This window comes from Ailuropoda melanoleuca, chromosome 9, assembly GCF_002007445.2.
Source record: "Ailuropoda melanoleuca isolate Jingjing chromosome 9, ASM200744v2, whole genome shotgun sequence".
In the NCBI taxonomy this organism is placed as follows: Eukaryota; Metazoa; Chordata; class Mammalia; order Carnivora; family Ursidae; genus Ailuropoda; species Ailuropoda melanoleuca.
Window position 1 is genome coordinate 87399070 of NC_048226.1, and position 144179 is coordinate 87543248.

A 144179-nucleotide genomic window follows, 5' to 3' on the forward strand; every position below is an offset into this window, starting at 1 on the left:
TAAGCACAGAATTGCTATTTGATTCAGCAATTCCACGCCTGGATATATCTCTGAAAGAACTGAAAACAGAGACTCAAACAGATATTTGTATGCCCATGTTTACTGCAGCATTTTTCTAGCCAAAAGGTAGAAACAACCCAAGTGTCTATCACAGAAGAATAAACAGAAGAATAGATAACAGAAGAATCAATGGAAGAATAGATAAACAAAATGTACACATGGGGTTGTTGAATCACTATGTTGTATACCTGAAACTAATGTAACACTGTTTGGCAACTATACTCAAAACAAAAAACAAAACAAAACATTCTGGAATAATTTTCAGCTATAAAAAGGGACAGGGGCACCTGGGTGGCTCAATCAGTTAAGCGTCCAACTCTTGATCTTGGTTCAGGTCTTGATCTCAGGGTTGTGAGTTCAAGCCCCACATTGGGCTCCACACTGGGCATGGAGCCTAGTTAAAAAAAAAAAAAGGAACAAAGTTCTGATACATACTACAACATGAATGCACCCTGAAAACATGATAAATAAGTAAGATACAAAAGGAAAAGTATTGTAGGATTCCACTTACTTGAAATATCAAGAATAGGCAACTTCATAGAAACAGAAAGTAGATTAGAGGTTACCAGGGGCAGGGGGGAAGGGGAAATGCAAAGTTATTGCTTAATGGTTATAGAGTTTCTGTTTGGGATGATGAAAAAGTTTTGGAAATAGTGGTGATAATTGCTTAACATTGTGAACATAATTAATGCCATTGAATCATACACCTAAAAACAGAGTAACAAATTTTGTTATGTGTATTTTACCACCGTTTTTTAAAAACTCAGTTAATAAAAGAAAAAAAATCACTGAAAACTACTAGTCGCTGCTAACTTTTATTCTGTATTCAAGGAGATAGTATCAACCGGGAGAAGAGGGGTTTTGCTCTGTCAAATAAATATATTTAAAAGTTAGCAAACATCAGAGCCAAATGAAGTGCCAAGTTTATGAAAGAGACAGGGGGGAAAATTACTACTAGTTATTTACGGCTATACAAAGTTGACATATTGCAAGGGAAACATAATATAAGTGTATTATTCAAAGGTTTCATTTCCAATACTTGACATTTCAAATTTGAAAATATGAAAATTGTCAAATAAAACTCAGACCACATTAGCAATGGTTTAAAAAAGGGAGCGATTTAATCATTATAATACAGAGTGCTTTAAGAAGTTTTTAAATGTGTAAAAGAAAGAACAGTTTAGTGCATTAAATTGTTACAGTCTTTACATTGCTTCTTCTTAAAAAAGTTAACAGTAGTATGAAAAAGCCACCCACAAAGCCAGCTGTCTGAGTGAAGAAATCAGCTAAATTGCAGCATTTTGGAATTACTAATAAAGCTATAGTTAAAAAATAAAAAGTTTATAAAAATGAAAGCAGCATGCATATTCAAGGCTTTTTCATAACGTTTCATTAGCTGACAAACATTTAGGTAAAAACAAGAGCTTAATATTATTCATTAAATTAGACAAGAGAAACTGGCCAAGCCCACTACATCCGGTCATTCAGAAAAACATTTTAAAATCCAGAGCTAATTAAACTGAACATTTTTTCTATGAAGAAAGCACATTTTGAAAAACGATCCTATAGTCACAAAAAGAGGGTCCTTCTCAACGTGAATGAACAGCACCGGTCTTTTACAAAGTTTATAAGTTAGTATGAACTTTCAGTCTCCTGATATGGCAAGAGTTAACAGTTAACACTCCCATGATTCTTAAGTGAAAAGCTAACCTTTAACTCATTATGATCAGTTCAGAATTTTTTCTCTCTTCACTGAAATTGCTACATAAAGTAGAATTTCCGTGAAAGATAACTCTTGAAAATTCTGATCTGATACCTGTACAAACATTTCTGATTTCTATATGATTGTAAGAAAACACTAAGTATATATTTACTATATGGTTCTTCTTCACATTTTTGGTAAAATATTTATTTCAGAGTTTCACCCTATTCAAATTCTCATGCCATTTTCTTTTCCTTCTTCAGTATTGATTATCTTTAGTTTAATACAAAGCAAATTCAGCTTCTAATGAAAAAAATGAACAGAGTATTACAGAGTAATAGTGGTTTCCATGAATGTGTTCAATTAAAGATCCAATCATTAAGGGCCAATGATATCACAAAATCTTACAGTTTCAACATGTGTCAATAGGCTGTTTTTTTTCACTTACATTGAAATTGTCCAAGCCCATACAAAAATTTTAATCTTAGTGCAGGGCCTGATAAATAAGACATAGAAATAAATCCGGTTTTTCTTTCTCCTGTTTCTAACAATTTTTACTCTGTAAAATGTTTGGTCACTCAAAGCTATGAGCTTAATCACATATCAAAGAATACAGGCAATAAGGCCCATCTCACTAGACATACAGTATATTAAGCTGGACAAAATATGAGGACAAGCTCTAGTGGTCATTAAACCCCCTCAGAAAGTCTAAGAATCAGAACATCTCCATCATATCAGAATAAAAATGTACTATATTAAAATTCTAATTTTTACAAGTTGTTTAATTAGTGTTCTATTTACATTGCAGAACTTCCGCCAAATGCAGTAGTTTAACTTTGGCACAACATTAAGTTCCATTTCTTTTGGGTATTGGATCCTATTTTTTGAGAATGTGTATGCCCCAAAACGTTTTCAGTGTCATCAAAGATTGGGCCCATTCACAGTAAATCAGACATCTTGCGTTGAAGAATTGATTCTCCTCCAACATTTTAGGCAGCTATAAAAGAAAAACATAATAAAAAACTAAAATTTTAAAGAAAACCATATTTTAATGTTCACCACTTTCGAAACAAAAATTATACAAATTAGCCATGAAAATACATCCTCTGTATTTGCTTATTAACACTGAGCTCACTTGCTATATACATCTTATATAAAGCACTGCAGTTTGTGTGCAACTCCTATGTATACGTTCTGCATATAGACATTTTCACCTATATGTAATAATTTATAAAAACAATTACTGGTAGGAAGTACATATTTCACTGTCAGTTTTTGTAACAAACAGACTGAAATTTAAAGGCTCTTGTATTTTTTTCTATTTATATATACAAGTCTGGCTTGTGCAAAAGATATATATGTATTTCACTTTTTGCAATAACTATTTTGGAAAAGTTTTGGTTACTTATTTTTGGTAAACTGAACCATATTTAAGTGAAGAAATAACTATTAAGAGGAAACTTATGGTGAATCCTTTGTAAAATGAAACATTTTGTTAAGCCAATAGTAACTTGATAATTAATGTGTTTTATAATTTTAGACTTTTGAATATTTTAAAAGGCATGCCTGAATATGTACCATGAAAGTGCATGTCTAACAGATATGATATAATTTTTTGAAAACTGTAGATTTGTATGATTTTTTTGACCATAGTATCCATCAGCGTATCAATATAGAACATGAGAATTATCCACACAAACTTAAAGTCAAAAAATGTGCAAAAAAGTTCCCGTTACTTTTAGAAGATTGCAGCTCCCTCCAGAATCACTGCTGAGGTTACTACAACCACAGGGACAATTCACTGCAGCAACACATTTGTTGATTTAATCTTGGCCGAGTGAGAATTCTTGCGTTTAGCAATAAAAAAAATGCCTGTTAAAAATATTTTATGGATCTGGGTCAGAAGAAAGACTGTCCTGAAAATTTCTAATATTAGGAAATAGAGGGTGGTACTTTAGGATAAAGTTGCGCAAAACCGTCTAACTTCCTGTGACTTACATTATGCTCTATGAACTGCAGTGAGATTTACTCTAAAATAGGTACATTTTTAGTTTCATCTGTTTTTCTGCTTGAAAAAATATGTTAATGAAAAGAAAGCCTGGAAAAGGACTGCTAAGCAATAAGAAAAGCGCCTGGTACGTATTAAGCTCTCTATAAATAATTGTTTAGCAAAATAAATAAAGCCAGCGAGGAAGACATGGGGGAGTTAAGGAAATACTGTGCAGAATAACAGAGCATAAAAGTAGAGGATGGGTAGGGATGCAAACTGCTAAGGAAGTAAGTAAATATGCTCATACGATAATGAGGATCTATGTCTTGGTTCCTTTTTTACTGCTAGAGAACACCACAGTAATTTCTGATAATAAAATGCTTTGGACTACTGATAGACATATACAAACATTTCGTGACAAGTGTGTTATTCTCAATAGACTATAGTTTTATCCTAGAATACTCTAAAACAGAGAGTAGGAAAGAATAGAACTATGTTATTAAATTCCAGAAGTATTAAGAATTGAAGTCCTAACTCCAAATCAGGTATACAGTGAAATTTTAATTGATTCAATCTACAAAAGAATTAAAATTTAAGGAACATGCCAAACCTTTCAGATTTAAAGCATGTTTACTTGCGCTTTTATAGCAAGAGACGTATTTTTTAACAAATGCAGCGTTTCTGCTGATAGCAGGTTTGTTTTCTAACAAAGAATGAGAAGACACTTTAGGCAACGAGTTAATTTAATATCAAATCTGTTATTTACCTTTTGATCTCTAAGACAGAAATAATTTATATCACAGTTTTCAAAAACAGATGCCATTTAAGCAAATACGAATTTACACAGAGCCTAAAACAGACCTTTGGCTTTCAACAAAAAAATTACTGAATATTTTTAACACATACAGCATTTTAAACTCTAGTTAAAAACCTAATAGTTTTGGGGCAATACAATGAATGAAAAAAGATACCCATTTTTCACCTAGTTTCCTAAAACTGAGCAATCCTCGCCCTTGTGGTAAGTCTGTCCTTCAGTACACTTTTCCCCTTCTTTTTAGTTTTCATTTTTGAATTCTTTCCTTAAATATGCAAAAAATGAAGCTTTAGTGAAGGAGGGTTGCAAGCAATACATTTTAGTTATCTTTAGTATTTATGAATCCCCCCCACCACCAGTCTCCCTTCTCCGAGAATGGGTAACTTTCCCTTAAAACAAAGTGAAAAAACATTTTGTATAAAAAAAGTAAATAATTAAAGCAGCATTAAATTCTACATAATAAATGTAACAATCATAATAATCAGACCACACATAATAATCACGTATCTCTTGGCCACAGTCACGGTCCCTAGTCCTCTTATTAGCTAAAAGGAAAACCATTTTAGAAAAAAACTGTCAAAAGTGAAGGTGTCAGATACAAGGTGACTATTCTAACTGTATGTGGTTGATGAACATACACTCAGATTAAAAACTTACATTTCAGTCATCTGATTTAGAAAGCTTCCGCTTCACATGTCGTGGGGGTTCCCAAGTGTCACTATCATCTGTTTCTTCTTCATCCTCTTCCTGATCATCAATAACTTCATCTTCTTCCTCATTTTCCTCAAATAATTCTATTCCTAACTCTGATCTTCTCTGTCTTTCTGCAAACCACTCTCTGACCTGCTCATAGCCCATATGTGATTTGTTCACGAGTTCATCAAGGTCTTGCTCATTAAGAAATTTGTGCTTCAGGTAATAATCCTTAAGTATTGCAGTTCCAGTTTTAAATTTTATGAGTGATGGCCCCCTTTCCCAGTTGTTCATTCTCTTGCTTCCTCTTGGCCGTCCACGTGGTCTTCCTCTCCCCCTTCCTTTGGGTCTCCCTCTCCCCCTTTTCCGAAGGGAGGACAGACCATTCATACTACTTGAATTGGCGCTTTGATAGTAGTAGTACCATTTTAGGTTTCCATTTTTCCAAGCATAACGGGTATCCCCAAACCAACTGACGATGTCTGTTCTAGCAAGCCCACTTTCTTCGGCCAACTTGTCATACTCTTCTGGTGACGGCCACTGCGTTCGGACAAAAGCACTCTTAAGCATGTGCAACTGCTCGGGTGTTTTTTTACAGATCTTGCCTGTACTCCCTGGCTTCGGTGCACCAGATTCATCTCTGGGAGAAGTTTCTCCAGCTTCTTCTTTGGAACTACCTGCATTATTTTCATCTATTTCCATTTTCTCTTCCTTTAAAGCTTTTGATTTCTTCTTCTCTGTAAACCAAGCATCAATTTCCCTTCTGGTAAGTTTGGTTTGCGCTCTTAACCTATTTAATTCTTCATCTGTGAGTACGGAGCTGTTCAGAAAACTCGCCTGAAGGGCACGGAGCTGCTCTGTGGTCTTCTCTTTAAACTTCTGGGGAGTGAAGTCAGGAAAAGGATTCCAGGATTGTTTAGGCTGTGAAGTAACAACAGTGGGGGATTCCGTGGTTTCATCACTGGAGTCTATAATAATAGTGGTGGAGGAATCATTGTTGAGATGTAAGCACTGATTACTCTTTGAATTTCTCTGGTTGTACCTCGTGTCACTAAACCATTTTTTAATCTCTCCTTTAGTCAGGCCTGTGATTTTCATGAGTCTGATAATTTCTGAATCGTGGGGAAACTGATTCTTAAGGTAGCTGACTTTTAATTCGGCCAGTTGCTCTTTAGTCTTTTTTGCCCGAATGCCAAATGAATCAGGGTTTGCCGCTGCGGTTTCGTGTTTGACGAGCTGAGAAGGTGGGATTGCTGCTGTTGCTGGCTTTGTCTCTGCAACAGGCTGAGCAGCAGGTGCCTGACTTTTTTGTACATTTGTTTGATTTGGAACCCCAGCCACGGTCAAGGCTATAGGGGCTGTTACCGGCAAGGTGTTCGCTCCAGCTACTTGCGTAAGGACCAGACCAGGCTGACCAACTATTTGGCATGTCTGTAAAATGGATGGTAAACCGTTACTCCCTGCGGAAATGTGTGTAGGAATAACAGTTATGGTCTGAGGTACAGTGTGTACTGTTCCGTTGAACTGTTTTCTTCTGGCCTCCTCTACTTCCTCAGGAGTCCAGCTAACACCATGTTTTAGGCGTTGGGCTGAAAACCATATCTTGATCTGTTCCTCTGTGTATTTTGCTTGAGCAGAAAGAACAGTAATTTCTGACATTGTTGGATAAGGGAATTTGTTGTAGGTGTTAAGCAAAAGGGGGTTGTTATCCAATGCAGCATTGTAGGTAGGAATGCTATTAACAGGGATTAAGACTTTGGGAATCAAATTGGAATTCTGCTGAGCTGATACAGCGGTTATCACCTGTGCTAACCCAGGAAGAACAGCTGCTGGGGTCACGACTGTGCTGGCAGTATTTGAATGTATTCTGTTTACAATGGAAGTACTTGTATTAGATTCAGAAGCTGAAGAACTTGGATTTTCCACAGTTTCTTCACGGTCTGGTTTGATTTCATTCTCTTTGTCTTCAGGAACATCCTCAACTGAGTTGTGATGAACCGTAATCCGTTTGTTCTCCACTTTATTTTTCATCATTTTCATGATCGGAGTTTTACTGATAGATATTCCTGAAGAAGAAACTTCCGTAGGTTCAGCTTGCTCTGAATTCTCCTCTTTAACAAAACTACCATCAAAAGTCAGATCATTTATTGTCTGTTCAAAGATTGTCTGGTTATTTCGTTTCACCATAGTCAACTTAAAATTCTCTTCTCCTGGGTGATATTTCATATTATGCTCAGAAAGTGCATCATACCTTTTGGTAAGAAAATTGCATTCGACACAAACATAGGATGAATTTAGCACTACGTTGGGATGTTCTGAATCCACATGAAAAGTAAACATATTTAGATCTGGGGTTTGAAAAGTACAATATTTACATTCATAGCCACCTTCAACTTTTTTATTTTGCTGATTGTCAGAATCCACAGATTCATGAACTTCTTCATCACTTGAGATACTCTCTGCTCTGGTGTTTTCTATGGGTGTAAGTACAGGAGGACCTTCATCCAAATCTGATATCAACTCGAGGTCTGGATCCTGTTCACTGGCAAGGACCATGCAGGGTGTTGTGGATTTTCGCCTGCTTGCCATTCTGATGTTATGAGGAAAATCTCAGTGGTGGTTAAAAAGCATTGAGGCTTAGAACTGTTCAGTATTCTTCATTTGAAAACAATGGCTTTTGGTTCTTCAAGTCCATTTTTATGTTCAACAAGTTTCATTAGCAGCTTTTTCATGGTGCAATCAAGTAAAGAGCTTATTGTTGGCAGATAAAATACTGTTGAACTGCTGAAATTTTTGAAGCACAGCTCCAATTACCTACATTAAAATAAATTTAAAAGTATTTTTAAATGCATGATTATGATCTTTTAAACAAACTGCAGTTATATTTCACTTACATGAAGTTGTTGGATAGCTCAGTTATAAAGATCTAGAATAAGACCAGAATCAGGAAAAAAAATCCTCTAAGGATCAAAATGCATGTCTCCAAGCCAAATCACTGAAGGTCACATACTGTACTCATGGTCAGCTCCCAGGCCTGTTACTTCGATTTTTCAGCCAGCTCTATATTGACAGGGAAGTATGAGAAGGGTCTGCTTTGGCAAGCACACTATTATCAATGTGAAATGATAATCTGTTAACAAGGGAGGAAATTTAAAACTATAAAAAAGCAGTCACAGGTACTCAGAGACTATGGCCATTAAATGTATAAGAAATTCAATTCATCAGTTATGCCCTCTTCCACCTACTGGTCCGTTTTATCATTCTAGTAACATAGCCAAGTACAACAGAAGCAGCAAAGATAGATATGAATGATCAAAGTTTCAGAAACATTATTCTTAATCATTCTCCACAATGCTACCAGGATTTATAAAACATATCTAATCATATCAGGCTCCTGACTTAAAGTTTCCCCAGTGCTGGAAGAATGAAGCCCAAACTCCTTAAGCCACATGTAGTTCTCTTCACACCTGCCCTCAACCTCAACTTCCTGACATCTCTCTCCTGACTCTTATTTCTTCTGCTTTGGGCACAGTAGACACAATTGCTGTTCCAGGGGCACACGATGGAGGCTGTTCCCTATGCCAGGAGCCTTGTTTGTACACATGCTGTGATGATCTTTGTATGCCCTATAGATCACCTTCTCCCTTTAACTTGGATCTGACCTCCTCCTCCTCGGTTCATCTTCTAGTCAAGTACTTATTGGATTGTGGCAGAGGAGTGTTACATTTCTGTCCCACAACCTATCCATATTCCTGGCCTCCTTACTATAGGTGAGTCTCATTCTTCCAAGGACCTTTGTATCTCCAGTCTAATGCTCTTACAGCTGAACTATCTTGGTTGACTTCTTATTCATTTCTGTATCCCCTCTGCATACAAAAAGCCTAGAACAAGGGACTCACTAAATTTTTATTAACTTGAACTAGAATGAATAGGAAAACATCCTATGAAACTCAACATGCCCTGCCAAATTACAGAAAGAGCCCAAATGTCCATCGACTGATGAATGGATAAAAAAGATGTGGTGTAAACATACAATGGAATATTACTCAGCCATCAAAGAGAATGAAATCTAGCCATTTGCAGCAACATGGATGGAGCTAGAGTATATTATGCTAAGCGAAATAAGTCAGTCAGAGTAAGACAAATACCATATGATTTCACTCATATGTGGAATTTAAGAAACAAAACAGATGAACATAGGGGAAGGGGAAAAAAAAGAGGGAAGCAAACAATAAGAGACTCTTAACAATAGAGAACAAACTGAGGGTTGTTGGAGGGAGGTGTGCGGGGGAGGGGCTGAATGGGTGCTGGGGATTAAGGAGGGCACTTGTGATGAGCACTGGGTGTTGTATTTAAGTGATGAATCACTAAATTCTACACCTGAAACTAATACCGTATATGTTAATAGAAAATTCAATAAAGAGGGTTAGTTTCAGTTCTACCTTTCAATGGAGTACAGGCCTCTTCACTGAACTATTATAGGAGGTTAAGATGGCGGAGGAGTAGGGGACACCTTTTTCAGCCGGTCCCCTGAGTTGAGCTGGATAGGNAAAACTCAACAAGCCCTGGGAGCAACACCACAGAGAAGAGTAGCTGAAATTCACAAGAATGACCATGATTTATCAAGAAAAAGTTAATTATGCTCATACACATACATTTTAATAATTTTGTACCCAAATATTTAAAATAAAATTTTAATGCTACATCAATGAAAGGTAGTGTGCTTCTGAAGTCTAAACCAAAGGAAAATGAATAAAATGAGTTAAGTGGGCTCATTTATTCTCTACCACAAATTAGAACTATTTTCACTTATTAGTATAATTCTGTCCTAGCTGAACTGAGGAGAAAAGTTTACTTCAAAGATTATAAAGCAAAACCCGGTCTGTATGAGGAGATATACTGACTCAGGAAAAGGAGAAACATTTTTAGGAAAAAGAACTGTCCAAAGAAAGAATGCCCTGACTTTGAAAGAGGCAAGATCCTCCTCACTGGGATTATTCAAATATATACTACATGTCCATTTGATGGATCCAAGCAACAGATGGAAAGTTGGCCTAAATATCCCTCATTCCCCAATTTCCCATATTATTAAATAAAACGCATCAGCTTAGTAATAATACTATCCTATTTTCAAAGAATCCCTATTCTCAAAGGTGTCATTCAACACCCCCCTCCCCGAAACAGCCTTTGAATATGAAGAAATCACTGATATTTAAAAGTATTTCTTAACTGAATATTATACACTAAGCTAATGCCATCTCTCCTATTCAATTCAGTAGGCTTTTAACTATTTTGTTCAAGTGCTCGTATAGCTGTTTGATCATTTTTTTTTGTCATTAGAAACAGGGAATTCCTCAAATAGCCTGAAGTAAGGAAGAGTAACAAATGAGCAGCACCCACATTTTTGGCAGTGAAGGGGAACTGTTGAAAGGCAGGGACTAAGCTATTTTGTAACTGTTATTCTCCAAGAATCTCATATTATATTTAGTTGGGAGTAGACTAATGGTTAAAAATCAAAGATAGGTTTTTTTGTTTTTTTGTGTGTTTTTTTTGTTTTCTGAAACTACCTTTCTTTAGTGATGGTTTTGAAACTTTTTGTTGTAAGCAGCAGAGCCCCTTCTTCAAACAAAATTCTATGAGAAGCCTTGGGGCAAAACAGATTAAAGAACAGCTGTCTAATTGGAGAAGTAGAGAGACTAAACTACTTCCTGACCCTATCCCATGGATCCTACAAACCCTACTTCTACCTCTGAAGGGTTCTGAGATGTGTTTGAAAGCCTGCGCCTTAAAAACTTAACTACTTTTAAGACAATGTATCAGTGTCACCAAAAATCCTTCTCAGCTTACCACTGCTGAGCCATGAAATTTGAAAACTAATCTAAAGTGAATTTAACGTGTCCTTCAGGTTGTTTCACTGTGGAAGGCAGGGCTGGGGCACCCAGGGATAGAACAGAGAAGCCAGTACTAATAAGAGACACAGAAGAGCAACTTGAGGAGCTAAGACCCCTTTATTCTTTTGGCTATCTAGGTCTTACGTTAAACTGCCTACTTTTCATTTTATCTCACTTAAAAATAGGAATTTGCTAAATTATTATTTTTATTTCTCTTCCTTATAAGCTCATTAGCTCAGAATGGTCAGTTCATAAGAATTTACGCAGATATAAAAAAATTTTAAAAGCCTTAATATTTTTTGCTAAATTCATAAAAAATTACAAAATATTCATGGTTATTTTACAATCTAATGATGCATACGCACCATTGTGTGTTTTTCTTTGAAAGCACTGGTTTTGGCAATATAAACTTAAACAAGCTACTTAAAAGAGAAACTTTAAAAAAAAAAGTCTTCAGTAATGCAAAAGACTCAAATCTGATTATCTTGGGTATTAAAGATGGCTTCAAGCTCAGGTTACTTCTATACCCAAATACACAGACCTGAGAAACACTCTTCCCACTTTACTCCTGAAACTGTTTACATTTACCTAACAAAACCAGAGTCACTATATTGTTTAACATATTTTTAAAGGGAGACTGAGAATTCCCAAAAGAACCTCAAGATTTGGTCCAATTGCTCAATTCTACTGTAATGTATAATATAGCTCAAAAATAGACCAAAGCGCAAACAAAGGCATCCTCAGGGTCCTGATTATATAAGGTCATGATTTTGGAGGAAGCAGGGCACTCTGTACAAACACCCCATTTTTACGACAGAAGAAACCCAGGCCCACAGGAATACATTCACAAAGGCGCTATGATATAGGATCAAACCACTGGTTCTGCAGTCTCCTCTGTCACTCAGTGGTTCAGTGACTGTAAAAGTTAGTATCAACCTCAGTTTTCTCACCTATAAAATCAAGATTCTTCAATTCAACAAATTCACACAGCTATCTGTTGAACGTCAACCATGAGCCAGGCACTGTGTTAGGCACTACCATAAGGTAAGGTGATGACCGTGACAGATTGCCTCGGGTCTGTCGGGTACTAGTTGAGCAAGAAAAACAGGCAGTAAATAATCACTTAAAATAACTGTGACCAATATCAGGAGCTCTATGAGCCCACTGCAGGAGGCTTCTAGAAAGGAAGCAGAAAAGGCTGCCCTGGAGAAAATAAGAAGGGTGTAATCCACCTCAGAGGCTGATCAAATAAAAATGCTTCACACACTGATACACAGTAGATACCTAATTAATGTTATTTTCTAGTCTCTGAAAAACTCTTTTGGGAGATGAAGAAATACCACTTATTTAGTATTATCCTCTTGCTCTCTCTCTCAAGCAACTTAATCAGCTGACAAGGCACACAAATTGAATGAAAAAGCAGAAAGAGTAAAAAAGAATAAGAATTTCTTTGGTGTAGTTCCAATTTATTTCCTTTTACCATTAAAGTGCAATGGGGCTGAGACAGGAAAATTGCCATACAGAAATCACTATTAGCTGACAGGCATCTCATCCTCTACTTGAAGGTCAACTAAAAACAGAGCTCAAAGTCAATTTGGGGAACCTTGCACTATTTACCTGTAAAGAGGGGGTAGAGTTCAGTTGCACAATTGAGTAGCTAGCTAGGTGGCTTTGCAATTAAAACACAAAGTGAAGACTGCCAATAAGATAAAAAATTATGCTCTAAATGCATTCAGCACTGTAAATATAATTATATTTGAAAGCTATTTTCAGTTAACTTTTCAGTAGAAAAATGATTAAAAACAAAATAAAACAAAATGAAAAAACCCAACCTGATCAACAACTGTTATATGATCATTAAAAAATGGTCATCAAGAGTAATTAAGGAATATGAAAAAAATCACTTCTCAGCCTTTTGGCTAAGATCAAGTGTAGGAATATGAAAAAATATTTATCCATTTACTGTTAAATTTTTTAAAAAATCACAACAAAATCTGCAAATTAGTTATAAAATAACTGGGAAAATATGGAGGCATATGGAAAAAAACTAGATGAGAATATAAAGAAATAAAATTTTCACGTGAGATTATGAGTGAAATTTTTGTGTGTGCTATATACAAATTTTAATATTATTATAACATTACTTTATTATAAAATACAACAAACAAATTATTTCAAGGCCTTAAAATTGCAAATAGACTAGAATATTCTGATGGTCATTTATCTGGAGCTGGAAACAAAGTTTACTTTCTATTTTTAAGGCAAAAACATGTGCTACATAAAGGGTTTTTTTCAGGGGAAGCAGAAATCCCTGAGTATGTATACATTCAAGTGTATTCCACACGTTTTTGGGAGCTGTTCCATGGTCTGAGAAGTCAAACTAGTTCTATGAACCCTCAAGAGCACTCAGAATCGGCCCCATATGGATCTAGGTCAAGCCAATTCCATGTTTCTATCTGAATCCTGGCTCTTCTCCAGAGGGTAGGATACTCCTTAAACAATTCATGATTCTTAATTCATCAAAATAATTACAACAAAGTTTCTCTACTGAAAAGCATTTAATGAAAGCAAAATTCATTTTATCACCAGTATAAAAATTGGGGACAATTCTAACAGCAGTTCTTACATGGTCAGAAAGAATGTCTACTTAGCTCTCTACTATATATCCCCAGGCCCAACACATTGCCTATCAAGGCCTCATTAATATTTGCTGGGGGAAAAAAAAAACCTTTAAAATTGTGTATTATAACATTTTACCTCATTAAACACTCATTTATAGAGGAGTTATAAAGAACAACTGCATTTACTTTCTAGTAGATTACTCCTAATGGTAAAATCCTTACTAATAAAACTACCTTAGTCATTAGAATATTAAAACATCCTCATATATAGAACATTCTATTTATTAAAATATAGCAATGAATATTCATCAAATATTAACCAACATCTGTAATTCTGTTGTAACAAATCAGTTTTATGTATGAGTAGTATATGTCTAAATTAGTGGACTGTTTAAGAACGAAACAAGGAAGATAAATTCATTCACAGAATTAGTCTTGCAGTGAAATTCAGGAGAAAATCATTCTTGTAAAAAACAGCAAATGCAAATCTGAACATAGAATCATTATTTTTCTGTCCGGGAGAAAACTATATTCTAACGGTGTTCTACATTTTTAAAGAGATTAAAAAATAAGTTCTCAATGTAATACACTATAAATAGTAGATTGTTTCAAATTCTATGTTTAGTGCTACAAAAAGTCTAAAATTTTTTACAGTTAAGCAGAGCCACAACTATACTGAATTTCCATGCCTCTATTTTTCTGGCAGTCTTATCCTTCAAATTAAATAATTAACAGACAATAATTTACTTGCTTCGTAAGCCACAAAATCATATTATAATGGTAAGATTTTATGTGAATAAAAACAACTTTCATACCAGTTCTTAGTCAAATATGAACACATAAAATAACTATAATTTTTAAGGATTATGTTAGTTTTGAGCTGGTACTAGCTAAAAACTGTTCTCAGGTTAGCTAAAATATAAACTGAGAATCCTTTAGGATATGTATTCATACCTATACTGAGAATTCTTAGAACTGTGTATTCTATTTAGTTTCACTTCTTATTCTGAGTCAGAGTTCTGTTTAGCCAACTGAAAATACTTATTTTTATATGTTTGTATTCAAACTAAAAGTTACAAACCCACCAAAATCACAGAATGCATGAAATAATAATTTTAATAAAGAATAATGGGGTCAAATTAAAACAAAGAATATCCACCATGTTAAAGAAAAGTGTCTAAGAAGATGTTTTCTTTAATTAAGAAAAGCAAAACCATTTTGGCCTTTATACACTTGAGGCATTTTTTCAAAGCCAAAATGTAAAAATACTTAGAAACAATGGTCAAGTTCCTAAAAAAGTTAAATGAGAAATTTGACAACCCAAATTTGTATCCACAGCAAATGTTTTTAAGAATTATGGTAACCTAGGGGCGCCTGGGTGGCACAGCGGTTAAGCGTCTGCCTTCGGCTCAGGGCGTGATCCCGGCGTTATGGGATCGAGCCCCACATCAGGCTCCTCTGCTATGAGCCTGCTTCTTCCTCTCCCACTCCCCCTGCTTGTGTTCCCTCTCTCGCTGGCTGTCTCTATCTCTGTCGAATAAATAAATAAANGAAATTCTATCCTCTCTACCTGTTTTTTTTTCCACCTGAGAAAGCCAACCTTAATAAGATTAAAAGAAGAATCCAAGCCGGACAGAATTCTCCTGGCAAGAGCTGACCCCAGATTTGAGGAGTGAAATGTCTTTTGAAAGGTCTCTGTAACTCTAATATCCTGGTTTTCTACCTTCTGCTGGCATGTAGGTTGGTATGTAACATATTGAGAGTGATACATAAATAAGTACTGTAATGAAATCTCCTATCTTTGTTATTAAGGTTTGTAGTATTACCCCAAAGTAATTTTTTGCTGGAAATAGTTTTCCCCTACTTTTCTCAAGGAGGTATGTTAAATCTTTCACAGACAGTCTAACACAAGAATGCTATTCTTGATTACAAGTGAGATTATCATTGAGAGGCTGAAAAACCATTCATCTGTCTGTTACCTTCCCTATTTATAAAATAACTGTTACATGTTTCACTCAAGATATAATCATTCAATTATTAAAAATACTTTTTTTTTTAAAGATTTTTTTATTTATTTATTCGACAGAGATAGATACAGCCAGTGGAGAGAGGGAACACAAGCAGGGGGAGTGGGAGAGGAAGAAGCAGGCTCATAGCAGAGGAGCCTGATGTGGGGCTCGATCCCATAACGCCGGGATCACGCCCTGAGCCGAAGGCAGACGCTTAACCGCTGTGCCACCCAGGCGCCCCCAATTATTAAAAATACTTTGAAAGATAATAGTAATAAGTATTAGTAACGTCAGCTTGTAAGGACTTCAACAATTTTTTAAAAATGAAAGTTGAACCATCACATTAATAGCTATGGAATCTGGGGTGCCTAGGTAGCTTAGTCAGTTAAGCGTCCAACTCTTGGCTTCAGCTCAGGTCATGATCTCATAGTGGTGGGATCAAGCCCCGGTTTGGGCTCCACACTCAGCTGGGAGTCTGCCTGAAGATTCTTTCTCTCTGTACCAACCCCCCCAACTTGCATGTGCACATGCGTACACACACTCTCTCTCTAAAATACATAAATAAATCTTTTAAAAAAATCTTTCCTAGTACTTTCTGGAATTATCTAAAATAACAGTTGGACTAGAGGCACCTGGGTGGCTCAATTGGTTAAGTGTCTGCCTTCAGCTCAGGTCATGATCCTAGGGTCTTGGGATCGTGTTTCGCGTTGGGCTCCTTGCTCAGCGGAGAGCCTGCTTCTCCCTCTGCCTGTTCTGCCTGCCTTGCCTGCTGTTCCCCCTGTTTGTGCTCTGTCTCTCAGACAAATAAATAAATAAAAATAAAATAAAATAAAATAACAATTGCATGGAAGTGTAAATATTTCAACACTATGGTATGTGATCTAATGCTTCTTATAAAAGCCAATTTATGTCAGTTAAATAAAATACAAAAGTAATTATGTACAAATATATTCAAATATTTAAATACTGGCATGCTTAACCTAAAACAAAGTACTTAATCATCAATACCCTAATTTTTAGAATTATAATTAACTATTATTAATAGACTATATATTGGAAATATATTTTCAGGAATTGTTCTTTTAAGTCTTGAAGCGTTTTTCTGGATACAGGTAAAAAAAAAACAGTAAAATTTCTAGATCAACTTCCCCACACTAAAGTTCTCTGCCCTCATGACCTTCGTTTGTCTTGTTTACCACTGTTACCACAGCACCAATGCAGTGCCTGACACACGGTGTATTTCAGCAAATATTAATGGAAAAATCAATTATTAATATGCCACATAGATTTATCATGAAGTGTGATGCAATTTCCTTTGAAATTAAAGCAGCCAATACTCCTGTATTTTTCAAGTTTGAAAGTACATTTCTTAACAAAGTGTCAAGACTAAGGGCTGCTTTTTAAAGAAAAGCTTTTAAGACATTAGCCAAATATAGTATCATAGGCTCTAAAGCGAGCATAATCAGAATCTTACTTTTACTATACCCAAACAATGAAACACATACTTGCCATAGCTTCTTCAGCATTCTGTTCTTTGACACGGAGGGTGTCCCTTCAAATTAGGTGTTTAGCTCAGGCCATCACTACCAACAGGTCTGAAGTACCTATCTGCCATTTCCTGCAAAAAAAGAGTAATATCACTTTATTATCCTAGATATAATTCAGTCTTAGGACTTTAAAGTTTATGCCTTGGCTTTTTAAAAATAAATGCAATTTTGAAAAAAAAATTAATTTCCTCATAGAAATTGTAAAAGAATCACTTAAATGCCAAACCCAATATTAGTAAGAAACACAAAATTTAAAATATTCTCAAAAATTCTATTTATAGGGGTGCCTGGGTGGCTTAGTCATTAAGCGTCTGCCTTCAGCTCAGGTCATGATCCGGGGTCCTGGGATCAAGCCCCGTATTGGGCTCCCTGCTCAGTTGGAAGCCTGCTTCTCCCTCTCCCACTCCTCCTGCTTGTGTTCCCTCTCTCTCTGCCTCTCTCTGTCAAATAAATAAATAAAATCTTTAAAAACAAATTCTGTTTATATTATATAAAACAACCAAGTACTATTTTCACTATCATATTATTTTCAATAAAAATTTTCAAAATGTGAATATATGCAGGCTGTAGTAAAAAAGCTGAGATGAAGAAATTGGAAATTGCAAAATATTAGTACACAAAAGTTATGAAACACAGTTTAGTTAAACTAAAACTATGCATTAGATCACATACTATGGGAGGAGGTGTATGTTTATATGCTTAACACATAAACCCACTGATATCTATATCCTAATTTATAATGTGTTAATTGGAATGGAGTGGATTATTAATGCTGGCAACAAGCCAATAATTAGTGGTACTCTGCCCCAAAGCATGTGATATGTAATAGAATGACCTGTGTTTATTTCATTTTTGCAAGAAATCTACTACCAAATGGCTTTTCAATCAGTGTATTGTGAAGCATCAGACTGTACAATGAAATAAACTGAGAATCATTCTCCAAAAATTGAGATATGTGTCCAAAAATGTTGTGGCATACTATTCAGAGTACTTAAACCAATCAGGGAAATTTAATAAAAACTATAATTGCTTCTCTTAATAAATAACAGTAAATAGTGCTTTTGAAGGATTGAAGAATTTTAGCTGTTGTTTTTTAAGCATGGAAACTCTGTAAACCAAGCAAATAAATATCAAGGAAGATGATTTCTTCCAAATACCTTATCCTCTGATTCTGTCTGTCTTTACATACACGTTCATGAAGAGGCTCTTAAGAAATAATGTAAATACACCAACCCTTCAGTAAAATACTCCTAGGTTAAGTTAAAGCTTAGGCTGAATAGCTATACTATTTTCACGAAAAGGAAAAGGGCATTTTCCTGGTAGGCCCAGTGGAGCATCCTACTATCTGCAGCCTGGGATTCTACAGTTTCATTTCCTGGTATCTCCTTGTTTGGAAACTCCTTAGCTATCCATCTACAGGATGTGGACTAGAAGAGAAGATAGGAAACAGCTGCCAAAGAGGGGAAGTTATTTTCCAAAATGAATTATTAATATTATAGGAAATTGGTAACCTATTTGAATCCATTCTTGAATCACACAGTAATTGCAAGATGTTTTACGGAACGAAGAGTCTCTTGAGAAGAGCTGCTGAGACATGTAAGGGCACAAGGCAACTAGAGAAGCAACAAATGAGCTTCTTGATACTTCTGGATGAAAAGAATACTTGCCCGATGGTATTCCAGCTCCTGAAACTGGCATTATTTTAAAATACTTCTCTCTAACTCAAAGTATCTTTTAAAATTTTAAGATTAGAATGAACTTCATAAATTAGTCATTTCAGCCATAGATATTATATAATAAAACAGATGAGTTGTTTTGGCAGAAGATTGACTGCAAATAAAGATGAAAAGCTTGAGCTTTGGAACCAGACTGCATGGGTTCAAATCTCAGCTCTGTCACTTACTATCTATGTGGTCTTAGACAAATGACTTAGCCTGTCTATGCCGTCACCCCCTCATCTAAAATGGGGCTCTAGAAACATGTGTTTAAAATAACATGTTTGGAACATTTTCTGGCACATAGTAAGTCCACAGTAAGATTTTTCTGACTTCTATTTAAGATATTAACTTTAAGTTATACAACAAAGGAAGTCTTCACATAAACTTTGCTAGATGTTAAGACATTATAAAATATTTTAAAAATCTGGGCAACAATCAATCAAGTTTATTTTCCATTTCATACCTTTGAGCATATTAAGCAATGCTAGAACAAGTTGGCTTTAACAGGTAGACATTAATCAATCATAATTTATACCTCCCACCCCAACATACACATATTTCCTCTGACCTTAGCTTCAAGGAGAATCATTAATGTATAACACATTTTAAAAGGTGTTTCATAGAACTAACAAAGCTCTCATATGAATCATCTTATTGTAGTTATGAAGAGAAATTGTCCCCCCCACCATGCCCTCACTTTCAAATACAGTCCACGCCCAGCAAAGTTTTAAACAAATCTCTTTTTGACAATATTAGAAGGTAAAAAGGAATGGACTTAGTATAGAAGAAAAACATAATTATAAGTGAAGTGCTTAGAAATATCAAATTTTTGACAATATTAGAAGGTAAAAAGGAATGGACTTAGTATAGAAGAAAAACATAATTATAAGTGAAGTGCTTAGAAATATCAAAATCTTTCTATCTCCTTTCACTCCTCACAATAACCAAAAAAAAAAAAAAAAAGAGAGAGAGAGAAAGAAAGACCTTCAAGAAAGGCGAAAAGAGAGTCAGAAATCCTATGGGAAATCTAAAATCACTAAAATTTAATGACAAAGTTCTTTTATTTAAAATAATATGTATATGGCTACTACTTTAATGTTTTGATTTTTTACATAGGCTTTGAGACTACTAGCTTTTAAAAATCTAAATCTATAAACTGAAAACAGAAATCTTGCATAAAAGTTTTGACTGCTTTGGATGCCTGGGTGGCTCAGTTGGTTGAGCAAGACAGACTCTTGGTCTCAGCTCAGGTCTTGAGCTTGGGGTTATGACGTTAAGCTCTGTGTTGGGCTCCACACTGGGTGTGGAGCCTACTTTAAAAAAAAAAAAAAGGTAAAAAATGTTGACTGCCTTGAATGAATGTCATTCTTAACCTGCTCATAAAAACTTCTTTTCCAAAGTATATCATCATATTTTTGTTTAGATGAAACATATACAAGACCTTCTTACTACCTCTTGAATACATCATAGAATATTGATTACATAAACTGCAAAGATTAAGTGTCCTTTAAGGTCAAAACCTGGCAACTACATAAACATTTATATAAAATTTACTTTAAAAATTAACTGTATGAAATACAAGTCTCCAAAATGTAAACTCAAATGTATATCCTGATTAGTAATATAAATCAGCAGCTTCAGCCATTCAAATTTGGTTACTCACAACCACAAATATATCAGAGCAACAAGGATACAATAAAATAGATCAGTAATATTATGGAAACATTGGCTATTATTCAAAGGCTAACGTCACAGTTTTTTCCCCCTTCAATTAAATGTAACTTAAATTACTTTTGAGATTACATAGGATGGTTTAGAAGGATTTTAAGTTAAAAGAAATTTAACTTAAAGTTAAACACCTCCCTAAATTAATGAATATGATATTAGATTAAAACCTAGCTTAGGCACTGAAGCTTTAACACCGCTAATATTCAAATATGTAGAGTCTCTTGAGCCCAAATGCACAATGATGCAATGTACATAAAAAGGTTATTTCCTCAGCTACCTTTGTAATCATTTTAGTAATTTTAAGAGTATTTCCATTTAAATATAAAGACATGATTTACAGCAAATTAAGTCCCAAGTAACCCATTTTTGTGCCCGATTAACATTATTAGAAAGAAAATATAAATACATTATAACATCACCTTTCAGTTTCAATGTAAAATATAATACAAAAGAGAAAATCTCCAACATGAACCACTTCACCTATGCCATTAAGTTCACTAATAAAATAATTGTAAAACTTTATTCACATTTATTGGAAAAAAAAACCTTACAAGTATCACCAAAGATGAAATAATTGCTACATCATTCACAAACTGTTCTCCAAATCCAGTGAAATAATAAGCTCGGTATAAGGGAAAGACATCTACTATTAATGAGTACAAGCACAGCACAAGCACATTTATGTTTTCAGCCTTAGCATATTTTCAAACCATCTGGCATCAGTGCCACTCTGGTTCATCCAGCCTAAACTGTTCAGAATTGAATACAAAACCAGAGCTACATGCACTTTGGGGAAACCAAAGAATAGCTCACATGTATAATAATACTCCAAATGTGCAGCTCTCAACTAGTTTATACTTGAAATGTGTTTGAGAAGACATTTCCATGAAAGACATTAAAGCTCTTTTAAAAATACTAGAATGGTTCAAGAAATCTGTATGAATCATAGCTGTCATCAGGTACCCAAGTCTTATTTTCTTTTTTTCTCACTTTAATCCTGATCATTAAATAAAGCATTTGGAGAGGTACTTCTACAAAAAGATTCACTGATAAGTGAAATGCTATCATTTCTATATTGAAAGAACCCAACACTTTACATTTTATTTTGCATAAGATTAGTCAGTTTTGTCCTAAAATGCTTAGAGTAAGGAGAGAGAGATTAAGAGGAAAAAATATTCATGAGAGCCCTTTTACATCCTGTTATGCATTGTCTCTGGCAGCACCCATATTTCTTTTGCTTGAAATCAAGAGTCAGAATTGCCACTTAAGAAATTTTTAAAAACCTATGGATATACTAAGGCCAATAACCCCATTAAAATCAACTCCCATTCATCCTCACTGATGGCATAACAACAAACGACTTTTTTTTTTTGGATAATTTTTCAGACACAAAGATAATTCATGTAACACCATATAACACAAGTTAAAGCTTTCAGACAAAGACCGAGATACGATGACCAATACCGACGAAACTAAAGGTTCACTTACGTAGGTAGGTACTCAGATACACTCCAAACTCACAAACAGGCACTCTTCCTGGAGGGAAAGCTGCTTCTTCCTCCCTGTGAACCCTGTATCTCCCAATCCTTGATTTCCCCCTTTTCTGTTATCCTCTTAACCTCCAAGAGAATTGCTTTTTCAAGTTACATGAATTCCAACCTAGTCACATTAAAAACTATCAGCCTTTTTTTTTTTTTTTACATTTCCCCCCCACAAAGATTAGCTCCTCATGTTTTTCTTCAGCTCTGGGGTGTGATGACAGAAAAGCCTTGTGGAATTCCCACTCTGCCCCACTTCTACCCTGTAGTCCTCCTCTATCCACCCCTTTCCCCGCTTGCTACTTCCCCTACCCTGAGTCTCTCTCACTGAAGCCTGGCCGGAGCTTGCTGCTTCGCTAACCTAAACCAAGGATATCACACGGAACCTTCTCTTTCTCTGGGGTTTTGCTTTCCTCACTGTTACCTATAGAGAGGAGACGTGGAGGGAGCTGCACGAAACAAAGAATTTCAAGTCCCTTTACCTAGAACTTTGGTGTAAATTCACAGGGAAAGGGCATCCGCCAGGGCTCTTCTTCCCTATCATTAGACCCCGCTCCCTGTGCCCTCACACCTCCTTCCCAGCCCTTCATTCCCCGCCGAGATTAGGAGATTGTTCCCGTTAGGCCCCAAGGCTCGGAGGAGTCCCTGGTCGGCCTCCCTTGTCTCCCTTCTGAAAGGGACGGATAACGTTCCCATTCTCTTTAATTAACTTCTAAGTCCCAATCTTCCTCAAAACGGAATACAGTTCTTAAGGACTCAATTCTGAGTCTTGCCCCAAAGTGGGGGAACCGCCTGGCCCCGAAATGGGTGCCTAGCCTTCTCTGAAGTGGGGTACAGCCTCCCCCGAAAGGTTTCCCGGGTTTCCAACCCCAGTGCCAAGGCGTTCAGCCCAGCCAGAGGATCTCTCCTTACTCTCCGAGAGGCAGTCCCCACGAGGCCACGCGCCCCCTCAGGGCAGGCCTTCCGACCTCCTCTAGGACCCTCCACATCGCTGGGCTCGGCCGTCCCTGCCTCGCCCCCCCCACCCCACAACCTCCCGGAGGCACCGTCTTCACTCCCCTCAACAGTCCCAAGTTCCTTAGTGCTCTCGTAAGGACTGGGGCTGAGATTTTCCCTCACGGAGTCCACCCCCAGCTCCTTCGACGGCCGCAGACACCCCGAAAGCGCGAAGGAGCCTCAGAGACAGTCCCTCGGAGGCGATTCCCCGGTGCAGGAAGGCCGGGTCCCTCCCCCTCGGACGCCCCGCGCCGCGTCCGCCTCTCCACCCGCCGCCGCCAGCGAGTTGAGCCCCAGGGGTCCCTGCCCTGGGGCCGCCCTCCTCCGGCCGGCCCGCGCGCCGCTCGCGGGCTCTGCGCTGCCGGTTCCCCCCCGCAGTCCCCCGGCGTCCCGGCCCACTCGTCCGGGAGCCGGCTCGNTTGGGGTTCGACCCGGGCCTCTACCCTCTGGATTGGCGCACACCGGGAGGTAGGGGCCGCCCCGCCCCTCTGTCAACAGAAGCCCCGCCCCGGCCCGTGGTAGCCCCGCCCTCTGTCAGCAGAAGCCCCGCCTTCTTCAGGTCTAGAAGCGGCCCCGCCCCTTGCCGGCGGTAGGTCCACCCACTATCAACAGAAGCCTCGTCTTTATTCAGCTCAATCCCCGCCTTCTGTCACTTGTGGTCCTGCCCTCTGGGCGCTCCGCCTTGCTAATGTCACCATCGGATCGCAAGAAACGCCCCTTGTCATCTTAAGCCCCATCTCTTGGGGGCAGTCCATCCAAGCCACGCCCTTTCGTCGGAATCCCCGCCCACTGTCAAAAGAAGCCCCGCCTCTCCGAGACCGGTCTGGATTCCAGACCGAAGCCCCACCTTCTGTCAACCGCCGCCCCGCCTCTTCTCGCCTCCGGGTCTCCGCTCCACCACAAACCGCAGCTCCACCCGCCGACACCGAAAGTTCAGTTCAGCCTCGCTTCGAGCTGCCGTTGAAGACCGAGCCACCCTTTGCTACCCGAAAGCCCTCCTTTCTCCCCTCGCGAACCACTCTACTGAAGGGCTTTCTTTTCAAGCCGTGGTCTTCAAATTCGGACAGCTTCCATGTGAACTAGTCCCGCAGAGGGGGCCAACCAAGGACGCAGACTTTGGAGAAAACCGAACGGCGTCACCGCCCCTCCTCATCCTCCCATCACTTTCAAAATTATGAAACGTGCAAACCAAAGCGAAGAGAAACGTCTCACCCTTCAAGCTACTGTGCACAGATTCATGGGCCTGGACGCTGGACCCTCCGTGCTTTGACAGCAATGCTCCCCTGAGCCCCATTAATCCTAAAATGTGCAGTTGCTTAAAGTGGAAGCCTGATTGTTGAAATCAATGTTCATCAGCTTCTTTATGTTTCATCTTAGAATCCTAGAGCTTTGGGAAGGAGAAGCAAGCAAAGCTTAATGGTCTTATAGACAGAGGTACTCAACCCTACCATACTCGGCATCCTGTATTTACAACAAAAATGTAACACCACTTTACTCTCCTGGAATTAAATTCACAGATAATGTAAACTACACAAATAAGTTCAATAAACCAGTGTAATGTTATAAAGGTGGAAGAAGAGAAAGTCGTTTATTCTAAAATACTATAATAACATCAATAAAAATAAGATATGTTTTTTACTATGTCAATACTCTGGCCCCAATAAGAAAACTACGAAACAAAAACTGCCCCTACAAAATTTCAGGACGCCCCCTAGGGGGCAGTACTGTGCCCACTGAGAAACTGCTTGGGACTTCTTTCGGGGAAAGGAAATACTTAAGACGCACAAATTCATTCTTTTGTTCATACATTCAACAGCTAGGTTTTTGAGCACCAGCGTTCGTCAGGCACTGTAGGAGATGCAAAGCTGAGTCGGGCAATATTTCTGTCTTCAAGGAGGCTGCAGTCGAGTAACCAAGTGAAACAGAGCATAAAAACATCAATCAAACTGAGAGGTGAGAAGAGATCAAGATGGAATACAAAAAGAGATCCCTTGAAGGGTATGGACTGATGAATACAAATCTCACCCTCTCTCTCTGCCTTTCTCCCTCTCCCTTCTTCTCTCCCTCCTTCCTTTTCCCCTTCTTTTTCTCCTCCTCTTCATCTTCTTAGCACCAGTTTATAGAGTCACCTCCTTCTCTCTATAAGCTGTTTGCCTGGTTCACTGCCCAATGCCAGCAGCCCAGAGTCCTCCGAATTTAGGGCCATGACCACAGGGCAATTCTGTCCAGGAAAACAATTTCAATAGCACAGTGCTTAGAACAGTGTCCTTGGCTGAATTGCTGCCAATTATTTGGTATCCTTGTACAAAGCAAGACTGTTATCACCCTCAAAAAAAAAAAACAAAAACCTGCTTGCAGACCCAAGCAATATGAATATATGTTTAGCATAGCAGATTGTGCCAGCCCACATAAATCTGTTTAGAGATCATGCTCACAGAGTAACTTGTTTTTATTAAAATAAACTCATTTGTAAAAATTGTAAATATGACTGATTTCAACAGCTGTGTGGCTCCAGAAGTAAGTTTTGAGCCATGGATTGGCACAATTAGAAGAGTCTAGATTTTTTTATGCATATGTTTTGCAGTTTGTCATACACAGTCTGGTATGGCAAAACTTCAGTACTGCTAGAGATGAAAAGTTGTCCAGCGGGTTTTTAAAAAGCACAGCGCTTTTGCTATTCAGAGCCTCTTCCATATTTGGAACGGTGAAAAAAAAATATTTGTAGGAAATGAAGAGCTTTGAATCAAAAGTTCTAAGTTCTGGTGTCATCTAAAGAGGAATAGGCTTCCAAAGGCACTTTTTTTGTAGTAGTTCCTTCTGCTATTATTTTTCCTTTTTATACTTTTGGTGACAAAGTCTAAAAACATGATACTGTGAAAACAGATCAGCCGAGAAGATGTCAAAAGAAGACACTTAAAACTTTTAATTACAAGTAGGTGAGCTCAAGAATTTTGCCTGAGTGAAATACTCCCACAGTGCTCTCCAAATGGCTAGTTCCGAAGGTAAACAAAAACATTCTGGCTAAAGCTGGTTCAGACTGAACAAACTTTCAAAGTCAGTTTAGGGTCAAGTCATTTCCTATTCCTCTGAATGCTTGCTCTGTGAAAATAGGAATGTTGTTGATAATAACAACAGTAAAAACAAGGTAATACTCTTAGTAATGTTCTCCCCATTCCACTCCTCCCATTTCTGCATCTAGTATAAGACTACACATATAGGACTATGGGACTACAGATGCAAAACAGGAAAAACAGGAAAAACTGATTTCCCAGTATTTATTCAAGGAGTAACATGTTGATACATTTTTTTTAAATCATAGCGTCATCTGGGTTGGTTCAATCATTGCTATGTATTCTATTTTCACGACAAAGTTAGTGGCTATGTCAACACTATCTCTGAAAAAAAAATGGTGCTGCTCCTTGAAGAGTCTAATTCAGTAGGTCTGATATAAGGCCATGAACCTGCCAGGCAGCTGGTGACGCTCAGGTCAGTGACGAGTAGGCTTCACTTTGGAAACAGGGATCTAGAAAAATGCTTATAATTGAGGAAAAAGTTATTGCATTCTTGTAAAACTAAGGGTTACAAGCCATCGAAGGTCATTAACTCTAAGAAGAGATAGCCATTCCTAAACCTGTCGGTTGGTTGGACATCAACCCTGAAAGGGAAATGCTGCTTCAGTCTTCAAGAACTTTTGGAACCATTGCAGACATCTGTCTTCCAGGAAAACTCACGAGGCACACTAAACCCTGGGCATTTTAGATATACTATCTCATCTTACCTTCCTGGTGTCTCTGCAAAGTAGCTGGTATTGCTTGAAGTTAACATAATGAGGACGCCAAGGTTTGGAGACGTTAAGCTGCCAGTCAGTTGCCCAGTTACCTACAAGGTAAGGGGTTTGGAACCCACCTTGACCAATCCTAAAATCTAATGAAGATGCTACAGGCACTCCTTCTTAGAAGTGGGGAAGGTATTGCATTAGTCAGGCTACAGTGTGCACAGGATTTGAGAGCATTCCCTGCTGTTGAAGTCAGACAGTCTTCTGTTCAAATCAGCATCAGCAACTGTTGCTTCATCACAAACCCACAAAAACCTAGTGGCTTGAAAGCCCAAGCAGTTATTTAGCTCCTACGTCTGTAGGTCAGCTGGGTGGCTCTGCTGATCTGGGCCAGGTTTGGTTGACCTTGGCTGGACTCACTCACACATTGTGGTCCGCAGGTGGGTCTTCCGGAGGCTGCCTGGTCCAGGATAGATCCGTTCGTGTAGCTGGCAGTTGGCTTACGGTCAGTGGGATCATCTGGGTGCTGGCTTATTGAGGATGGTCTTGGTCATACCTGCAGTGGGTGGGTGGCTTTTGATCATAGGGGTGACTGGGCCACGTGGGTCTCATCTTCCAGTAGTAAATAGCCTGGACTCCTTCACCTGCACAGAGTTCTAAGACACCGAGAAGCAGTGTTTAAGACCTCGTATGGTTAGCCTCGGAAAGGACACATTGTCATTCCTGTCACATTCTATGAGTCAAAGCAAGTCACAGGGCTCGCCCAGATGCCACCTCTTGAGGGGAGCAACTGCCAAGTCACACTGCAAAGGAGGAGGGAGGGTAAACAATTGTGGCCCTTTTTTGTCATTGATTTTCCACAATAACTCTATGACTCAAAGCAGGTTTCTTAACTTCTATTTCTACTCATCTTCCAAATGAAGGTAATATTACAATTGTGCTCTATCTCAAAGGGTGGATAGTTCATGCCAGGGACCGGGTTTACCTTAATTTTTCAGAAAATGTTGGCCATGATAATGCTGACGCTGCCCTCTAGGGTCTTCCTAGCCTGGAAGTTTTATGAATCTGCGTCCAGAGAGAGAAAGTAGGCGGATTTTTTTGGTGACCTCTTAGGGCAGGGCTTTGGCCCTGATTTTCTCTGTTGATTTAATGCTATTCCACTTAGCACTCTTCTGGTTGTGGTACAGAAACCCATTCAAGCTAGCTCAATCAAAGAAGCCAAAGCTACTGTTTGCTTCTGCATGTTCACGCCATCCTCTCCTCCCTGGACTCTCCTTTCATGACTCCTCTAGAACTTGCCCCAGCCAAGTGGCCTTAGCCCTGGAGTCCAATATGACTGTTCAGCTTTGTGCATTAGAGCTAAATGGCCTGGTTCTCAGTGTCCCAATTTCAAAATCTGGAGAGAGAATCTGCTTGGTCCAGTACATCTCCTCTGAAAGGGTCAGTTTAGTCTAATCTGCTAAGGCAGGAGGGGTGGGCAGTCTTGGGGGGGAAGGAGCAGCTCTATGTGGGCAACCGAGGCTGTGAGCAAGAGAAGTTCCTTCAGGAGATGGCTGTGAGCCAGCAGACGCAATGATTCACATTTCCTGGACACAGGCAGCCTTCTCTAATATCTTAAATTACCTTCCCGTCAAACAGTCGAAGTACACAGCTTCAAGGACTTTATAAAAACCCATCTCCCTTCTGAACACCTCTTAATAAAGTGGAGATAGGTGGCTGTTCCCTCATGCACTCACTGAACCTACCACACGCTTTCGCTGTAAGCAGAACGTACTGGTTTGCTAGGGCTGCCGTCACAGAGTACGGCAGACCGCAAAGTACACTGCTGTGGCTTACATAACAGAGATGTATGTTTCTCACAGTCGCAGAGGCTACAAATCCAGAGGTCAAGGCAGAATTAGTTCTTCCTGAGGGTTGTAAGAGATCTGTTCCAGGCTTCTCTCTTTGACTTGTGGATGGCTTTCTTCTCCCAGGCTCTTCACATCATCTTCCCTCTGGACATGTGTGTTCAAATTCCTCTCTTATAAGGACACCAATCATATAGGACAAGGGTCCGCCCTAATGCCCTCATTTTCCCTAACTCCCTCTGCAAAGACCCTATCTCCAAATACAGTCACATTCTGACTAGGTTAGAACTTCCAACACCTGAGTTCTGAGGGAGACACAGTAATCCAGCCCATAATAGTGTGAAAACCATCATTTCTATAAACAATGGAAATGGTGTCTAAGCTTGTTCTTTCCATTGCAACATCACTGGGCTTATCTACAGTTCTGCTTATTGGAATGCCCTTCAGTCCCTGAGAGCATCCAGTAACTACCTATTGACTTTTTTCGTCTGTCAGTTATAAATAAGCGTTCTTTAAAACCCCAACTCTGTGAAAAAGTGGTCATACTGTGTACTTTTTGAAGGTGCTTTTGAAAAAATTCTGTGTTATCAAATAGCATTTTGTTTATACATTGCCCAAGAAAATGGTTCTCAACCCTGGTGAGACAACAGAATCACCTTGTGCTTTTAAAAAACAGCCCCCCCTCCTTACCAGTCTTACCTCTAAAGATTCTGATTATTTGGTTTAGGTTGGGATAGAGGCACTGATTTTTTTTTTTTAAAGTTTCCCAAATGATTCTAAAGAAAAGTGAGTGTTGAGAACCACTGGCTTCAGATAAAACATAGGGGAGGCAAACAACTTTTATAAAGCACCTCAACCTGCCAGTCCCTGAGCTCAGTGCTTTGCTATGTAATTTAATTTTCAAAACAATCCTATGAATATCAGTATTACGTCCTCCATTTTTCTAGACAAGAAAACCGAGGCTCATGACGATTGCCTCACTCAAGTCCTACAAGCTGGAGAGGCAGAGGTTTGTTCAGGTTGAAATACCGGGTAGGAGGAGCCTGGATAGAGCTGGAGGTTGGTCAGGCCTCTTTCACTGCAGAGACCATCAGCACAGAAAAACACAATTTTGGGCCACTTAAAAAAAAAAAAAGATCTGGGAGTGTCTGGGTGGACTTCAGCTCAAGTCATGATCTCAGGGTCCTGGGATCAAACCCCACGTCGGGCTCCCTGCTCAGTGGGGAGTCTGCTTCTCCCTCTCCCTCTGCCTCTCCCCGTTTGTGTGCTCTCTCTCTCTCAAATAAATAAAAATCTTAAAATAAAATAAAAAAACAGATCCACCTTACTTTCACACTGATTCTACTAACATAAGACCCAACAACCATCAAGGGAATATATTCTATTTGTCAGAACAGATGAGGCTATGCTGCTGTAACAAAGCCACATAAATCTCAGTTTGATATATCATGATTTACTTCTCATTCATCAAGTTTTCTTACAGCTCTCAGTGACTCTCTGGGTCAACTCTTACCAAATGGTTACTCGGGGTTCCAGGCTATACCTTTTGGAATACATGTCTTCTAGGTTGCTCAGGCAGCGGGGGGAAAGAGATTTCTACCAGCTATCTAATGTTTTGGTTTACAAGTGACACATGGCACTTCTGCTTAGAGCTCTTTGATCAAACCTAATCACAGGAAATGTGGGGGAGCACGAGGACATTTTGGTGAGCAGCAAATGTCTCTGCCACGTTACCTTAACAGAAGGCATCTTTATTGGAGAACATGTTCACGAAGATTGCAACCCGTGTTTGACTACACAGACCCTCCGTTTCCACTGCACAGTGAAGCCTACAGTCTATTCTGTAAAGGCAAACCTAAATTCTTTTTTTTTAATGATTTTTTTTATTATATTATGTTGGTCACCATACAGTACATCCCCGGATTCTGATGCAAAGTTCGATGCTTCATTAGTTGTGCATAGCACCCAGTGCACCATGCAATACGTGCCCTCCTTACTACCCATCACCAGTCTATCCCATTCCCCCACCCCCCTCCCCTCTGAAGTCTTCAGTTTGTTTCTCATAGTCCATAGTCTCTCATGCTTCATTCCCCCTTCTGATTACCCCCCCTTTCTTTATCCCTTTCTTCCCCTACCGATCATCCAGGCAAACCTAAATTCTTAACTGAGGTACGAGGGTGTGTTAACATGTAATTTTGCCATATTATACATTTCTTAGGGGGCAGGGGTCATATCTCATTTTTCTCTCTCCTAATGCATTGTACACAGTAGGTCCTCAATAGTACGTATGTACTCATATACATAAATTCAGCAAATATTAATTGGACAAGACAGACAGCCTTCACAAATACAATTAAAATACCCTAATAATAACATATTGGTTTTGTGTCTTGTCATTTGTAATGTACTTTTTTTTAAAAAAAGATTTTATTTATTTATTTTGACAGAGACAGCCAGCGAGAGAGGGAACACAAGCAGGGGGAGTGGGAGAGGAAGAAGCAGGCTCCTATTGGAGAAGCCTGATGTGGGGCTCGATCCCAGTACACCGGGATCACGCCCCGAGCCAAAGGCAGACGCCTAACGACTGCGCCACCCAGGCGCCCCTGTAATGTACTTTATACCATTATCTCATTTTAATTATGAATGCCATAAATTAAAAATATAGCCAATTAGCTTTGGCTTCTCATTAATTTCTCAGCTGTTTTGTAGGTAAGATATTTTATTATCTACCACCTTACACATTTCTTTCCCCCCTGTTTCATACCTGGATGAGAGGTATGTCGTTTATAGCTGGCAAGGTGATACAATGCTATGCTTACGTTATGCATGTATCCAGAGGTTACACACCTCTTTTCTGATCATGCAGAGATATGCAGACTCTTACAACAACTTTTTTGAGATATGTTTGCTCAAAGACAGTTGAGGGACAATATAAAAATAAAAGAAATACATAAATTTTCAGTTTAGATACACAAGGATATTTTTTTCTGATTTTTGCCTTCCTTTAGATACTTCACATTTCATAATTAAGAATTATAGCTTAAAAGCAACTTTAAAATTTTTATAATGTGTTTTTATTACCAAAGGAATATAATCACTTTGGGGAAACTTAAAAAAAATCAAAAACAAAAACAGAGGTAAGAACCCATCTACAGGTCTCCCTAACCACTATTAGCATTTTGGTATATTTCCAGATTAGCTCTTTTTAGGTGAAAGAAAATATATTATCTTTGTTTTTTTTTTCTCCTGCAAGTTTATTTCATGTAAGAATATTAGAAAAGTGTCATTTTTGAATAGACATTTTCATTTAGCTAGTATTTTAGGGATTATTATTTCATGCAACAGCTGTCGGGTGAAGGTTCGGAAGAAACCAGGGAATTCATTTGAGTGATGATGGTAAATTACATTTTCTCCCTAGTGGGGGGGGGAGACTTAGGAAAAATTTGAGGAAGAAACAGAAAAGAGACATATGCTGTGGTCCTAAATATAAAACATGTAAACTGAATGAAAAAAATAATTACCGAACATAAGATTGGGGTAACTTATTTTTCTCTCTAATTAAAGCAAAAGCTTGTGTCTTTTTTTAAGACCCTGATTTTCCTAAATATTCACCACAGTAAATAGCTATAATTAAGATTCATCACACGTAATCAGTTTCCAAATTATTTCATGAATACATTATGTACTGCGACAGGCCCCTCCTTTTCTCCCCCAAGTCCATCTTTAAGCAAGTTGAAGTTTCACAATGGCCCTTTAAACCAGTATTTGCAGCTCACAACGTGTGCGTGTCCAGGGTGCCCACGTTTGGCACTCTTTTTGATCCAGTAAATGTTTTAGTCCCATATATTTTGGATGTTTAAATCACTTTGATTTGGCATGTGGTCTGAAGGTAGTGGTATTCCAAGAGCCCTCTCACTGCATGTTAAGTGTTGTTCTCTGACTCTCAGCCAGAGCTCGGATGTTGGCAGGGTTGATTGCTCAAATGTAGTGATTTCATTTCCAACCTTTGCATACTAAAATTACATAGCCCAAACATGAAGCTTCCAGATTTTTCCTCTTGAAAACAGAATAAAGACATAATTTAACATTGCTAGAAAATAATAAAGACAATCTTTGAAATGGGAATGCATTTGAAAATTGTAAAGCTGTCACAATACTGAGGAAATTAATGCTGGTTTGTGAGGTTCAATAACAGCTGAGAAACAAAAAAATGTATAGTTGTTTAGGGAATTTCATATTTTTCTACTTTTACTTTGTAAAGGGAGTGTCGTAGATTCGGTTCTCCCTAAGACAGACCCTGAATAAAGGACGTAAGAGCAAGTGGTTATTTGGGACATGATGCCAAGAACAGGCGGGGGAGAGAGGCGAGACAGGGAAGGAAGCTACTAGTATAGAGTGCAGTTTCAAGATGTAGGGCCCAACCCCAGTGGAGACTAGAGACAAAGTGAGAACATACCTCAGGGGCAAGGGAGCTGGGGTGTCATTATTCATCAACGTCATTGGCAGCTATGCCCAGGGATGCTGTACTTTCTGTCACTTGCAGCCTGCACCCAGCATGGCCCATGAAGACACCTTCAGGTGGGGTCACAGGTGCTGGCAGGAGGTTGCCAATGGCACATACCAGAATGTGGAGTGCCGAGACCGCAAGAGTAGGGCACCAGTGTTTTGTTAGGGGCCGTGGTTAAGAACATAGGTTTCAATCACACCCACCTGGTAGAGTCCTGCTTTTGCCACTTACGTGTGAAATTGAGTAAATCACCTCATCTATCCATTTAATTTGTAAAGTGAAAATAATATAGATTTTTATCTCTTAGGGTCATTGTAAGGATTAAACCAGATTATACTACATACAAGGTGAGAGTTCGCCATATGTGTCAAAGGACAGACTCAAATGCAGGTTAGAAATTATGTCAGTAAATTGTGACTTTGTTAACCTTTATGACAGACAACTCTTGGGGTGGCTTCTGGTTTTGCCGTTCCTTGTAATGGTGATTTTCTTTAACAATGTCTGAATTATGTGACCCTGGCCTCTGGCCATAGCTAGGGGGAACATCAAGACCAATCCAATTCTTTGATTGGGGGAGGAGGGATTTGAAATCTGAAATGGAATTGGGGTGCCTGGGTGGCTCAGTCAGTTGAGCATCAGACTGATTTTGGCTCAGGTCATGATCTCAGGGTCTTGGATTGAGCCCCCTGTGGGGCTTTACACGCAGCAGGGAGTCTGCTTGTCCCTCTCCCCCTGCTCATGTTCTCTTTCCAAAAAATAGGTAAATCTTTAAAAAAATAAATAAAATGGAATCAATGAGCATGAGTGTCTTTGTTGTGTTACATTAATAGCAACTATTTAAAAAACTCCTGCAGGAGCTTAGAGCAGCGCTGGTTCTCTCCACTGACTTTTGGTTGTTCTGACCATCCATGAGGTAACTTATATCCTTTCAAAAATAGGGTTTGGTTTTTTTTTTAAGATTTTATTTATTTATTTGACAGAGAGAGACAGCCAGCGAGAGAGGGAACACAAACAGGGGGAGTGGGAGAGGAAGAAGCAGGCTCTTAGCGGAGGAGCCTGATGTGGGGCTTGATCCCAGAACGCCAGGATCACGCCCTGAGCCGAAGGCAGAGGCTTAATGACTGAGCCACCCAGGCGCCCCCCAAAATAGGCTTTTTTGCTAAAGTTAGCCAGAGAGAATTTCTGTTGCTTGCAACCAAAAGAATCTCAACCAGTAAAATCCATCTGTTAAGTCAACACTTTAACTGATGACTGCTCTCATCAATATTTATATATAAACATAATTTAAAAATACATATGAAACAATTTAATTACATATAAATTATATATATTTTTATTTTATGCATAAACATAACTTTTATTAAATACGTAAATATTATTTTATATATGTAAATATTCCAGAGCTAGTGAAAAACAAAAATGAAAATCCCCACAATCTTCCAGTCTTTCCACAGTCATTGTACTGATGACCTGTATGTATCATCAGTTGCAAAGCTAAGATATAGTTGTTAGATGGGTTTCAATTTCATGAGAATGCCCAATATGTGGACAATTAACCGTTAGTAAACTGAAATGAAAATCTGTTCTTTTTTTTAAAGATTTATTTATTCATTTGAGAGAGAGAGAGAATGTGTGCCAGTGACCGGGGAGGTGGGGCAGAGGGAGAATGAGAGAGAATCCTCAAGCAGACTCCCCACCCAGCACAGAGCCCAACACAGGCTTAATCCCATGACCCTGAGATCATGACCTGAGCCAAAACCAAGAGTCGGGTTGCTCAACCAACTGAGCCACCCAGGCGCCCTGAAAATCTGTTCTTTTACAGCCCTGGAGCTGTATAAATCTAACAGAAGCGGCTTCTAAAAATATAATCAAGATGACTTTGTATCTTTTTAAAAATTAGATGCTGTTGGCTAGATCCTACTTTTTCTGAGGTGTGGGCTTCCCTTCATTATAACCCCCATGGGCCTCCATTTTTTGTCAACTTTTTATCTTCCTATTCTGCACCTTATCTTCTGATTTCCTTATCCATTATCCAGTCATTCGGTCAACTGATATTTAGTGTCAACTATGGACATTATGTAAGTGCCAGATCTATAATCATAAAACAAAACAAAAAAGTTCCTGACTTAAGCCTATCATCTCATGGTAAGACAAATGTTAAGTAAGCACTATGAAATACATAGTTACAGATTATGAAAAATGTGATGTACAAATACTGGGGATCAAATGGAAGATTAAAATAGGAAATCTCATTTAGATTGCAGGGGCATGAGGAAAACTTCTCTAAGATGATGACTTTTATGCTGAGAAATGGAGGATAGGAATAGGAATAAACATGCATTGGTGGAGGGAAGGGCATTCTAGACAAAGGCAACACCATGTGAGAAAGCCCAGAGGTAGGAAAAAATAACTGAAACAAAGCTAAGAGTGGCTGGAGTGTTGTAGGCCAAAGGAGTGGGGATATAAAGGTGAGAGGTAGGCAGGAGCCATAAGGATCTACAATGGGAAGCACTAGTAAGAGCAAATGATATCACAGATCTAAGATCCTTAAAAGAATATTTTGACTACTGAATGGAGAGTGGCTGGTAGGGGCAAGAGGAGAAGCAAGGCCAATCAGGAATCTCTTGCAGTAGTATAAGCATGTGATTATGATGAGTTGAGAGAGCCAGTGGAAGAAACAGAGAGAACTAAGAGGTATTTGGGAGGCAGACTGGGAGCTGAAGAAGAAGGAAGCTTCAGGTTTCTGGCTTCAGCATTTGGATGGGTGGTAGTGGCATTTTATTGATAAGAGGAACTCTGAAGGAGCAGTAGGTTTCAGGGGAAGATCAAGATATGTTGTTAGTCTGTAGTTCAGGAAAGTGATTATAGACTGGAGATATAAGCTTGGGAGTTGCTGAAATACAGGTAGTATTTAAAGCCTTGAAAGCAGGGAACACCACCTAGGGAAAGAGTGTAGAGCGAGAAGAGCTCAGGACCAGGCTCTGGAGAACAATATGAAAGTTAAGGATAGAGAAAGGCCATCAAAAAGGCAAAAGGCAAAATTAATAAAAAAGCAGGCCTGGAATCTGGAGGGAAAACCATATGCGTGTAGTGTTACAGCAGGCACACACACACAAAAAACCTCAAAAAAAACCCCTGTTTCAAGAAAGATGTGCTCTATGGTATGGAATGGTGCTGAGGTAGGTTATGAAGATGACAAAGAAGTCCATATTTGATTCAGTGAAATGACAATCATTGGTCCCCTCATTAAGAGTAGTTAAGTATTTTTGCCACCTGCTATGCCCTATTCTAACTGTGCCCTAACCCCTGACAAAAAAACAAAAGCAAAAAATACTTTTTGCTTTGAAACTTACAGCACTCTTCCAAGGCAAGAAATTCCCCCTGTAAAATGGATTCAGAACCTCTCTTATTTCCTTCTCCACCTTACTCTCATATGACAACCTCATTTTTTTTTGAAAGATTTTATTTATTTGACAGAGAGAGAGACAGCCAGCAAGAGAGGGAACACAAGCAGGAGGAGTGGGAGAGGAAGAAGCAGGCTTCCAGTGGAGAAGGGAGCGTAATGCAGGGCTCGATCCCAGAACCCAGAACACTGGGATCACGCCCTGAGCTGAAGAATGACACTTAATGACTGAGCCACCCAGGTGCCCCTACAACCTCATTTCTTGAGGAAAGCTCATCTCAAGGAGAGGTTCTTCTCAACATCTTTACTTATAGACAATTATATCACCCCTCCAATTCTGAAAGCCAGAAATCCAAAATCAGTATCACCAGGCCAAAATCAAAGTGTTGGTAAGTCTGGATTCCTCTGAAGGAACTAGTGGAGAATCCGTTCCTTGCTTCTTCCAGCTCCTGGTGGTGGGGTGCCAGCGTTTCCTTGGCTTGTGGCCGCATGACACCAATCTTTGACTAGATGGTCACATTGCCTTCTAAGATCTTCTAAAATCTCCCTGTTCTCCCTTCCATAAAGATACATGATTGCATTTAGGGCTCAACACAAATGATCCAGGACAATCTCCACATCTCAAGATCCTTAATTACATCTAATGACCCTCTCCTTTTTTGTTTCAGAGAAGGAAACATTCACAGATTCCAGGGATTAGGATGAAGATTATCTTTTGGGTGGTTACTTTTCACAAAAGTTATGTGACAAGCGTGGACTATAAAGGCCGTACTCCTTTCTGCCTCCTGGCATCCCTATATTACCTGAAAATCAAGATATTTCCAACTGTATTCAACACATCCCTGAAATCGACAACTCTTCTTTATTATTGTCAATAGCCTTAAAAATCCTCTGGGAGCTCATCTTTACAATTATGGAATTATCTTTAATGTGTGCTATATTACCAAATAAGGTCTGATTAAGCCTTCTTTTGCAAAAATGTCTCTGAGGGCTTCTTTTAGACTCTGTTGCCTCTAGCCTGTCACTTTTCTAGACCATCCAAGAAAATCTTTCAAGTTCATTTGATCTTGCCACCTGTGTACTCAAGGACTCGGCGGCTCTATTTTTTTTTAGCTTTTACTTCCTAAGAACAGCAAGTCCTGAATAGGACCTTTCAAGACCCTAAGCATCGAAAATATTAATGTCCCAGATTCTTTATGGATTCTTTATGGATCCTATTTGTTGGCTAAAAATTGCATTCCAGGGGCGCCTGGGTGGCGCAGTCGTTAAGCGTCTGCCTTCGGCTCAGGGCGTGATCCCAGCGTTCTGGGATCGAGCCCCACATCAGGATCCTCTGCTAGGAGCCTGCTTCTTCCTCTCCCACTCCCCGCTTGTGTTCCCTCTCTCGCTAGCTATCTCTCTCTGTCAAATAAATAAATAAAATCTTTTTAAAAAAATTGCATTCCATTATCAATAATAGAAATCCACCTAACAGCAGTTTAAATAAGTTTCTCTTTCAATTAAGAAGTCCAGATGTTGTTAAGCACTCGAATAGCAATCCCCTGAAGTTATGATGAGCAAGGTTTTTTCTTCTTATACTTTTACGAAGCAGGGCATGGGACAGCTTCAGGAGTTCCAGCCATTTTTTATATGTATATATACTAGGCAGCAGGTAAAAGGAAGCACAGAAAGACAAAGTGTTCTCACCCCTTTCCTTCCCAGCAGGTTTCCTAGAAATTGTGCACACTTCCCTTTGTATCTCCAGTGGTCACATAGCCACATTTTGCTGCAACGGAAGAAAACATAATTTTCCAGCAGGATAGTTTGCTCAGGGTATTGTTATAAGGAATGAGAGAATGGATATTAGAAGGCAAACTGGCTATCTTTTCCTCTATGTCCTAATATAGAGTGAGTTTTTATCCCCACAATATCCCTCAGCAAGGAGTAGTTACTCAAATCCTAACAAAGTCCCTTACATTATGGGGCAATCTCTCAATTGCAAAAAAGTACTGTATATGTGTGGGTAAGAGGTTAGTGGGGAGAAGACAAGTAAATCTGAAATCCCCTCAATTAATCCCACAGTGCATACCTATCAGGATTCCTGATAAAATCAGATTTAAAAAATGGCAGAAGGGGGAGAAGAGCTTCCCCATGCTTATGAATAGGTTGTATATAGTGACCTTCCAGAGTACAGTAACGAAAGGGAAGAAAAAGCGATTTTACAGTGGAGAAACCCAAGAAACACTATTTCTGCCAGGTGATCAAGGGCAATCAACAGCCATAAAATCATATTAATAGCATGTAACCTGATATAATCACTTTATATCTGTGATCTTCCTCCCCCAAATCCATAATCCCAGTCCAATCGTGAGAAAAACTGACTAATTCCAACAGAGGGATATCTTCCAAATATCTCAAAATTGTTAAGTCATCAAAAACATTCCTATTACTGAATTATCTTTTGGTTGTTGAGCTTTAATAGTCCTTTGAGATGATAGTATTTATAGAAGAGGGTTTTTCATTTTGTTGAAGTCTTATGTATCTAATTTTCCTTTTGTTGCTAGCGGTTTTTGCCACATTTACTAAATCATTGCCAAATTCAAGGTCAGAAAGATTTGTCCCTGGGGTGCCTGGGTGTCTCAGTCGTTAAGCGTCTGCCTTCCGCTCAGGGTGTGATCCCAGGGTCTGCTGGGAGCCTGCTTTTTCCTCTCTTACTCCCCCTGCTTGTGTTCCATCTCTCGCTGGCTATCTCTCTCTCTGTCAAATAAATAAAATCTTAAAAAAAAAAAAAGATTTGTCCTTATTTTCTAAGAATTTTATAGTTTTAGCTCTTAAATTTAGGTCTTTGATCCATTTGTGTTAATTTTTGTATATGGTGTGAGGCAGAGGTCCAACCTTAAACAATCTTGAAAAAGAAGAGAAAGTTGGAAGACTCATACTTCCCAATTCTAAAAGTCACACAAAATTATATCAATAAAACAGTGTGGTATTGGCATAGAGGATGGATATAAGATCAATAGACTAAACGGTCCAGAAATAAATCCATTAATCTATGGTCAATTGATTTTTAAAAATATGTCCAAGACCATTCAATGGGAAAAGAATAGTCTCTTCAACAAATGGTGTGCTCGGAAAGCTGGATATCCACATGTGAAAGAATGAAGTTGGACCTCTGCCTCACACCATATACAAAATCTTTCTGACCTTGAATTTGGCAATGATTCCTTAAGGGTCCCCTGCAACTGATTATGAATTTAGGACTGACTTTCCCATTTCTGCAAAAAAAGCCATTGGGATTTTGATAGGTATTACACTGAATCTGAATATTGCCATTGTGACAACATTAAGTCGTCTAATACATAAATACAGCACGTCTTTTCATTTATTTGGGTCTTAATAATTTCTTTCAGCAACATTTTATACTATCAGTATATAAGCCTTGTACTTCCTTGGTTAAATTTACTCTAAGATGTTTTAATTATCTTAAACGCTATTGTAAATGGAATCGCTCTCTTAAATTTCTTTTTGGATTGTTCAAGTCAATACAATTGACTTTTATGCTGATCTTATATCCTACCACTTTGTTGAATTTATTAGTTCTAATAGATATTTTGTGAATTCTTTAGGATTTTGTACATAGAAAATCATGCCATTGGTGAATAGCTTTATCATCCTTTCCAATTTGGATGCCTTTTAATTTTTTTTCTTGCCTTACTTACTATGGAACGATTGCACTTCTAAGAAAAAAATGATAAACATTCTAGGCTTGCAATTTCAGCATGATTTACATAGGAAAGGTATACATATTACTTCCCATGTCTGTAGACAGTACATGATGAAAAGGACGGGAAGCACACTCATCTTAGTAGCTAATGAACATATACCGTATCAACATTCCAGTGTCAACAGCATTTTAAACTATGCACAGTAATAAAACAGATTTTGTACTTGTTTTGCACTGGATTATCTTTAGGATATTTTAAAATAATGAAGAAATAAATAGAAACAAGTTTGAGAAGCAATTTTCACCTTTAAAATTTATTACAGAAGCTATATATACAAAATGAAATCCTAGTTACTAAAGATGTATCTGGAGTTACAATAAGCTTCAATAAAAATGAGTATGTGTGTATACATAAGTGGAGAAATACACACCACTTTAAATTTTTTCAGTGACTGGCATTGCTTTATGCATTATATAAGAGGATATCTATTAATTAAGATATCTAAATTACTGGGTTTTTTATAAGCCTTAAAAACAATATCCAGATAAATCAACAACAAAAGGCAACTCAACTCTGAAACTGTTTTAGTATCTAGAATCTCTCATATGAGATCATTATCTCCTATTCCCCCTGAAGGAAGTTTTCCAACTATTTTACAAACTAATATTAGAATGTCTCTGTAAAATAACAAAACAAGAGAATATGCATGGCAGTGAATGATTTTATTGCTTTAAGAAAGAAATGTATTTTTGGTATCATTAACACAAAATTTATAATATTTATATTTATATAATTGTATATAAAAGCTATCTATAGAATATAACCTAAACACAAATTTAGAAAGATATAGTTTTCAAATATAAAACCTTTGTGCTATTAAAAAGATATTTAACAAAGTAGTTATTAATACATTTGCTGTATGTATAATCATAACAATAAACAAAAAATATTTAAAATCTTTATTAACCCAAATTAGAATTATAAAAATGTTTATCTAAATTTTGACATTCAAGTACAAAAGTTGTTCAGGGGCCTTCCTACAAATGACTTGAACGCTGGGTTTTAAGTAAATGGGGAGAAAAAGCTAAAGGCAAATGGGAGACGGGCATTGAAAAAAAGAACAAAAGGATGGCAAAGACACAAAGACACGATGCTTAAGTAAGTTTCTAGTCTGATACAAGAAAATATTTTTAGGAAGGAAAAACCTTAAAAGTGCTTAAAACAAAAAAAATGTCAATATCACTAATTACTCTTAAGTGCCATAAAACCTTAGTTATCCAAATAACTTTTATTAAGAGTTGGCCATACTTCAACTACCGATACACTACAGAATTACTATTACTACAGTGCCTTGTACAATCAAACTTCCAATATTTATCAGTTATCTCTGTAACTTATCTTACACATGTACATAAATACCAGGAAAGCTTAAATATTTTTATTTACTATTTTAATCTTTTCCTTAAAGACGCAGGATTTTATCTTGCATCAGTTATACGGACATGACAAAGGTGAATTAAATAGCAACAGAATACAAAGAATATTCGATACCATGACATCATGATCTGGAACAACTGAAGTTTTGTACTTCTTGCTCCATTTTCTAGATAAAGGGTAAAAAGGAAAAACAGTAACTTTCAGTATGAAAAAAGTTAAAGAAACATTACTCTATCGCTATTTTTTTACATCAACAACGTCAAGAATATTAACTCATGCATCTATCTGAGAGTGAAAACAGGAATTTAGTTCAGTATTTATGATTATCACATAAACTGATATCACCAATGGGATTTCATTTAAATCCCTTTGAAGTAAGTCTGAGATGCATTCATCTTAAGTTCAAATATAATCAAGGCACTAGTGTATTTCTAGATACTAATATTTTGTGTTTTATAGGTACTAATATTACACACCTATCATACTATGTAGGGACCACAGTATACTTAGTAGGTATACTAATTATTATGTATATTATATACTAGTAGGTATATTAGTAGGTACCTACTAATAGATACATTGTACTATAGATACATAGTAAATAGATATATTATAGATATATTGTACTATATTGCTATAGGTATATTATACTATATTATCATCTAATATCTATTTTTAAAAATTAGTACTAATGCCCACTATAAAGATTAAGTAGACACACAGGTCTATCTTAAATCCATCTTGAAAAAGAGCTACATATCTTCATTAATACACACACAAAATAGAGATTTTTCACATCTACTGATTATGGTTCCAATGCTTATTGAAGAAACACAAACTAGTGAAGTGCTAGATTTCAAAAAGTACAGAACTTAGTAGTATCTAGAAATAATCCATAGTCCATATATTAAAAATGGTCTTTAAAGATTCTTATAATCTTTCAATTTCTTATATAGATTAGTTTACCTGAATAAGTGTTGTTTTGTCATAGTCCATGCGATGCTGATAAATACACTGGCTGATTACTGCATATAAATTTTCCAACTGAAAAATATTGTATTCTTGACTTTTTTTAACAACAGTCTTCAAAAGATTCTAAGAGAAAACATGAATGTTTACATATGTGAGACAATTCCATGAGACAAGATATTTTAATTTTGAAGATTTGGGGAATTTTTAGCATATAAACCAGAGAGAGGGCAGACCAATTATTTGATGAGACATGGTGACCTCTGAAAGTGGCTCTGATACTTAGCAGTAGCTAACTTAACCATCGTTCTATGATCCTGGTCTCTGCCCTGGTAACTCCCAACCTAAAAACTATGGCTGAGGAGCCGGCCAATTTCAGTTTTAGCCATAAATCTCTATAGACAAATTAAAATATAATCTCAAACTAGATTAATAAGAAAAAAAGCAACATCTTTGCAGGGCATTTTATGGCAATGCAAGTACATTATAGTGTGAAACAAAAGAGATGGTACGTAAATGATGAACCACAACTCACTACTTCAGTTCTTTTTTTTTAAGATTTATCTATTTTAGAGAAAGAGAGAGCGACAGAGAGAGAAGAAGTAAGTGAGGGGCACAAGGGGATGGTGAGTCTTAAGCAGATTCCCCACTGAGCGAGGAGCCCAATGTGGGGCTTGATGTGGAGCTTGATCTCACGACCCTGAGATCATGTCCTGAGCCGAAACTGAGAGTGGGACACTTAACGGACTGTGCCACCCAGGCGTCCCTGTACTTTTTCTTATAAAAAGGGTTTTCCATCTGCTCAGTGTTTAATGGCTGAAATTGATTTGCTAGATTTCTGAGATTCTTTAAGTCTGGCCATACAACGATATGCCATTATCCCTCAGTTATCCCTCAGTTATGGCTGAGTGAAAACCAACTAAAATGGTCACTGGTGATGGTCAAAAAACAATGTATATGGGCACCTGGGTGGCTCAGTTGGTTGAGCACCTGACTCCTGGTTTCGGCTCAGGTCAGGATCTCATGGATTGTGAGATTGAGCCCCATGACGGGGAGTCTGCTAGAGATCCTCTCCCTCTCCCTACCCCCATGCTTACCCTCTGTCTCTAAATAAATAAACAAATCTTAAAAAAACAAAACAAAAACAACGTATTGGATCAATAATGCAGACAAATGTGTTAAAAACCAGAAAATCAACACAGTATCCATCTCCAAACATTGCTTTTATGAAAGTTATTCTATACCAAGTTCATCCTTTTATAAAAGATCATTATTTATTGCATGTCAAATTGACACAATGTATTGGTGGGTTCTGTTACTAATCTGCACAACAAAAGCATTATGATTTCAATTTACATACTTTCAATCGTTCATGGTCCACAACAAGCGAGGGTGTAGGCTGGGAAAGAATTGCCAAAGCCTTTTCAACACTGATGAGCTGCTGTTGCTGCACCTGGGAACGTCTAGCTCGAGTCATTCGCAGAACACACATTTCTAGAATGAAAAGTTAAATAACTATTATATGGTTCATAGACATTATGTTTAAAACAAACATTAGGCAGATTAAATAGCAGGACATATTTACTAAAACACAAACACCAACTCTGGTTTACTGGCTCTAAGATTAAGGTGCTGCCACTACCCTCAAAAAAAAAAAAAGAGAGAGAGAGAGAGAAGTACTTCTCAAATGGAGTTATTCCAAAAGATCCTCAGCAGGACCCTTTGCACAAGATCATTTTAGCAGGAGTCCTAGATGTAAAAGCTGGAAGGGATCTCAGTAATCTACGTGTTGCAAACTACCACCCATAGGCCCAATCTGCCCTACTGGTATAGCCTTACCAGAACACAACCATGCACATTTTACATATGTATGTCAATACGGCTTTTCTAACAGGGTTGAGTAGTTGGGACAGAGATTGTACCTCTAAATATTTACTGTCTGTCCCTTTACAGAAAAAGTTTGCCTGTCTGTGATCTAGAATAATCTATGCACTGATAGATAAGAAAAATGAGGCCAAGAGAGGTGAAAGGACTTTTCTAAGGTCAATGTACCTAATTGTTGTAAGAGCCAGAACAAGAACCCAAATCTGCTGATATTTAAACAAGTACCTGTCCCCCCATTAGTGTCCTTTAAAAAAAGAGAATGATAAAAGAAAAATAAAACAATTCTGAACCCAAACAAAACATATTACATTATATAGCCAGAGGATTAACATTTAAAATATCCACATTAAAAAGGTTATATCCTAGTCTATTCTGCTATGATTACTCAAACACATTAGAACTCATTTCAAGGAAGTCCTTGAAAAAGATTTGCCTACAGCCTATAAGCCACTGAAATAAAACCAGACTCAACAACGTCAATACTTGTTTTTGATAGATTTTTAACTGTTACCCCTCTTTTTGCTTTATAAGACTAAATGTTTGACTTTTCCAAAACCCAAACAAATCTACTAAAGATCCAAGAAGATCCAGATAGAAGCCAATTCTAAATGAAAAACTTTGGTGGAAGGATCATTAGAATAAATATAAATAATCTTGGACTTTAACCTGTAATAGAATAGAGCAATGATGGGGGTGAGTAACATTTGTTCTATATCAGTCAGCCAGAATTACAGAAAACTGCTGATTTTGCTTAAAAAGAAGAGGGCATCCTGCCAGTTTTCGAAAACTGTATAGCCAAGCACTTTGCTACATGCTTTAGATGGATCATTTTATTCAAGTTTCAAAATATTTCATTACCTGACCACTATCTACCCTAATCTTGCAGAAGAGAAAACTGAGACTGACTGGTCAAGACCTTGCCCAAGGTCACAAGTTATTAAGTAGAGGACTAGGCCTCAAATCCAGGCCTATTGGATGCCACACTGTGCTTTTAACAACAGTGATTTATAAGCTCAGCAGTTATTAAGTAAAGAAATTGCTATTTTTCCTAATTAACACCTGCATTCTGAAAGACAAGGAAAAGGAACAAATTGAGATGGTAATTAGTCATTTAAAAACTTTGAGTGAGACTTTTTTTTAAAGGTTTATTTATTTATTAAAGAGAGAGAGAGAGCGAGCAGGAGGGGCAGAGGGAGAGAAAAAGATAATCCCAAGCAGACTCTGAGCTGAGTGCAGAGCCCAACGTGGGGCTCCATCCCATGACCCTGAGATTGCGACCTGGGCCGAAACCAAGAGTCGGATACCCAACGAACTGTGCCACCCAGGTACCCCAAAACATCTTTTAAAATTAAAATTAGTAAGCTGCTTAACTGAGACAGACTTACCTTTTGCTTCATTTTCATCAGAAATATCTATTATCTGAGAGCCAGAAGCAACTCCATTGCAAACAACTTTATCTTTCCTCACTTCTGTGCATGCTGTGGTCTTCCCAGATTCTTCAAATTCATTCTCAATACCACAAATACTTGAATTATTATTCCCCAATTCTATTCTGCTCTCAGAAGCATTTTGGTGTTTCTCATTTTCTTCCACTGAGGACTCTCCTGTGTTTCCAGTCTCATTGTGGTCTGCACTTGTATCTTGATTTTCCTCTGTGTCACTCTCAATTTTGTCATCTGTGATATTCTGGCTCTCATCTTTCACCTGTGAAATCCTCCTTCGTTTTGTTATGGTGCCTAAGTACCACTTTGACTTTTTGCGGATTTTTCTCTTCAACTGAGCTTCAAAGAATTTAAAGAAAATGATAAAAGAACATTTGACAATTTTCTAAAATCTAAGTAAGTGGGGGAAAATACCTCCTGAGATACAAGACGGTAGAGAGTTTGAGAAACTGTAGTTTTTTATGGTTGGAACACAGAAACAAGGGTAGAGAGTACTGTGAGAAGAAGGTAGAAAGTGGGCAATAACATGTCATTCTAAGGAGTTTGGATTTTATCTTGAAAAATTTTAAGGAGGGCAATGATATGAACTGTCTGATGACTCTATTACAACAATCGCTGTGGCAGGAGTATAAGGAATGAACTGGAGGAACGGCAAGACTAAAAATAGCCCACACTCACTGAGTGCTTACCACGTAGTGGGGACTCTTGAGTTCTTTGTTGTGTGTACTGACCCCCTGAAATTTCACTCTCACCTGATCAGGTTTGCTTCCATTATCAACATTGTTTTACAGATGAAGAAAACTAAGCTATACAGAGATGAAACATTCTGCCTGGACCAGATACATAATAACTACACTGTAATATTCTGTGTGCGAGATTCATCCATACTGTTGCATATGCTTGAATTTTAGTCATTCTCACTGTTGTATAATAATCCCTATTTTCCCATTCTAGTGTTGATGGGCATTTGGGTTGCTCCCAGTTGTGTACTATAAATACTGGTTCTTGTACATGTCTTTCAGCAAACATAATGTAGGCAATCCTGCCGGGTATATAGCTAGGGATGGACTGTTCTAAAGAAGAAATTTTCCATGGCCTCAGTTTCCATATATATATTTGCTCAAAGGTGATTTGACCAAGAGCACCTGATAGTAGAGGTCTCTTGCTCGTTTGCCTTTCTCTTCCTCCCTTTCCCAGCTGCCACCTCCCTTTTTTTTTTTTTACAAAAGAAGGGCTTACTCTACCTATCTCAAATCACTTACCCCAGGATGGACAGACATGCAATACAATAAGGTAGTGTTCCAACCCCAACAACACACACACACACACACACACACAGAATTTTAAAAATTCTGTTTAAAAGCATATGAGATCTAACAAGGCACTCAGGAATTATGACACCAGAATCTGGGAAAACAAATGAATAACTGAGAGTCTAAGATGCTGAGGAGAGTTGGGATATTCATAGGGCTTAAAGAACAAAAACTGGAATTAAGAGCCTGCCAAGGAAGGGAGGCCTTGGGAAAACCCATGGGGCTCTGCGTTAGTACCCTCTGGAGTTATACCCTAAAAATAAGGAGGAATAAGAAATAGACTAGAATTTATAGAAATGAAAATCAATTTTCTATCAGTCAATCCACAGTTAGATGAAGGTGAACTGGGACTGCAAGTGGTATATCATTATAAACCTGGATTTATTTCAAGAAAGCAAAGTTGCTTTAACATTAATAAAATCAAGGTAATTTACCACATGGATATAAATACAGGAAACTAAGGAAAAAGTAAATGGCATCAGTAGAAAGTACAGGCTAGTTTCATAAGAAAAAGTTACCCAAGGGCACTTACCAGGAGTACTGCAAGCCATAGGAGTACTGGTTGTCTTGAGTTTTTCATTCTGCTCTGGATCTGATCTTTTATCACCAGCAGAGGTGGAATTTTGCTTTGGCATCACATGATAGTAAGATGGGGCATACTTGGAGGAGCTACAACCTTATAAATAGACATGGGATATCAAGTCAATGTCCAGATTTCAAAATTACGTGAAGGGTTAATCAGCAGGACTTAATACACTACATCAGAAGCATCTTTTTCTGATGCCAAATCATTTTCCTACCTCTCTTCTTTCTAGATTCCTGAATTTCTTCACAAAGCTGCTCAAAGTCCTCATCAAGTTCTTCTTTAATTATTGCATAGGCAGTATCTCTTAAAGCACAGGCTCTATGCCTAATAAGACGATCTGAGAAATGAATAAAGAATTCAATTTTAGGGGCGCCTGGGTGGCTTAGTCATTACATGTCTGCCTTCAGCTCAGGTCATGATCCCAGCGAGCCCTGCATCGGGCTCCCTGCTTAGCGGGAAGCCTGCTTCTCCCTCTCCCACTCCCCCTGCTGGTGTTCCCTCTCTCACTGTGCCTCTCTCTGTCCAATAAATAAATAAAATCTTTAAAAAAAGAATTCAATTTAAAAATCTTTCCTTTTAATTATTTACAAAAAATAAACTCAACATGTTGGGTTAAGATTATAGTTATTAAAATTCCTTTTTTACTTTTACCATGAATAGTAAATGTTACCGGAATTGTATTATTCTGTTTTTTTCTGTTAATCTAATGTTCTGGACATCTGATTCAATACGGCAGACTAAACCCAAACAATATTGCTCTGTCCTATCTAGCTCCCCTTGAAATCTCAGGGGAAAAAAAAAAATCAATCAACAGCAAGACTATACAACAACAAAAACAGAAAGGAAGGCTATCAGTGTCATTACTGAGGCAGAAATGTAAAAGAATTTTACAAGATAGAAAGGATGTTATTGCATTGACAGAGAAACTAAGCAGACAGTTAAATAGCAACCTTACCCAGGAAATACTGGAAAAGCTCCTATACTCAGAGTCCAAGCACCATAAACTAGAATATGCTTTGAGACAGAGGGCCGGTAATAAGCGAACTGTCTTGAACTGGATCAGTTCCCTCACAGGGTGGCAGGATGCAATATCACACCCAGGTTAGAGTTGGCAGCAGTAGCTAGAAATCAGAAGAACTCTTCAGGGGATTTCTAACACGGCATTTGGGCCCAGAGAAAGGCACAGACAAAAGTCGAAGAAGCCTAGGTTCCCCAAGTGTGGGAGCATCCGTATCACCTGGAAACTTGTCAGAAAGGTAAATTCCCACAACCGACCCTACATCTACAGAATCAGAAACCACGTGATGGGGCCCTGCAAGCTACCTCTTAACAAGCCCTTTAGGAGATGATGATTGCCTGCGAGAGGCACACCACTGGTCTAAAGTCATTTTTGATTGTCACCACGGACAGGAGACGTAGCAGCAGCATGCCTGCAATTATACAGAAAAAGCCCTCAGCCTCCAGGGTAAATGTTTCCTTCTTTTTACAATTAAGGGATATTCTCAGGTTGGTAGCCTGCTCCCCAGCGTTAAACTACAGAACCCTGAACTATAGGGAAAAGACTAAGGGAGGTGAGGGCAGATGACTGGGAGCAAAAGAACAGTGAGCTTTTCAATTGTTGAAGAAACTCTTAGTAGGTTCCTATGCTCATCGAATTTATAAACACTACCAACTAGAAGACAGCCAATGTACTGGGGGAGAGAGTTAACACAGCAAAAAGGACTATTAAAAAAAAATTATCTACTGAGAGAGTTAAGGACATTATCCATAAAACAGAAGTAGGAAGCTAGGAAAAAATATTTTTGGATACGAATAAGTTTATATCAAATATATAGACAGTTGAATATATCATTATATATATGAACAAATACATCATTAAAAAATCCCCTACTTTATAAATTTTATTTTTTTTAATAGATTACATAGGTGAGGACAGAATAGGTATATGTATAGAAAAGGTCTAAAAAGATATCCCCAAACTTAACAGTGCCCATCTTTGGAGAGAGGAAATGGGGGACTTAGTTTTCATTTTTATTGAAGCATAGTTGACTTACAATATTATATTAGTTTCAAGCGTACAACACAGTGATTCGACATTTATATACATTATGAAGTGATCGCCATAATAAATCTAGAGGACTTAGCTTTTAAAATGTTATTAGCAAGTTGGGACACCAGGGTGGCTTAGTCAAGTGTCCAACTTGGTTTTGGCTCAGGTCATGATCTCAGGGTCCTGGGATGGAGCCCCATGTCAGGCTCCATACTCCGTGCAAAGTCTACCTGAGACTTTCCCTCTGCCCATCTCCCTGCTCTCTAAAATAAATCTTAAAAAAATATTATTTGCAACTATTCTACTATATTACTTTTGTAATAAAAATCGCAGTGGTCTTAACTAAGAAAATTCTTTCAAACCTTTTTTATTACAGAGTGTTTATTTTCCACTTGGAGAAAGAGCACTGTTCACAAAGGAAAGAAGCTAAGCTGTTATGCAATTTTGTGTCTCATTAGAGGATACACCACGGAACTGTAAATACAGGTATTCTGGGGTCAAAGAAACCTGCATTCAAATTCTGCCTCTGCCACTACCTGGCAGTATGACCCTGAATAAGTTTTTTAACCCCTCTAATTTCATTTTCCTCAACTGTGAAATGAGAATAAGGCTGTGAGTATTAAATGGCATTGTGAATGTAAAATGTTTATAATATATTACCTGACATAAAGTCAACCCTCACTAAATGTTAGCAGTCTCTATTCCACCACCCCCTCCCCCCTCCGGGGAGGAAAAAAAAAACACCAATGCTCACCTCCAGGATCTCTATCTGGATTGTATTCTAAAGCATTACTACAGATTAGATCAATATCACTCAAATAGTCTTTCACAGTCAGATACTTGTGGAGATCAATTTTACTGATTACAGATGAAAGGTCCATTGGTTGCTTTATCACAGTGACATAATCAGGAACCTAAAATTCAAGCAAATGACCAAATCACTAAATTAACTCGGAACATAAAAAACATTTGAATCCAGTTGCTCTGCCAGGCAATATAGGGCAGAGAAAATAAATACAAAAGAAATAACAATAATGTATTAATATGAAAACTTTGACTCTATTTAAAGCTGGTTTTGTTTTGTATTTACTCCTGCTCTTGAGCATCTGTATCTCCAGTAATATCTTATACTCCTTCCCTTATCCAAATGTAACCCATCCTTCAATGTCAACTTAAGACTTCACACTTCACTCTCTAGCTCACTCTAAACTGTGTAGGTCACGATAATAGTATGTAGCATTAAGTCAATCTTAAATCATATCTAGAATGTTTGGGTTGGCAGACAAAGTTAAATGGCTACTCTTTGGAGGAAAGGAAAATATGTTACATAGCTCTTAAGTCTCCATGTGCTTAGGACACTACTCGGTATATTCTACATAAAGAAAATAAGCTCAGAGTGTAGACAGGGAACCACATAAACAATTCAAATATTCTCTAATTCATTATAGTTTAGGACACATTCGAGCCAAAGATTAAATCAATACCTCATCAGGGTCAACAGGTTTAGTAAATACTCTGAATCGCTTGTCTATAGCAAGCCTATGTGTAACATTTCTCAAGAAAATCCTCAGTTCTCTAAATGTGTCTTCTTCTTGTTCTTCTAGTCGTTTCACTTCTTCTACCGTCAGCGGTCTTGGCTCAGGTGGTGGCGCTACAGGGAGTACCTCCAAGGCCTGCAAAACTTCACATGAATGGAAGATTTTAGTTACTACTCTCCCATCATAGCAAGGGTGACAAATGACTCAGTGGCCAGGCTTTCAGGGGTTATCCTCCTTACACCTGCCGGGAATTAGAGGATTTGAAATACTCAAGTGCTATCATAATCTCTATCCCTAGCTCCCCTCAAGGAACAGTTGGTAATTTGTAATTTTTAATGTTAGTTCCTAAGTCATTACCTGTGTTCCATTTTAAGATCATTTAAGAGGCTATTAAAACTTTCAAAATGCATTATTTCCAACTCAAGAATATTTTATTGAAAAAAGCTTTTTATTAGTTAATTTTTGAACTAATAAAAAATTGTGGTATGTTTCAAATGTAATAAGTTTAATTTTGTTTAAACAGATATGCACTGAGTAATCAGGATAAAAAAAGGAGTATGAGAGTGCTGCCCCAATAAACTGGCAATCTATTACGGGAGTAAGGGACAATTAGCACATCATTGTAATGTCATAGTAGTAGTATGAAAAAAGTACCGTGGGTCATAATGGTAGAAAACTAATTTTGCCTAGATATGTTAAGGAGGAAAAAATGAGTTATAGTAGAAGGACAAGTGGTTTCTTAGGCAGAGATAGGCAATGAGGACAGAAGCATTACTGACAGAGAGCAAGCATGAGTGAAATTATGCAAAGACAGGAATATGTTGCATGTAGTGTAGACAGAGTGTTTTACAGGAAAGAGGTGGGGGAAGGGGAGGGAACAAAAGTGACAAAAATGGGCTTGGGAAGACAGGTTAGAGCTTTACTATGAATTCCAGCTAAAATTCTCCATGGACTGGGACTACACTAAGAAAGGCCTTCTATGCTTTAAGATCTTTAGTCTACTTTAATGGGAAGCATAGAGACTTGTAAGCAAACCTAATGACTGAGGTTTTGAGTTTGTGTTATTAGAAGATGACGATGCCATTAATATTTTATTCCCACTTTCTTGAAATTATTATACGTTAAACTTTGATAGAGAAACTAACCTGCTTTCTTTTTGGATAAAGGAGATTTAGCAGCTTGCTTTAGAATTAAATCTTCAAAAAATTTTGTTCGTTCTTCTTTACCAGGTAACTGGACATTGAAAATTTCTCCATAATCACGGATAAATAATTCTTGCACCTTAAAAAAGAAAATACATGCATTATATATGTGTATACGCAACACTACGTATATATCATTCAATGTAACAGGTTATTACACACATATTTTTAATGTAATAGATATTTTTAAAGCACAGATCTTTTATGTATGCTGGAGTTATATATAAATCACATATGCAACAGATTAGGAACTAAAAAATATGGGATCTTCTTTAAAACTCAGGACTCTAAAGTATAATTCATGTGGTAACTGACATGGCAGTATTTGATTCCAAGGGTTTTTTTGAGATCAGTTAATTCACTTTCACAACCCAAAGTGAGACAGGATAAGAATAAAGGATCGGGGCACCTGGCTGGCTCAGTTGGTAGAGCATGCAACTCTTGATCTCGGGGTTGTGAGTTTGAGTCTCATACCTTGGGTGTAGAAATTACTTAAAAAATGAAATCTTTAAAAAGAAATTTAAAAAATATTAATAAAGGCTAGAAAATAACAAGTGCTGGTGACGATGTAGAGAAATTAGAACCCCTGCACTGGAAGGAATGCTAAAATGGCGCAGCAGCTGTGGAAAACACAGAATTACCATGTAATCTAGTATACAGATTTGAAGAGCCAAAAACAAAACAAAACAAAACAAAAAAACCCAAAACAAACCCCCAAACAAAACCAAAACAACCTACCACTCAACACGTACTTGTATACCAATGATCTTAGCAGGATTACTCATTGTAGGCAAGAGGTAGAGACAATCCAAATGTTCATCACAAATGAATGGATAAAAATGTGATAAATACATAAAACAGAATTCAACCTTAAAAAGGAGTGAAATTCTAATGCATGCTACAACATGGATGAACTCTGAAAACATGCCAAGTGAAATAAGCCAGTCACTAAAGGACAAATACATTAAGAATCCACTTACACAAGGTATGTAAAATAGGTAAATTCACAGAGACAGAAATTTATTATAACAGGTGACTAGGGGTTAGAGAAAGGAGGGAATGGGGAGTTAATTGTTTAATGGGTACAAAGTTTCTGTTTGGGATGACGAAAAATTTCTGGTAACAGATAGTGGTGATGGCTGCACAACATTGTGAATGTACTCAATGCAACAGACTTGATGTCACTGAATTGTACACTTAAAAATGGTTAAAATGGTAAATTTTATGTTATGCATATTTTACTGCCAAAAGAACGGCAAAAGAGATCCCAAAAGGATGTTACTAAACAACTTCTTGACCTTTTCCCATTTACATACCTTGTATAAGGCCCATTAAAATAGGTGTTAGACTTGAACTGATTGCCTCTATTTTGGCTTTTTTTCCTCCCTTTTCAAATCTCTGTTCTTTTTATCATATACCGTAAGAATTCCTGGTCTTATGTTCCATCTCACTCATTCACTCTTCAACTGTGTCTGCTCCTTTTCAAAAGCCCCATGGAGGTTTTTTTTTGGGGGGGGGGTTGTTATTTCATGTATAGTATCTCCAATTGGTTCTTTTCTACAAGAAGTTATTTCATGTATAATATCTCCAGTGGGTCTTCCCGATATTGGCAGCCACAGTCACTGCTCTGACACAGTAGTCTTTGGGCCCACCCTCACTGCTCTAGCTAAGGATGCACAACTCTGCTGATTGCTGCTTGGCATGGCCAGAAGTGAAGAAGGCCAATTAACTCAAAGTTGTCCAAGAGCTCTTTCAATTCCTTTCTAGCACCAACTCAGAGCTAGAAACTAAAGCAGTCCTCTCATGCACATGGTTTAAACTGTGGTTACCCTCATCAATCTAATCCCCATTCCTTTGTCTTCCATGGATTCATGAAAGTTTCTAATCTATTCATGACATTCTTTCTCATTTTTTCCATACTGCTGAATTGTTAAGTGCTCATGCATATAGGTACTCTGACTGCAGTTCTGATATGGACAAACTAATGTAGCTAAAAATGGTACACACACTGTTCTCATTTATTATATAGAACCAATGCTACTTAGACAGTGTCGCTGAACCATTAAAAGGCTCAAAGTGGACTTGCTTATTTGTATCAATACAAATTTGATTATTCATTTTTTAAAATAAACAATTCCTGTTCCTGTGCCCACTCCTCCCTACCATGCAGTGTGGCACTGGGATACTTTACCCAATTTACAATTATATGCTCAGGAAATATAACCCTAAGAAGACAGAGAAGCTATTCTTTAAAAAAAGATCTTTGAGTACATAATTCTCATATTCTTGATAAAGTTATCTTACATTAAACCAACTAATTTTTCAACCTCCCTACATCCATACAAAGAATGTTCAGCTAAGGGCTCCTGGGTAGCTCAGTCGGTTAAGTGTCTGACTCTTGATTTCGGCTCAAGTCATGATCTCCTGGTTGTGAGACTGAGCCTGTGTCGGGCTCCATGGGCTCCATGCTGGGGGTGGAGCCTGCTTAAGATTCTTTCTTTCCCAGGGCGCCTGGGTGGTGCAGGCATTAAGCGTCTGCCTTCGGCTCAGGGCGTGATCCCCGCGTTATGGGATCGAGCCCCATGTCAGGCTCCTCCACTATGAACCTGCTTCTTCCTCTCCCTCTCCCACTTCCCCTGCTTGTGTTCCCTCTCTCGCTGGCTATCTCTATCTCTGTCAAATAAATAAATAAAATCTTTAAAAAAAAAAAAAAAGCTCAGCTAGTTTGTCTTGTTATCAAGAGTATAAACTTCCCTTTGTTTCAATCTTCAAAATGATTGACGGAGTTTTAACTGATACAATAAGCCCAGTGGTATAATGTAGCTACTAAACAGTAATTCTTCTTTACTCTGTTAGCCAGAACACTTTTAGAGTACTTAATTTATTCCTGGTATAGCTTTTCAAAAGGAATATAAAGACATTCAGGACAGTGACTACAATTTTGAAGAAACTAAAAATACGTGTTGTGTGGCAGAACCTATCATCAAGCCCATGTCCTCTCCTTCTTGGGCACACTTATCTGTCACACTTCTTAGTCTCCCTTGCTGTTAGGTACAGACAAAGAGAACGGGAGAGGAAATGATATACATCTTTCAGATCTGGCACATGAATGGGCCACTCCTTTCAGTGAGGTGGAATGAAAACAAGCTGGAAAACCACGTGATGACAACGAGAAAGCTCTCTCAGCCCAGGTGTCTGGAATGACTACATGGGGGAGGACAGACCTGAATGTAGTCGCCTGCATAGTAAAGTGAGCAAGAAATCAACTTCTGTTGTATTAATAACCTTAAGGAATATACTATATCATAGAAGAAATGTTTATTGTGAAGAAGCTTGGGTCAGAGTGGGGAGATACAAATAAACGTAACAAGAATATTCAAATATACAAAGAGCTGTCATGATGAAAACAGATTCGACAGGTTCTATGTAACACCCGGGAAACAGAGATTAAGGAAGCTTTCAAAAGAAGCTGATTTTTTAGGAGTCAGAGCTAACAAACTGAACAATGAAGAAAGTGTTTCAACAAAGCTGAAATATCCACATACAGAAGCTAATATAAAGGAAGAGTCCAGAACTAGATTAACCAAACTAGAAGACTTTGAGTCTATAACATGTACATAATGCTTATTTTCCAGCTTTTTCAACTTTCAATTGAATAATTCACAATCAATTATTAAAACAAAGCCATCAGGGACATCATCTTGTCCTCTGATAGCTTGATCTCATTTCCTTCATTCTGTTCTTCACTCACTGTGCTCTGACCACCCTGGTCTTGCTGTTTTTTCCAACACACCAAACACACTTTTGCTTCAGGGTCTTTGCACTGGCTTTTCTTCTGCCAGGAACCTTTGTCCCTCGGATACCCAAATGGGTTACTCACTGTCTTACTTTTTCCGGTCTTTCCTCAAAAGTCATCTTCTTAGTGAGGCCTTACCTAAGACTATTTAACACTGTGACCCTATCACACTCTTTTGGTATTGCTTAGCTAAATTTTTCTCCATAGGAATAGGTTAATATTACTTATTTTATTTATTTTTCTCTCCCCCCAATTAAAATGTAAGCCCTAGGAAGATAAGAAATTTTTGACTATATTTTTCAGTGCTATATTCCCAGTATCTACAACTATTCCTGACAAAGAATAAATACTCAATAAATATTTCTTTAATAAAATATTTGAATTTATCTTCCTATTCACATTCTTAAAGAAATGCAAACCAATCTTGTCAAAGGTATGGAAAAACTTATTCACACACTGAAGCCTAGAATATGCTTATTATGTACTCTGAGACTTGAAAGGTGGGGGAAAAAAGTCTTACTTCATGTACTTCATATTCTGCTAGGAGAGAGAAAGGCAAAATTATTTAATGGCAGGCAGTGATAAAAATAAAGAAGAGTAAGGAATAGAAAAGAGTGATGATGGGCAAAGGAGCTGAGCACTATAATTGAGAAACTGATCAGGGAAGGTCTCTCTGAGGTGATACTTGGGCAGAGACCTGAGAACAATAAAGGATCATGCCAGGCATGGAGTATTCTTCTAGAGTATTCCAGGCAGAAAAATAATGAAACTTCTGTCACTGGTAGTTGTCTAAATGGACACAAACTTGAAAGACAGTAATTTAGTGCCATCAAAAATTTTAAATGTGCATACTCTTTGACTAAGCTACAGTTATTACACTTTTAGGAATGGATGCTAGAAAAATACGCACAGTAATGCTCATATAAAATAAAACCCAAGGATGCTCACTGTAATAGTTCAACAGAAAAAAACGAAAAAACCACCAAAATATCTATGAACAAGAATCTGGATAAATTTTGGTACATCAAAACAAAGGAAAAAGCCATGCTGCTTTTAAAAGGAATGAGATTGTGTCTTGAAAAATACATTATATATAGATACGTATATAAAACAAATTGTAGAATATGCAACATGTAACTACTATTTTTGTAAGAGAAAAAAAATTTATAACGTAGCCCTACTTTACACATACACATATATACATACCATCCTGCCCAACAAGTCTATATACCAGATAGTTAACATGACATTTCTGATAAGAAAACTTTTTCCATATCCTATTATTCACCTCTGTAGCACTTGAAATTTTTAAAATAAATTCTTAATAAGTCTCTTTTTAGAGTACAGTGATTTTTTCCCCCTCAAATTACCTCTTCTGGCAGAGCAGAATGGGGTTTGTCAGAAGTTGCAAGTAGTAAAACTGGAGCAAATGAAGGAATATTCTGTAACAATGTAGTAAATGTGGCTTTGAGTGTTGGTCCAACTATTTCCCACCACAAATGGATATGAGGAACATACACTATACTTGGTGCTGTTCTCTTAGCTTCACGAATCATCTAGTAGAGAGGAGAAAAAATTATATTTAGCTACAGAGTCCGCACATTAGTAATGCTCACTTTATTAGTCTGGAACTTTTAACTTCCTAGAATTATCATATAAAACCCTCAAGTTTTTAAAATGCTTCCCCCAGTCTCACAATATTATTTTTAAATGTTTTGTAAAAGTCTCATTTTTAGGAAAACATGGTTGTTTCAAGCAATTAGAAAGAAAACAGCTTAATCAATATAGAAGACTTATGTTAAATATAAAACTTCTATATTTGAAAAATTTTAACATGAACATAGCAAAAACAGAAGCAGAAAATCTGAGTACACACCACATAGCAGTTACTGTTCTAAGTACTTAATTCTCACACCAGCCACACAAAGTAAGTACTATTATTAACCTCCATTTTGCACATGAGGAAAACAAGGTAGAGATCTAACAACTTCCCTAAGGTCACACAGATATTAAATGGTGGGAATGTGATTTAAATCCATACTCTTTAATGACTAGGCAATTACATATAGTTCTATTTCATAACCCTGGAGGTAGAAATCAGAACAAGAAAACATAGTTCAACAAGGATAAGGCAATTCTAGATTGTGCCTCTGTAAGACTGTGTTCTCTTACAGCTTACTTGTCTGGGCAACAATGAATTACCTGGGCACACGTTTCTTCAGGAGATGTAGCACTGACTCCAAAAAGAACAGGAATGTCTAATGTATATACTGCAAATTTTTCCAAAGCATGGATGACAGCTGGTGCCAAATGAGAACCTTGCCCAAAGCCTGGTTCGCCCACTATCAATATTCTTGGTCGAAAAGACATAGGTTGATAACATGCGTTTCTGAAAGAAATTAGCTGTATTTTAGAAAAAGCAAAAATTTAAATTTTCCTCCCAAACTACCCATTTTCAACTCTCTTAAGGTAAAAATTTTGACTATGTGGCTGGTCAATCCATAACAGCACGGCTCACATGGTTTTTGGAGAATATCAACCTGCACAGATTTTAGGAATACTTTATACAGTGGAATTTCTACTACACTGACAACTGTAATGATAAAAATATGTGATATTTTAACTTAAAAAAAGGATCAGTTAGCATCTTTTATCTTTTCAAGCACCATCTTTTAGTTTTAGGGAATTTACAGACCAAAAAATTATATATATTCATTTGCAGGGGAAATATACCTATTCAAATGAAGAAAATTAAAATTTTCTTTTGCCTTATTAAAGGATTTTTGAGAAAGCCCATTCTCATATACAGATGGAACATCATCATCACTGTATGCCAAGTCACTTTCTAGCAGAGGACATGAAATATCTATAAAACAAAAAAATTGTACATTAGTAACTTTTCTGGATTGCAAAGCAAATGTTTACATAATGCTTTAGTTAGCAAATCAACGTACATGATATATACAATAAAATTTTTTTTTTTTAAAGATTTTATTTATTTATTTGACAGAGATAGAGACAGCCAGTGAGAGAGGGAACACAAGCAGAGGGAGTGGGAGAGGAAGAAGCAGGCTCATAGCAGAGGAGCCCGATGCGGGGCTCGATCCCATAACGCCGGGATCACGCCCTGAGCCGAAGGCAGACGCCTAACCACTGTGCCACCCAGGCGCCCCATACAATAAAATTTTTTAAGAATCAAAAATATCTGTGTAGACATGAATAACAACTAAATATAAAAATGTTATCTCAAACTTAAAACAGATTTAATTGAGGGCAATCTGTGAAGTAAATTTCCTTCAAATATCCAGGCAAAGCATGACTAAATTCCTTTCAAGAGGCTCTTTTTATTATTCTTATTTTTCAAAGGATGTATTTACTTATTTTGAGAGAGAGAGAAAAAGAGCATGTGTGGGAGCAGGGGGTAGGCGCAGAGGGAGAGGGAGAGAGAAACTCAAGCAGATTCCATGCTAAGTGTGCTGAGTGTGCAGAGCCCGACACAGGGCTTGATCTCAAGACCCACCACAAGGTCACGACATAAGCGGCAACCAAGAGTCAGACACTCAAACGACCGCGTCACCCAGGCGCCCTGAAGAGGCTCTTTTCTGAAGAAACATTTCTGGGATGTATAGAACAGTTAGTTTTACTGACTGTGAAAACTAACTTTAAGTGGCCAATCAAGTTGCATACCTGAGTCTAATGCTTTATTTGTTCTGATTTCTGCATGTGGAAATACTCTCTGCAGGGCTTCTAAGATCTTGTGAACGGTGCTTTGCAGGAGTGGCTTCACAACAGTGGACAAGGCCTGCCCAGGTGATGCCACAGCTCTTTGGGCAGCTGGTATCATCTTTTGCATAGCTACCTCAAAATCCTTAGCTGAGATGTTAATTGAAGAGAGATCCAACTGCAGTTTCTCACTAGTAGTATAGATTTGTGGGTAGCGTCGACGCAGAGCACATAAAGCAGCCTCAGAGCATATCGACTTAATATCTGCACCACAGTATCCTAACCAAGGCAACCAAAAAAATTTTTAAATGTAAATCATCACCCTATTAGCATGACCATGGTTAAAAGAAAATTAAAGTAGTATTAACCATCAACAAATCTATCAACTTGCAAGTGAAATGTACAAACACTAAGTATAGCACAGCAGTCAAGAACAAGAGTTTTAAAATCAGACAGACTAGGTTCAAATTCGTTTATCATTTACTGCATGTATGATCTCTGGAGAATTATTTATGCTCTCTCAGCCATTTCTACATCTGTAAAATAGGGATAACGCTACCTACTTCACAGGACTGATGTGAGAATTTCTTGAAATAATATATGTAAAATGCTTAATGGAATGACTAGAAAAATGTGAACAGCAAAAGATGGCTATTATTATTACTGTCTAACTTTGCTTTCAAATTCTCCAACAGACAATTCATCAAATATCTCTATTTAATATCCAGGATTTTGTAAGAAGAAAAACATGCCACAAATAAGAGATTAGAAACAAATATAACCTGTATTTCTTTAAACATAGCCTTGCAAGACTACAACTTATTCCATCTCTGAAATGCATGCATTTTATCTTTTAATGCCTAAAGCAATGTTTACCAACACAGTTTTCTGCTAGTTCTTCTAGAAATATGTCCAGTGGTTTAGGATTCCAATCCCTTGTGTGAATCTTCAGAATTTCTTTTCGAGCCTACAAATAAGAACAATTTAACTTTCTTAATTATAAGATGCTATTCAGATTTGAATAATTCCAATTTAAAATAATTTTACCTAAAATCATAAAATCAATACCTATTCTATTAAAAAATATGAAACACTAAAAATGAAAAGAAAAAGATGTATTTGTAAGCATTTAAGAAGTTTATGTTAGGGGCGCCTGGGTGGCACAGCGGTTAAGCGTCTGCCTTCGGCTCAGGGCGTGATCCCAGCGTTCTGGGATCAAGCCCCACATCAGGCTCCTCTGTTATGAGCCTGCTTCTTCCTCTCCCACTCCCCCTGCTTGTGCTCCCTCTCTCGCTGGCTGTCTCTATCTCTGTCAAATAAATAAATAAAATCTAAAAAAAAAAAGTTTATGTTAAAGAAGATTTGCATTTATAGTGCTCAAGTTCTAGTCACCATAAATGTGTATGAGAGAAATTAAATAATGATGGGACTACTGTTCATTCTGGTATGTATTAAAAATTGTGTTTTTTAAAATATTTATTTATTTATTCCAGAGAGAGAGCATCAGTGGGGAGTGGGGGAGAGGGAGAGAAGCTGACTCCCTGCTAAGCACAGAGCCTGATCTCCTGACCCTGAGATCAAGGCTATGAGCTGAAATCGAGTTGGATACTTAACCACCTGGGCCACCCAGGCACCCCAAGAATTGTTTTTAAGAGTACTGACAGCTCTACTCATATTTTCCTGCTGCTTCTCAAAAGATTAAGTGGCTTTAAAATAACTGGGTAGGATTATATGGTAGTATCCATGAAAAAGCCAATGCTAATATATTGACTAAGGATTGACTATTCATTAGGCCACATGTTCTGAAGCAAATAAAGTCATATGGTAACAACCAAAGGCTATGCTCAAATTGAGAGTTTTTTTTTAAAGATTGATTGATTGATTTGAGAGAGAGAGAGCACATGAGCGGGTGAAGGGGCGGAGGGAAAGGGGAAGAGAGAATCTCAAGCAGACTCTGCACTGAGCATGGAGTCTGTTGCAGGGCTCGATCTCACGACCCTGATATCATGATCTGAGCCGAAAGCAAGAGTTGGATGCTTAACTGACTGAGCCACCCAGGCGCCCCTCAAATTGAGTAAATTTTAAGAGTATTTTTGGGGAAGGCATTATTTTATTAAAAAAATAAAATAAATCCAAGTTCTTTTTTCTTTTTTTAAAGATTTTATTTATTTGTTTGACAGAGAGAGAGAGAGAGACAGCCAGCGAGAGAGGGAACACAAGCTCCCAGTAGAGGAGCCTGATGCGGGGCTTGATCCCAGAACGCCGGGATCATGTCCTGAGCCGAAGGCAGACGCTTAACAACCGAACTACCCAGGTGCCCCAAAGTTCTTCTCTTTAAATAAAATAATGCCTCCCTAAAAATACATACACATATATTTGGATGTTAACCTCATATGACCTTTGCTTTAGAACATACAAAACTCAATCTTCAAATTTTCACTGTGCCAAGATCTGTCCATGATATGGGCAACATATTCTGTCAAAATCTTAATGATGTTAAAATCCTACATCTTTGTCAGGTAGGCTGAAGAGGAATTCTCTGTCAAAGCGACCAGGCCTTCGCAAAGCAGGATCAATAGAATCCAGTCTATTGGTAGCACCAATGACCACAATTTCTCCTCTGCTGTCCAATCCATCCATAAGAGCTAGCAGAGTGGAAACAATGGAACTAAATGTAAAAATAAGAGAGAAGAGATTAAACATATGATGCTAAATATATTATTTCTTTTTTTGTTAAGATTTAATAGATTAAACATGTGAACAAATTTTCTCAGAGCATGCCATTACTTTCAACAGATGTACAAACTGTAAAATAACATACTAAATGGCATATAGAGATTAAAATCAATGAAAAACATAAATGGCCTCTAGAATGCCACAAATGGATCCTGGAAGACATTTCTTGAAGCATAACTTCACAAAGGAACTTGAGGATTCCCCAAAAAGGATACAATACAAAAAAAAAACAAAACAAAAAACAAAAAACCAGACAAACTGTATCTAAAAAATGCTCCAATGTGTACACATTATCAAAGAACCGTCAAATAAAATAGAATATACATAAAGCATAAAAAATAGAACTTTAATCACATTTTAATTATGGATAGAGAATAAAACAATCTTCATCACCCACTTTCCTTTTTTTTTTTTTTTAAAGCTTGTTTATTTATCTCTACACCCAACATGGAGCTCGAACTCATGACCCCAAAATCAAGTGTCATGTGCTCTTCCAACAGAGCCAGCCAGGCACCCCTTCATCACCCACTTTCAACAAGTATCAGTGTCCTTTTTTCTGACTTAATCCAATAGTTTTTTGAGAAAGAAAACCCCAAAAACTTCACACAGATCATTTAATCCATACACAATTCATATTAAAAACTTAATATTTCTGAGATAAGGACTTTGCAAAACTCCACAGTACTAGGACACCAATGGAAATGACAATAATCCCTTAGTATCACCTAACACTTAATTTTCCTGATTGTTTCAGAATATCTTTTCACATTTGATTTTTTTAAGCCAAGACCCACACACTGCACTTGGTCACATGTCCCTCAAATCCTTAACAGTTCCCATTGATTCTTCCTTTCTTTTTATTCTTTCCCGCCATTTATTTGTTGAAGAAACTGGGTCATTTGCTTTGTACAATTTTCTTGCCACATTCTGGATTGGGCTGTTTGCTTCCTGATAGGGTCATTTAATCTGTCCTCTATCTTTCATGTTTCCTATGAACTGGCAGTTAGTTCTAGAAGCTTAACAGATGCCGGCTGAACTACTTGGGATAGCATATATCATAGGAACAAACCATATACTTGCTACTGTATAAGCAGGAGGCACATAATGCCAGTTTTTCCTTTAAGATTAGGGGATTGGGTTTAGGTGCGGTATTATCAGCTTACTAAGTTCATCATAAACTTCACTATCAACCTTTTTACCTAACTGTTTTTGCAGATGCAGATAATTATTGCTTAGATCGGGGTTTCTCAATTTTGGCACAATTAACATTTGGGTCAGATAACTCTTCGTTGTAAACAGCTGTCCACTGTACTGCAGGATGTTTAACAACGCCTGTGGTCCTTCCAGTAGTGTACCACCCACCTCCTCCAATTTGTGACAATCAAAAATGTCTCCAGACATTTGTCCCATGTGGGAGGGGGAGGGTCAAAATCCACCCCCAGCTAAAACCACAGGTCTAGATCCACTATTTGCGAAATGATGATTTTCTATTTCAATAATTTTCCTTCCATTTATAAACTATGCTTTTCCTATAAAGGACAATGTTACTCTATAAATTATTAAATTACTCTGAATCATGGCCTAAATCATTGTTACAGGACAGGAAAAAGAAATGCTTGATCCAGGGGTGCCTGGGTGGTATAGCGGTTGGGCATCTGCCTTCGGCTCAGGGCATGATCCTGGCGTTGTGGGATCGAGCCCCACATCAGGCTCTTCCTCTATGAGCCTGCTTCTTCCTCTCCCACTCCCCCTGCTTGTGTTCCCTCTCTCGCTGGCTGTCTCTATCTCTGTCAAATAAATAAATAAATCTTTAAAAAAAAAAATGCTTGATCCATTTTCTTTATCAATTTTCAGAGTAATGAGTCACTATTTTAGCATCCTCTGGAGTGACCAATTAGTTGTCATAAAAATACCTGATTTAGTTGGCAACATTTAAAAGATTCTTAACACAAAAATTTGAACGGAACATTTAAGAAAGAGAACAAATTCATTTTTCAAGTCGGAGTCAGCTTCTGAACTTCAGTTAACAGATTGGGGCAAGAACAACTGGCTGTACTCTTATGATCAGAAGCTCAGCCACATTCCCAACCACAGCCCCACTCTTACTATTGGCCTGCCTCATTCATTTCTTTTATTTTTTTATTTATTTTATTTAAAAAAAAATTTTTTATTATGTTATGTTAGTCACCATACAGTACATCATGCCTCTTTCATTTGTCTTACACCTCACTGGCTAGTGGGCTTTTAAGTTTGTATCATGAATTAAACCCATAACCAATATTTTATACTGCAGTTGTGAATACTTTGCCATGCAGAACAGGTCCATTTTTCCTTTTTGTACTATATATTAGGGTTCTACCAAAATAAGGAAACTACTGGTCTGTAAAGTATCGTTCACTATTTAACATTCAATTCCTCATGCAACATCAATATAGCTCAGAATACAGGAAGAAAGGCAGGAGTGCCAACAAGCAAGTTTTACCTGTGAATTTGATCTTGCCTGCTTGATCGTACTGGAGCCAGACCATCGATTTCATCAAAAAAAATTATGGATGGGCGCATCTGATAAGCCTAGAAAACAGGTCCATTGGTTGCATGTTATCCTGAATAACTTTAAATATATAGACTTAATATGAGCCATTTTAATACATTTTCATTCCAACTTGCCTACAAGAATTTATTTATAGTTTATTAATCTAAATGTAAATCTAAGAACTATATTTTAAGGATCCAATATATACAATTTAATTTGCATTCTCAATTGGAAATATTCAAAATACATACTCTACTGGTCATATACCTTAGGTTTCATATAGCTATAGTTATTGGGACACATAAAATTACCTATTCAAGACCAACTGTTGAAACAAGACAAAGACCAGAAGACAATGACATAGCCTACCTCCAGGTCAGGATGGGAAAACATTTAGCAAGATGCCATAGTTTTTTTTTTTGTTTTTTTTAAAAGTCTATTTCAGTAAAGTCAAAGAAATGCAGTGAGTTCTATAAAGAGATTCAAAAGCATTTGCAGCAATATGCCTCAGTAGATTAGAATGTATTATCTCACAATGTGTTGTCAATACAATCTGGGATATGCAATTGAAAGTCACTCTAGGGCAGAACTAATCTTCAATTCACATACTGAGACATAATTCACTACTGCTAAGTATGAGAGTTCCAGTCTCTCTCTAGATATGAGACCTAAGACTCTGAAGAACTTAGATACAATTATTCCTTTGTCTTTTTCCTATAAAACTGTTCATCATAGGTCAGTATTATCTTGACATACAAAGGAAAATAATCCATAAAGAGTATATATTTGGTTTAATTCTTCCGAGTTTATTTCTATGAAACATGATTAAATACAAGACTTATCTAATCTTTATATACTTACATCTACGTTGATTATAGGTCTATGTAGGTAAATTTTAATATCATACCTGATCAAATAGCAATCGTAGTTGTCTTTCAGACTCTCCTACCCATTTACTCAGACAATCAGCACCTTTCCTCATGAAGAATGCTACTCTCTTATCCCCTTGACTGCACTCATTGGCAAGTGCTCTAGCAACCAGAGTTTTTCCAGTTCCAGGTGGGCCATAAAACAAACAACCTCTATAAAAGAATAAGTATTATTTTAATACTACATTAAAAAGACTAAACAAAATTAGAAACCAATTTCATGAATGCAGTTAATTAGTGAATAAAAAAGTAAATAAGACAACTGAAATATCGTTTCAATCTATAAAGTATAATTTAAAACCTGAAAATATCAATACTACAAAACAGAAGCTAATAAAACCCTTTATTTGAAACATATTTTCTTATTCACTCATCATGCTCATGATAATACTTTACCTTGTACAGAAGTCACTCTTAAAAAGACTTGACAGTTTACTTTTATAACATATTAGGGGAAAGAAAAGCAGATTTCATCTACAACCTTTGGTCTCAGTGCCAGTAACACAGCACCAAAAGTTTTGTAAGAAAAAATGTTGGGAATGAAGTAAGATAAAAGAAGAAAGCTTAAGGAAATAATTGGTGTTTGGGTGGCAGGGACTAGGACAATGTAAATAATTTGAAATCATTCTTGGTGACATCACTGTAATAGGGTCATTTATAGTTTTTCACATATTTCCAAAGTTATTCACTGCTCTTTGGATAGAAGTCCCACCAAAACAGACTGTACTCATAATTCTTATTAGAAATGTAAAAAAGGGTATAGAAATAGAACATGTGCTACCAAAGTAACACGAAATAATTTCAAATCATAACTGCTCTTGAAAAGTAACATTAGGGAAGATTCCAGAAAAGCGAAAATGACAAAATAATAACTGTGGGAAAAAATGCACATGTAATAGATAAAATCTATTAAGAGAATAATATATAAAAGAAAAATAAGAAATAGACATGATCGAATGCAGACAGAAAAAAACAAAGCAACTGCTAAAAAAGCAATAACCTAATGGAATAAACAAATGAAAATTTCAACCTACAGAAGCCAAGGCAGGAACAGATTTTTTAAAATGTATCTATTGAGCCAACAATGTCATTTGTGAGGCTGTATCCTAAAGAAGGAATTAAGGCTTCACACAAAGAGAAAGCGATGAGATATTCATAATGTTGACATTCGTGATAATTTAAAAAACCCTAAGTAGCCAGCAATAGCAGAATCGATATAAAAAAAAAGTGATATAGCCACATAATGGCATATTATTCAGCCATTAAAACAGAAAGAGAACACACCCTATGAAAACAGGTTAATACAATCATATATTTGATTTATTATGAAGGGAAATATATGTTATAAGGAAGGGGAAATGAGAAAAAATCAGGAGAGTTGTTTCTTTTTAAATTTACTAATTACTTTTTTTACAGTAATGCAGTATTTTATTCTGTCCATTAATAACTAATATCTGAGAACATTTATAATATTAACAGAACTTTAAGAGAAGTTCGACTTTTTTTACATTTCAATATCAGGTATTGAAAAAGAGTCAAAATATTGGGGTGCCTCCGTGGCACAGTTGGTTGAGAGTTCAACTCTTGGTTTCAGCTCAGGTTGTGGTCTTAGGGTTTTGAGATTGAGCCCCGTGTCAGGCTCTATACTCAGGGTGGAGTCTGCTTAAGACTCTCTCCCTCTCTGCCCCTGCCTCCCACTCTCACTCTCTCTCCCTCAAATAAATAAATCTTAAAACAAAAACAAAAACAAAATATGGCCAAAATTATTACATCAAAACTTAGAATAAATGCTTGGTGTTAGTCTACATACTAGTCAGCTTTGGCATAAAGTTCTTTGGCTGCAAGAAAGAACATCTGTTTACTTCACTAACAGGAATCTCTTTTAATGCTGGGATGGCCTCTTGGAATCTCTTCTGCTGTTGATTTTTAGCATAATTATCTTTGATTGTATGAATGGACTTGAGTGGACAGAGGTACTCTTCATGTTTATTCCAAATAAGAGTAAATAACCGATCACTACAGTAATGAGGAGATAGGCAATGCAACTGCCCTGTAATTTTGAGGCCAATATGTTTAGCCTAAGGAGGTTAGCCAAGATTCAAGAATAAAAGACTACACAAAATGTAGTATGAAGCCAAATCAAGAGCTTAATAAAAGAACAAAGCCATAAATTGCTCTTTGCAGCAATGGGGATGGTGAATTTTCCATCATTTTCCTTGTGGCTTTAGACAATCTTGGGTCCTTGGGTCCTGACAGCTCTGCCACCTCAGTGGCAAACCACAGTAAGGGCAGAGAAGGAAAATAGAGGGAAAGGCCGGGTTGTGATGGGATCCCCTCCCCAGACCCAATTTACTAAATTACCTTAACTAGGTACTTCCAACACTTCTTATAAACAGCAAATGCTATTATTTAATATCTTTCTAGTTAAAAAAAATTTTTTTTAATATTTTATTTATTTGTTTGACAGAGAGAGAGAGAGAGAGATAGCAAGAGAGGGAACACCAGCAGGGGGAATGGGAGAGGGAGAAGTAAGCTTGCCGCCGAGCAGAGAGCCTAATGCGGGGCTCGATCCCAGGACCCTGGGATCATGACCTGAGCCGAAAGCAGACACCCAACAACTGAGCCACTCAGGCGCCCTTCTAGTTAAAAAAATTTTTAATTCACCAGTGTTTAACTGGGATTGATGTATGCCACATAACTTTTATAATGGAAAAGGGAAAAAGCTTATTAATTTAAAAAAGTTTACTTAAATCAATGTTTCCATACAGGATGATTCAGGAAGAAAAGTTTCATAAGGAAAAAGGAATCTGGGACTAGGGTTTAAAAATGGGTTAATAAGGTATAAAAACTAGAAGAAAAAGGAAAAAGATAAAAAAGTGTGGTGATATGAAAAGCTAAAATAAAGTAGCTCCTAACAGACACATGAAAAAAATGTTCAATATCACTAGCCGTCAGGGAAATACAAATCAAAACCACATTGAGATACCACCTTAAACCAGTTAGAATGGCAAACATTAACAAGACAGGAAACAAGTGTTGGCTAGGATATGGAGAAAGGGGAACCCTTTTATACTGCTGGTGGGAATGCAAGCTGGTACAGTCACTCTGGAAAACAGTATGGAGTTTCCTCAAGACATTAAAAATAGAGCTATCCTACGACCCAGAAATTACACTACTAGGCACTTACCGCCAAAATACAGACATAGTGAAAGGAAGGGGCACATACACCCCAATGTTCATAGCAGCAATGTCCACAACAGTCAAATTATGGAAGGAGCTGAGATGCCCTCCAACAGATGAATGGATAAAGAAGATGTGGTTCATATATACAATGTATATTACTCAGCCATAAGAAAGGATGAATACCTACCATTTGCATCGATATGGATGGAAATGGAACGAATTATGCTAAATGAATTAAGTCAAGCAGAGGAAGACAATTATCATATGGTTTCATTCATATGTGGAACATAAGGAATAGTGCAGAGGACCACAGGGGAAGGGAGGGAAAAATGAATGGGAAGAAACCAGAAAGGGAGACAAACCATGAGAGACTCTGGGAACAAAGCTGAGGGTTACAGAAGTGGGGGGGTGCATGGATGGGGTAACTGGGTGATGCATATTAAGGAGGGCATGTGATGTGGTGAGTACTGGGTGTTATAAGCAAATAATGAATCACTGAACACTACATCAAAAACTAATGATGTACTATATGCTGGCTAATTGAACATAATATATAGAATAAAATAAAATAAAATAAAATAAAGTAGCCCCCAATAAGAAAGCTAATTTGTGGGGTGCCTGGGTGGCTCAGTCAGTTGAGTGTCTGACTCTGGATTTTGGCTCAGGTCAAGATGTCAGGGTCGTGAGATCTCGGGCTCGATGCTGGCCATGGAGACTGCTTAAGAGTCTCCCTCTTCCTCTCCCTCTGCACTGCTCTCCCCACAGCTCCCTCTCTCTCAAAAAAAAAAAAAAAAAAAGCGCTCATTTTCAAAACCTCTTGAAATTTAGAGGTAATACATAGCAAGGAAGGAGAGAAGGGCTGGGTTAAAAATTGAGGAGGATGGAATAACACATTATTAAAAAACAGTGAGACCACCCCCTTCACTACTCTGTGCAGGCAAATTGCTTGGATAGTTTACTTTCTGGTACAGGACAAGATGAGATGCTGCAGAAATTAAGTTAAAAATCCCATGCTGAACAGTATAGACTACTAACCCTTGCTCAAGCCTACTGCTAAAATGCTGGCAGCCAGGCTCATAAGCTTCAAACAAAAAACTGGAGGACTTGTCTCTGTGGGGAAAAACATGCCTAGATACTGACTTTGAGGACTTCTGGTAAAAGAATCACCACCCACCAATCGCCCTAAGGTGAGGCCTACAAATTAACAAGCTCTATACGTGAGCTTTTAAAAACATGCTCCGTTCTTGGGGCACTTGTGTGGTTCAGTTGGTTGAGCAAATGACTCTTGATTTTGGCTTAAGTCATGGTCTCAGGGCTGTGAGATGAAGCCCCATGGGGGTACTCAGCACAGTCTGCTGGAGATCCTCTCCCTCTGTCCCTGTGCACGCCCTTGTGCGTACTCTTGCTCTCAAATAANAAAAAAAAAAAGTTTATGTTAAAGAAGATTTGCATTTATAGTGCTCAAGTTCTAGTCACCATAAATGTGTATGAGAGAAATTAAATAATGATGGGACTACTGTTCATTCTGGTATGTATTAAAAATTGTGTTTTTTAAAATATTTATTTATTTATTCCAGAGAGAGAGCATCAGTGGGGAGTGGGGGAGAGGGAGAGAAGCTGACTCCCTGCTAAGCACAGAGCCTGATCTCCTGACCCTGAGATCAAGGCTATGAGCTGAAATCGAGTTGGATACTTAACCACCTGGGCCACCCAGGCACCCCAAGAATTGTTTTTAAGAGTACTGACAGCTCTACTCATATTTTCCTGCTGCTTCTCAAAAGATTAAGTGGCTTTAAAATAACTGGGTAGGATTATATGGTAGTATCCATGAAAAAGCCAATGCTAATATATTGACTAAGGATTGACTATTCATTAGGCCACATGTTCTGAAGCAAATAAAGTCATATGGTAACAACCAAAGGCTATGCTCAAATTGAGAGTTTTTTTTTAAAGATTGATTGATTGATTTGAGAGAGAGAGAGCACATGAGCGGGTGAAGGGGCGGAGGGAAAGGGGAAGAGAGAATCTCAAGCAGACTCTGCACTGAGCATGGAGTCTGTTGCAGGGCTCGATCTCACGACCCTGATATCATGATCTGAGCCGAAAGCAAGAGTTGGATGCTTAACTGACTGAGCCACCCAGGCGCCCCTCAAATTGAGTAAATTTTAAGAGTATTTTTGGGGAAGGCATTATTTTATTAAAAAAATAAAATAAATCCAAGTTCTTTTTTCTTTTTTTAAAGATTTTATTTATTTGTTTGACAGAGAGAGAGAGAGAGACAGCCAGCGAGAGAGGGAACACAAGCTCCCAGTAGAGGAGCCTGATGCGGGGCTTGATCCCAGAACGCCGGGATCATGTCCTGAGCCGAAGGCAGACGCTTAACAACCGAACTACCCAGGTGCCCCAAAGTTCTTCTCTTTAAATAAAATAATGCCTCCCTAAAAATACATACACATATATTTGGATGTTAACCTCATATGACCTTTGCTTTAGAACATACAAAACTCAATCTTCAAATTTTCACTGTGCCAAGATCTGTCCATGATATGGGCAACATATTCTGTCAAAATCTTAATGATGTTAAAATCCTACATCTTTGTCAGGTAGGCTGAAGAGGAATTCTCTGTCAAAGCGACCAGGCCTTCGCAAAGCAGGATCAATAGAATCCAGTCTATTGGTAGCACCAATGACCACAATTTCTCCTCTGCTGTCCAATCCATCCATAAGAGCTAGCAGAGTGGAAACAATGGAACTAAATGTAAAAATAAGAGAGAAGAGATTAAACATATGATGCTAAATATATTATTTCTTTTTTTGTTAAGATTTAATAGATTAAACATGTGAACAAATTTTCTCAGAGCATGCCATTACTTTCAACAGATGTACAAACTGTAAAATAACATACTAAATGGCATATAGAGATTAAAATCAATGAAAAACATAAATGGCCTCTAGAATGCCACAAATGGATCCTGGAAGACATTTCTTGAAGCATAACTTCACAAAGGAACTTGAGGATTCCCCAAAAAGGATACAATACAAAAAAAAAACAAAACAAAAAACAAAAAACCAGACAAACTGTATCTAAAAAATGCTCCAATGTGTACACATTATCAAAGAACCGTCAAATAAAATAGAATATACATAAAGCATAAAAAATAGAACTTTAATCACATTTTAATTATGGATAGAGAATAAAACAATCTTCATCACCCACTTTCCTTTTTTTTTTTTTTTAAAGCTTGTTTATTTATCTCTACACCCAACATGGAGCTCGAACTCATGACCCCAAAATCAAGTGTCATGTGCTCTTCCAACAGAGCCAGCCAGGCACCCCTTCATCACCCACTTTCAACAAGTATCAGTGTCCTTTTTTCTGACTTAATCCAATAGTTTTTTGAGAAAGAAAACCCCAAAAACTTCACACAGATCATTTAATCCATACACAATTCATATTAAAAACTTAATATTTCTGAGATAAGGACTTTGCAAAACTCCACAGTACTAGGACACCAATGGAAATGACAATAATCCCTTAGTATCACCTAACACTTAATTTTCCTGATTGTTTCAGAATATCTTTTCACATTTGATTTTTTTAAGCCAAGACCCACACACTGCACTTGGTCACATGTCCCTCAAATCCTTAACAGTTCCCATTGATTCTTCCTTTCTTTTTATTCTTTCCCGCCATTTATTTGTTGAAGAAACTGGGTCATTTGCTTTGTACAATTTTCTTGCCACATTCTGGATTGGGCTGTTTGCTTCCTGATAGGGTCATTTAATCTGTCCTCTATCTTTCATGTTTCCTATGAACTGGCAGTTAGTTCTAGAAGCTTAACAGATGCCGGCTGAACTACTTGGGATAGCATATATCATAGGAACAAACCATATACTTGCTACTGTATAAGCAGGAGGCACATAATGCCAGTTTTTCCTTTAAGATTAGGGGATTGGGTTTAGGTGCGGTATTATCAGCTTACTAAGTTCATCATAAACTTCACTATCAACCTTTTTACCTAACTGTTTTTGCAGATGCAGATAATTATTGCTTAGATCGGGGTTTCTCAATTTTGGCACAATTAACATTTGGGTCAGATAACTCTTCGTTGTAAACAGCTGTCCACTGTACTGCAGGATGTTTAACAACGCCTGTGGTCCTTCCAGTAGTGTACCACCCACCTCCTCCAATTTGTGACAATCAAAAATGTCTCCAGACATTTGTCCCATGTGGGAGGGGGAGGGTCAAAATCCACCCCCAGCTAAAACCACAGGTCTAGATCCACTATTTGCGAAATGATGATTTTCTATTTCAATAATTTTCCTTCCATTTATAAACTATGCTTTTCCTATAAAGGACAATGTTACTCTATAAATTATTAAATTACTCTGAATCATGGCCTAAATCATTGTTACAGGACAGGAAAAAGAAATGCTTGATCCAGGGGTGCCTGGGTGGTATAGCGGTTGGGCATCTGCCTTCGGCTCAGGGCATGATCCTGGCGTTGTGGGATCGAGCCCCACATCAGGCTCTTCCTCTATGAGCCTGCTTCTTCCTCTCCCACTCCCCCTGCTTGTGTTCCCTCTCTCGCTGGCTGTCTCTATCTCTGTCAAATAAATAAATAAATCTTTAAAAAAAAAAATGCTTGATCCATTTTCTTTATCAATTTTCAGAGTAATGAGTCACTATTTTAGCATCCTCTGGAGTGACCAATTAGTTGTCATAAAAATACCTGATTTAGTTGGCAACATTTAAAAGATTCTTAACACAAAAATTTGAACGGAACATTTAAGAAAGAGAACAAATTCATTTTTCAAGTCGGAGTCAGCTTCTGAACTTCAGTTAACAGATTGGGGCAAGAACAACTGGCTGTACTCTTATGATCAGAAGCTCAGCCACATTCCCAACCACAGCCCCACTCTTACTATTGGCCTGCCTCATTCATTTCTTTTATTTTTTTATTTATTTTATTTAAAAAAAAATTTTTTATTATGTTATGTTAGTCACCATACAGTACATCATGCCTCTTTCATTTGTCTTACACCTCACTGGCTAGTGGGCTTTTAAGTTTGTATCATGAATTAAACCCATAACCAATATTTTATACTGCAGTTATGAATACTTTGCCATGCAGAACAGGTCCATTTTTCCTTTTTGTACTATATATTAGGGTTCTACCAAAATAAGGAAACTACTGGTCTGTAAAGTATCGTTCACTATTTAACATTCAATTCCTCATGCAACATCAATATAGCTCAGAATACAGGAAGAAAGGCAGGAGTGCCAACAAGCAAGTTTTACCTGTGAATTTGATCTTGCCTGCTTGATCGTACTGGAGCCAGACCATCGATTTCATCAAAAAAAATTATGGATGGGCGCATCTGAATAAGCCTAGAAAACAGGTCCATTGGTTGCATGTTATCCTGAATAACTTTAAATATATAGACTTAATATGAGCCATTTTAATACATTTTCATTCCAACTTGCCTACAAGAATTTATTTATAGTTTATTAATCTAAATGTAAATCTAAGAACTATATTTTAAGGATCCAATATATACAATTTAATTTGCATTCTCAATTGGAAATATTCAAAATACATACTCTACTGGTCATATACCTTAGGTTTCATATAGCTATAGTTATTGGGACACATAAAATTACCTATTCAAGACCAACTGTTGAAACAAGACAAAGACCAGAAGACAATGACATAGCCTACCTCCAGGTCAGGATGGGAAAACATTTAGCAAGATGCCATAGTTTTTTTTTTTGTTTTTTTTAAAAGTCTATTTCAGTAAAGTCAAAGAAATGCAGTGAGTTCTATAAAGAGATTCAAAAGCATTTGCAGCAATATGCCTCAGTAGATTAGAATGTATTATCTCACAATGTGTTGTCAATACAATCTGGGATATGCAATTGAAAGTCACTCTAGGGCAGAACTAATCTTCAATTCACATACTGAGACATAATTCACTACTGCTAAGTATGAGAGTTCCAGTCTCTCTCTAGATATGAGACCTAAGACTCTGAAGAACTTAGATACAATTATTCCTTTGTCTTTTTCCTATAAAACTGTTCATCATAGGTCAGTATTATCTTGACATACAAAGGAAAATAATCCATAAAGAGTATATATTTGGTTTAATTCTTCCGAGTTTATTTCTATGAAACATGATTAAATACAAGACTTATCTAATCTTTATATACTTACATCTACGTTGATTATAGGTCTATGTAGGTAAATTTTAATATCATACCTGATCAAATAGCAATCGTAGTTGTCTTTCAGACTCTCCTACCCATTTACTCAGACAATCAGCACCTTTCCTCATGAAGAATGCTACTCTCTTATCCCCTTGACTGCACTCATTGGCAAGTGCTCTAGCAACCAGAGTTTTTCCAGTTCCAGGTGGGCCATAAAACAAACAACCTCTATAAAAGAATAAGTATTATTTTAATACTACATTAAAAAGACTAAACAAAATTAGAAACCAATTTCATGAATGCAGTTAATTAGTGAATAAAAAAGTAAATAAGACAACTGAAATATCGTTTCAATCTATAAAGTATAATTTAAAACCTGAAAATATCAATACTACAAAACAGAAGCTAATAAAACCCTTTATTTGAAACATATTTTCTTATTCACTCATCATGCTCATGATAATACTTTACCTTGTACAGAAGTCACTCTTAAAAAGACTTGACAGTTTACTTTTATAACATATTAGGGGAAAGAAAAGCAGATTTCATCTACAACCTTTGGTCTCAGTGCCAGTAACACAGCACCAAAAGTTTTGTAAGAAAAAATGTTGGGAATGAAGTAAGATAAAAGAAGAAAGCTTAAGGAAATAATTGGTGTTTGGGTGGCAGGGACTAGGACAATGTAAATAATTTGAAATCATTCTTGGTGACATCACTGTAATAGGGTCATTTATAGTTTTTCACATATTTCCAAAGTTATTCACTGCTCTTTGGATAGAAGTCCCACCAAAACAGACTGTACTCATAATTCTTATTAGAAATGTAAAAAAGGGTATAGAAATAGAACATGTGCTACCAAAGTAACACGAAATAATTTCAAATCATAACTGCTCTTGAAAAGTAACATTAGGGAAGATTCCAGAAAAGCGAAAATGACAAAATAATAACTGTGGGAAAAAATGCACATGTAATAGATAAAATCTATTAAGAGAATAATATATAAAAGAAAAATAAGAAATAGACATGATCGAATGCAGACAGAAAAAAACAAAGCAACTGCTAAAAAAGCAATAACCTAATGGAATAAACAAATGAAAATTTCAACCTACAGAAGCCAAGGCAGGAACAGATTTTTTAAAATGTATCTATTGAGCCAACAATGTCATTTGTGAGGCTGTATCCTAAAGAAGGAATTAAGGCTTCACACAAAGAGAAAGCGATGAGATATTCATAATGTTGACATTCGTGATAATTTAAAAAACCCTAAGTAGCCAGCAATAGCAGAATCGATATAAAAAAAAAGTGATATAGCCACATAATGGCATATTATTCAGCCATTAAAACAGAAAGAGAACACACCCTATGAAAACAGGTTAATACAATCATATATTTGATTTATTATGAAGGGAAATATATGTTATAAGGAAGGGGAAATGAGAAAAAATCAGGAGAGTTGTTTCTTTTTAAATTTACTAATTACTTTTTTTACAGTAATGCAGTATTTTATTCTGTCCATTAATAACTAATATCTGAGAACATTTATAATATTAACAGAACTTTAAGAGAAGTTCGACTTTTTTTACATTTCAATATCAGGTATTGAAAAAGAGTCAAAATATTGGGGTGCCTCCGTGGCACAGTTGGTTGAGAGTTCAACTCTTGGTTTCAGCTCAGGTTGTGGTCTTAGGGTTTTGAGATTGAGCCCCGTGTCAGGCTCTATACTCAGGGTGGAGTCTGCTTAAGACTCTCTCCCTCTCTGCCCCTGCCTCCCACTCTCACTCTCTCTCCCTCAAATAAATAAATCTTAAAACAAAAACAAAAACAAAATATGGCCAAAATTATTACATCAAAACTTAGAATAAATGCTTGGTGTTAGTCTACATACTAGTCAGCTTTGGCATAAAGTTCTTTGGCTGCAAGAAAGAACATCTGTTTACTTCACTAACAGGAATCTCTTTTAATGCTGGGATGGCCTCTTGGAATCTCTTCTGCTGTTGATTTTTAGCATAATTATCTTTGATTGTATGAATGGACTTGAGTGGACAGAGGTACTCTTCATGTTTATTCCAAATAAGAGTAAATAACCGATCACTACAGTAATGAGGAGATAGGCAATGCAACTGCCCTGTAATTTTGAGGCCAATATGTTTAGCCTAAGGAGGTTAGCCAAGATTCAAGAATAAAAGACTACACAAAATGTAGTATGAAGCCAAATCAAGAGCTTAATAAAAGAACAAAGCCATAAATTGCTCTTTGCAGCAATGGGGATGGTGAATTTTCCATCATTTTCCTTGTGGCTTTAGACAATCTTGGGTCCTTGGGTCCTGACAGCTCTGCCACCTCAGTGGCAAACCACAGTAAGGGCAGAGAAGGAAAATAGAGGGAAAGGCCGGGTTGTGATGGGATCCCCTCCCCAGACCCAATTTACTAAATTACCTTAACTAGGTACTTCCAACACTTCTTATAAACAGCAAATGCTATTATTTAATATCTTTCTAGTTAAAAAAAATTTTTTTTAATATTTTATTTATTTGTTTGACAGAGAGAGAGAGAGAGAGATAGCAAGAGAGGGAACACCAGCAGGGGGAATGGGAGAGGGAGAAGTAAGCTTGCCGCCGAGCAGAGAGCCTAATGCGGGGCTCGATCCCAGGACCCTGGGATCATGACCTGAGCCGAAAGCAGACACCCAACAACTGAGCCACTCAGGCGCCCTTCTAGTTAAAAAAATTTTTAATTCACCAGTGTTTAACTGGGATTGATGTATGCCACATAACTTTTATAATGGAAAAGGGAAAAAGCTTATTAATTTAAAAAAGTTTACTTAAATCAATGTTTCCATACAGGATGATTCAGGAAGAAAAGTTTCATAAGGAAAAAGGAATCTGGGACTAGGGTTTAAAAATGGGTTAATAAGGTATAAAAACTAGAAGAAAAAGGAAAAAGATAAAAAAGTGTGGTGATATGAAAAGCTAAAATAAAGTAGCTCCTAACAGACACATGAAAAAAATGTTCAATATCACTAGCCGTCAGGGAAATACAAATCAAAACCACATTGAGATACCACCTTAAACCAGTTAGAATGGCAAACATTAACAAGACAGGAAACAAGTGTTGGCTAGGATATGGAGAAAGGGGAACCCTTTTATACTGCTGGTGGGAATGCAAGCTGGTACAGTCACTCTGGAAAACAGTATGGAGTTTCCTCAAGACATTAAAAATAGAGCTATCCTACGACCCAGAAATTACACTACTAGGCACTTACCGCCAAAATACAGACATAGTGAAAGGAAGGGGCACATACACCCCAATGTTCATAGCAGCAATGTCCACAACAGTCAAATTATGGAAGGAGCTGAGATGCCCTCCAACAGATGAATGGATAAAGAAGATGTGGTTCATATATACAATGTATATTACTCAGCCATAAGAAAGGATGAATACCTACCATTTGCATCGATATGGATGGAAATGGAACGAATTATGCTAAATGAATTAAGTCAAGCAGAGGAAGACAATTATCATATGGTTTCATTCATATGTGGAACATAAGGAATAGTGCAGAGGACCACAGGGGAAGGGAGGGAAAAATGAATGGGAAGAAACCAGAAAGGGAGACAAACCATGAGAGACTCTGGGAACAAAGCTGAGGGTTACAGAAGTGGGGGGGTGCATGGATGGGGTAACTGGGTGATGCATATTAAGGAGGGCATGTGATGTGGTGAGTACTGGGTGTTATAAGCAAATAATGAATCACTGAACACTACATCAAAAACTAATGATGTACTATATGCTGGCTAATTGAACATAATATATAGAATAAAATAAAATAAAATAAAATAAAGTAGCCCCCAATAAGAAAGCTAATTTGTGGGGTGCCTGGGTGGCTCAGTCAGTTGAGTGTCTGACTCTGGATTTTGGCTCAGGTCAAGATGTCAGGGTCGTGAGATCTCGGGCTCGATGCTGGCCATGGAGACTGCTTAAGAGTCTCCCTCTTCCTCTCCCTCTGCACTGCTCTCCCCACAGCTCCCTCTCTCTCAAAAAAAAAAAAAAAAAAAGCGCTCATTTTCAAAACCTCTTGAAATTTAGAGGTAATACATAGCAAGGAAGGAGAGAAGGGCTGGGTTAAAAATTGAGGAGGATGGAATAACACATTATTAAAAAACAGTGAGACCACCCCCTTCACTACTCTGTGCAGGCAAATTGCTTGGATAGTTTACTTTCTGGTACAGGACAAGATGAGATGCTGCAGAAATTAAGTTAAAAATCCCATGCTGAACAGTATAGACTACTAACCCTTGCTCAAGCCTACTGCTAAAATGCTGGCAGCCAGGCTCATAAGCTTCAAACAAAAAACTGGAGGACTTGTCTCTGTGGGGAAAAACATGCCTAGATACTGACTTTGAGGACTTCTGGTAAAAGAATCACCACCCACCAATCGCCCTAAGGTGAGGCCTACAAATTAACAAGCTCTATACGTGAGCTTTTAAAAACATGCTCCGTTCTTGGGGCACTTGTGTGGTTCAGTTGGTTGAGCAAATGACTCTTGATTTTGGCTTAAGTCATGGTCTCAGGGCTGTGAGATGAAGCCCCATGGGGGTACTCAGCACAGTCTGCTGGAGATCCTCTCCCTCTGTCCCTGTGCACGCCCTTGTGCGTACTCTTGCTCTCAAATAAATCTAAAAAAAAAAAAAAGCTTCACCATTAAATATTAACAGAGAGCCAAGGATCACTAGACACTTAAGGAACACCCCACCAGACACTTAAGGAAAAAAGATCAAAAGAGATGAAAACAAGAAAAAAAATGTAGATTAATCTAGAAAGTCCAACATTCAATTGACATGAATTGAGGGAAAAGAAAAAATGGAGTGGAAAAATTAAAGAAGTGATACAAAAAAACTTTCCCAGAAATCAAAGGACATTTTTCCACATGGTAAAGGCATAACACAACGAAAGCAGGAGGGGAAAAAGACACATCTACAGACTGTGGTTCCATGACCATTCTCAAAAAGAAAATAAAAATAACCTCCCATACACTCTTTTTTCTTAGGATATTGCTAGAATATACTCCATCAAAACATAGCTGTAAAAAAAGGTCTCAGGGGCACCTGGCTGGCTCAGTCAGTGGAGCACGAAACTCTTGATCTCAGGGTTGTGGGTTCAAACCCTATGCTGGGTGTGGAGATTACTTAAAAATTAAAAAAAAAAAAATCTTAAAAAAGAAAAAAGTCTTAGTTGATTCCACGAAGCAGGGAATCCAGCACCGAAAGATAAAGGAAATCCCACTGATTGCGATAAGAAGTCCCAAAGCTTAGCTGTGCTTCAAGACTAAGAATAACTAGTCTGGATGGAAGCAAGAGAACAAAGCTCCAAAATGTGTCTAGAAAAATAAGGAGTCGTCAATAAATTATTTGATATGTTTAACTGTACTGTAGAATTTTATCTCTAACAAAAACTCTGTGCAAGAACTGAAAAGTACATATAAAACTAATTACAAAAAACCCCTAAAGAACAACAAACATAAAAAAGCCACCCACAGGCAAACAGTATTAAAAAAGTTGAGGGGAAAGAGCAGAGTTGTAAACGAGAGAAAATGTAGTCATAATATACTATATATGGCTCAGCTGTAAGAAATATTTACATAATCATGAAGCACACACTGAAAATTGATTCAACAATTTTATATGCGCATAAAGAAGCTACCAGGAGCATATGAGGACAGGAAAAAAATTATATATGGAGGGTAGGGAAAGCAAAAGAGCCTGTTCATGTTAGAAGTCAATAGATTCTGTTTAAAACAGACCAAAATCATAGTATATCATTTAAGTATGTATTTAAATAGGTAAACAGGAGTTGAAAGCCGTTGGCTCTGGAAAGTGGGAGGAAGAAGAGTAGAGAAGGGACTATCATTTTCTCCTTTGTAAGACTTATACTACAATGTGACTTTTAAAATTATGTACATGTACTACTTTGGTATAAATCTGAAACTAAATTATAAAAGTGAAAGAAAAAAGAATATGTATGAGAAGAATTTCACCAAATGTATGAAAAGCCTTGGAAATTATTTTTCTGTTCATAGAGAATCAATTTCAAAACCATTTTTCAAGTAAAACATTAAGAAAGTAAAAATATTCAAAGTACCCAGGAAAGCATAATAAATTACTGTAGGCCTGAAAACTTTCAACAGAGAAGTGTTATCTTTCTGGACAAGAGTAGCATAGCCTAGATTTTGGCTAAAATAAAATGTACGATTAAATTACCTTGGAGGTTGAATTCTGAATTTTTCAAAGACTTCTGGATAAAGTAATGGAAACACCACCATCTCTTTCAGAGCTGCAATATGATTAGATAGGCCACCAATGCTATCAAATCGTACCTAATAATGGAAGGGAAACGCAGACATTCTCAGATTTGGAGGCAAAGTTAAAATGTCATTCCATCCCTAAACTATACTCAACCCATACACAGTCAAATGAGTAACTGCATTTTAGTTGTGGCCTGAAGATTTGAAAAAAAGAAAAAAACAGGCTGTAAAAAGTTTCTGATTTAAAGAAAATTGGTTTAATTTTAAAACTGAACTAAAGCAAACAGTTCAAGCATACATTTCAAGACAGTACTCACTGAAGAATCTAGTTGCATTGGATCAACATCCGCAAGACTTGCTCCAATCTTCATTCTATCTTTATAAATTCCTTTTAATTCATCTTTCCGAAAATTTAGCGGGAGGCACCTATTTAGAAAAGATTTTAAAAAACACCCCATCAGTTCACTTTTCTCCCCCAAATTCCATGTTAGAATATGGACATTTTTCTTAAAATTAAAAAAAAAAAGGTTTAATTTCAATCACAGCCATTGTGAAATTATGTATTTCAACCTTCTCATTTTCTTTATACGTTGAGAATTTCAGTGTTAGAAATATTTATCGCTGAAGTTTTATTATTAAAGATATACAGTCAAATGAAATACCAGTGTTCAAGATACCACAGCACCATAAAGTAATTCATGTTTGGGAATCCGGTCTGTAACAATATACTTTATAATGACTGTGCTTAACATATACAGAGTATTTACTATTTGCCAGGCTGTTTTAGGTGGTTTTACACATAATAATTCATTAAGTCCTCTTTTTTTTTTTTTTTTTTAAAGATTTTATTTATTGGACAGAGATAGAGACAGCCAGAGAGAGGGAACACAAGCAGGGGGAGTGGGAGAGGAAGAAGCAGGCTCATAGCAGAGAAGCCTGATGTGGGGCTCGATCCCGGAACGCCAGGATCACGCCCTGAGCTGAAGGCAGACGCTTAACCGCTGTGCCATCCAGGCGCCCTCATTAAGTCCTCTTAACAGTCTTATGGAGTAGGCATTATTATGTCCCCCATCTTAAAAGAAAACTGAGGCATAAAAAGGTTAATTAAAATGCCCAAAGTCACACCAAGTGGCGCATCCAGGACTCAAACCAACCCAGCCCTGCAACAACTCTGCTACAATACCTCTCAGCAAAACATTCAGTCCACCAAGCATTTGGATCCACATCAATCCTCTCAAGCAAGAATGAATCACTGCTTTCCTAACTACTTTCAAAAACAGTTATGGTAGATTACACAGAATACACCTAGAAGAACCTGCTTGTTTTATAGATGGAGAACGCAAACTGCTCCTGCTAGAGGCTAAGACACTGATGTTGGGGCACCTAAGCAAAGAAAGATGCTGCAGCTGAACACAAGTAAAAGCACTCCAGACCCCCCACCCCTCACTGAGTGCCGCTAGCCCCAGGCTCTGCAAGGAATTTACACTGTGAAATCTGAGATGGACACGTTTTCAATTGTGGCTTTAACTGCATGCTATAAAATCCAGGGGATTAGATGCACATTTCTAGGAATGAAGGCAAAGAAAAATCCAAGTAAGTCTAAATAATAAAGGTTGTGGCTGACCTAACTCATTGCTGCCAACAGAAATGAAATGCAAGTCAAAATGTAATTTAAAATTTTGTATTAGACACACTAAACAAAAAAGTAAAACTAATTTTAACAGTATATTTTACTTATCTAAAACATACCATTTCAATATGCAAAATAAATATTTACAAAATTGAAATATTTTACGTTATCTCTTGTACTAAGTCTTTGAAATTTTATATATATATATATATATATTTTTTTTTTTTAAGATTTTATTTACTTGACAGAGAGAGAGACAGCCAGCGAGAGAGGGAACACAAGCAGGGAGAGTGGGAGAGGAAGAAGCAGGCTCATAGCAGAAGAGCCTGACGTGGGGCTCAATCCCAGGACTCTGGGATCACGCCCTGAGCTGAAGGCAGATGCTTAACGACTGAGCCACCCAGGTGCCCCAAGAGTATATTTTTTTAATAAAAATTTAAATATTTCTAAATTCATATTAGCTATATTTCAAGTGCCTAATAGCCACATGTAACTAGTGACTACCACATTAGGGCAGATCTAATGTTATAAAGGAATAGAGTTTAAGATACAAAGAATGGTTGGTTTGCAAACCCCTTCAATTATTATGTTCTAATTGTTTCATCATTGTTTTCTACTCTATAAAAATATTATTTTATTAGGATTCAAGCACTACATTTTTCACTCACCCACCTACATCTGTAAAATGGGAATAATCCTTGCTATGAAGTTACATATGAACTTATGAACTTACATGAACTTATACCACAAAGAGTTATAAAATGAGTAAACTCCTTAGTTTTCCTAAAGAGTTCTACAATAAGAATGTACCATTAAATTATTATAGACAGAAAAAATATATTTGAAATGAAAAAAAAATTTATTCCCTCAAGTCAGTGTTTACCAAGCATTTTGAGCTATACCATGGTTGTGTAAGGAAACATATGTTCTAATCTATTACTAGTTTCAAATATAGGTATTTCAAACAAGATGGCATTCTGGTTTATACATTAACCTCTTACGTCATTCTTAAATTTGGTCAAGCTGTACCGATTCCCAAATTATTCAGCCTTCTCACCACTTAAAAAAAATAGCTTGTAGTTTTTTTTTTTTTTTTTTTTAAAGATTTTTTTTTTTTATTCGACAGAGAGATAGAGACAGCCAGTGAGAGAGAGAACACAAGCAGGGGGAGTGGGAGAGGAAGAAGCAGGCTCATAGCAGAAGAGCCTGATGTGGGGCTCGATCCCACAACGCCGGGATCACGCCCTGAGCCGAAGGCAGACGCTCAACCGCTGTGCCACCCAGGCGCCCCTAGCTTGTAGTTTTTAAAAGGCATCAGCATGACACTTACCTGTTGATAGCTCTATTACGGCTCCTTTTTCTCCGCCTTTCAAATTGTTGTTCATCTTCGGAAGAGGAAGATGAAGTAGAGTCACTACTGTGGATTGCATGCCTTCGCCTAAAGTAAAGAGGAAAACTGAAATCAGGACGAAGGAGGGCAGGAAAACCAGAGGTGTAAGATGCAAACATCAGAAATACCTAAGGATTCAAAAAAGTTTATCATAAAATTAATACATTTGCTGAACCAATGAAGTAGCCTTTGTTGAATCTGTTGAAAGGAATAAAAGACCTGGATAACTGAGAGGAAGGGGAAAAAAAGATAGGCAGGAGGTTGTGGTAGAGCTGACAATCATATGTTCGTTATGATAGGGCATGGTCCAGGCAGAATGACTTCTTATTCTTGATATAAATCAGTTATCCTCAAAGAGAAAGGTGGGGAAAACAGGGTATTAGACTCTTTGGGGACTGTAATTTCAGAAAGTATTTTCAAGATTATACTATATATAATTTCACATTTGGAAGGGAATCACCTTTTGAAATGTCAACCTTAAAAGGAGAACACGAGAGTTCTTATGTAAACCAGAAAGGATCAAAAAGTTAAAAATACTAGGAAACAGTGAGAAATAAGATGGCCTTTTATTTACAGTATATCATCAACTGTAAATTCACAACTGCCACTTAACAGCTGTGTAAATGTGGATTAGTTACCTAACCCATATAAGCCTCACTTACAGAAAAGGAATTAAAATATAATCAAATTCTTAGGCTAGCTGGTAATATTAAATAAGAGGCCAAATGCTACAAATATTGAAAAAAATTTTAAATCACTTCTACCTTTGGATTGTTGCAAAAGACCCATAGGAAAGACAAAGAATCTAGCTGGGAAAACCTTTAATCATTCTATTGGCTCAGGGTCTAGAGCTTTTCCTGGGTTAGAGTACAATCATAGTAAGTAGGTATTTCCAAAAATATAAAAGGTTCACAATCTATTATCTGCATAATGTAGGTCCAGAATCTTATACTTGGAAAACAAATTTTTCCACTACTTATGTAGCAGGATCTGAAATGTCATAAAGGCAATTCATTTGTCCCACTTACTGTGATTATTCATATGTTCTTCTATAGAACACATCTGACTAGGCATTACTGGCTCAGACACTCCTAGAGATGTTAATGATGCACATTACCTCTGTGACTCCCCCTTGTCCTCCAACCTGAATTCAAAGCACAAATGGCCCCGAGGGCTTTGGACAGGGGTTATGGAAACACAGATATAAATGAGAAAGTGATCCTCTACTGTCTACTTCCCCAAACATACCCAAGACTGTTTTTGGGATCAGCCTGAAAGTAAAACTGCTGAGCACAAGTCTGCAATTTTATATGAAACATAAATTTGTTTTAATATTCCCATTAATATTACTAAAAGACTCTAACTTGTAAGCACATAATTCACATAGCTGTGTGTGAATTCAGTATGTATCACATAATTAAGCCCAACTTCACAATTAATAGAAAGGATTAACAATTATTAAGTGCTTCTCATACCAGGTAGTAGACATATTTTCTCATTTAATCTTAAACTTTGGACAAGTACATACTGGCATGTTCATTTAGAGTTGGGACCAATGTGCCTGGCTCACAGTTTAAACAACTTGCTCAAAATGTAAGAGTTAGCCAATGATCTATGTCAGAATTCAAACCATTGTCTTTCTATTCCAAAAATCCACATTCTATATACACGGATTTCCAGTTGTTGGTTTCACAAACCAAAAAGAGTTATAAGCAAACAACAAAACCTGTGGACTGACATACATTTTCCATTTGATTTGCAAAGTAGGATTTTTAAGCATTAAAGTATAGTTATAATAACAAAAACATACAGCACTCAATGCCAGATAGTATCTTAAATGCTTTACGTGTATTAATTCATCTAATTCTCATAATACCGTGAGATAGATAATATCGTCTTCCTCATTCTATGGGTCAACACACTGACACAAGAGAGTGTAAGTAACTTGCTAAAGGTCACTAATAAGAAGAAGAGCTGGGCTTGCGACCCAGGCGGTCCTAGTCATGGGTCCAGGTTCTTCATAATTATACTGTAGAAAGGCCATTATTTCAGTTTTAAAAAGATTCTAAACACACATATCCACATTCACTCATTTTTTTCCACTTGACTTTTTAAAAAAACATCTGAACTTTTGGCAAGGATAAACACTGGATCAGCACTGTGAGTCTAACCAGTGTCTAGAGCTGCCAGTTCCAGCACCTCGGCAACAGGTAAGGAATACCCTGGAATACTGGTGAAGCAATTGTACTATTATGTTACCTTCATGTTCAAAGGGACTAGGCTTGTTCCAGAAACTGCAGACTGAAGCAAAGAATAAACCTTAGATGAGTAGAGGTTAGCAGTCATAAGAAAGAAAATCCTGCTTAAAGGCAGCATTCCTGAACTTGGCGTTAAGTATGCCGAAAGACCCTCAGAAGATCCTGCACTGCGGGTGCAAGGTTTCTGGACCATGGATGCTAAGAACAATGTTCAAACGATTTTTTTTTTTTAGATTTTTATTTATTTATTTGACAGAGATAGAGACAGCCAGCGAGAGTGGGAACACAAGCAGGGGGAGTGGGAGAGGAAGAAGCAGGCTCATAGCAGAGGAGCCTGATGTGGGGCTTGATTCTACAACGCCGGGATCACGCCCTGAGCTGAAGGCAGACGCTCAACCGCTGTGCCACCCAGGCGCCCCCAAACGATTCTTTAGATGTGTGTTTTGTTTCTATGCCTAAGTAGGTGAAGTAGGACATGAACTATAAACAGAAGCTGGTCTCTTCAAGAAAAAGTAAAAAGGCTGAGCAAAATTACCGTTAAGGTTGTTAAAGGGAAAGAGATGTTTACATAGCCTTGGCAAGAGTGTTACCAAAAAAAAAAAAAAAAAAAGGTTTAAAGGGCTACATTCAAAAGGTCAGATAGTAGTAAGTGTTAGTTAGGATGTGGAGAAATTGGAACTCTCATACATTGCTTGTGAGGATGTAAAAGAAAGCAGCCATTCTGGAAAATAATCTGACAATTCCTTGAAACAGTAAATACAGTTAGCATTTGATCTAGCAATTTCACGTCGAGGTACATACTGAAGAGAAGTGAAAACGTAAGTCCACACAAAAAGTTGTTCACAAATGTTCATGGTAGCCAAAAAGTAGAAACAACCCAAATGTCCATGAACTGATAAATAGATAAACAAAATATGGTATATTTATAAAATGGAATCTTATTTGGTAATAAAAAAGAATGAAATACTGGTACATGCTACAAGCTAAACAGGGATAAACCTTGAAAATGATGTTCCCAGTGAAAGAAGACACTCACAAAAGAGTGCACATAAATGAAATACCCAGACTAGGCAAATCTAAAGAGACAGAAAATAGCTTACTGGTTGTTTAGGGTTGAGGCGGTGGGAGCTAGAGGGACTGGAGATAACTAAAGAGTACAGGGTTTCTTTCTGAGACAAGAAAAATGTTCTAAAATTGTGGTGATAGCTGCACAACTGTGAAAATACTAAAAATCCTTGAATTGTACACTTTAAATAGGTGAACTATATAGTACGTGAATTGTATCTCAATAAAACTGTTATCAAAAAGCAAAAATCTTTACAAAGCTATCAAAACCAAAATCACTGTCAAATAATGTGACTCAAGGTACAATTGAAATCTCTTAGTTCATACTTTAAGTGTGTCAGAATGTATAAACAAACATAAAGCAGATCAGACCTGTAAAAACAGAGAACTGATAGTTGCCAGACAGGGGGTTGTGAGATGGGATGGGCAAAATGGGTGATCAGGAGTGGGAGATACAGGATTCCAATAATGGAATGATTAAATTACAGGAGTTAAAGGTACGGCACAGGGAATATTGTCAATAGTATTTTAATAGCGTTGTTATAGTGGCAGATGGTAGTAGCTACACTTGTGGTAATCACTGCATAACATACAGTTGCTAAATCACTATGTTGTATAATTGAAACTCATGTAACATCATGTGTCAACTATACCCCCAAATTAAATAAAATACATAAATAAAAAATAAATGTGTCAGAATCTTCCACTAGTCAATGCGATCCAAGAGCAGGAATCTTGACTCAGGTCATTTTTATATCCATAGTGCTTAGTTTAGCACATGGTAGTACTCAAACATTTGTTAAATAATTGTAGAAAAAAAAAATCGTGTACCCAAAGAGCTATGAGACACTTTCCATAAAGGATAGACTCTGTAAACCAGATATGGGAACTGGAGCACCAAATGGGCAAAAAAAAAAAAAAAATTCCTACCTGCTGCAAGATACATTGTAAGTGGTGACTACAGAGGCAGTCAGTCATTAAGTAGGTTACTTCCAGAAACATCTATCCACTAAAAGTGAGAAAAGAAACTAAATCTCAAAGTAAGTGCCAGCCTTTCGCTTCTGTTGGATCTAACAGAGGTTTGTCCTTTAAGTCAGGCAACCAAGACAGCTGCCCTGGGCCTTATGCTTGGTGGGGATTCCAGGGAACATTATACCTTACCCTGCTTTTCTGAAGATTGTTAGATTGCACCACCAATATACTGGTCTTTAACAATATTCTAAGGGGCCTATGAGAAGTAATGACAGTGTGGCCTCCTTTCAAGTACAATTTATTTTGGGCAGCCCTGACAGGTTGCCCTCCTGGTCCTCCATCCTTCTGGGCTCTGGTTGTATGAAAAGGGATGACAAAACAGGAAATCTAGTGTGATTTTTGACACTCTGAAAATGAAATTAAAAGACCCAGGGACACAAGTAGTATTTCATTTTTTTCCTAGAAGAGAAGAATTTGTCAGCACCTACAAAAGTGTTGCGCTTCTTGAGGAGACTTCCAAGAACTGTTTGAATAATTGAAGTCTCATAGGATTTCAATCTTACCTCTGAACAATTAATATTAGGAAAAAGTACCATTTCCATATCAATGTCTTTTTTTTTTTTTTGCCTTCTTTATAGTCTTCACCAATAAGCTCTCCCATTCATGAACTACTATAATGTTACTATTACCCAGAAAGTTCTAATGAAACAGAAAACCTTTTATTACTTGGGAAAACGAGAAAATAACAAGAATTACCTCTTTGAACTTAAATATGACAGACAACCAACAAATCTTAGGATGTAGAAGGCGAAAAAAACCTACAAATAATTTGAAGGTCAAAGAAAATTAAGGTTTCCTACTATATGAGAGAAATTTTTAAAAAGTGGAAATAAAACCTGGAAAAAAAAACAAACCAGATCTAGAAAAGGATGGTATCATGAAAAATCTAGAAAGTTATGTAACCTAGTATGTTTTTCACAGCGAGAAAATATGTCTGTGATACTATGAGAAGACAAGACTACACCTACACTCAAACAATGTGTGAAGATTAAATGAAAGAGTCTATGTAAGATGCTTAACACCAAGACAGAAATACAGTAAACACTGAAGCAAAGGTAGCCTCTATTATTAAAGTGTGGAACAATGGAATAAACTACCTTACCACGGTAGTTATTAACAATTCCTATTAATGGAAGCAAAAGCAAAACCTAGTCAGTGGTAGTAAGGGTAAGAGCGCTATAGGCATAGAGCTAACTCTTCCAACTATATGTTTCTAGAATTCTATCTGGATACACCCAATACTAAGACTCTAGAATCCTACCCTAACATAGCCATAATTATTTTGTCATAAATCAATCATTACGTCAGAACCAAACCTGTTCATTCGTTTACAGTAAGGACTTCTCGGTCCAGCAGAAGATAATCTATATCTTGGTCTTGCAGGAGAAGCTGGGCCACTATAAAATATGTTGGGCTTTCTCTGGTGACGAGGTTCTAAAAAGAAGAATTATAGGTATGTGAAATATAAATATGTATGAAAATAATCTTGCTCTTCATCTAAATACTCACAAAGGTGCTGCCTTCCGTGAAAATATTAGTACATATCTACTACAGACTGTTTTACTGTTCGCATTTTAAATCATTTACGTCTGCAGGGTTGCTGTTGAAAATATGTATAGCACAGATACCAACCAACCAAAACATACACTGGCCATAAACAACCATTATGATTATACTGATGCATAACAGCCGGTTATCAGCCCTGCATATATATGCTCATAAGTACTGAGGCACAACTTTAACATAAATCAAAAACAGTCTTATTACACAAAGTGGCAAAATAAACTAAGTAGAAAGCTGTAAAATCTAAAAAAATAAATCTAAAATAATCAAAGACAGACAGGAAACTTCAAAATAGCCAAATTATTTGCTTTGGTCAGGGCTAACATCTAACTTTCTTGAAGAAATGACTTCTTACACATTTAGGATAGTTTATGAAAGACAACAGCCATGAGTATTCTGTAAAATGAAAACATGAAAAATAAGAATAGAGAAAAGGCAGTAATGATAAAGATAATATAATTACAGTATATATAGCACTTACTTTCCAGTGGAGCTTGGTAGTACACAGTAGCTTTTCTTTGTCTAAGATAATACCGTTTCTGGTTATCTTCTTCCCCATCCTCTTCATCTTCATCATCTTCATCATCATCATCATCATCTTCATCATCTTCTTCATCTTCACCATCATCTTCATCTTCTTGGTCTTCACCCTCTTCAGATGATTCTACAGTTAAGAAACATTTACTTTCAAGATAGTCACCAAAATGTTAACGATTTTTAACACACTGAAATTGAGAGTGAAAGAGACCCTCCTCTAAAAATTTATTTACTTCTAGATTGTTCATAGAAATGATCTGTAATTCTTTTGCAGCATTAAATGAAGATTTTAAAAAATGAAGTAAACTATAGAATTAAAAATAACCAGAGGAAGGAAAAAAGGAAGTAGGAAAAGAAGTTTAAAGGCTACTGTCAGTAGTACCGAACTAAAGTTTATGGTATTGCTAACTTTATTAATATAAGTGACTATACTTAAGTTTCCAAGTTAATTTAACATGTTGACAAATTAGAGCATCTCCTCACTTAGCTTTTGCCTCTCATATTTAATTTTTCAATTCCATCCAGCCCTTCTGGCTGTCACTGAGTTACATGGAGCGTAACTCAAATAATCTACTTATGAAAATGTGAAACACCCTCACCAAATATTTAAAATGCATTTCAGAAAACCAGTTTTACTCAAGAGATGTTCTAATAAATTACAGAAGCAATTTCTAAACAGAAGAGTGAAACTCAGTTTTAATCACCTTTTAACAGGCAGAGATGTGCTGTCTGCATATGTATTATGCAAGCAAACCAGGTTTATTTGCTTTAGATTTGTTGATTTCAAGTACTCTCCCAAATAAGACATACTATCCTTTTAAGCTCTGCCCTGCCCTCACTTTTCAATTATGACCAATCCTTTGATCTTTCACAAACTACCATAAATGTGACAACTTCTGAATAAAAAAGCTATCTCCCTCCTAAATAAAAAGTGCTGAAATTCAAAACCAGAAGTAGAACAAAAGACTAACCCACACTGCCTTCTTGATTGTCAGTCGTTTCCTCATCAGTTCTTTGAATACCTTTTTGTTTTCCTCTTGTGTACATATTGATATTCTCCTAAAAAGGTTTAAACAAAAGCCATTAACATTTAGTATATTAAAAAAATTCAGTAGGATCTTCCTATCGTGCTTAAAATGAAGATATTTACAGCTACAAACTTTTACAACTACAGCAATAACTAGCGACTGATCAAACAAATGCTGGACAGTTTAAAAATGTTGAAAATGATGACTAATTTAACCAAAAAATGGACAGTACCATAGAAAAAAGGTTAAACTGGAGATCATTAAATCATCCCCTAAATGGAAGGAGCTATATATACATATTCTTTTTTACTGTAGTTGACACAAAATGTTACACTAGTTTCCGGGCTGAGGAAGGATGTATTTACTTCTTCTGTTTCATTAAACACTCCCAAGTCTTCAAGTTCCCTCATTCGCTGTCTACGCATCTTCTTCATGTCATCCATTTTCTGAAGTACAGCTTCAGCAGTGCTTTAAGAAAATTGACATGATATAAGCTAAAACTGTAAAAGAGTAGTACATTTTTAAAAAATTTATTTTTCTTCCATTGTGTTTTTTGAGTGCTGGGATTTTAAATATCTCTATACAAAGCATTGATTTACTTGTGTAAAAATATTCTAAAATTTCTTTCCAAGAATTTAAATACATATATAGAACTATTACAAAGCCCTCTAATAACCATTCTCCTTTATGCTTTACACAGCTGAATGTATTAAATATTCAAGCTAGCTGAAATTTATGATCCCTCCCCAACAAAAAGTTTTGCCAGCTAAATCATCTTCATCTAAATAATTTTTACTTACTTTGTTATAAGTTTGTCAAACAGCACAGACTGGTTTACACTACTATAGCGGCTTCTAATCCTGCAACTGCGGCGAACTTCAACATCACCATTCTCTTCATGCAAATGTTCTTTAGTTTGAACAATGTTTCTAGTCCTCAACGACCGAGTAACTGGAATCACTTTGTCTTCAAGATGTATACATAAAAATGGAAAGATTTAATTTTATTTTTTAAAGATTTTACTTATTTATTTGAAAGAGAGAGCATAAGAGCGAGAGAGATTGAGAGAACGAGTGGGGGGAGAGGCAGAGGGAGAAGCAGACTCCCTGCGGAACAGGGAGCCCGATGTGGGATGTGGGACTCGATCCCAGGACCCTGGGATCACGACCTGAGCTGAAGGCAGACATTTAACCGACTGAACCACCCAGGTGTCCAAAAATGGAAAGATTTTAAATAATGGCATTTATAAAACAATTCTAAAATGAACAACTGAATAGCTACACTTCATATAACAAAGTCATAGTATCTTAAACTTACTTACCTTTCTTAAAATAATAGAAAACAAAAATAAAGTTACAACATATACCTACCATATGATCTAGCCATTCTGCTCTCCAGAGAAAAGCAAAGATATGTAATACAAAAATTTGTACACAAATGTTCAAGGCAGGTTTGTGATACTCCCAAATTGGAAACAACCCAAATGTCCACCAAAAGAGTAATAAACAAATTGTGGGAAACAACTTAAGTGGCCCTAAATGGATGAATGGATAAAGAAGACGTAAAATATATATACACAACAGAATACTACTCAGCCATGATAAAGAAGAATATCCTGCTATTGCAATAACATGGATGGACCTTGAGGGCATTATGCTAAGTGAAAGAAGTCAGAGAAAGACAAATATTGTAGAATATCGTTTAAATGTGGAATCTAAAAAAAGCCAAACTCATAGAAACAAAGACTAGGATGTTAGTTACCAAGGACTGGCAGGTGAGGGAAAAGGAGAGTTGGTCAGAATGTTGGTCACAATATAAATTTCCAGCTATAAGACAAATAAGTTCTGAGGATTTAATGTACAGCAAGGAGATTATAGTTAATAATACTGTATTATACACTTCAAAGTGGCTAAGACCTTAAATGTTCTCACCACAAAAAAAAAAATGGTTATTCTGTTACATGATGGTGTTAGCTAAAGCTATAATAGTAATCATTTTGCAATACATAAATGCACCAAATCAACATTTATTGTACACTTTAAACACGCACAATTACAGCACAAAAAAAACTGGGGGGGGGAACTGTGGTATATCCATGTAATGGAATACTCGTCAAGAAAATGCAACAATGTGGATGATACTCAAAGTAATTATGCTGAGAGAAAGGAAGCCAGACGAAAAGAATGCAACTGCATAATTTCATTTACATAAAACTCAAGAAAATGAAAACTAAATTACAGTGATAGAAGCAGATTGGTGATTGCTCAGGAATCTTGGTTATGTGGAAGGCCTGGAGAGGAGTTGGGGGAGTGATAATAAAGAGGCCTGAGGAAGTTTTTGGTAGTGATAGCTATCTTCACTATCTTATTGTGGTGGTGGCCTCATAGCATACACTTATGAAAAATCAAATTGGACACTTGAAATATATATAGCTTATTGTATGTACCTCAATACATCTGTAAAGAAAATACGAATTACATGTTTTCAATATGAAATGCCTTTAACATTACTTACCTTCTTTGCACTCTTCTTTTTTCTTATCAGCCTGCTGTCTGGCCGACTGCCTATATGAAAAAAAAAATTAAATAATTCAAAATAATTGATATAATTTTAAATCCTATACTTCATAATACTACAAAGTAGGGTAAAAAGGTATATTAGCTTACACAGTAAATACTCATAGATAACTAAAAGCCTAAATAACACTGAAAAATAAAAAGCTTTAGAATATCTATGCTTGTATCAGTTATGGCTAAACAAAGCCTGAGAACCCTGTTGTGAAATGTAATAACATATGTATTAACTCACAGTTAAACAGAATTAAATCAAAGTTTCTTACTTAAAACAAGAAATTATGTCCTTAGCCTAAGTATTTAGGTATAATTGAACTGTAATTATTGAGCAAAAAAAGACAATGTGTTTTATACCACAGGAATATAGTGACCCCACATCCTTGAGATATTTATAACTATAAACAGAACTAATGTCCCTTAGCAATATGCTAATTTCCTTCTAAAAACATTTGCTGGCTACAATCTCTATATGACACGCATTATCATTCACATGCAGAAACAGTCCCATTTGTGAATCAGATATCTCACTTACAAACTGGCAAACAGTATCTACTGAAATTGGAAAGATTACTTTCCAAGGTTTTAAAAAAACAAGTACTCTCCCCTCATCTTTTTTCCCAAAATCCATTGAGCAAACAAAACAGTAGGTCTCATTAACTTATTTTTAGGGACTCAATTTTCCAAACTTGGATAGCTACATCTATTAATCAACCTATATGTCAAGCTATTTCCAAGTGGGCTGGTTATACACACATGGTACTTCAAACGTGACACTTTAAAATAAAATGGAACCATCTTATCCAGAAGAGTTCAATCATGTATTCTCACAACAATGTAAAGTCATCGTTAATTCATTATCTCTTTTGGTAAGAACCAAGAACAAAATAAAAACATTTGAGCAATCCATCCACAGGTCAAGGCCTAGTTTGTTCATAGCCTCATAGACATTTCTCATAAAGGAGCTCCTCCCTCCATACTATATAGGTCTACACTTCTATAAACAAGAGCCCTATTAAATGCTAGGAACACAATGATTAAAGCAATGTCCGTCCCGTCCGTCCTTCCTTCCTTCCTTTCTCTGCCCTTCCTTCTTTCCTTCCTTTCCTCTCTTTCTTTGCTTCTTGCCTTTAGGGGAATGGGAGCACCTTTCCCCTTCAGGGGTTGATAAACTTTCCTTAAACAGTTAGATAGTAAATATTTAGGCTTATGAGTCATATAGTCTCTTGTCCCACAACAACTTTAACAATAAAGCAGGAAAACAGCCATAGGCAGAATGAATGGATATGGCTGTGTTCCAATGAAACTATTTACAAAAACAGGTGCCTGGACTTTTGTCAACCTCAGCAAATCTGATAAAAGCTATGGATCTTCTCTACCTAGAAAACTGCATACACACATACAAGTTTATACATTATTTCAGAGGTTTCGTGTGCCCCCTGAAAACTATGATTACTGGACCCTAGTTAGGAACTCCAGAACCAAAGAAATATAGATCCTGCCCTCAGGTACAGTTGCTCAAATCTTTCTATATTATTCCCACAGATTTGGTCTCCTGGTCTTTGAACCTCAGACAGAAAACAAAACGGATGGAGGGACACAGAAAGGAAGTAAGTAAAGATATTTACTACAGTCAGGCAAACTAGCAACAGCAAAAAGGGTCACCCTGATAAGAAGCAGGAAACTACATAAAGCAAAATTCAACAATACTGAGGGCCAGTTTATCTAAGTCTTATACAAACAGATCCTAATGTTATCACTATGCAAAATAACAGTCTTTGTAATAATGATCTGAATACACAGATTATTTTTTAAGATAGAAGTTCTTCTCCACAGAAGACATATAAATGGCCAGTAAGCGCATGAAAATATCCAATGCTATTAACCATCAAGGAAATGTAAATCAGAACCACAAAGAGATACTTTCACACCCACTAAAATGGCTAAAACCAAAACGACTATGACAAGTGTTGATGAGGATGTGGAGAAATTGGAACCCTCATATGCTGCTAATGGGAATGTAAAATGGAACAGCTGCTTTAGCCAACTATTCAGCAGTTCCTCGATGTTAAGTTACCATTTGACCTAGCAATTCACTCCTAGGTATACACCCCCACACAATCAAAACCCTATGTCCACACAAAATTTGAACACCAGTGTTCACAGTATCATTCAAAGTAGAACAATCCAAATGTCCATCAACTAATGAGTCGATAAACAAAACATGATAAATTGATGCAACAGAATCTTACTCAGCAAAAAAAGAATGAAGTGCTGATATATACTACAATAAAATGAACCTTCAAAACATCAGACTGAGTGAAAGAAACCAGACACAAAAGGCCACAAATATGGGGCACCTGGGTGGCTCAGTCGTTAAGCGTCTGCCTTCAGCTCAGGGCGTGATCCCAGAGTCCTGGGATCGAGCCCCACATCAGGCTCATCCACTGGGAGCCTGCTTCTTCCTCTCCCACTCCCCCTGCTTGTGTTCCCTCTCTCACTGGCTGTCTCTCTGTCAAATAAATAAATAAAATCTTTAAAAAAGGCCATAAATATGATTCCATTTATATAAAGTGTTCAGAATAGGCAAATCCATAGAGACGGAAAGTAGATTAGTGGTTTCCAAGGGGCCAGTGGGGAGGGAGAAGGAGGTGGGAGGTACCCTAACAGGGTTTCTTTCTGGGGTGATGAAAATGTTCTGAAATTGGATAGTAGTGATGGTAGCACAATATTGTGAATATTCTAAAACCACTGAATTATACATTTTAAAATTGTGAATCTTATGGTATGTGAATTATATCTCCATGAAGTTTTTATTTAAAAACAATTTTAGATGGGGCGCCTGGGTGGCACAGCGGTTAAGCGTCTGCCTTCGGCTCAGGGCGTGATCCCGGCGTTATGGGATCGAGCCCCACATCAGGCTCCTCCGCTATGAGCCTGCTTCTTCCTCTCCCACTCCCCCTGCTTGTGTTCCCTCTCTCGCTGGCTGTCTCTATCTCTGTCGAATAAATAAATAAAATCTTAAAAAAAAAAAAATTAAAAAATAAAAATAAAAATAAAAACAATTTTAGAGATGCCCGGGTCGATCAGTTGGTTAAGCACCTGACTACTGATTTCAGCTCAGGTCATGATCTCAGGGTTGTGAGATCCAGCCCTGTGTCAGGCTCCTCACTGGGCGTGGAGTCTACTTAAGATCCTCTTTCTCCCTCTCCCTCTTCTCCTTCCTCTCTAATAAACATAAATAAAAATTAAAAAATTTTTTTAAAAGACAGCAATTCAATATATTTTAAAAGGAATCAAATTTAAAAATACCAAGTCACTCATCTTTAAATCTAGACTGAAAAAGCATGTATTTTAATATATTCCTTTAATAGCTTTTGAACATAAAGGACAGCACAATGTTTCATAAACTTGAGTAAAGTACATATACTTTTAAAGGTAGAGACTTTAAGGACTTCCAACATTAAATTCTTAAGAGTTCCTTTTTTTTTTTTTTTTTTAAAGATTTATTTATTTGAGAGAGAGAGTGCATGTGAGAGCGCACAGAGGGAAGGTCAGAGGGAAAGGAGAGAATCCTTAAGGAAACTCCCTGCTGAGTGCAGAGCCCGATGCGGTGCTTAGATCCCAGGACCACAGATCATGACCTTAGCTGAAATCAAGAGTTGGATGCTTAACTGAATGAGCCACCCAGGCGCCCCCCCAACATTAAATTTTTTATGACTTTGTACAAGCCAAACTAGAGAGAAATTAATTTACATTTTATGCAAATAAAATAAAACCAACAAAACCACTAACAAAAATATTAACATAGGAGGTTTTGCTGAAATAAAATAGTCATTTGCTGTGTGAAATTGGTACAGACTGCTATCAGTTTCTCGAGTTTGGTATGTTGTACATCATGTTTGTTGTGTATCATGACTCAATTCATCCACTTCTCTTTATTTCAAGTGCTCCAAACCTTGAGTTGAACAGCTTGTCATGACATCACATCCATGGCTGCCTCTTCAAAGCATTTATGTATCAAGGTCAGACTCAGTTTTTATCACATAAACCTGATCTAACTCAAGCAGTACTAGGCTGGTGCCAACTTAGTTGTAAACACCAATGTAGGCCCTGAAAATTTATGACTATTCTGTAGAAGGTAGCAATTTAGATGATCCAGAATGTTTACTTTTTCTTCAGATCATGAAATAAAGTTTAAAATTCTCAGAGAGAATCCACAGGCCACTTTCTCCACGCCAAAAAGACTTCAAGTTTCAGAAATACTGGGATAGCTTAAATTGTATTTCATCAATTCTATAAGTTGTACATTTCCCTCCATTTTAACATCTTCTGAAATTGGGATGTTTTAAAATTGAGAATGTCTTAGTTTAACTTTCAGTGTTTTCTTCTTTTTTACTGTCTCATAAAACAATGAGTGTTTCAATTGCTACTATCTTGGATCCCATGAAATACAGATGTAAATATACCATAAATAATGGATGAAATAATGCAAATTTAAAAATATATAATGAAAGACTATTTAAATAATATTAACAAAGAACAAACTTAAAAGGTTCATGATATCACTTATCTGGAAAATATGTTACACAAAATAATCAAAGTCTACTTAAGAATAGGAGGACCCTAGGGGTGCTTGGCTGGCTTGGACAGTGGAGCGTGTGACTCTTGATCTCAGGGTCATGGATTTGAGCCCCACACTGGGTGTAGAGATTACTTAAATAAGTCTTAAAAAAAAAAAAGAGTAGGAGGGTTCTAGTCTTGTAAGTTACTATGAGACATTTCTTTATGAGAAAAATTAATGTATACGAGAAGAATTAACGTATAAAGCAATGACTTCATCAAAGACATTTTATCCTAATTGGCACCCCCCGCATTTATGTCAGGCCCACCAAAGTGGGAGGAAAAGTGAAGGTTTTTAGCTAATTAGATTTAAATCTGCCCCAAACCAAACAAATTCAAGTTCCCTGAATTACCTAACGACTTAACTCACTGAAAGTAATTCCTTGAGTATTAAAGTAGATGGAATTCATGCCATCTACCTCAGGGCTCTTGAGAAATGAAATTTGAATATGTACAAATCATCTAGTCCTCTTAGACAAGTAAAAAAAAAAATCATGTTCCACTTCCTATGTGAAGACTGCTTTTAGAAGCACACCAATACACAAATTAATAAATGACTCAGAATTGATGGAATACTTGATAGCAAGTGATGAGAAAAATAACTACTATTTCGAATAAAGGCTTTGTATTAAGTATGAAGCAGGATCACATACAAGCAAGTTAAAATCACAAAGTCACACAGATACTCAAGTAGTTATCAAGCAACTTTGTCAGCTGCACTCACACGTATCACAAATATTATCTTTGAACAAGAAAAAAAACAAACAAACTGGGTACGTATTAAAATTTTAACTCAATAATATTCATTTGTGGCACCTTCATTTCAAATTACATTTTGTGACCCTGGAATCTTGATGATTGGGCAAGAATACACTTAAAAATTAAACACAAATTCTAAATTACTTTAAAATTATTAGCATTCACCCATCTTGTTTTACCTTGTAAAATGCCTTCCATTAGCGTGTTTCTCTGTTATTTCCATATTCTTATCAAAACTAGAATCTGAAGAATTCTGTGCATTTTTTCTCAAAGACCTTAAAGAACGTGTCCGGTGGTAGGATTCAACTTCTTTAACTGAAGACCCATCCTTCAAGAAAAATTGAGAAAGTGATAGAAATTCCCAAGTTAAACTCCTTCTAAGAGTTTTCTTTGATTACAAGTTTGTCACAACTGCTTTTTGTGCAGCATGATTCTGTATCTTCCCAAGAAACTACAGTATTTAAACTAAATAATCATTTTATGATAAACACATGTCAGCAATGTCTATAAAACAGATAATATAAGATTTATTGATGGTTTATAGCTCTATTTCATAGCAAGTGGTCTAGCAAAGTTTTCCCCAACTGTACAAAAAGTTGTAATAGTTCATAACACTAAATACTCCTTTATTTTAAGGCTACAGAAATTAGAAAGATACACAAACCATTGCCTGCCATGCGACCACTGGCAGCAACTTTAAAATAACTGGGCCACCAGAAGTGTAATTTGGGCTTGCATAATAAAAAGGAGTTACTACCACCTATTTCACAATTCCACCCAGATGATGCAACACTTGAATTCAGAGATTGTTTATGTATGTTAATCTGCTGTAAAAACCGCAGTGCTCTATGTGACTTTATTATTGCTCACTAGACTAGAGTTTCTCTTAGTGGCTGTTTTATGAGCTACAGAGGTTCTGTCATAAAGTACTCAAAAGTTCATACACATCTCTCCGAAATCATATAAAGGCTACTTTTGCATAAAAAGAGAAGGTAAAAGTACCTACCAACTCTCTAATTACATGCCGTACCACTCTGAAAATTGATAATTTCAGAAAAACAGGCAGTATTTTAAAAAACCTGCAACATTAGTATACCCTCCCCCTTAGGCTGGCTTTACACGGTCATTTCATTTTGTTTTGAGCAGAATATTTCACTGGTTCACAAGCAAAATAAGGATATTTAATCCACAAGGATTTGTGTTAAGAATTAGGTACTTCATAAAATATGAGTGATATATATGGCTTATTAATCACTTCTGTCAGTGTACCTATATGTAAGGATGTTTGAAAAAGGAGTATCTACACTTTTAGGTAGGTGTATTATTTTTAAAATGAAAACCTACATCTTAGATAGGTGTAGTATAACAAGACTTCCTAAGAAAAATTTTATGAGAATCTATTTCCAGATTTTTAACTTCTCTATGTACCTTTTCTTAAAACTGATCTGCCTGAGAAGGCATCCTCTTTCATTTATCTTTCTCTCATTTTACAAAAGAAAGTTATCTCTCTCACTCATTCTGAATCATATATATATATATATAATGTTAGTCACCATACAGTACATCCCTGGTTTTTGATGTAAAGTTCGATGATTCATTAGTTGCATATAACACCCAGTGCACCATGCAATATGTGCCCTCCTTACTACCCATCACCAGCCTCATTCTGAATCTTAATCTTACTTTTGTGGACTGCCTCAAGGCCTTAAAAACCTCCCTAAAGCCAAACAAAGAAAAACACTAAGGTTAGGTGTTAAGAAATGAATGACAAAGCTCGGCAACAAATCCTTTCCTTTGTGAGGTGGTTTCTAATTCTCTGCTTTCAACAAAATTGAAAGGAGACCTAATCAAGCTAAGAGACCATGAAAAATAATTTTGGCAAGTGTTTTTTGGCATATTAGCCAGAAAAACTGAGTGGCACTGCTAAACTCCTTTCATTACTGTCTACTTATTTATATGAACGACGTTTCTCGGAGCTTACATTTATAAAAACAATGGAACTGATGCCAAACACTGTCTTCACCAGTAAGCTCCTCCACAGATGTATGATCAATGGGGCGGGGGAACTTCAATCAAATGAAATCCCAATGAAATCTTACTTTCTGTTTCATCATTTTTAATCAAATAAGTATGCTTTTGTTGTTTGCATCAATTGAATATTGTAAGTTGTATTTTCTTAGGGCCTTGTGATCACAAAAAAGTGTAAAAAATTTCAAATTTTGTTTTATAAGTATGAAAGGATACTTAATAAATTACATTTAAGTATAAAAATAGATCAAGATAAAATGCTGTGGCTTACATGAATTGGAAATACACATTAAGAGAGGGAAAAAAAGAAGATAAAATTTCTGATTGCTAAAGGAGCATGTTTATGTATTATGTTTTTAATGTGCCAAGACAGGTATCAAGTAACTATGGTTTTTAAATTCCAGTGGATAAAAAGACTGATCCAATAGTTTTATTTTTTTAATGTCAACACTAAAGAATGACTGAAATGATCTACTTTCTAACTATTTAAACCAATGGGGGTGGGGGAAACCTTAGATAGCAAAACCATTTTAAGGGAAACCTTAAAAATGTACAAGAGAATACAAAGCTAAAAATTTAGACGCTCTTAGAAGAAAGCATAGCAGAAAACTTTCATTACATTGGATTTGGCAAAGATTTCTTTTTTTTTTTTTTAAAGATTTTTTTATTTATTTATGTGAGAGACAGCCAGCGAGAGAGGGAACACAGCAGGGGAGTGCGAGAGGAAGAAGCATGCTCCCAGTGGAGGAGCCCGATGTGGGACTCGATCCCCGAACGCCGGGATCACGCCCTGAGCCGAAGGCAGACACTTAACGACTGCGCTACCCAGGCGCCCCTGGCAAAGATTTCTTAGATATGAAACTGAAAGCACAGATGATGAAAGAAAAAATAGATAAGCTGGACTTCATCAAAATTACAAACTTTTGTGCCAAGGACACTATCCACACAGTGAAATGGAAACCCATGTAACAGAACGTATTTACAAATCATGTATCTGACAAAGGATTGATAGCCATAATATATAAAGAATTCCTATGTTTTAACAACAAAAAACAAAAAATGGGCAGAAGATTTAAATAGACATTTCTTCAAAGAATATATACAAAGGGCCAATAAACACATGAAAAGATGCCCAACATAACTAGGCATAGAGAAATACAAAATCAAACCCACAAATGAGATGTCACTCCACACCTGTCAAGATGGCTATTAAAAAGTGAGAAAATAAGTGTTGGCAAGGATGTGGAGAAACTGGAACCCTAGAACATAGCTGGTGGGAATGCAAAATGGTGCAGCCACTATGGAAAATGATATGACAATTCCTCAAAAAATTAAACACAAAATTACCGTATGATCCAGCAATCCTACTGCTGGGTATATAGTCAAAAGAAATGAAAGCAGACATCTGTATACTCCTATTCACAGCAGCATTATTTATAATGGCCAAAGGTAGATGCAATCTAAATGTTCATTGATAGATGAATGGATTAAAAAACTGGTACTCAGCAGAATATTATCCAGCCTTGAAAAGGAAGTAAATTTTAACACACTGATACAACAAGTATGAACCTGAACACATTATGCTAACTAAAGTAAGTCAGTTACAAAAGGACAAATGTTGTATGCTTCCTCTTATATGAGGGTCCAGGGTAGTCAAATTCATAAACACAGAAAGAAAGGTAGCTGTTAGGTGCTAGGAGAAGGGAAGAATGGGGAGATATTTAATGGGTACAGAGTTTCGGTTTTGGAACATAAAAATTCTGGAGATGGATAGTGATGATGGTTGCAGAACAAAATGAATGTACTTAATGCTACAGAACCATACACTTAAAAACGGTTAAAGTGGTACATTTCATATTATTTACAATTAAGTATCACAATAAACAAAGAAAGTAAATATCACCATATTCCTGGGGATAATAAAAATGGTTTGTTTCCATAGGAAAAAGGGGGGGTGCTAACTACTGGGAAAAAAGATTCCCTGAAAAACTTGGAAGATTTAATTTTATAAGTGGTATAAGTGAATCTTTGATTTGCATAGTGAGTGGCTTTGATCATACTCTCTAAATAAGTACTAGGCATCAAGAAAGACTTTCCTTAACTGTGTGGGGGAAGAAAAAACAGGTTCTTGGGGAATCACCTATATAGACGTATACACTAGAAAATTTTAAAATAATAACTTTCAAAAACATTTCTTACAAAAGCAATTTAAAAATAAAAGGAATACATGCCCATTATAATGGGAAAAATTAAGAAATGCACAAAAATTTAAGTGTCACTCTTAACTCCAGCTACCCATGATAACCACTGTTAACCTTCCGGTACATAAACTACTCTTTTCCTATGCAATCATACTCACATGACTTAAGTTGGGATATTATTTATGTTTTGTAACTTTTTTCTAGTAATACAAAACATTTCCCCACGCCATCAAATATTATTTCAAAAATCTTTTAAAATGAATGAGTAGGGGTGTCTGGGTGGCTCAGTCAGTTAAGCGGCTGACTCTTGGTTTTAGGCTCAAGTCATGACCTCAGGGTTGTGGGATCGAGCCCCCGCCCGCCCATGGGCTCTGCATTCAGCAGGGAGTCTGCTTGGGATTATCTCTCTCTCTCTCTGCCTTTCCCCCTGCCACTCTCTCTCAAAGATTTATTTACTTATAATAAATCTTTTTAAAAAAATAGAATGAATAGTATTCCAGCTATTACATGAATCAATTTAACAAATTGCTTAATGTATATTTAAATTATCTGCAATTTTTTTGTGTTATAAATGCCTCTGGATAAATTATCTTGTATACATCTGATTTCCTAAGGAAACCAGCACAGTTATTAAACCAAAATCACATTTTAATATAGCTTTCCAAATAATTCTGAAGAGGTAAGTTAAATGTCAATTGGTAACAGTAATTAACACTGGATGATAGAAATGAGGACTTTCACTTTCTATTTTTTACATTTTTACAGTGCTCATTACTAGAAAGAATTTTCCTAAGAAATAAAAAACAAAAATACATACTTAATCTGAAAACCAAACCTGGAAATGTAGTGTCCTCATTTATTCTTTTGCTAAAATCTACTTAAATATTAAGAGCACTGATAGATCTTCAAAAGTGAAGTTTTAAAAGAGGAAAAATATTTTGTTAAATTTTTAAGTCTCTTATAACCTTGCAGAATCAGTTAAGTTTGTAGACAAGAAGCAACTACAGTAACAAAAGCTTTCCCCAAAGTAGACACAATTGTATAATAGAAATATACTAATATGTTGTTTTCCCACAAAAGACCAAGCTTATCCAAGCTTTAAATTCATAACAAAAAATATGTATGTGGGTCAGTTGGTTGAGTCAATTTAAGTATCAATCCAACAAATGAGGTGCAAACAGGATGTTTTAAACCACAATTAAATATGCATCCAGACAGAGGGCACCTTGAAAACGTGATCAGAATATTCTAACCCAGGGGCGCCTGGGTGGCTCAGTTGTTAAGCATCTGCCTTTGGCTCAGGGCGTGATCCCGGCGTTCTGGGATCGAGCCCCACATCAGGCTCCTCTGCTGGGAGCTTGCTTCTTCCTCTCCCACTCCCCCTGCTTGTGTTCCCTCTCTCGCTGGCTGCTCTCTCTGTCAAATAAATAAATAAAATCTTAAAAAAAAAAAAAAAGAGAAAGAATGTTCTAAACCAGTATAGCTGTGAGATCCCTCCTTAGCTTCATCTTTAAACACAGGTGTGATCAAGTCTTCACCGCGGATCTTTTCCACAAGCTCCAGCAATTTGATTTCTACTTCTACAGCTCTTACAATAGCCCCAAAACTACCTCCCAAAAGTTAAATCCAATGGCCTCTCCTCCACCTCATTGATTTCTACGTAGCTGATCACTCCCTTCTTTAAATGTTTGATCCTTTGATTCACGTGATACTCTTTTAAAAACATAATTCATCCTTTTCTCATCCTTAAAATATAGCCATTACTTCAGATCTTAAATATATTTGTGTTCTGCTATGTTTTCTATTCACCTTCAAGAATTCAACTACCACTTTTACGTAGGTGACTCCCAAAGATACATAGTCCTAACTTCTCACCAAACTGTGGCATATTCCCAATGGTCTACTGCTCACTTCTTCAGCTAGAAACAACACTGCCTTCTCTGTCTGTATCTAAACAACTCTCAGACCCTTTGCAGTATTATTTGGCATTTTTTTCTCTGTTCCTTCTAGTATCACCTTAACTTAGCTTCTAGTTTTCTCTGCTTTAGTCTGATGTGATAATAGTATACCAATTAAGAGCCCAAACTCTTTAACGACAGACTATCTAGGATTGATTCTTGGCATGTCACTTAGAGCTGTACAATCTTGTCCAAGTTACACAAGGTCTCTGTGCCTTGACTTCTACATCTGCAATGAGGATAATAATAATAGTTACTTAATAAGGCAAATGTATGTGTATATTAGGTACCATGCCTGGTACACAGCAAGTGCTATATAATTGGTAGCTATTAATAATATAATCTTTTAACTGGTCTTCCAAACTCCACGTTTGTTGACTATAATCCATCTTTTTTTTTTTAAAAGATTTTATTTATTTATTTGACAGAGACAGCCAGCCAGATAGGGAACACAAGCAGGGGGAGTGGGAGAGGAAGAAGCAGGCTCCCAGCAGAGGAGCCTGATGTGGGGCTCGATCCCAGAACGCCGGGATCATGCCCTGAGCCAAAGGCAGACTTTTAACGACTGCGCTACACAGACGCCCCGACTATAATCCATCTTAAACACTATTTAGTCAGATCCCTGTTCTAAAAGTTGCAACTTCTAAGCATAAAATCACTGCCAGTCTTTAACACAAACTGACAAAAATGGACTACTATTATTACATCAAAACAAGTACACACTCTTGAATTCAGAGCAGCCATGTCACCCAACTTCAGGATGCAAGTGTCATAGCAACATGTCAAAATATCCCAATTTATGCTTTGTGATAATTCACTAAGCTGTACACTTTTCATTTTTCTTTGTTGTGTTATACACCAAGTTTTAAAAAATCTCCCATATGTTGTACATATCAGTGTCATTTACGGTACTTTTCAAACTTTTAAAATAGACAACTAAGTACCTTCTACATACCACAGCATATTTTATTTTACCTAACATATAGAATAAAAGTGTACATAAACACAACCTAAAAATAATGTACACTCATCATCCCACTACTATCCATGAGAGACTATTCCCTACTATTAGCATGAGAACAACCCTAAATTTAATGAAACAAAGAACCTCAGACCCATGAAAGCACAGAAATAGGCAATGGCTAGTCTGACTCTGGAAGAAAAAGAAAGCACAGAAGGGACACCTGAATGGATGAAAATGCTAGATCTTGTGATCCAATTAGGATGAAATTAGTTTAAGAAACAAAAAAAACAAATTTAAAACAAAGCTTCAGGGAACCCATACAAGTTAGGAGGAAAAAAAAAAAAACCAACCCCAAAACAAGCAAACCCTTAAGCCCAGCTGATTGAGATCATATTCAAAATGTAAAGGTAGGAAGGTTAATAACAAGTGCCTTCAGAAATTGAATATAAGGTCAGTTTCCAAGATGAGATAAAGAAAAATCCAAGTTAAATTAATATGAATAAATTTAACCATCTTTAAAAGTAACTTATCCTAAAAAATCATCTGTCAATAAATATGGAGAAGAAAGGGATAAAGAAAAGGGGGGTAATCAGAAGGGGGAATGACGCATGAGAGACTATGGACTCTGAAAAACAAACTGAGGGCTTCAGAGGGGAGGGGGGTGGGGGAATGGGATAGGCTGGTGATGGGTAGTGAGAAGGGCACGTAATGCATGGTGCACTGGGTGTTATACGCAACAAATGAATCATGGAACTTTACATCAAAAACCAGGGATGTACTTATGGTGACTAACATAATAAAAAAATAATATTATAATAAAAAATGTAGCTGAGGAGATAGGAATACCTAAATACAATCAGGGTGATCAGGAGTTAAGTTTCTGAAATGCATGACTGATATAAAAAGCAAGCTGTAATTAAATCAAATGTATTGCATGTAAACCCCCAAATTAGAAAATATTCCAATCACAAAGGTATGTTTCATTTTTGGTATTGGTGGGCTTTGACAGCATGAATACATTACCCTTCAGGGCTATCCATTTCTTTTGATCCAATCCCATGCTAAGTAACCCTTTGATTATAATTTGGCTTATGGAGAATTTACAAAAGACAGAAGTACTATGTTTCAAAAAGGTATAATCCCTAATACCTTTGGAAAGGTAGGGAAATCCTAGCCTGGGAAAAAAAAAATCCCTTCCACCCTAAAAAAACCCATCTGAGTGTTAACTGCTCAGCCACCACATACCCCTGATATGGCAACAATGGCAAACAGTCTCTGTATATTGATGTGTTAGTTCTCCTCTGCTAGACTAAGTTCCTTTAGACCAAGGACAGTTAACAACAAATATTTATTATGCCCCTAGTACATTCTAGGTTCTATTCTAGGTCCTAGAAATACAATACTGAACAAAAGTTCAAAATCCAGAACTGTACAGTTAATTCTGACTTAGGGAGAGATAAAATATTTAAAAAGTAGAAAGTTAATAGAACACGTAATAAGGTAATAAGTTATAAGGGAACATAAAGCAAAGTAAAGAGGCATGTCAATAAGAGTGATCTGTAATTTTAAATAAGGTGGTGAGGGTAAGCATCACTGAAAAGGTAAAGTTTTACCAAAGACTTGAAAGAGAGATTCCTAAGTTCTCCTAGGTAGAACCTGGGAGCTCTATCGCTTATTATAAAGGTAAATTTGAGGATGCTATTTAGGGGGCTCCGTGTCTCAGTTCTCTCACCTGCAAAACAAAGATGACCACACCTACCTCATAAGGTTAGGAGGATTGAGTTAATAATTATGAAATTCCTGGAAAATGTTAAGTACTATGAGTTCTCAGATTTTTTAAAATTAAAAATGTAAAAGGTAAATTAGGAATGAATCATGCAGATATTCAGGGGAAGAGTATTCCCAACAGAGGGGAGAACAAGTACAAAGGCCCTGGTATTCCACGAAGCAGCTAGACCAACAGAGCTGGAATAGACTAGGTTTTGCAAAAGGGAAAATGGAAGAGAATGCCATCAAAAAGATAAAAGGGTGTCGGGCTACCCCTAAACTTTTCAACTTTTACTCTTAGAGATTTTTGAGCAGAGGAGTGATCAACTGTTTCTGACTTTTATAAAGATCACTGTAAGCTATACTGAGAACTGACGGTTGTGGAAGGCGATCATTATATACAAGGGTGGAAAACCAGGAGGCCAGTCAAGAATCCGTTTAAAAAACCTAGGGAAGAGATAATGGCTTGGACCAGCATGGCAACAATGAAGGATCTGAGAAGTGGTCAGATTCCAAATATACTTTGAAAGTAGAGCCAACAGAATTTGCTAACATGAAATGAGAGAAGAGTCAGGACGACTCTCAGGTTTTTGGCCTGAAGAAATGGAAAGATGGGAGTGGGCATTAAAATTGACTGTGATCTTAGTTGCTGACAATGCCTGAGTCCTAACTATATGCCAAGTGTTCAGGTAATCTCGTTACATGCATCATCACATTTAATCCTCACTACGCATGTGGTATCACCTCTTTTAACAAGAATAGATTATTGATAAACTGAGATTCAAAACTACCAGTTTTTTTTTATTATGTTAGCCACTATACAGTACATCATTAGTTTTTGATGTAGCGATAACAGTTGTTTTAAGCGCCTATGTTACTTAATCAGTGCTCAATACATCATTACAGTCATAGGATCTGGCACTGTCCAGAAAATAATAAATATTCAGTAAGTATTTATTGAAATAATTAGATTTTCTGAACATAGGTAAGTTAAGGGATCCGAGTTTAGTGCAGAAATGTCTGGCCTCCTCAGATCTCAATCTCAACATATGATTGAGAAACAGACCCTGAAAGTCAGGAAATTATTATTTTTTTCAATTCAGAATCACAACTGCAGAGAGAAAACAGACTTCTTCACTCCCTTCAGTAGAGCAGCAACTAGTACAGGGTGCCTACGAAAGATACTGACAACTAATTTCATACAGTGATCACTCCCTTAACTATGTTTTGTCAACTCTCTCCCCCTTGGCCTCTCATTCTGACTTCCCACTTCCTAATCCTCTCTCCGGTCCTATTTTTCTCAGCCCCATGCCTACCCTCCCTCAAAGAGAACTAGACTACTTCCTGCTGCCTTAACTTTTCTAGTGTTGCTTCCTCAACTTCTCCAGCCTTTTGTTAACGCTGTCTCCTTCACCTCTGCCTCTTGGCAGCTGCGGTAGGGAGGTGGAGGGCCTCTCCCCCGGTCTTAACTCTACAATCAAAAATCCAATCGGTACTTCAGACCTAGAAAGAGAAGCAATTCTTTCAAGACTTTACTGCTCCGCCCCCTTGGAAACTTCCCCTATAGACACTGTTTATAACTGCAGCATGATATAATAGAAAGGGAAAGGTTTTGGAGGCAGAGGGTCCGAGTTCCAATTTTAGATCTACCCCTCACTGGCTACTTTGAGTCCGTATTTTTCGTCTGTAACATAGATATCATAACTATCCATCTTATGGAGTTGTTAACGAGGTTTAAATGAAGGTGTACATGAAATGTTGGTCTCCATCTCTCCACATTATGCAACCTGGTATTTTTCACGGCGCTCTTATTACCGAACCTCTCTGTATCGCAAATGAAGGTCAGAGAACCTGAACTACAATCTTTCTATTCCCGTGGCCCCTAAAACATCTATCCTACATCCAGTAGGGAGTCAGTAAACGTGTGCTGCACTCGACAGATGACCTAGGGCAGGAGCCTGGGCCATAGGCTAGGGAGGTGTGTGAGATGGGGGTGGGGCAACCCGACAAACCAAGATTCCAGAGGGCTTCGGTTTCCTCTTGCGTGAAATGAGTTAGTAACGAACTGCATAGCCCTCTTCCAGACTGCCCGATCTCTTGCCCCGACCCACAGCCCTTGGGGCTCCCATCTTAGGAAGCCTTCCATTTTACTTGTCCTCGACAACACTCCTCGCTACCCCCTCCCCCCCACCAACTGTCACCCGGACCGCGCCGCCCAGCCCCCAGGCCCCACCCGGCCAACCCGCCGCGGGCAATCCCGCAGGCCCGGCCTGAGGGGCCCGCCCTAGGCCGGTACTCACGCCCGCGGCGGCCACGGTGACGGCTGACTGCTCAGCGGCACGGGCCGAACGGAGCCGCCTCCGGCCGATCTGCTCCAGGCTGAGGAACTCGTTGGACAGGTCCAGAGGGTCGGTGGCCGAGGAGGCTGAGTGGCTGTGCAGCTCCAGGCTGCTGCGGAGGACCACCATCTTCCCTGTCTCCTCGCCGGCGTCCGCGGTGGGAGACGGGCCCGAGCCGGACCGGCAGCCTCTCAGGCTCTTCCGCGCTCCGAATTCTGGCGCCACTAGCTCCGCGCCAGCGGCCGTAGCGCGCGCACCCGGAATCCCTCCGCCGCCTGTCCCGCCCACGCCGCGTCCCTACAACAGCGAGCTCGAAACTTTCCGCTCTTCTGACGAGCGAAGGACTTCGGGTTAAAGTTAAGGAGGATCTGCACCGACAGTGACCAGGACCTGAGCGGACAGTGGCGGGAGAACGCTGATTTCTTTTTCTTATATAGTTCCGGCTCGCTGAACTCGGCGGAGGGAGACGACGGGTAGCGGAGAGAGGTCCCGTTTGGAATTTTGGCGCGTGGCTGTCGGGGGGGGAGGGCAGGGAGGCTCCTGCCTGCTCTGATTGGCTGGCGGGGGCCTGGCGGCTCCTCCCAGCTCCGCCCGTCACCTGCCTTCAGCTTCCCGCCACGCAGGATTCAAATGCAAAATGCTGAGTCCTCGGCTGGAGCTGGGTAAAGCACTTGTGTTTAGGCAGGGCTTGACTTTGATCCTTAAAAGCTTTTTACCAATAGCTTAACCAAAACAATTTACCTATCAAAAACAACAACAACAACAGAAAGGGACCTAAAAGTGACCCTGCAGAGTATTATAGTTAAGGACGCAGGTTCTGTACACATCGCTGCCCTATCCCTTGTGTACGATTTTGAGCAAATTACTCACTTTCCCCGGTCTTAATTTCCTCATCTGTAAATTAACTAATAATAATAATAATCCGAATACCTACGGCTTAAAGATATTATACCTTAGAACCGTGTCTTCACATAGGAAGAGCTCAATAAATGTTTGCTACTATTAAAGAATTGCAGAAAATGGCTTCTCTAAGATACAGCAGTTACTTGACTATGAAATAGATAGCATGCTGAATGATCAGAATGTGAGAGGAGTTCTAGAGAAACCGAAATAAGCTTTATTGATTTGGATAACTACATTTCCTTAATCCGACATTTATTAAATATTTATTGAGCATCTATTATGTGGCAGGCAGTATTCTAAGCACTGGGGATACAGCAGTGAATAAGAACAAAAGTGCCCTTATAGAACTTTAATTCTGGTGGGAGGAAAAAAATAATTAAAATAAATGTTTGTTATCGTAAGTGTTGAAGAGAAATATAAAGTAGGGAAGGGGAGAGGGAAGCCTGCAATTTTAAGCAGGATGATTAGACAAGGTCTCTCAGGTAAGTGTAAGCAAAGACCTAAAGAAGTTAGGTATCCGGGAGAAGAAAGATTCATGCAGAGGAAAGGGGAGGACAGGGAGGCTAATGAGACCAAAAATGAAAGCGCCTCTATGAGTAGATCCTGCAGGGCTGTGGGCCTCAGCTTTAAGGTTTTCTGCTTTAAAAAAAAAAAAAATTAAATTCAAGTAATTAACATATAGTGTATTATTAGTTTCAGAGGTAGAGTTGAGTGATTCATTACTTGCATATCACACCCAGTGCTCATTACAAGTGCCCTCCTTAATGCCCATCACCCAGTTATCCCATTCCTCCACCCATCTCCCCTCCAGGAACCCTCAGTTTGTTTCCTATGGTTAAGAGTCTCTGATGGTTTATCTCCCTCTCTGATTTCGTCTTATTTTTCTCTCCCTTCCCCTATGATCCTCTGTTTTGTTTCTTAAATTCCACATGAGTGAAATCGTATGATAATTGTCTTTCTCTGATTTACTTATTTTGCTTAGCATAATCCCCCTCTGGTTCCATCCAGGCCTTTGTAAATGGTTAAGATTTCATTCTTTTTGATGGCTGAATAATATTCCATTATTCATTTATACACACACACACACACACACACACACACACACAAACACTCACATCTGGGCTCCTTCCATATTTTGGCGATTGTGGACATTGCTGTCATAAACATTGGGGTGCAGTTGCCCCTTCGAATCACTATGTTTGTATCCTTTGGGTAAATACCTAGTAGTGCAATTGCTGGGTCGTAGGGTAGCTCTATTTTTAACTTTTTGAAGAACCTCCATACAGTTTTCCAGAGTGGTATACCAGCTTGCATTCCCACCAACAGTGTAAGAGGGTTTCCCTTTCTCCTAGTCAACATCTATTGTTTCCTGACTTGTTAATTTCAGCCATTCTGACTACTTTTTATTACAACTGAGGTGAAAAGATATCACAGGGTTTTGAATAGAGGAGTGACTTTTTCAGACTTCTTCAAAGAATCCCTCTGGCTGCTACATAGATTTTGTTACAGTGACCTCCACAGAAGTTATAGCAGTCGTTTTAGTTCTTTTAAAATAAGTAAAGACACAGAAATTTTAGAACACCAAGAGACAGACACAGCCAAAGGGTTTTCTTTGTTCCTTTATTCTCTCTTTAACAATATTAAGAATAACCACACTGGCTGCAAACTTTGGTTGGTATAGTGGATTGAATTGTGTATCCCGAAGGGATATGTCCAAGTCCTAAACTCTGACACCTGTAAATGTGACCTTATTTGGAAACAGGGTCTTTGCAGGTGTAATTAAGGACTTTGAAATGAGATCATCCTGGATTTATGGTAGACCCTAAACACAATGACTGGTGTCCATATAAGAGAAAGGAGAGAGGGGTATTTGACACATAAAGAGATACAGAGAAGAAGGGAATGTGAAGGTGGAGGCAGAAATTGGAATGATGCTCCTCTAAGCCAATGAATGCCAAGGGTTGCTGGCAACCTCCAGAAGCTAGGAAGGTACAGAAAAGACTCCCTCAGAGCTTCTGGAAGGAACAAACCCTGCAGACACCTTGATTTCAGACTTCTGGCCTCCTGAGAATAAGTTCCTGGGTTTTCTTTCTTTTTTATTTTTAAAGTCACTTAGTTTGTAGTAGTTTGTTGCAGTAGCCTTAGGAAACTCATGGGTTGGTGTGAAATTGGTCTTTGGCACGTCTTTCTTTCCTTTTAGTTTTACCTCATGTGTGACAGAAAAGAGTGCTGAGGTAAGAGCTAAGCATAATTCCATCACTTCATTTGAAATGAGGTTATAGGTGGGTCCCTTTTTGTTCTTTGGTAACAAGGTTAGAAAATAAACAACTTGGACAGGGATTTCTTTCAGGAATGTTGTAAATGTGACCTTACTTAAATAAAATAGCTAATCTCATTGATTTCTGTCAAAAGAAAAAAACCATTAATCACATGGAAATTGGGGGGTCATAGTTGCCACTTGCTATTTTTTAACTACTTTGAATTTAAACAGACACCTCTCCTATTTGAGAGATTTTCTTTTTGACTAGGTTTGGGTTAGGCAGGGTTCTACCTACTTTGATGGAAATTCTTCAGGGATAGACTTCGTTTTCCTGTAAACCTGGTAATCAGGACTCAGGCATGTGACCTCAGCTCGGTCAGTGGACTACTCAAATCTCAAACATTCATTGCCTCTTGAAGGGGTGACCCAAAGATGCAGGGGCAGAGGTTATTCACGGAGGAAGCAGCAGATGGTACAGAGGCAGTGGCATTAATGGTGGCATTCTAGCCAGCTGATTCTTGGAATTTTGGAGAATTAGATCAGTGTGCCCTGGCTGTGCTTCTTTTCCTCCAAGCCCTGCCCAACTTCCCTCCTTCCTATCCTTCCAGTAAATTTGATTTCCTGTTTAAGTTATCCAGAGATGGTTTCAGTTGTTTGTAACCAAGAATTCCGCCTGGTATAGAGGCTTCAGGTCAGAGGGAAAATTTTACTGATGGTGTCCTAGAATGGACATTGACAAAAAGAATGCTGGGAGGCTGTGTGAGACAGATACCCCTTTCAGGTCAGGATGGACGGTTGGGAGAGAGGGTGTGTGGGCACAGGAAGTGAGCTGGGAAGAGATGCCATAATTTTGTGATGTGGTTTTCAGGCTTTCTCTCTTTATAAGCCTCCCTTTTAATTTCTCCATTTTCCCATGTAAGGTATGGTACATAGCTCTGAGTCTAACACCACAGATATGGGCTGGTCCACAAAGAGGCTACTGCCCCCCTCCCTCCTCATTCTCAGTAAGATGAGTAATAACATTATCACATTCCAACCCAGCCCAGCTCCTCACCTCTAACGGCAAGGTGCCCCCCCCAGCTCCCATTGATTATTGTTATCTTAGCACTTTATATTGAAATTATCCCAATTATCCCTTTAGGGCACTTGGGTGGCTCAGTCTGTTGAGCCTCTGACTCTTGATTTCAGCTCGGGTCATGATGTCAGGGTCTTGGCATCAAGCCCCACACAGGGCTCCATGCTCCCTCTGCCCTTCCCCCACTCATATGCTCGCGCTCTCTCTCTCTCAAATAAATAAATAAATAAATAAATGTTTTTTTAAAAAGAAGTTATCCCTTTAACACAGGAAAGTAATAACCAGATAAAGGCAAATTAAAATAATAATGGGAATGCTAGTGTTTTTTGCCTATTTTTTGTTTTTTAAAATAACACTCAATGTGATATTGAGGTATAGGCCCATTTCTTTCTTTTTTTTTTTTTGTTTTATTCGACAGAGATAGAGACAGCCAGTGAGAGAGGGAACACAAGCAGGGGGAGTGGGAGAGGAAGAAGCAGGCTCACAGCGGAGGAGCCTGATGTGGGGCTCGATCCCATAACGCCGAGATCACGCCCTGAGCCGAAGGCAGACGCTTAACCGCTGTGCCACCCAGGCGCCCCCAGGCCCATTTCTTAAAAGCAATATAGCCACATGTATCATGAGACCTGGTAAATATTTAAAACCATTGGCTCACTTTCCCTTAAGATCAGGAACACGACAAGGATGCCCACTCTCGCCACTATTATTCAACATAGTACTAGAAGTCCTTGCAACAGCAATCAGAGGACAAAAAGGGATCAAAGGTATCCAAATCGGCAAAGAAGAAGTCAAACTGTCTCTCTTTGCAGATGACATGATACTCTATATGGAAAACCCAAAGGAATCCACTCCCAAACTATTAGAAGTTATAGAACAATTCAGTAAGGTGGCAGGATACAAAATCAATGCCCAGAAATCAGTTGCATTTCTATACACGAATAACGAGACTGAAGAAAGAGAAATTAGGGAATCCATCCCATTTACAATAACACCAAAAACCATACGTTACCTTGGAATTAACTTAACCAGAGACGTAAAGGACCTATATCCTAGAAACTATAGATCACTTTTGAAAGATATTGAGGAAGACATAAAAAGATGGAAAAATATTCCATGCTCATGGATTGGAAGAATTAACATAGTTAAAATGTCCATACTACCCAGAGCAATCTACACTTTCAATGCTATCCCGATCAAAATACCGAGGACATTTTTCAAAGAACTGGAACAAATAGTCCTTAAATTTGTATGGAACCAGAAAAGGCCCCGAATCTCCAAGGAACTGTTGAAAAGGAAAAACAAAGCTGGGGGCATCACAATGCCGGATTTCGAGCTGTACTACAAAGCTGTGATCACAAAGACAGCATGGTACTGGCACAAAAACAGACACATCGACCAATGGAACAGAATAGAGAACCCAGAAATGGACCCTCGGCTCTTTGGGCAACTAATCTTTGATAAAGCAGGAAAAAACATCCGGTGGAAAAAAGACAGTCTCTTCAATAAATGGTGCTGGGAAAATTGGACAGCTACATGCAAAAGAATGAAACTTGACCACTCTCTCACACCATACACAAAAATAAACTCCAAATGGATGAAAGACCTCAATGTGAGACAGGAATCCATCAAAATTCTAGAGGAGAACATAGGCAACAACTTCTATGACATCGGCCAGAGCAACCTTTTTCACGACACATCTCCAAAGGCAAGAGAAATAAAAGATAAAATGAACTTATGGGACTTTATCAGGATAAAGAGCTTCTGCACAGCCAAGGAAACAGTCAAAAAAACTAAGAGACAGCCCACGGAATGGGAGAATATATTTGCAAAGGACACCACAGATAAAGGACTGGTATCCAAGATCTACAAAGAACTTCTCAAACTCAATACACGAGAAACAAATAAACAAATCATAAAATGGGCAGAAGATATGAACAGACACTTTTCCAATGAAGACATACAAATGGCTAACAGACACATGAAAAAATGTTCAAAATCATTAGCCATCAGGGAAATTCAAATCAAAACCACACTGAGATACCACCTTACGCCAGTTAGAATGGCAAAGATAGACAAGGCAAGAAACAACAATTGTTGGAGAGGATGTGGAGAAAGGGGATCCCTCCTACATTGTTGGTGGGAATGCAAGTTGGTACAGCCACTCTGGAAAACAGTGTGGAGGTCCCTTAAAAAGTTAAAAATTGAACTACCCTATGACCCAGCCATTGCACTACTGGGTGTTTACCCCAAAGATACAGACGTAGTAAAGAGAAGGGCCATATGCACCCCAATGTTCATAGCTGCATTGTCCACAATAGCCAAATCATGGAAGGAGCCGAGATGCCCTTCAACAGATGACTGGATTAAGAAGCTGTGGTCCATATATACAATGGAATATTACTCAGCTATCAGAAAGAACGAATTCTCAACATTTGCTGCAACATGGACGGCACTGGAGGAGATAATGCTAAATGAAATAAGTCAAGCAGAGAAAGACAATTATCATATGATTTCTCTCATCTATGGAACATAAGAACTAGGATGATCGGTAGGGAAAGAAAGGGATAAAGAAAAGGGGGGTAATCAGAAGGGGGAATGAAACATGAGAGACTATGGACTATGAGAAACAAACTGAAGACTTCAGAGGGGAGGGGGGTGGGGGAATGGGATAGTCTGGTGATGGGTAGTAAGGAGGGCACATATTGCATGGTGCACTGGGTGTTATACGCAACTAATGAAGCATCGAACTTTACATCAGAATCCGGGGATGTGCTGGTATGGTGATTAACATAATATAATAAAAAAAAATCATTAAAAAAAAACACAAACCATTGGCCCAGGATTTGCACTTCTAGGACTCCACCCTAACAAAATAATCAGCGGCATGGACCAAGATTTACATACAAAAATGTTAATTGCAGCTTTATTTATAATAGAAAACTAAATATACAAAAGTAGGGTATAAGTGAACTTTAGTCTGTCCATGCAGCTCTTTATATTAATGTTGATAAATTTGATTTTTTAAAGAATTTTTTTATTTAAAAAATTTGTCATTAGAAAGTAATACAGTTGACCCTTGAATAACATGGAGTTTAGGGGTGCTAATACCCCTGCTGTCAAAAATCTGCACATAGGAGAGTGGAACATTAATAATTGTCAAGTCTTCAGAGTCTACCTACGTGATTTCTTGTCCTTGAAACAACTCAAGTTCGGGAACAACAGAGACTATGCAAGACTCTATTTCAGAGGTATCAAAACTGAGGCCCAGATTTTTCCTTCACATGTCCAAAGACTGAAATCCAGACATTGGATTAAGAATGCCAAACCCTTGTGATTAAAAAGGCCAATGTTTGTTAAAAAAAAATCTGCATATAACTTTTGACTTCCCAAAAATATAACTACCAATAGCCTAGTATTGACCGGATGCTTTACTGATAACATTAACAGTCAATTAACACTTATTTTGTATATGTATTATATACCATATACCATATTCTTACAATAAAATAAGCTAGAGAAAAGAAAATGTTATTAAGAAAACCATTGGAGAAAATACATTTACGGTACTGTGCCGTAAAAAATGCGTACAAGTGGACCCACACAGTTCAAACCTGTGTTGTTCAAGGGTCAACTGTACATGTAAAAAAGTCAGGCAGTACAGAAACATAAAAAATAAAGGTACAAGTTGCTCTGTGTAATTGCTATGAGGAAAAGGGAGTTTTCTCTTTCCACTGGGGTTGCCAAGCCTGGAAAATATGCATATGGGGCTGCCAGCGGCCATCCTCCCCACAGCAGGAAGTGAAGTCACCTCGGGATGAAGCCAAGCACTGAGAAGCAGTTGAGAGCTGGGGAGAAAGAAGGCCTGGGGAAGTAGGTTCTGCTTCTGGTCTCTTGAGATCCTGGTTTCTGCAGCTCATCTTTTGACTCCGAGAGCCATTTCAGCATCCTTCCCATTAAACGAGCTAATAAACAGCCTTTCTGTCTTCTAACTGAATGAGTCATGACTAATACCAGGCCAGCTACTTTGTTGGAATCAAATTATAGTGCTTGTGCTATAATTCTATTCTAATGATCAATTAATTCTTCCAACAACATGAAATGAGGTCCATGTCGCATGAAATGGGCTTGGTAAACCACCAAAGGCCCCTAAATAATCACCTTTCTTCATGGTCACAGATCATCCTGGGAATAGGCATCAAGTTCACAGAGTATAGTGTCTGGAACACATATTTTTCCTTTTTACGAAACTCAAGACAGTGAGTATTCACAGTTAGTCTTATGTCTTCTCCTCCAACATATTTTCCCCAAGATCCATAATAAAGGTTTTGGGGTCATAATCTACAGCACTTTCAGTATGCTGGGATATAACTCAGCTAAGTCTGAAGATTTTTAACCTGTTTAAGGCAAACTGGTGCTTTCTACCACTGCACTTATCTTGGCTTTGATTTCCTCTCACTGCTGTTTCCCTTATTCTTTACAGCCTGAGGATCATTTTCTTTGATAGAGAAAAGAGAAAACACAATCAAAACAGACATTGGGTATTTGTTTCTTTCACTTATATAGTCCCTTACCACATATCATATGGTCCCAAGAGATGGGATTATCTTTTTTCTTCTAGCTCTTAACACTGAGCATTAAAAATACCTCCTCCTCCAATTAAAAAAAAAAAAAACCTTTTGTGGTTAAACCTCAGTTTATCATGTGCTGCCTACTTCTTGATCTCCCCTTTCATATCTGTGGCCCTTTTTTATACTTTCCTTTGTTCTGTATCCTTTCTGTAAACCCCAACCCTTTAAGATTCTGATTTCACCGGGCTTGGGGTTCTTGTCGTGCACTCTTATTTCTTCCTCAACCAGATCTTTGGAGTTTATAGGTCAGAATCTAAGCATTAGAACTTTATTCCTCTGAAACCATATCCCATTTTAGAGTCTCTACTATGAAATCACAAGAATGTACAAATACGATCTGGTTTTTTTTAGTTAAAAATTCCTATTTATGAGAAAGTTTGAAGCACCAAGAAGCATAAAGAAAGTATGTTATCAAAGGCAGACTTCTGGCTCTCCTTTACCCTCTTCTCTGCTGTTTGCCCAGTGATTTCAGACCACCTCCAGACTGGGTAAACTAGTGAACTTCTCTGTGATTGGGTAAGCAACCCACGCATTCTCCAACCAGGTGCAAACTCCTTTCAAATTTTTCCTTGAGTACTTGTCCTCAGCCCTAGGTACTGTACAGAGTTTCCTTACATCTTTTGGTTACACTCTTAGAGGAGTTAATTCTTGACATTCAACTTCCCTTAAGCAAGGTAGAGAAGGGGAAGGAGGGGAGCAATCACCAACCAGTGGCATGGGGATGCCTTAGGAGTCTGGGAGCCAGCTGGAATAGAAGACTCTCAGAATGCCTAGGGGGGAATTGTGGGATTGGGGGAGGAAGGGGAGGCTTGGTGAGGGAATGACTGCTCAGTGTGTGACCCTATGGGCCACAGATAAATGTGCACAGGCCATTGAAGGGTTTGCCAGAGAAGTATGGGCAGGTGGACGCCTGCAGGCCTCACAGGACTCTGCTTTATGGGTTAAGAGGGCTGCAGGAAGGTTATTGCCAAACTAAAGCTGTAAGGTTGCAGAGGAATTGGGTTTGAGCCTGTGGCTGGGGCAGACCCCACTGGATGTTCTCAAGATCATACTCCCAAATCTTGCACTACCCCAGAAACTGCAGGAAGCTTCTTCCAGCACACTTTATTGAGAAGGCTTAACTTGGTGTCCACTTTGACGGAGAAATGCTTAAAGGAATTGTTATCTATCATATAGCTTATATTGAAGTGTGTGTTCAGAGCCGTGAGGCAAGTACATTGATAACTGACACATAGACTTAATGCTCGAAGTCTTTAGGATTTACCTAGAGGCTTTTGAACTCCTGACTGGAGATGGCCTATAAGCCAACTAAAAATTTCAGTTTTTATCATGGGAAGTACCCTGATCAGTTATATATGTTCATTACAAATGTAAGAATTCAGAAGGCTAATAAGGATAAAGTGAAAGTCCATCATACCATTCATTCATCAGATAAACAGTTTTAATAATTTGGTTCCTTTCCTTCCAGATTGCTGGCAAATAACTATATGATTAACACAAAATGGATGCCATGCGGACTCTTCTTAAACTTTTAAAAAAACTTACTCTATTAAGGAATCCCTATATCTTTCCGAGTCAACACACACAATTCCATTAAAGACACGTTACAACATGGTGAAATCCGGGGCTGCTATCCCTCTCTAAGACCTTTCGATGCGGACGTATTTGGAATTAACTCCTCCCTTTCCCTGGGTTCCCGCGGCCTCTAGAATAAAGTTGCTAAAGCTTCGTTTTTCACATACAAGATTCTCTCATTTCACTTGCACAAGGCGAGTCTTCCGCGTCCCGTCTAGTTAGTTCCTCCACAGCCAGCAAGCCCCAGCCAGCCCCGGCTTTGAAGAGGGTCTCAGACGCCTCCGGGCGGTTTACCAATTCCACGCCCTCCCCTGACTCCTTCAAGTCACCTGCGGATGACCTCGATCCTCCCGACGCTAACCCTATCCTCGCTGTTACCGCCGCCCGGAGCATGCCCCGCTCCGCCCCAGCGAACCTGAGCTCCGGCAGTACCGCCCCGCCCTGGCTCCACCCACCTGCCCGGGCCCCTCCTACCCGGAATCACACAATCCTAATCTCCCAGGATCCGCCCACTGGATGCACACGCGGCCCACTGCTTCCCCTCCCCCCGGGATCCGCCTACTTAGCCCTGGCTCCACCCTCCCGGAAGGTGCTCCGCGTTTCCCGCCCGGGCTCCGCCCACCGGAATGGCAAAACGCGCGTAGCGCCTGGCTCCATCCACCCGGAACTTGCACCGTCCTCCCGGGCTTCGCGCGCCCGGAACCTGCGTCGCTCGCTCTGCCCAGACTCCGCCTACCCCGTCCCTGGCTCCACCACCCGGGAACTGCAGCAGCTGCCCCGGGCTCCGCCCCGAGGACCCGCGCGGCCCGCCAAGCGCCGGCTCCTCCCCCGAAGCCTGCCCGTGGGACTGGTCCAGTCGTTTCGCCTCAGGCTCGTGCCCGGGCCCAAGCAAGCCCGCCATGGAGGGGGATATCCCCGCCGCTGCAGCCGCCCGCTACCAACCGGCCAGCCCCCCGCGGGACGCCTGTATCTACAACAGCTGCTACTGGTGAGGGGGCGCGGGTGCAGCCCCCGGCATCTCCCTCGCTCTCGGTCTCGGCGTCGCACCCCGGCCCCGCCTCTTCTCGGCCCCTCCCTGGGGGCGCTCTGGGCCTCTACTGTCGGGTTTTCCCGCTTGGGGGATGAGGGAGGGGGAATGGCAGCCCTGGTCTCTTGTGTGGAGCGTAGGCGTTTGGAGAGGGGGGAGGGGCGGAATTCTCAGGAATGGTAGGGTTGGTGGTGCATTACTAATGCCATCTCAGTGCTTGGGGGCCTGGAAGGGGAGTTGGAGGCGGAGGGTGGAGGGCAGAGAGCCGTTGCAAATTACTGTGCTGAAGCCTTTGTGGTTTCATATTGATGTGAAGGTCTTTTGATTTTGGAAGAGAATGGAGGAACAGAGATTTTGCAATAACTTTCCCAAGGTCATCAGCTAATAGCGACCAGGAATCCAATTCAGGCCTTCTTGTACCAGAAACCACGATCTAAACCACCATGTTGTCATTATCATACGCATTACATTTACATAGCACTTGCTGTATGCCAAACATTGTTTTGATTTGCTTACGTAAACTAATTCATTTGAGCCCTACAATTGCCCTGGGAGGTAGGTATTTCTGTTATCCCCGTTTTTAAAGATGAGAAAACTGAAGCACAGAGGGGTGCAACTAATTTACGTAAGGCCACATATCTTGGGAATGAAGAAATGGGGATTTACCTGTAGAGTTTGGCTCGGGAGTCCACCCACTATACCTCTGTCCCAGTCACCTGTGTGGCTGAATCACCATTCCTACCTTGGTCTTTTTGACTCCCACACATGAGTAATGACTTCTTCCCCAACTTCCAGTTGCAAAAGAAACCTCAGGCCCATCTAAAACTGCCTTTTCCTTCTTTAGCTGGTCATCGAACCAGTGTCACCAAGAATTTAACATTTGTTCAGCTCTGACTGCATGCCAGGGCCAGTGCCAAGTGTTTCCATCCATGGCTCTGAGATAGGTTCTATCGTTTACCTGATTTGACTGATGAAAAGATGGAGCCACAGAGAGGCTGCATCCAAGATCACACATTTAGCAAGAGGCAGTGCTGAAATTGGAGCTTCATGATTCTTAACGGCTGCATTTTTTTCTGCCTTACCTCTCACCTAAATCCTATTAGTTTTTGTCCCTTACATCCATTCATTGTTTTATTTATTCATCTGATAAAGATTTATTAGGCACTTGGACTGTGTGATACACAGTTGTAGGCACTTGGGATACAGCATAGAGTAGACAGATTCCCTCATAAGATCTCTTGGTTCATGTGTTTTGGCTCAGGGAAAGCAGGCAAAACCAAGTAAACCATGTTTGGTGTTAAGTGCCAAGAGAAAATAAAGCAAGGTAAGTGATGGTGACTCACTATTTCATAATGGATATTTAAGGAAGGCATTGTTGATAAAGTGGTATTTGAGCAGAAATCTGAAGAAAAAAAGAGTGGGAGCTTTGTGGATATTGGAGGAAAATCATTCTAGGCAGGGGAACAGTGGTGCAAAGGCTCTGAGAAGGAAGCATGCAGTTGTATTCCCGGAGCAAGGTGGCCGGCACAGCTAGAGTGGAGTCATCTGGTGGAAGAATGGTAGGGAATGGACATCTCTTCAATAGGTGGTCTCCTTTAAGTTTCTTGGCCATGGGCTGGGCCCTCCTCCACGCCTCTGCCCAGATCTCCCCTTTCCCTCAGGTCCTGAACCTTAGCTGGCTTCACACTGCTGAAAGCCTTTCTAAATTCAGATGAGCCCTAGAATCACCTGGGAGCTTGTAAAGCATGCGGATCTTAGGGTCCCACTCCAGAGAGTCTGGATGTGTGAACAGTACAGTGGAGGAGTCTTAGGTTCATCCATTGATCCCATTTTCAGGAATACAGTCACAGACAGTAAAGTCTGTCTCCTGAGCATAGCAAGTCCTTTCGGATCTGGTCACCATGTGTTTCTCCAATCTCATTTTGAACCTGCCTTCTATGCTGTAACCCAGGGCTTCTCAGCCATGGCTTTATTGATATTTTGAGCATGCTAATGTTGTGGAGGGCTGTCCTGTGTATTGCAGCAGCATCCCTGGCCTCTCCTCACTAGATGCCTGTAGCATCCTCACCCACTTTGTGACAACCAAAAACGTCACCAGATAGTGCCAAATGTTCCCTGGGGGGCAAAATCTCGTCAGGTTGAGAACCAGTGCTCTACCCTGTCTTAACCTATCAGGTAGGTGCACTTTATTATGTTTGCTACTGCCGGTTCTTACAACGTGAAATAAGTGCCTCCTCTCTGCTTCTTTTAGCTTGTGTCAGATGTTATCTGTTCAGAGCCAGCTGAATGATAATAGTGGTAACCAGTATTTGTGTGGCACTAGGTGGTTTGCAGAGCACGTCTGATTCTATTGTAATTGTTTTGTATTCTTCGAATGTTGGTTGAGCACCTGCTGTGTGTCGGGGATCCTTCCCTTCTTTATGCTTCTCTGACCTCAGCCCATCACCAGTAACCCTTGCAGAATCTTGACCTTAATGCTGCTTTGTTAGTCCTTCTGCTACAAAATAATCAACCAGGTTGGAACATTATTACTACAACCCCCCCCCCCCCGTTTTTAAAGAGGTGCTCGGACTCACACCAAATCTGGGATTCTTCCTATCCCAACAGTAACTCCCAGTATTTCCAGGTATAAGCCCCCCACCCCTTTTTGTAGGCTCCATGCCCAGTGTGGAGCCCAACATAGGGCTTGAACTCACAACCTTGAGATCAAGACCAGAGCTGAGATCAAGAGTTGGATGCTTAACTAAGTCACCCAGGTACCGATTAATTATACTCTTGAAAAAAATTGATAAAAAAGGACTACGGATTCAGTAACACTTATGTTTAATTTTTTTTCTCTTTGTAACATTCACACATATTTGAAAAATAATAGACAAAGTTTGTCCAGCCACATATGTATTCAGCTTGCCAACAGTACTTATGGTACACACGGATTCTCAAACTCTTCGTGTTAAGTCTATGCCCATCCTTGGGACTGGGGAAGCGGGGAGCAAACAAGGAGAAACCACTGACCTATACCTCCTTCATCTTCCTGTGTCCCTCGAAATTAATGACTTTCTCTTCTATGCATCTTTTATAACCTCCTATGATGCTTGCTTATTTATGGATCTGTATGTCTCCTCTCACTGTCTGTGAGCTCTAATTTATCATTACATCCTCCAGGCACTTAGTATAGTGCTTTTACATCACAGGCTCTTGAAGATGTCTGTGATCAACTCCAGAATGTCTACAGGCTGGACAGACAAATGTCTTCTGAAAACTTGGTCTTAGAACATCCAGATTTTGGGGCGCCTGGGTGGTTCAGTCGGTTAAGCATCTGCCTTTGGCTCAGGTCATGATCCCAGGGTCTTGGGATCCAGCACATCCTGCTCCTTCCTCAGCAGGGAGCCTCCTTCTCCCTCTCCCTCTCCCTGCCGCCCCCCCTGCTTGTGCTTGCTCTCTCGCTTTCTGTCAAATAAATAAATAACATCTTTTAAAAAAGAACATCCAGATTTTTAAAAACTTAGCTAATACATATTTTATGTCATAATGAAACAGTACCTTTTTGTTACTCCGTACTACATATCCTATGGAAATAGTCAGTAGCAATCTTCTGTTTTTACCTCTGTCACTACTTTGTAGGGTTTCTTAGGTATTTTAGAGAAAAACAAAATCATAGGGGAAAAAAATATCTCTTGGCTTTGGTACTTTAAGTGTACTCGTACGGAACATTTAGACAGGTAGACAAGGTCAAAACTGCATTGGAAGTGTGTCTTACCATAAGACGGTGGTAGTCCTTACTGCCAGGCATGCCTTACTTCATTTTCAGGTAGTGTAGTGTGGCGTTTGGAAATGAGGCTTTGACAGATTGAGTCACAAGTATGAGCAGAGTGCTGATGCAGCTCATTTGAACAAGGTGCAGTGTGGCTCATTAGAAAACGATAAGAATCCAAAGGCTGAGCTGGGAATACTGTCAGCAATGACTGTTTTTTCCCATGTGAGAGTTTGCCTGTGGCCACCAGTGTGGCTTGGTTTGATGCACTGGGCATTGCTTTACTTAGGTGGTGGTTCTGACTACTGCTTTAAATATCTAAAGGCCTGTCACAGAGAAAAGGAGCTTCATCTGGGTCAGAAGTATAGGAAGATGAATTTCAGTTCAGTATGAGAAAGGACATTCTAAAAGTCAGGACCTCTTTTGTACCAGAGGGATGCAGAGAATCCCACTCACAGAGTCTCCCTCCAAAAGAATTCCTAGGCATATCCTAGGTCCTTTCCAGCCAGAAGCCCTCCTCCCCAAAACATTCATCCTGCCCCATTCCTATGGGGAGCAGTAAGCCACTATTAACTAAGATTTATCAAGTGTTTATAATATGGTATGATTATCCCCATTTCACAGATGAGAAAAGCAGATACTCAGGTCAAGTTGTTCAAAGCTTCTTACCTCGTAAGTGGCTGAGTTGGAATTCCAGCTGTATCTCAAGCCCCTCGATCCAAGGCTTGTGGAGTATTGATGTAGCATCTTCTCAGTTATAAAAGGCCTCCGTGTGCAAGCAGGCACTGTTGGGGCAGGTAACACGTGCTCTGTTTGGAGAGAGGTCAGCACACAGTATAAATTGGGTCACACCTTGTTGGGGATGCTTTAGAGGAGGGTCAAACATCAGTCAGTTACTGGGTGAGGTGGTGTTTCAAGTCTCTTCCAACTTTTTAATGTCCTCATCAGTCTTCTGTTCAAATTTGAAAGACACAGAACACTATTGCTTAATTACATTGATTAAACTATTTTTTTATTTCAGTGAAGAAAATATTTGGAAGCTCTGCGAATACATCAAAAACCATGACCAGTATCCTTTAGAAGAATGTTATGCTGTCTTCATATCTAATGAGAGGAAGATGGTAAGTTGGTGAGTGATTGCAGAAAGAGAACAAGAGATTTAGGGTGACAGTAGAAACTAAATATAGTATGGGATCAGCACTGTTATAAAATGTGCTTTATAAAATATAGCAACATTTTAAAGTTTATTTTTGAGTGAGATTTTTTTTTTTCCTTTCAGCGCACAGTTGAGTTAGAAAAGTTTAGTCCCTTATTTGTAGGTCAAGAAAAAGATGATGGTGTATACAGATTAAATCCTTTCTCTTTAGGTATTTAGTTATTTAGGTATTAAGTTAGAGCGTTTTAAATTGCTTAGGCTAGAGCCACATACTCTCAGGTTTGAAGTAAAGATGTTTTTGTCTCTGGAATTTAAATAAAATTATGGTAAATATACATGAAGTATTAAAAAAGCAAGCCCTTAAAAAAAAGTAAGCTCTTAATATTTTGTAAAGCACTTAAAAAAAATTTAAAGATTTATATTTTTAAGTAATCCCTACACCCAGTATGGGGCTTGAACTCACAACTCTGAGCTCAAGAGTGTCACATGCTACTAAGTGAGCCAGCTTGGCGCCCTGTGAAGCACTTATGTAAGCGTCATCTCATTTGATGCTAATGGAAATGCGGTAAAGTAGGCAGGGTTCTGACAGCTATCTCTGTTTTATAGATGAGAAAATAGAGGCTCAGGGAGGTCCCATGAATAAGTGCGAAAGCAAGACTTGAACCTGCCAGGCCTTCTGATTCCCTGTTGAGTTCTCTTACTACTCTCGAAAGAACATCAGATAATTACTTTTTGCGTTTTCATTATTACGAACATTTGGAGGAATTTAGATTTCTTTTTCATTCACCTTGATTATTGGTTGCTTAGAAATATTTTGTATTTTATTTATGTATTGCTTTAGAGAATTTAGTAGTGGTTTAACTGAAGTTGTTGCTTATGAAATTGATTATATTTTGTAGATACCTATTTGGAAACAACAGGCAAGACCTGGAGATGGACCTGTGATCTGGGTAAGATGGTCAATGCAGAGAGCTTCTGGTGCATTAGTACTTGTAATTCCTGAGTGGTCTCTGTGTTTTGGTAAAGCAGAAATGATAGCAGTAGAGTAAGGCTATGATAATTATTGACAATTGACCTCTTGGGAATTAGATGTTATTTTGTCTATGGTAGTACTTACAGTCATGTTTTCATTTAATTTTATTATTGTAGGAAAGATTTTATTTTTCAAATTGTTATTATTTTTTAGTGATCTCTATGCCCAATGTGGGTCTTGAACTCACGACCCCAGAATCAAGAGTTACATGCTCTACTGACTGTCCTAGCCAGGCACCCCATATAGGAAAGATTTTAAATGGGGGCTGATGTGGCAGATATATTTGTGATCTCCTAGACTGATATCCATTTAACACTGGAAGGAACTTTAACAACATCTAGTCCAGCTGCACGTTAGAATTATCTGGATATCATGTTAAAAGTATAGGTTTCTCATTTAGTTGGTTTAGAGAAGGGTTCAGGAGTTAGTGTTCTTAACAGACTCCTGAGTGACCATGAGTAGCATTTGAAAAACTGGGATCTACTCCAGCCCTTCCATTTTTCAGGTGAAGAAACAAGCCCAGAAGACGGAGTGAGAAGCTCAAAGTTATCTAGCTGGTCAGTGGCAGGACTGGGTCTCACTCAGCCTGGGTTCCTTTCCAGTACACATCCCTGTGTCACCTTAACCTGTGCCCCTGAAGAGTTGTTCATGCTAATAACATGAAGTTAAAGTAAAAGAAGAATTCCACTCATGATAATGTAACAAGCATCTTATTTCTGATACTGACTTAAAATAAGATATCATTTGAACACTACACTTATCTCCAGTTTATAGAGGAGGAAGCTCAGGCTGGAAGGGGAGGGGCCGAGGTTTGACCTGAAGGTCAAACCACCTAAGTAAAGCAGGAGGCTCTTTGCCAGCCTCGCACTGTCCGCAGCACTTGACTGTGTATCACTCACTCTCTGCTCCGCGAGCTCCTTGAGGGTCAGTACTTTCCTTTCTCATCTTTGCATCTTTCTTTCCGTAACACAGTTTCTCACAAACAATAGAGAGTATGCACTTCAAAACCACTGGAATAGGAGGTGGAGGATGTCAAGAGAGAAACAGATTTTGGATAAGGCAGAGACTGGTTCTGGTAGGAAGTGGGAGACTCCTGGAGGGAGAGCGAGCATGCAAGGGAAGGCTGTAGGGAGAGAGGTGGAAAGCTTGTTGCAGGAGGACGGGAATAACACGGACACGCCCAGTGGAAGGGGGGCCACTCTCTCTCTCTATCTGGAGGTAGCATGCATTAAGGGGAGTGCAGGGCCTAAGCATCCATTTCTGATGCTATTTCTGCCTTACGAAGATAGCATTGGAGCCAAAGAAGCTCTTTAGGCTTTGATGGCACAGCATCTCCAGTCTTAATTAATCACCTTCCCCCCATGGTTGGGTCGATAAAACAACGTTTGAGAAAGTGCTCCGTAAGCTCTGAAGTACTAGAATTATAAGGTGGTGGTACTAATGTGATTGAGCCTTTTATTTCCCAGTCCTGTTCTCTGTGAGAGTGCCTTTCTTCCCAGGGACTCAGCATCTGACTGCCCTCAGCGCCCCTTCATAACTTCCATCCCGTCCCTTCTGGCCATTAGCTGGTGTTGGCCAGTGCCTAGCGTCGGGGACTGAGTGATGCGTCATAGCTGGGCTGCACAGGAGAAGCTGTCTTCATCTTTCCTGCCTAATGGCTACAGACGGGTTGGCCAATTTAACAGCAACAGCATTTTAAAGTCCTTTCACGTTCCAGGGTAGTCCAAGCAATCCCCTTTGTTAATACTTTGGAGGGTATCCTTGCACACCTTTTCCTATGTATTCATATGCATGCATGTGTACTTTGGAATGCTCATGTGTGTCTTTGTATACACATAGCTTTTAAAAAATAATATATGGTACATATTTTGCAATTTACTTTTCCCATCCAACTATGTAACATATCCGTTTTTCCATTTTCTACATAAATTTACCTAATTTTCTTTTTTAGCGGCTGCATTGCGGTTTATTTCTCTCCTGATGGGCTTTTGGTTGTTTCTGAATTTTCACTATTGTAAACAGTGCTGCAGAGATTTTCTTTGTATATACATATATATATCTATCTATCTTTTTTTTTTTTTTTTTTAAAGATTTTTATTTATTTATTCTACAGAGATAGAGACAGCCAGAGAGAGGGAACACAAGCAGGGGGAGTGGGAGAAGAAGAAGCAGGCTCATAGCAGAGGAGCCTGATGTTGGGCTCGATCCCATAACGCCGGGATCACGCCCTGAGCCGGAGGCAGACGCTTAACCGCTGTGCCACCCAGGCGCCCCTCTCTTTACATGCATATGATCACTTTTTTCTGTAGGATGGGTTCCTAGAGGTGAAATTGCTAGGTCAAAGGGTATACATTTAATGTATATGAACATTTCCACTACTTATTTAAGTGTTCGCTGTCACTGGACATTTAGTCTTTTTTTAGGGTTTTATGTTTGCTTTATTTTGCTATTTTAGGAAGGGTTGTATTAGTCTTGTATTCATCGTTAATGATTATATATGCATTATTACTGTGACCTTGGAATTCACCATCACGAAGTAACTTGGTTAACTTCAACTTTTACTTCTAGGATTACCATGTTGTCCTGCTTCATGTTTCAAGTGGAGGACAGAGCTTCATTTATGATCTTGACACTGTCCTGCCATTTCCCTGTCCGTTTGACACTTATGTGGAAGATGCCTTTAAGTCCGACGAGGACATCCATCCACAGTTTAGAAGGTGAGGAGATTCAGGATGGATTTACCTACTTTCGGAAGTTAGACCTTGACAGTTGTACAGAGAATTTGTGTGAGTGTTTGTGTGTGTGTGAGGTTTTCTGGTTGGTTTTTTTGCATTTGTTTTGCAAAGATCACTTGATTTAGCATCACCATTGAGTTGATATTTGAAAATGATGTGCTATGCAGAAGATTCAAAATGTTTTGAAGTTTTAAAGGATTGTCCAACATATAAAAGGTTGGCATTCTTTTAAAAATGTGTGTGATGAGATCCCAGACGTTTTCTGAAAGCCATTTTGGGGATTTCTCTCATACGTATGTATTTGGGTGGGTGGGGTGGGGTGTAGCCTTAATGATGAGAAAATTGAGAGGTCTGTGATGGCAGCCCCTGAACATTATGCCTTTTACCCCTGATATACAGTTGAGTAAATGCACCTGGATATATTTCTGTGCTTGTGTAGTTTTGAATTTCAGCTGATCCTTTCTCACAGCTTCTTCAACAGGTGATAAAGCTCCATAGATACTTGTGTATTACTAGTAGTACAGAAATTCCCAGGTACTTTTGTGTATGTCATAGAAAATGAGTCTGTATAAAAATCAAGTGGGAGTTTCACTGTGAAACCTTCCTAATGTAAACGAATGTTGCTTTATCTGCAGGAAATTTAGAGTGATCCGTGCAGATTCGTATTTGAAGAACTTTGCTTCTGACCGATCTCACATGAAAGATTCCAGTGGGAACTGGAGAGAACCTCCTCCATCATATCCCTGCATTGAAACTGGAGGTGAGCCAAAGATGTCTTCTCAGAGAGGTTTCTGGTTACTGTGCAGCTCAGCATTGCCCCTTAACCAGGGACAAAAAATTGTGTGTTATTCTTTGTATGAAACTTCCTGAGTTGTAAGAAGGTAAGAGGGAACATAGATGTGCATATTTATTAGATTCAGGAGTTGAGGCGCGGAGAACAGGACTGGAAAGCAGAAGAGCTCGCCGGGGAGGGGAGGCGTCCAGGAGCAGAACCATGAGACTTGCACACTGCCTTGCATACCGCTAGGGTGTTGTGTGTGCCTACTGCTGGGACACTGGGCTTCAGGAGGTCTGTGTGCTTGCGTCATTTAACGTGGATAAGTAGCACCTTGCCATGGTGGGGTTTCATGTTAGGGCAGAAGTCCCTAGGGCATCCTTGCGGTATGTGAAATGTCATTTCCCTGGCTCTGTGATAAAATCTGCATTAGGAGGAAGTAAGAGCTAGCAGGTTTTATTGTACCATTCATCACATTTATGTGCTTTTAGGCATCAGTCCAATTAATAATTTTCTGAGATTTAAGTAGATAAAGAGTTCTTCACCCTATTACTATTGTTTGGTATTCACATGAGCTTGAAAACGTTATTGATGATTATAAGTAATTTGCAACGTTTGCCGTTTCTTGGTGAAATCATCCCGTCTCGGGCATCCCAAAAAATAGGATAGTGACATTTGGAGTTCAGCAAGGAAGAATGTAAATATATTTGGTGTATTTAAACACTGAAAGAGGATTCAAACTGATTTTTGAGGCTCTCTGTGAAAAGCTCTCTCTCATGATTTTAAACATTTATGTTGGAGTTGCTTTTTGGTCTGCCAACCTGTGTGCTAGCCTCAGCGTTAGAATTGGAACAGCTCCTAGGTTAGGAGGGGTGGTCATAGATCTTCCTTTTAGTTTTGGGCAACCTGCCGTATAGGGGTGGTCTGGGACAGTGTGCCTTCAGCCACCCCCCATTTCTGTTTCAGACGCGAACACCCGGCACAGAGCCTAGCACATAGCGAGCACTCAGTAAACACCAGCCTTTCAGTCCCGATCCTCTTTGAGTCATTCCTTTCAGTTTTGATGCCTGCTGCCCAGTAAATGCTGTTCTGTGCCAGGTTTTAATGCCAGCTGCTTTCCATAGTAGTTTAACAGAATTTTTTACCACAGCTCAGGCAAGCTTTATTTTCCACATTTGATACATGTGTAAAGTGAGGTGCATGAAGATTAAGCCCTTTGCCTTGGGTGCACAGTTAGGCAGGATGGAGGGGGTGGTGGTGTCTGCTTCTACCTTGTGTGTGGTTAGTTCATCAGGGACCTCCTGAACTTGAGATTGAAGCTAAAAGGAATCTGCTCTGAAGTGTGGGGTGAGCATAGGGTTTCCCATTTCATAATTTAACCACACTGTAATGTTCTCTCATGTGGGAAACTCAGTACTTCAAATCCTGTGTTTATGAAAGGAATATATTTGAAGTTAGGGTAATTTAGAATTACTTTTAGCTCATTAATATTGTTTTATAAAAAAATAAAGAAGGTTAAAAAAAGAAAAAAATGGTTCAGGAAAAATACCGAACTTTAATGCCTCTTTCAGGTACTTTAATAGCAGTTCCCTCCATTCCCTGCATTCAGTGGTGGGATTGACTCTTAGGGCTTGAATTTAGTACAGTTGATATGTTGACCATTAGGATTATATGATTAATAATTTCAGTGGCCATATGTCTGCAAGACCACTCTTTTCAGTTCAGCATTTAATGTCTATTAAAGGAAGGAACTGTTTTGTTTTTTTTTTTTCCCCTGGTGAGAAGGAAACTGAAATTTTTGGTCGTATCACGTTGCCCTGAAGAGTCAGTTCCAGCACTAGCCACCGATGGCTGTTTTTAAAGACATTTCCCAAGTCTTGGGCTGAATTACAGAGCACACCAAATATCCCCCTCCCTTTCTGAGTCCTTTCCTGCGGCTGGTGTGCATATATTTCACATCTTCTTGCTTCCTAATGTATAGTAACACTGGCTAATTTGAGCCGAGCTGGAGGACCAGTGTTAGGTAAACAGAAATGTTATAGTGCCTTGTGGGGGAGATTAGAAGAGACAGATGTTTATTTGTTATACCTGGATCTTTAAAAAAAATTTATTTTCATTTTGTGTTTAATACATTGATTTTTTTACATAACGAATGGCTGCAGATGGTAATCATTTTTTAATTACATTAAAAAGTCTTAGAAAGCAAAACAGAAAAGGGGGGGATGTCTTAGAAAACAAAGATTGTATTTCAGAAGTGGAGATTTCCTTTAAAAGCAGTTTGTTAAAAATTTTCGCAGACTTGCTGGCCTCTCCGGAGTCTGGCACCGACCCAGGTCAGCAGGAACTTTCACCCCATCTTTCCTGACAGGTGCCTGTCTTCGCCTTATTTCCGGTTACGTGGTAATCCAGCATTACCAGCTCTCTGATGACTTCAACCAAAGTTCTGTGTTTGCTGATTATCTAGCTTTTTTGTTAGAAGGGTATTAGCAACTCTGTTTCTAGTTTTCTACATCCTTGGTGCTTACTTTCATCATTGAAAGATAACAGTTGTGGGGTCATGTATACTAGATTTCCATGTTTTTTCTTTCAGGAGTTTAAAGGCGTCTCTCTCTTGCTTTCTGCTTGCATGGGCTCTGATCTCCTATTGTTTCTCCGTGTGTTTTCCCTCTCAGTATTTTTAAATGTTTTTCTCTTTGTCACTAGTTTTTAGCATTTTGATTATGATGGACTGTAGTGTAGTTTCCTTTAGGTATATTCCACTTCAGGTTTGTTAAGATCCTGAGATTGGTGGATTTATAGTCTTCATCAAATTTGAAAACATTGGGCTGTTATTTCCTCGCACATTTTTTTCTGACCACCCACCCTCCCTGAAGTTCTTGTCCTTCAGCTATCTTTGTGTTAGATGGCTTGATATTATTCCCGTAGGTCAGTGATGTTCTCTTCTTTTTTTTCAGACTTTTTCTGTACGTGCTTCATTTTGAATAATTCTTTTCTTTTGTCTGTAAATCCATTGCTCTTGTCTTCTGCATCCACTAATTTGTTGTTAATCTCATCCAGCACCTTTTTTTTCATTTTACTTATTTTTTTATGTCTAGAAATTCCATTTTGGACTGATGTAATATTTTTCTCTCTCTTCATCATGCTCATGTTTTTCTCTACCCTTTTGAACATATGGGGCATGTTTATAATAGCTGTTCCTTGTCTGCTAGTTCCATTATTTCTGTCGTTTTAGTCCATTTCTGTTGATTGATTTTTCCCCTGGTTTTGGGTCATATTTTCCTGTTTCTTTGTGTGATTTCTAAGATTTGGTTGGAGGCTGGACTTTGAATTTATGTTGCCAGTTGCTGGATCTTGAGGTACTTTTAAAAAACAGGGTTGGCATGCAGTTACATTACTGGGAGTCAGCTGGGTCCTTTCAAGGCTTGTTTTTTAAGCTTTTTTAGTGCAAGTCCAGAGCAGCCTTTCATCTAATGCTAATTTAGCCCCAGTGCTCTACCAAATGCTCTGCCTTACATGTTCTCTCTACCCTGGCTGGTGGGGACTGTGGAAGTTCTGGCAGTTATTAGATCGACTACATTCTGGTGCTTCTTTCCTGGCCCCGTGAGGTCATTCCCAGCCAAAGACTTGGTGTGTGTCGTGGTCAGGGTGGGTGGTGAGAAGTGTGTGGGGGGGTCCGCTCTGCACCTCCCTCTCCTGTACTCTGCCCCCTAGGTCCAGCTGCCCAGGTCCTCCCGAACTTCGATTTCTCACCTCAGGGAGACAGCCACGCTGGGTGTGTTCCCCTCTGTGTGCTGGGGTCTGGAAACTGCCCCTGAGGCTAGTAAGCTGGAGGGATCCTAGGGCTCCCCTTGTATCTGCTTTCTTGGGAATCCCAGATGTGTGCTGCCCGTTGTTCCAGTGTCTGGAAATAGTTGCTAAATATATTTGCACGGTTTTTTGGAGGTTTATGGTGGAAGTGCAGTTTTTGTAACAATTTTTTGATGGGCAGAAACAGCAATTGTATGCACTTAAAAATTTTTTTTAGTGTGGAAAATTTAAGTCATATACATAAACTAGACAAAATAGTATGTCAGACTTTCAACAGTTATCAGCCCATGGCCAATCAATCCATTTGTATCCCATCTACTTTCCCCCTTCTTGTATTATTTTGAAGCCAGTCCCAGATACTGTGTCATTTCAACTCTAAATATTTCAGTATGGATCTCTAAAATAAAAGGCTTTCTTTTTTTAAAAACCTACGACCCCTGTGCCAGCATTACATCTAAAAAAGTTAATAGTAATTCTTTGAAATCATTATCTATCTATCTAGCCAGTGTTCAGATTCATAGTTATAAAGTCATAAAATCATCATCTTTTTTTTTTTTGGATTTTATTTTTAAGTAATCTCTACACCTAGCATGGGGCTTGAACTCATGACCCCGAGATCAAGAGCCTTATGCTCTACTGACTGAGCCAGCCAGGTGCCCCCATACCATCTTTTTTTATACAGTTTGTTTATTTGAGTCAGTATCCAGATGAGATCCCTACACTGTGTTTGGTTATGTCTCCTTAGAATCTTTTTTAATATGTAGATTTCTTGCCCAACTCCCTTTTTCTTACAATTTATTTATTGAAAAAAATGGGCCTAGGAGAAGCAATCTGGATTTTGCTGATTGTATCTCTTTTGTAGCCTCTGGATTTCTTGTAATTTGGCAGTTGAATCCAATAAATTGGTAGTTTGATTATTCATGCATTTTTTTTGTGTGTTTTATTTGTTTCTTTAAAAATTTTATTTAAAATCTATTAGCATAGAGTTTATCATTAGTTTCAGAGGTATAGTTCAGTAATTGATCGGTTGTGTATAATACCCAGTCCTCATTCCATCGAGTGTCCTCCTTCATGCATTTTTTTCATTTAAGTTTTTATTTTGAAATAATTTTACACTTCTGAAAAATTTGCTAGAACCCTATAGAGCATTCCCATATACTTTTTACTCAGATTCTGCTAATGTTGAATTTTATATAACCATAGTGTAATTATTGAAACCAAGAAAATGATGTACTTGATATAAAAATATTGATCCAGTACTGTTGACTTACAGACCTTAAGTTTTGCAAGTTTTCCCACTAATTTCTTTTCTCCGGTCCAGAATCTACCCCAGGATATTACGTTTATTTGTCCTGTCTCCTCAGTCCCCTGTAATCTCTGATAATTTCTTTTTTTTTCCTTTTCTTTTATAACTTTTCAATTTTGGAGAGTACCAGTGAGTTATTCTGTAGAGTGTTCCTCAGTTTGGGTTTGTGTGATGTTTTGTCATGATTAGAATGAGTTACGCGTTTGAGATAAGAATACCGCAGAAGTGATATTGAACTCTTCTCCATTTGAATAATTTTCCTTACTTTTGGTCTTCTGGGTTGTTTTATTGTGTTTTCAATGGACATTTCTTTCATGAATTTTTTAGATTCCAAAATGAACCTGAATGATTTTATCAGTATGGATCCTGAGGTAGGATGGGGAGCCGTGTACTCCCTATCTGAATTTGTACATCGGTTTGGCAGTCAGAACTACTGAACTTGACATCTGGATGTAGAACCATGGAGAAGTTCTAGGACACGAACAGTCCATCCCTTCACTGGGGACAGCAAACACTATGGTACATTTGGCTTGGAATTATATTTTCCTCTTTTAATTCAGTTGAGTTGAAACAGTGAACAAAAAAATTTAAGAAAAACCAATTTTTTTGCATATTTTAGGTTGAAACTTGATGTAGTGTATATTTGGTAAGATATTCCAATGCTCATTTGTTAAAACATGTGATAACTTATGCCAGTAATTCCTTTTGTTATGATAGATGTGTGGACTTTGTCTGTTTTGGATGTTTCGTTTCTCTCCAGCTACACTGTAAGCTCTTTGAGGGCAAGGCTGTGGCTCATTGCTCTGTGACTCCTTTGTGCCCCTCAAAGGTGCCCATAAAATGTTTGCTGGTGATTGTGCTGCTGCCTGAGGAGGGCTGGTACTGTGAGCTGAATCAGCAATAAGTATTAGTCTTTTTGGACTATTATGTTCTTAAGAAAAGATTGCAGCCCTCTCAGGCTTGAGTGTTGTTCGGCCTATTTATATATGTTTTTAAATAAAGTTGACTTAAAAGTAATTTTGGTTTGAAGATTTTGTGTCACCCTTGATGATCTGAGATACCCAAGTATATCTCATTTGTAGATGGGAACCATTGCTTTAAAATACGTGTATCCATCTTCCTTCTTGAAGATGTTTTGGAAATTTGGCTTTTGTCATACAATTCCAAATAGAAGATGTTTGGCATTAAACTGGCATATATAGCGTTAACTCTCATGCATGTCTTCATGATTCTGCTGTAACAGAGAACAATTTCTGAAAGCAAGGATGTCCAGGCTTTTGATCTTAGATGAGTTTTCTGCTTATTGAGCAACTTTCATTTAATGTAGATCCTCTGCCTTGTGCTATGGAGGGACACCTGCAGTCGTTACTCAAGAATCAGTCAAAGGAAATGTCATGTATCCGTTTGGTTCAGCTGATCAGGAGGCTTCTGGGAGAAAGTGAATGAACCTTTGGTAAGAGGAACACAAACACAACCTCTTAAGTTATTTTATAATTTAGGACTAATTATAGACCTCATACTTGCATATCTTTGTTGACTTTTAGATGGTCATTTAAAAAGCATGCGACTAAAACGAAGAAGATGAATTTTGGCAGGCTATACTACGGAAATGCTTTGTCTTGAGCAGAAAGTTTCAGAGGGACCAAGAGATTGTAATCTGATTTACAAACTGCATTTTTGGAGGTTTTTTGTTTTTGTTCTTTTTTTTTTTTGCCAATTTATGAGCAGGTTTCCAATCTGGTATTCATAATTGTGTCTAGTACAGATGAATCAGACGGTGTGTGTGTGTAAGTTTGAACTTTGCAGTCAACTTGTCTTGAAATTGAAACCCCTTACATCTAGCCACTGTAGGGAACAAGGTTTATAGTTTAAGCCTGTTAAAATGTTCAGTGGTCACAATCTTGAGTTGTTAGAAGCAAAAGAGGACATTTATTGTTTTTTTCTACCTACCACTCCCCACTCCTACAGCTCCCTTTGGGAACCTCTTCTTTGCACATTTTGTATAGTCCTGGTGGCCCGTATGTAAAGGCATTTGGCCTAAGCTGGGCGAGGCTTGGAGCCACCCCTGGACAAGTCTAAGAATGACCTGTCACAGAGTTCTCTAGATTTGCTGTATTGACGTTCTAGGAGAAAAAAAAAAAAACTCTCTCTCCATGAGGAATGCTAAACTAGGGGCCTGGGAGTTTGGGGCTCATGGTGGGCATCCTGACTGCCACTAAAGGGCCCATTGCAGAATGCAGCCTGGCAGAGCTGAGAGCAGAGCAGAAACCCCAAAGGCATTTTTGAGTGCCTGGATTTTCTGTTGCTTCAAGCCAGCAGCAACTTTGGAACTTCCCGTTACATAAACCAGTGGATTCCTTTTTCTCTTCAGCTTGTATGAATTGGATTGCCGTCAGCTTTAACTAAAAGGTAGGTTCCCTTGCAAGATTTTTCTTAAAAGTTGTTTATCAGGAACTGTACTTTTGTCTTTTTGTGCTTAATTTTTCTCTGAGGTCAGAGTTGCTTCTCTTTATACTCACCATGTGTGAGAGAACTGAATAAATGCTGTCTGTTTGGAAAGAGGAACTTTCAAGAAAAGCAGGGGACTAAAATAGAATTTGTAAGTTGACTATGAAGAGAGAAATGAGGTATCTCTGAGAATCTGACACATGACGGAGCGGGGAAGCAAATTCCACAATGTAAAATGGCTCCCAGGTCAGTAGAACTGCCATTATCTGATTGGAGACGCTACCATGACTTGTAAGAAGGATTATGGCTTTCAGAAGAGGGGTTGGTTAGCAATGGAAGTAAAGGTGAACTGTTTTGTGTATGTAGTTTTCTGAGTTTAATTTTTAATTAATTATTTTAAAAATAGGTGGTACATGCACGTTACGCAAATTCAAAAAATGTAAAAGTATATGGTAAAGAAGTTCTCTATCCTTCAATTTTTTGATTTCTCTATCCAGAAACAGTCTGTCTTCAGTTTCTTTTGTGTTCTTCTAGGAATTTTTATGCCCATGTTAGCATATAGGTATTATATATTAAGTTCTGTTCCCCCACCCCCCACAAGTGGTAACATTCTAGACATTGTTCTGCATTTTACTTTTTGAAGTTAAAATACTTAGATATTTTCTAATCAGTACACGTTGAACTTCCTCATTCTTTTTAAAGGTTACATTGTATTCTGTGGTATGCATGGTCCATAATTTCACAGTCCTTTTTAAGTTGTTTTTAGTCTTTTGGTATGACAAAACTGCTTGAAGGAACATTTTTGTCTATGTGTCTTTCTAACAGTTTCTGAGATAAATTTTCAAAGTATAGAGTGCTTGTTGTCCTGCTAAATGCATGCTTTTTTTTTTTTTTCTAAAGAAGGGATATGCTTTTTTTTTTTTTCCTAAGGAAGGGAATAGCAAATTTTTTCTATAAAGGCCCAGATAGTAAATACTCTCGACTTTGCCTGCCATAAGGTCTTTGCTATAACGGTTCAACTCTGCATGAATGTATGGCTGTGCTCCGGTAAAACTTTGTTTATAAAATCCGGGAACGTGAGGGTTTGACCATTGGGCTAAAATTTGCTGTCCCTTGTTCTAGAGTAAGAGTCGAAGCTGGTGTGTGGCTGTTCTGCCAGGGATTACATTCCCAGTCTCCTTTGCACAAGCAAGGTGTGGCCATTTGACCAGGTTCTCTCACCATTGGAATTTAAGGGGCTGACTGTGAAACACTGCCTACCCAGTCCTTTTCCACCTCTTCCCCCTTGCCTACTGATGAATGGTCGAGGACTAGAATGACCTCGGAAGCTGCCCATTGAAGATAGCAGAGCTACCATGAGTTTGGATTCCTGAGTGACCCTATGGAGCTGAGTCTCCTGCCTACTTGAAAAGTACAGTGTGGAACTGAACCTCAGAGACAAACTTGTGTGTTTCTTTAAGTCACAGAATTATTGGGTGAGTCTTGACTTGGCAGTTTAGCCCTCCCTAAATAATACAGTGCCCATTCAGGCACTTGTGCTGGTATTTTTTGACTGGGTCAAAAAATTGTGATGTTCCATGTGGAGTCAGAGCCTCTGTGTGCTTGTGCAAGCCACCCCCTCGTTGTCCTGCAACGTTGGTCAAATTGTTGCCCTTCACAGAATGTTCAGGAACACTGAAAAACAGATGCCCATTAATACCTCTTGTTTTGAATGAGGTTAGGAGCCTTGTGGGAAAGACACCAAAGGAACCCTGTTTTCATTTATGGTTCAGATGTGTTCAGGCCTGTCTGATGGCCTAGGAGACCTGAAAGTGATTCTTGCTAGATGAGAGAAAAACAGGTTCCTGAGAGAAAAATGACACCCCAGTGGGGGAGACACATGGCCGAGTGGCTCAGACTGAACGGTGACTGGAGATGAGGGACTACAGGTGGCAGTTACAGTGTGAGGTGTGCCTCTCCATTGCTCCCCCTTCACAGTGAGCTCTGGCCCCACCTCCTCCACCTTCGTGAAAGCCCCGTCTTCTGGGAATGAAAGGAAGGAACTGTCAGTCAGGGCCCAGCATGGCTCTGTGGGAACCTTGGAGGGAGCTGGTCTTAGGCAGGAGGAGGAGTTCAGCATTCTGACAAAGATTCGAGTTTTGGTGGTTGAGTGGTTGGCTCAGAGCAACGGAGCAGGAGCATGATGAAGCCTGAAGGCCGTGGCTCTAATTCTCTGTGAACGCGTTTCATCAGGACTTTGAAGTAGAAAATGACCTCATATGGGACTCGCAAGCTGGTGGGAGCTTGAGTACACTCGGCTTTAATAGCGAGCACCCCTGATGCTTCGCAGAAACTTTTGGTGGAGAATGCTCTTCTAAAAAGCTGGACTTGGTGAAGGTGTGCTTAAATCATCAAGATTTGGAATTACTATAAATGTGATAGGTTTGCACTTAGTAGTGGTTGGCACCTGGGACATACCAGATACATGCCATTAAGGGAAGAGGAAGTCATACTCATTTGCCTTGAATACATTTTGGAGAACAGAGGTAGAAGTTACAAGGAGGTGATTTTCCTTCTTCTGTCCCTCCCTCCTTCTCTCCATCTTCCCTTCCTCCATCCATCCATCCAGATGTCCATCCACCCCATGTCTCTTGCATGCCTGCCACTTGCAAAGTTAGGCCATGAAAAGCAAGGCAGAACTGTCTAAAAGAAGACAGATGCAGAGTGCTCAGGTTCGAGGGACAGTGGGCTGCCACATCACTCTCATTAGCAAGTAAGCAGAAAGCTAGCCTTTGTGAAGCGTGTTCTACAGAAATCTTTTGATAAAGACTTGGCACCTAAAAGATTATACTTGGAACGAACATGTAAGCCCAAATGAAGACCTGTCCTGTAATTACTTGGAAGGGCCGTGGAGGAAGCAAGTGACTATTGTAGTACAGAAGGTATAGAATGAGAAAATGTGGAAATATAGGAAGATCCCTAGGATCAGAAAGGAAAGTCCAGCCTGAACCAGAATTATTCACTTAGCTGCCCTGAAAGGGGTGATCTTGCTGGAGACCCATATGGGCACCTGCTGCTTCTGTGTGGCGGGTGCGGGTGTACATGTGGAGTATATAGAGCTCGTTCTGGAGGTTAATGACAGTCTGTGCAACCAGTCCTTCTGTCACCTTCACTGTTACCTTCATAGAACACTGAGGTAAAGAGGCTGTCCGGTTGTGACGACAGTGAGAGTTTCCAGGCCCAGTGCTGAAGCCGTTACAGTCCAGCGTCTGATATTCGCGGGCACAAAAGGGGCTAAGTTGTCCCCCGCAAGAAATTCTCTTGCAGTGTGAGGCGCATGGTGGATGCTCAGTAAACATGCTGAGGGAACAATGTATGTTTATGAGGTTCTCTAGATGTGTTTCTGTTCGTGGTGTTAATTACAAAATCAGTGAAATGGTGTGTGGTTGTGCACAGAAGGCCGCTGTGGCCAGTTGATGAGATTGAAGTTGGTTGTGGGACACACAACTAACGCCACCAGAGTCATTTTGCTCTTGGTGAAGAAATGACAAGAATGCTGTGTGGGAGGGCTTCCCTCTGGGTATTCTTTTGCCCTTTGTCTCACTGTGCTCCCTCCCAGTCTTGTTGACACATTGT

General features: G+C 38.3%; 3 protein-coding genes and 2 pseudogenes across 10 annotated transcripts in view; 1 reads left to right on the forward strand and 4 right to left on the reverse strand.

Moving 5' to 3' along the window:
* Positions 1-1157: 1157 nt before the first annotated feature.
* Positions 1158-23549, reverse strand: ZHX1 (zinc fingers and homeoboxes 1). Its single transcript, XM_002924320.4, has 4 exons — positions 22262-23549; positions 17286-17398; positions 5224-8073; positions 1158-2759 (listed from the first exon to the last, which is right to left on the reverse strand). Exon 3 carries the CDS (start codon positions 7846-7848, stop codon positions 5227-5229), a length of 2622 nt encoding a protein of 873 aa, XP_002924366.1. The 5' UTR covers positions 7849-8073; positions 17286-17398; positions 22262-23549; the 3' UTR covers positions 1158-2759; positions 5224-5226.
* An 18427-nt stretch (positions 23550-41976) lies between these two features.
* On the reverse strand, positions 41977-112567 carry ATAD2 (ATPase family AAA domain containing 2). The gene is made up of 28 exons (XM_034668584.1): positions 112047-112567; positions 101008-101156; positions 95391-95440; positions 93677-93842; positions 93242-93344; positions 92820-92907; positions 91793-91975; positions 91065-91182; positions 85334-85441; positions 82691-82799; positions 82330-82445; positions 76126-76300; positions 65702-65790; positions 62992-63151; positions 61360-61450; positions 60448-60762; positions 59494-59626; positions 58963-59149; positions 58131-58316; positions 52908-53043; positions 51709-51905; positions 50979-51138; positions 48389-48511; positions 48121-48264; positions 46219-46614; positions 44310-44443; positions 42947-43075; positions 41977-42146 (listed from the first exon to the last, which is right to left on the reverse strand). The coding sequence occupies exons 1-28, from the start codon at positions 112212-112214 to the stop codon at positions 42102-42104; spliced, it is 4158 nt and encodes a 1385-aa protein (XP_034524475.1). The 5' UTR covers positions 112215-112567; the 3' UTR covers positions 41977-42101.
* On the reverse strand, positions 66738-69195 carry LOC117803808 (annotated as a pseudogene).
* On the reverse strand, positions 76338-78661 carry LOC117803809 (annotated as a pseudogene).
* Positions 112568-123269: 10702 nt separating the features above from the next.
* NTAQ1 (N-terminal glutamine amidase 1) overlaps positions 123270-144179 on the forward strand; it is a 207853-nt gene continuing 186943 nt past the window's right edge. The window contains exons 1-8 of one of the 8 annotated variants that reach the window (XR_002143738.2): positions 123278-123514; positions 128326-128425; positions 129360-129410; positions 132062-132210; positions 132864-132988; positions 138444-138635; positions 139444-139569; positions 139661-140525. Coding sequence is in view for 6 of the 8 variants with exons in the window: in XM_034668585.1 (XP_034524476.1) it covers positions 123426-123514; positions 128326-128425; positions 129360-129410; positions 132062-132210; positions 132864-132988; positions 135372-135490 (633 nt within the window). In the remaining 2 variants the exon portion in view is untranslated. The other 7 variants (XR_002143737.2, XM_034668585.1, XM_002924321.4 and 4 more) reach the window with 7 other exon arrangements.

What these genes read in the sequence shown, in the direction of transcription:
- ZHX1 (XM_002924320.4), bottom strand. Translation starts at nt 7,848, where the DNA reads ATGGCAAGCAGGCGAAAATCCACAACACCCTGCATGGTCCTTGCCAGT.
- ATAD2 (XM_034668584.1), bottom strand. Translation starts at nt 112,214, where the DNA reads ATGGTGGTCCTCCGCAGCAGCCTGGAGCTGCACAGCCACTCAGCCTCC. An exon ending in TACGATTGCTATTTGATCAG is followed by an intron (nt 65,791 to 76,125) that starts GTATGATATTAA and finishes CCTGTTTTCTAG; the next exon opens with GCTTATCAGATGCGCCCATC. An exon ending in ACTAGCAGAAAACTGTGTTG is followed by an intron (nt 60,763 to 61,359) that starts GTAAACATTGCT and finishes TGCCTTGGTTAG; the next exon opens with GATACTGTGGTGCAGATATT.